Source organism: Heterodontus francisci, chromosome X (genome assembly GCF_036365525.1).
Source record: "Heterodontus francisci isolate sHetFra1 chromosome X, sHetFra1.hap1, whole genome shotgun sequence".
In the NCBI taxonomy this organism is placed as follows: Eukaryota; Metazoa; Chordata; class Chondrichthyes; order Heterodontiformes; family Heterodontidae; genus Heterodontus; species Heterodontus francisci.
This window is the reverse complement of record NC_090421.1, coordinates 4,917,168-5,027,063: the sequence shown is the minus strand read 5'-3', so window position 1 is coordinate 5,027,063 and position 109,896 is coordinate 4,917,168. Positions and strand designations below refer to the sequence as shown.

At 41.3% G+C, this 109,896-nt stretch overlaps 1 protein-coding gene across 6 annotated transcripts; it reads right to left on the bottom strand.

The window, feature by feature from the left end:
• Positions 1-4,832: 4,832 nt before the first annotated feature.
• On the bottom strand, positions 4,833-100,342 carry spats2 (spermatogenesis associated serine rich 2). Of its 6 annotated transcripts, none has more exons than XM_068024482.1 (14): positions 99,917-100,115; positions 99,204-99,401; positions 93,229-93,366; positions 58,499-58,578; positions 55,229-55,337; positions 53,015-53,064; positions 46,616-46,880; positions 44,676-44,885; positions 38,916-39,051; positions 20,863-20,921; positions 16,819-16,928; positions 11,711-11,813; positions 8,674-8,888; positions 4,833-7,563 (listed from the first exon to the last, which is right to left on the bottom strand). In XM_068024482.1, exons 4-14 carry the CDS (start codon positions 58,535-58,537, stop codon positions 7,267-7,269), a joined length of 1,593 nt encoding a protein of 530 aa, XP_067880583.1. In that variant the 5' UTR covers positions 58,538-58,578; positions 93,229-93,366; positions 99,204-99,401; positions 99,917-100,115; the 3' UTR covers positions 4,833-7,266. The 6 variants fall into 6 exon arrangements, with proteins under 6 accessions (XP_067880583.1, XP_067880582.1, XP_067880581.1 ...); XM_068024481.1 differs by lacking the exon at positions 93,229-93,366 and adding an exon at positions 67,870-67,956; XM_068024480.1 differs by lacking the exons at positions 93,229-93,366; positions 99,917-100,115 and adding an exon at positions 100,283-100,342.
• Positions 100,343-109,896: the final 9,554 nt, after the last annotated feature.

Genomic DNA, 109,896 nt, shown 5'->3' with positions numbered 1-109,896 from the left:
CTGCCAAAGATCATTTGAGGAATAGATGTTCGGTATTTTAATGTGGTGGAGAATCCTTTTTAAGAAGTTGTCTAATGTGCCATAAAAGTTAATGAAAGTCTACGCTTTTGTGCATTAAACAGTTTAATTTGCACCACAGATACAGCCGCCATACAGCAAAGCACACACTGGGGAATATATCAACCACAATGCATCCCCCAAGCAGTTGACCTGCTCTTGATCTGTTCCATTTTAACTTGGTCCTATGAAACCCACGTGATTTTACCTTGACGAGTGGCAATGGGATCCCATTGACCGAGGAGCCGTCCATGAATTTCTTCAAATCCTGATGCAGGAACTCAAAGACCAGATACAGTTTACTCTCCGTGTGAATGACATCAAGTAACCTGAAGGAGGGGTGGGGAAGGGGAAAAGAGGAATACTAGTAATCCAGCCATGGGTTCCAATGTAATTCCCAACTCTCTTCTCCAGAAAGACCTTAGTTTCACCCACTGTATGGTCACAAAGTACAGAGACTTGCAGGAACCACAACAGATTAAATCATTTGGCAAATCTCATGGTTTATTTTAGTTTTGCAAACAGCAAAATGTAAAATTGGTCAGGTGATTTTTTTTGTTTATTTATGTTCCTGTGTAGAGCCTTGGAATATTTTATTGTTAAAAAGTGCTATAAAATGCAAGCTGTTGTTGTAATGACACTCTTATGTAATTCCAGAGGAGACATTCAACTACATCCTTTATAGATCAGTCTCTTGTCACGCTCCCCTAGCCCAGGCCAGGCTGATGAGATTAAAGGCTTCTCAGTTAGGTGTAAAAGGTCCTTTATGAAATCTGTTCCATTGCACACTGGTGAGAGCTCCAACCGTGGCCAAAGTGCGAGAACAGAGCAGGTCCAGATTTATACTTGCTTTGCTGAACACCTCGCTCCAGTCCACAAACATGACCTGGAGCTTCCAGTCGCTTGTCATCTGAATTCTCTGTCCTTGGCCCCCTACACTGTTTTAATGAAGCTGAACTGAAACTCGAGGAACAGCCCCTCGTCTTTCAATTAAACATTTTACAACCTTCGAGACTCACGGAGTTCAACAATTTCAGATCATAACCACTGCTCCAATTTTCTAGTGATGTTTCAGCGGTTATCGTTCACACCTCCTCTAGACCATCTTTTGTTTCCTTACTTGTTCTAATACTGCCCACTTTTGCCTTCCCCATCATCCCTTTTGTCATTTAATCTCCCCTGCCTTCGACCCTATCACAGGTCTTCCCTTTTGTTCTTTCCGCCCCTCCCCGCCTCTGTACTTGCTTAAAACCTGTTACTTCTCTAACCTTTCCCAATTCTGACGATCGGTCATTGACCTGAGACGTGAACTCGGTTTCTCTTTCCACAGATGCTGTCAGACCTGCTGAGTACTTCATTCGCCCCATCACAAAAACAGGAAGTTACAATTTTATAGACCTGCATTTGCTACCTGGTGCACAAACTGCAGTCTATGTGGAAAAGTTTTTTTTTAAATTTACTCACTTGTTTCCCCACAATAATTAACCACTAGTCACCTGTGAACTCTCCTGAGCTGGGAGGAAACAGTGCACCTGCCAATAAACTTCTAACAGCAGCTTTACAAAAGTAATCCTACCATGGCAGCTGGGGAATATAAATTTGATTCCTTCCTTTTCCTTTTTGGCCTCCTTGTCTCGAGAGACAATGGGTAAGTGCCTGGAGGTGGTCAGTAGTTTGTGGAGCAGCGCCTGGAGTGGCTATAAAGGCCAATTCTAGAGTGACAGACTCTTCCACAGGCGCTGCAGGTAAAGTTGTTGTCGGGGCTGTTAGAAACTTGGCTTTTTCTTTACACTACTGTCTCCTTTCCTGCCAACTGCTGAGTCTCTTCGACTCGCCTCTCTTTATAGCTGTTTGCCAGCTCTGGCGATCGCTGGCAATTGGCTCCCACGACTTGTGGCATTGTCGCAGGACTTCATGTCACTTTTGCAAATGTCTTTAAAGCAGAGACGTGGACGGCCGGTGGGTCTGATACCAGTGACAAGCTTGCTGTACAATACATCCTTGGGGATCCTGCTATCTTCCATGCGGCTCACATAGCCAAGCCATCTCAAGCGCCGCTGACTCAGTAGGGTGTACATGCTGGGGATGTTGGCCGCCTTGAGGACTTCTGCGTTGGAGATACGGTCCTGCCACCTGATGCCAAGGATTCTCCAGAGACAGCGAAAATGGAATGTGTTGAGACATCACTCTTGGCTGACGTTTGTTGTCCAGGCCTCGCTGCCGTAGAGCAAGGTATTGAGGACACGTGCTTGAAACACTCGGACTTTTGTGTTCTGTGTCAGTGCGCCATTTTCCCACACCCTCTTGGCCTGTCTGGACATAGGAGCAGACACCTTTCTCATGCACTTGTTGATTTCTGCATCGATAGGTTGCTGGTGATAGTTGAGCCTCGGTAGGTGAACTCTCGAACCAATTCCAGAGTGTCGTCGCCGATATTGATGGATGGAGCATTTCTGACGTCCTGTCCCATGATACTTTTCTTGAATGACGGTTAGGCCAAATTCGTTGCAGGCAGCCGTAAGCCTGTCGATGAGTCTCTGCAGACACTCTTCCACGTGGGATGTTAATGCAGCATCGTCAGCAAAGAGGAGTTTCCTGATGAAGACTTTCCGTACTTTGGTCTTCGCTCTTAGACGGGCAAGGTTGAACAACCTGCCATCTGATTTTGTGTGGAGGAAAACTCCTTCTTCTGAAGACTTAAACATGTGAGAGAGCAGCAGTGAGAAGATCCCAAACAGTGTAGGTGCAAGAACACAGCCTTGTTTCACACCACTCAGGATAGGAAAGGGGTCTGATGAGGCACCGCTATGCTGAATTGTGCCTTTCATATTGTCATGCAACGAGGTGATGATACGTAGTAGCTTTGGTGGACATCCGATCTTTGCTAGTAGTCTGACAAGACCACGTCTGCTGACTAGGTCACAGGTTTTGGTGAGATCTATGAAGGCAACGTAGAGGGGCATCCATTGTTCGTGGCCTTTCTTCTGTAGCTGGCGAAGGGAGAACTGCATGTCAATTGTGGATCTCTGCTCGAAAGCCACAGTGTCTCAGGGTAAACATGCTCAGCCAGCTTCTGGAGTCTGTTTAAAATGACTCGAGCGAAGGTTTTCCCCACTGTGCTGAGCAGAGATTCCACAGTAGTTGTTGCAGGCACCGCAGTCACCCTTGTTCTTATAGAGGGTGATGTGTATGTCCTGTGGTACTAATCCCTCATCCCAGCACAGGCAAAGCAGTTCATGGAGTGCTGAGAGTATAGCAGGCTTGGCACACTTGATTATTTCAGGGGTAATGTTGTCCTTTCCAGCGGCTTTTCTGCTGGCTAGAGAATCAATGGCGTTACTGAGCTCCGATTTTGTTGGCTGTTCGTCCAGCTCATCCATGACTGGTAGAGACTGGGCTGCATTGAGGGCAGTGTCAGTGACAACATTTTCCCTGGAGTACAGTTCTAGGTAGTGCTCCACCCAGCAGTCCATTTGCTTGCTTTGGTCAGTGATTTGATTAACTCAAATATAAAACTAGGATCTGTAATGGTGACTGTGAAACTACTGCTTTATTGTAAAAACCCATCTGGTTCACTAATGTCCTTTAGGGAAGGAAATCTGCTGTCCTTACCCAGTCTAGCCTATTTGTGTCTCCAGCCCCACAGCAATGTGGTTGACTCTTGGCTGCCCTCTAGCATAGCCTAGCAAGCCACTGTTGTATTCAAGGCATGGCTCATCTTCTCAGTGACACCCATGTCCCCTGCATAATAAGTCTTAAACAGTGTGCTCTCTCCAAGGTGATGATACTGTTCACTCATTCTAACAACAAAGTCATAATGATTCCAGTCACAATCAATCAGTTTAGTATTCATGTCTGGACTGTGCATTTAGATTATTTCTTTAAAAATGATTTGATAAATGAATTTTGTTCTCTGACTCGTATACCTTTCTATTCAATCTTTCAAGAAACATATACCCATGTTCTCCTGTGATTGGAGATGTTTTAGGTGAATTCTGCCCTCTTTATTGGTTCTCACCAACGTGTGCACATTTTAATATGCAGATAATCCATTACTACTGTCTTGGTGACATTCAGTATCAGTCAAATTCTAGAATGTAAAGCAGCTGCCTTTTCATGATTCCACATCCTAACTATTGCAAAGAAAACAGGAGTAAAAATGATCTCCTCTGCACTCTGCCCAAGGCCTTGGTACCACACTTTAGGAAGGATGTCAAGAATTGGACACAATACTCCAGCTGAGGCTTAACCAGTGATTTATAAAGATTTAGCATAACTTCCTTGTTTTTGTACTCTTCACCTCTATTTATAAATAAAGGATCACCTTTTAAAAACAACACAGCTTTATTAACTTGTCTGTCACTTCCAAAGATTTGTATTTGTGAATGCCCAGGTCCCTCTGTTTCTGCACCCTTTAAAATGGTACCATTTAGTTTATATTACTGCTCCTCATTCTTCCTCCCACAATGCATCACTTCACACTTCATTAAATTTCGTCTGCCCATTTCACCCAGAGAACTTACTAAAATAGGCTTTCATCACTTCGATTTGATAACAGGACGGTGAAGTCAATATCAAGGCTTAACATTTTGTAAATGTACTTAACCTACTTTTTTGCAATTCCACACTGCAATGGATGATCTTAAGTAAGAGAACTGTCATTATATCCATGGAAAAGATTCTCCATAAGGATCATATATGGTATTGCTTAATTTTTTTTCCCAGACTAGATATAACTTAAAAAGGGGAAAAAAGGCACAGCTGTACAATGAGGATTAGTTTCGAATACTGCTTCTTTATTCATCAACTAAATTTTAAATACATGACATATGTCAGGAAGAGACTTGCATTAAGAGGGAGCAGCAATTCCACTGCTTGAGATGCAGCCATAATGTACCAACATACCATAGATTGGAGGATTTAGAGTCAGTCATGTAAATAATCAATTATATTGAAAAATGGATTACCCACTGCATGGTAGCCTAGCTCTCAATTATTGGTCTGGTCCTAGGCAGCCAGCATTTCACTGCTGAACTACCAGAAATATGCTCAGTGAATCTGTGACATGATCCCTTGTTTCAACATCAAATGTGTAGGGGTTAATCATAACCCTTAATATAACTACTTCAGACTTCAAATAGACTTCCACCTAGTGCACTGAAATAAACACAGTTGTAACTTTCAAAAGAAATAAATTGATAGGATTCTTGATTCCGTACAGAATAAAAGGGATATGGGCTTGACACTAAAGCCCAAGAGGGGTGAAATGACATCAGTCCATATATATATGGATTTTGCCTCACTAATGTTTGTAATGATCTGAACACTAGCAAAGCATATAAAACTGGAAGGGGCAGAGTTAAACAGCATTTGATACAAATGAATGTTTTAAAACTTGGACTCATTTGTTTTTCCTGTCAGTATTCAGAAGTCAGTATTACTAACCTGAGGGAACAAAATCACACTTCTGACTCAATTTTGGAAGATACTGCATTTTAACAGGTGTTTTGTTTTAAAATACGCTAGTTGTTCTCGGTGCTTCACTTCTCATTCTCAATTACAGAATCATCACAACAAGCATACAATGGGATAAAAGCAAAATACTGCGGATGCTGGAAATCTGAAACAAAAACAAGAAATGCTGGATTCACTCAGCAGGTCTGGCAGCATCTGTGGAAAGAGAAGCAGAGTTAACGTTTCGGGTCAGTGACCCTTCTTCGGAAGCATACAATGGGCATGGTTCTAATCATTCGCTACTAAAATGCAGCTATCAAAGCAAATCAAGCTAGGAACTTTGTTACTTCACCTATTTATTCTATCTACAAAAGAAAAAAATTGGGACCAAGACTTAAAGAAAAATGTTTTTAACAGCAACAAATCTACAGGTCAAAGTTGAGCAGTGCACCAAAATCTCCTGTAGATATTTTCCATTTGATGCTTTTATTAGTTTACTGCTGCCAATACTGTTTGGAATCTATACTCCTGTTTATATGGTCACTTGTGGTTCGATTCCCCTCAGATCTGGAACACATCAGATCAAGGGTACACTCACATTTGCAGATTACTTTCTAAAGGGTGCTTCATAGGCATTTAGTGGCATTATACTACTTCCCTGCCACCTTGAGATATGCAGCCTATGCAGAAGGGTATTCAGGATCACTTAAGACACACAGCACTGAAAGCAGATTCACTCTTTTCAGAGCTAAGTGAATTTCTATTCTGGGACAAATATAGACACAACTATGGGAGTAATAGAACAGCAGCCAGTACAAGTTAATTCAGCAGCACAGAAACCACTTAAACTTTGCATCAGTTCTTCTGCATTCAGACTACAAGGTTTATCAGTACAAAGTGGTGTCAGCTTCCCACTGACACCAAATTTGCAGGATGTAAATTTGAAATCATAGCCAGAACTGACTTCGAAAGGAAGCAGAGACAAACTCCTCCAGTGAGTCTTGCTCTGCTTCATATCAGCTAGGCCCTGGCTCTGAATTCAGACTATTAAATGCAGTGTAAAAGGAAATCACTTTGCACCTATGCTATAATCATTTTGTGAATGCAGCTGGACATGAATAGGAAGTGATGCTGAAGTTCTGGCATCCTGTTAGCATTTTGTCTCAGGCACATAAAATACATGTTTCAGGCAGTTCACTACTAAAAGTAGTTCCATCCAAATACATAACCATTATCAGAAAGAGAACAAAAGAAAGCAAATCACATTTGTGCCCTGTTACAAGTAAACGGTGATTTCTAGTACAACGATGGCAGCAAAGTTTGAAGGTCTTTGGTCCTTTGTTGAGTTTTATTTGTAAGTGCGGTCTGGGATAGATAAGTGGTTGTGACGAACACTAGAAGTACAAGGCACTTTCATTCCTAAGTTTGAGATGCATAGTGATCTTTTGGGGAAAAGATGACATTAGTGTACAAAGTAAAGATAACTAATTTAACCATGACAAACCAGGCAACCATGTTTAAATTACATGTCTAAGGTACAGCTAAGTGCTGCTCCCTCTTCCAGAAGAGATTAACAACATACAGACACTATCAATTCAAAAACTTGTGAACATATGGAAAAGTTGATCTGGAAAGGAGGAAAAGAAAAAGATTGCAAGACAAATCAATGGTGGCACAGACAAGGTGAATGTAAACCCATTTTGTATTTTATCATATCTAGCTGGGATGCTGGTTATGTTGCTGGATGACAAACCTTCAGCAGTTCACAGGGGTTTCATTTCCATTTGACCTTGGCCTACGTTGAGGAAGGGCATTGGCAGGAACAGGAGGTAAGGACGATTGCCTGGGGACAGAAGATGCAGCTGCAGAATGCATTTGGCTCTTATCAGTGGTGAAACCACGGGGTGCAGGTTGTGGGTTGTATCGCGTGTCGGAGTAATTCTTGGGTCCATTTCGGTACCGATTCCTATCATCGTTTCTTCCAAAGTGGCTTGGGCCATTTATCCTATTCTCTCGAGGTCGGTAGCCTGGTCTCCTATTTCCATGGGGCACCTTTTTAAGGGCAGAACACAATTAATACATTCACTTTATATTGTTTTTCCTTCATGACATTTCCCAGTGCAGCTTTTTTTGCTTCTACAGTCAGATTCAATTCAGCTCATATTTCCCCACAGATGTTAACAATGCCAGTTAATGTATGGCGAAGCAAGAAATTTACTTCTGGTCAGTGATTTGTATCCATGGGCATGCCAATAATCCCCTCTACACTGAGCAGGGTGGGGGTGGGTAGTGCCTGTTGCCGTCATAGGCAGCAGCTATTTGTCCAATATAGCTACACTGATTATTATCCCAGCTGGCTATTGCGCTCATTGTACTTGCACAAACCTGCTGTGAAAACAAAGGTTGAACAAATTCTGAGCTGGCGTTTTGTACATCTCCAAATTTTAAACAAAATCTTTTTCTTGTTATTGCTGAGTTTCTCCATTTTAGTACAGATAAACCCCTACTGAACAATAATGATGGAAACATGACTGGAAAAAGCACCATACATTTTTGCAAGGTAGACCAAAAAATTTACAAAGTTGACTGACATCTTGTATGAACAACTATACATTATGCTCCAACATGCAAAGAAAAACTGTTGAAACTGCAGAAGGATGGGTCAGGGCTACGTAAAGTTTTAGTCTACTCAGGATGTATTTTTTTTTTAAACTGCAATATTCACAGGTAAAGCATTTTAACTTTTTTCAAAAAGCAGTTCACATTTGTAACTGTTCAACATCTCTTTTCCTAATATTTATGTTTTTAAAAAGGCCTCCCTCCACTATCATGCATCCTACTAAGACTAACATATCTTCCTTGGCCCCTCTAAATCCACCACTTGGAAACCCATAAGCGTGGTCTATATTGACTCCACCTTTGGGAAGCAGTTTACTTCTGCTTGATGTCTCCCGAGACAACTTGAAATGGGGAACTCACCTAATCGAGACCTGATAACTTCACGCCAATGTTCTAGCACTTTTCATACACAACATGCAGTTCTGAGTGAGCTTTATTCATAGTAATGTACTAATCAAAACAAGAATAGAATTACTGGGATTACAAAAACTATTTTCTCTGGTGGGGGAAAGGATGTAGAAAGAGAACATTAGCAGTTCATACCAGTCGATTTGATGGGAAAGTTCGGTTTGCAGAGTTAGCTGCAGCAGTGGAAGCATCTCCAGAAGACGGATTCTTCTTCACTGACTTAGTAAGGCTGGGGTCTAAAGCACAGTCGGGAGTAGAGGGTGCTGAAACATCACTCCGACTTGTCACAGATATAGATGACACAGAGCTACACCTTGATCTGGCAGAGTAATTGTTCTTGGGATGAGACACTGTATAAAACAGAAAAAACATAAGACAAAGCAAAAGCAGGATTTCTGTTACTTTAGATTTGTGTTTAGAGGGCTGCAGTACTACTGGTGCATCTAAACAAATCAGATGTGTAACACTGATAATTCTTCCCTCCTCCTCCAGGTAAAATGTGGCAGAGGTAAAGGAAATTATTCAGAATGCCAGACAGGCAAGCAACATTATATGCTAAGAGGGCCCAATTTGAAAAGTTTAGTGTAAGAAAATGGAACATTACCAGGTCAGTGAGGAATACTTAATTGTCAATCGTCAGTGGTCATGCTGACATCAGTGTTTGTTGAGTTGTGGACACGTTATCAATTGCTGACATTAAAACGAAAAGCATGGAATTGAGATTTTTGCCTGGCCAGCCCTTCAGGTCACCTTAGAACGTACTGCAAGTATCCTCAGGTGATTCTCGGCTGGTTTGTGATCAGGCAGGTAAAAAAGAACTTGTGCTTATCATAGTCCCAGGATGTCCCAAAGCACTTGGCATCCAACTGATTGCTGTGAAGTGCAGTTTTTGTAATCTAGACAGCTGTTTCATGTACAGCACGAGATTAATGACCAGTTAATCTGTTTTTGTTGGTGTTTGAGGTAGGAACATTGGCCAAGACACCAGGAGAACTCCCTACTCTTCAAATAGGATCTTTTACATTCACCTGAGCAGGCAGACGGAGCTTAGGTGTAACATCAGATCACACTGTTGGTCGCTTCCAACAATGCAACATGCTTCTGGTAATGCACTGATGCATCAGCCTAGATTATGGGCTTAAGTCCCAAACTGAAAACAAATGGACAACCTTCCGGCTTTAGGGCCAAGAGAGCTACTGCTGAACTAGAATGAAACTCAAATTATCTCAGTAGGCATCTTAAAATTTGTGGCATGCTTAAGGAAACAATAATGGAACCAATTTGCTTGGAACTCTGTCTTGTGTTTGATCTGGTTTCTCAAGACTGTAGTACTTCAAGCTGTTATACAATGGCTGTTTTGTACTGGGTCAGATTTGCAGTGTAGCAATCTCTGTCTCCATACTGACCCGACCCCTTGGACCAAATTTCATTGGGAGCAGATGTATAAGACTTCTTACAGTGAAAGTACTGATAATAGAAGATATATTGAAGTCAGTGTGAGTAAGATTGTCCTTTATTTTTTGCAGCACATTGTTAGCTGACTTAATTGACTCAACACAACACAGTAAATAAACTTGGAACAAATCTGGAATTGATAGCTAGTCTCAGTAATGCTGCCATGAAACTATCGATTGTCGTAAAAAAAAAAACCCCATCTAGTTCACTAATGTCCTTTCGGGAAGGAAATTTGCTGTCCTTACCTGATCTGGCCTACATGTGACTCCATACACACAGTAACGTGGCTGACTCTTAATTGAAATGGACTAGCAAGCCACTCAGTTGTTCAAGGGCAATTAGGGATAGACAACAAATGCTGGCCTTGCCAGTGATGCCCACATCCCATGAAAGAATAAAAAAAAACCTAGTCATGGGAAAGTCTTCTTGCAGTGTTATAAAATGCAATTAAGGGACTCTTCTTTTCTGAACAAAATGTTAGCACTAAGTTACTGAAGTAACAATTAAATATGCTGCACCTGTCAGCATTTGATGGGTTCTGTCCACTCGTCAGTGTTTGTGGACAAAAATCAGTGCAGGATTTAAGCTTCCTGCTCTTCTCGTTTGCTCCTGAAGTTGCTCCAGAATGTTGCGCAAGTCTTTTCTGCGCACGCGCGGAATTTATGCGCCGCTGTGCGATCAATGGCTTACTATGCTGGCTCGCGATGAAATTGCACTCAGTGACATGTAATTGCTTCAAACTTTTGGGAGGAGATCTACTGCAGAGATTGTTCATGTAAATTGTACTAGACAGAGTATGTGATGTAAAAGACTGAATGTAGAATTAGGGGGCAAGAGGAGTAAGAATGCCCAGGGTCACGGGGAACAGTGCCAGGAACCACCGATACACATCAGGCGTTGCCATTCTGAGGCTGCAGGAAATAAAACATACACCTTCAGTGCTTGCCTCCCTCTTCAGAAACGTCAAAATCCGACTGCAAACAATGTACTTTTGTCTCCTTCAGCTTTTCCCTGCAATCGGACTGAGAACTATATTGGATCCATCTGCAGGTTATGACAAGCTCATGTCCACTGCATTCCCAGTGTGACTACTTAGCAGATCTTGAAAGTTATAGGTTGCTACGCATGTTAAAATATTGCATAGACACACACAATTAAAATGGTACCTTGGATTATATTGCATTAGCAATTAACATTGGATTTGGCAGGTGGCAGCACTGAGCAGCAAATCTGTGCAGATAATTAATCTGCAGCATGCCACTGGAAAGCATGAAGACTGACAGCCAGCAAAAGAAACTCTGGCATACAAAATTATCTCCAGCACAGCAAGCGCAACACAAATCTAGCTGAAACATTAATTTACAGTATGACTTAAGTATTGACTTTTCACAAAACTCAGCAGCAGACACTTCCCATTGACTAAATGCAGTCAGTCTCCTTCAGATCCAACAATTACAAAGTTCTTTAGCGTTTTACACTGAAAACACTGGGAGCATAACGACACATATTCATCTTCCCCGAGTGAAAATAGTTGGCTTACACCCGCGCTCCCGCTCTGAAGCCACAGAAATCAGATGCATGCAACTGATCCTGATTACATATTCTAGTGGCTGCAGCACAAACTACTTGAATTAGAAATGCTCAGTGCCCCACCTGCAAGGCCAACTTAAAAGTCAAACTTTTCTACTAGATGTTACATGACCAAGCCTCAGCTTACCTTGTCCAAAGGCTTGGATACTCGCTTTGAGTTCTTCCACATCACAGGTGAACTGTGCACATCGCCCCAGGTCTTCATCATATTTTCGTTCACTAACAAAGTGCTAAAATACATTTAAAAGAATAACTCTAGCAGATGAAGTCCAGGTATATGGTAGATTAGCTTTTTAAAATTATACAATAATCATGATTCCTAGTTGTGCAACTAGCACTTTGGATTATTAGACTGCTGTACAATTCTTGACAATTATTAAAATGGAACCACTACTGTCATGTATCTATTAAATACACTTGGGAACATTTTGTAAATGTAAATCTAAAAACAATTTATACACAGTGTATTAATTCCCAGCAATTGTTTAATTAAGTGAACTCGTGTTTATATCATATACACATTGTCACCTGTGTAATGGCCCTGAAATAATGCCATGGAATAATAGCACACAAATTCTTAATGCATTCACCGAAAACTACATTTTTTGCTATTTTAGCAGCTGCAATCTGTTTTAAATAAATGGGTTAATATGGAGTATCACAAAGCATAACTTCAAGGCCAACGTATTGCAGACGTTTAAGGTACTAAAATGAGACTCAATGGGGGACTGAAAATCTCACATTTCTGCACAACTCCAATCAAACTGTGCAGTGTTTAAATGAATATACCAGCAATATCCCCTTGACCTTACTCCACAAACTGCATAATGCTCTCTTCCAAAAATGAAATAAAAACACAACGTTATGCAGTGGAAAATCGTCTATCCTGGATAATGAGCACAAAATGGAAGCACAATATTTCCTATCATCTGATCAGAAAAAGATCAGGAACTAAAAAAAAACACACACACACACATCCCTTCAGGAGCTCCTCTTTTTCTCCTGTAAAGATTTTGAGAGAAATTAATTTGGGTAGTCTCGGCCTCATTCCTCAATGGTATGTCTCCACAGCAAAGAGCATGACAAAATTATCAGTCTCATTCATTGACCATAAAAATGGTCCACTTGACAACAGGAGATACTGCACTGCTATAAATAGTCGATTGGGATTGAGGGAGATTGTTGAAGCAGAGGAGATAGATCTTTCCATAAATCTTACTTGTGCGACACCTTAAATGGAGTGCCTGATTTAGGAAAAAGTGGAAAATATTCAATTCCCCAGCACTGATACCCTGCACCATGTTACTGGATTAGTAATCCAAAGGCCCGGACTATTGATCCAGAGACATGAATTCAAATCCCACCATGGCAACTGGGAAACTTAAGTTCAGTTAATTAAATAAATCTGAAATACAAAGCTAGTCTCAAGAATGGCGACCATGTAACTACCAGATTGTCATTAAAAAAATCTGGCTCATTAATGTCCTTTAGGATAGGAAATCTGCCAGCCACACCTAGTCTGGCCTATACAAGGTGTTTGAAAAAAATCCTTGTGAAATTTTAAATTTTAATAACTTTGGATGTGGATGATAGAAGCAAACAGTAAATGGCATATGAAAACAATTCAAAGTACTTTAATGTTAATTTTTAAAAAAATCTCAGATGCTGAAACTGATTGAAAATGATGATAGTGGAAGTAAAAGTGTGTTTATGGCCAGCAGAACTGAAGTCTATAACATGGAGGAGGAGGCTCCATGAACATCTCCATCCTCAATGATGGAACAGCCCAGCACGTCAGAGCAAAAGACAAAACTGAAACATTTGCAACCATCTTCAGCCAAAAGTGCCAAGTGGGATGATCCATCTCGGCCTCCTCCTGAGGTCCCCAGCATCACAGATGCCAGTCTTCAGCCAATTCAACTCACTCCATGTGGCATCAGGAAATGGCTGAAAACACTGGATGCAGCAAAGGCTATGGGCCCAGACAACATTCTGGCTGTAGTGCTGAAGGTTTGTGCTCCAGAACTAGCTGAGCCCATCACCAAGCTGTTCCAGTACAGTGACAACACTGGCACCTGACAAAAGTAGAAAATTGCCCAGATATATCCTATCCACAAAAAGCAGAACAAATCCAATCCAGCCAATTATCACCCCATCAGCCTACTCTCAATTATCATTAGTGATAGAAGGGGTGACAGTGCTATCAAGCAGCACTTATTCACCAACATCTTGCTCACCGATGCTCAGTTTGGGTTCACTAGGACCACTTGGCTCCAGACAAAAGAGCTGAATTCCAGAAGTGAGGTGAGTAACTGCCCTTAACATCAAGGCAGCATTTGACCAAGTGTGGCATTAAGGAGCCCTAGAAAAATTGAAACAAAGGGGGAAAACTCCCCACTGGTTGGAGTCATACCCAGCACAAAAGATGATGGTTTTGGTTGTTGGAGGCCAATCCTCTCAGACCGAAGACATCGCTGCATCAATGACCTTCCCTCCATCAGAAGGTCAGAAGTGGGGATGTCTGCCATTGACTGCACAATGTTTAGCACCATTCGCAACTCCTTGGATAATGAAACAGTCTATGCCCACATGCAGCAAGAGCTGGACAATATACAAACTTGGGCTGATAAGTGGCAAGTCACATTGGCGCCATGCAGGTGCCAGGCAATGACCATCTCCAACGAGGGTTTAATCATCTCCCCTTGAAATTCAATGGCATTATCGTTGAATTCCCACTATTAACATCCTGGGAACCACCACTGACCAGAAGCTTAACTGGACCAGCCATATAAATACCGTGGCTACAAGAGCAGATCAGAGGCTGGGTATTCTGCGGCAAGTAACTCACCTGCTGACTCATCCAAAGCCTGTCCACCATCTATGAGGCACAAATCAAGAGTGTGATGGAATGCTCTCCACTTGCCTGGATGGGTGCAACACCACTCAAGAAGCTCGACACTATCCAGGACAAAACAAACCCACTTGATCAGCACCCTATCCTCCACCTTAAACATTTACTCCTTCCATCACTGGCACTTCGTGGCTACAGTGTGCAGCATATTCAAGATGCACTGCAGCAACTCACGAAAGTTTCTTTGACAGTACCTCCCAAACCTGCAACCTCTACCTAGTAGGAAAGGGCAGCAGACGCATGGGATCACCACCACCTGCAAGTCACACACCATCCTTCATCGTCACTGGGTCAAAATCCTGGAACTCCCTCTCTAACAGCACTGTGGGAGTATCTTCATCATATGGTCGGCAGCAGTTCAAAACGACAGCTCACCTTCTCAAGGACAATTATGGATGGACAGTAAATGTTGGCCTTGCCTGTGATGCCCTCATCCCGTGAATGAAATTTAAAAAAAAAAGCTCAATTTATCAGTCAAGAATTACAGTTATAATATAGCTGTGTATTGATATGAAATTAATTTCAAGAACTTGCATTTATATAGTGCCTTACCATCTCTTTCACAGCACCCCAAAGCGCTTTGCAAATAATGAATTATTTTGAAGTGCAATTATTGTTGCCACGTAGACAAATGCAGCAGCTTTTTTGCGCAGAGCAATGTCTTGCAAACAGTAATGAAATAAATGAGTAGTTAAACTGTTCTTGATGGTCTTGGTTGAGGAAGAAATGTTCGCCAAAACACTTGCTACTCTTCCAAAAAAAAAATGCCAAAAGGATCTTTTAACATTCATGTGAACAGGCAAATGGAATGATACCACCTCAGACAGTACTGCACTGAAACATCCGTCTAGATTACATGCTCAAGTGACAGAATGGGGCTGGAACCCATAACCTTCGCTTGGAGTGCTACCACTGAAGCAAGGTGACATTATACAGATAGAAATACATGGCAGGGACATTTCAAAAATTCAGATCAGTCTTGAAATACTAAGAAAATACAATTTTGGACAAATAATTGCATGCTTTCTAAAGACCTTTGCATGATAATGGCTGTCCAATTGTCCTCATTTAATGGAAGAAATGCAATTATCCAGAAACCCTACCATAGAGCACAAACCAAAAAAAAAAATCAACTAAACCAACATCAAGTGTATCGCCTACATTTGGATCAATTTTCAACTTTCCAGCAGTTCATTAAGAATAAGCCACTACCTGTTGCTTGATAGAATATTAAGCAAATAGGGTTTAAGAACAACATCTAAAGATTGTTGCACCAACATGCTGCAGTATGAAGCGATAGGATAGGGATTTACATTTGCAATTCCTCACACGGGGAACTATTCACCAAGGAAGAAATGTGTTTTTGCATTCAATAAAATATAATGGTGAAATTGCCTCAGGGAACTCTTGTACTTTCCAGTGGCTGACGTAGAATAGTATTTGACAGTGTGTATGCATGCTCAACTAAGGAATGCTGCAACAAAAACAAGAAATGCTGGAATCACTCAGCAGGTCTGGCAGCATCTGTGGAAAGAGAAGCAGAGTTAACATTTCGGGTCAGCGACCCTTCTTCGGTCGCTGACCCGAAACGTTAACTCTGCTTCTCTTTCCACAGATGCTGCCAGACCTGCTGAGTGATTCCAGCATTTCTTGTTTTTGTTTCAGATTTCCAGCATCCGCAGTATTTTGCTTTTAAGGAATGCTGCATGCTGATGGAACACTGGAAGGTGGAACAAAAAAGGTATGAAGTTCAAAAGAACAGAAAGGAAATCCAGTAAATAATTAGCATTACAAAACCAAAAGCCCAGGTTCATTTCTATACCAGGGTGGAACTGGTTGAAGTTACTTTTTAATTTACATGGAAGAGGGATGAATGAGTCATCAGAACTTAAATTGACCTCCAACTCCTAATGAAAGCTTAAATAGTTTTATTGTAGAGGTTGTAGAAAGCAAATGCTTTATTGTAGAAAGCAAATGCACAGCTCAGGAATAGAATGCAAAGGAGGCATGTACAAATGGCACTGTGGATTATCGGTTTTATTCAGCACAAACGTTCTTCAACAGATTGTTACGGAGTAAAAAAAAATGTTGAAGATGGCTTACTGCAAAATATTCACCAAGTTACTTGCATTACTGTAGCTGATAAAAACTCAATTAAACCATAGTAAAGTACTTCTTTTTCCCTAGTTAGGTGAAGTTCAGATGTTGAAAAGATTAACATGGATATACTTTATATCGTATCTAAAAGAGGCCAACTTTTAGGATTGCAAACCAAGTTGTAATTGTTACATATTTTAACGATATTTCAACTTCAACTATTTTACCTTAATATCTGCTCTGAGCTCCACTAGCTGTTCTTCAGACATGCGGACTGCATTGTCCGTCATTCTCTTCAACGCTTCAGCTCTCTTTTGGCGACTGTCCAGGATTTCCACTGAAAACCGTGGGGAAGCAACAGGACATTATTCAGTAGGGCCTTACATTTATGTACAGTCAACTTTGAAAACACCTATTCCACACAATTCAGATTCAAACTAGAATTCCAATATGACATGTCATATCTGTTCACTCGCATTAAGTAAATAATTTAACAAAACAGGTCATAAGTCAACTGTACAATATACTTTTAAATAACTGAAGTGAACCTTTTGTAAAAAAAAAGTGTTTCTTAATATGGCTAAGCACATATATCAGCCTCAAAAACCAGCTGTCAATCCACTGTTTAATATGCATTCAATTGAATTCTTCACAGGTATCCATTAAAATGAGGCTTCAAGAGAAAAAAATCCTACTGGAGACCTACCTCCTAGTAGATGGTTCAATGGCTGATGCTAGAGAGGTGGTTATTCACTACCTGACCTATTGGTCAGAGGAAAACCAAAGGCAATTTATTTTCTATCAATAAAACACAGATTACAGCAACATGCTTCACTGCCCATTAATAAGGCATCACAGGCTGCTCTGGGTATGATAGCAGCAGACTGGAAGTTACATTAAATAAACCCAGCTGGTTGCTGTAGATAGAAATGTATTTATCAATTACAAAGTTGCAGGTGGAAGTCTTTTTGGGGTGGGGGGGGGGGAAATCCATACTAGCCCTTCACTGAAACAAATAATTGTAATAAAAACAAAATACTGTGGATGCTGGAAATTTGAAATAAAAACAAGAAGTGCTGGAAATACTCAGCAGGTCTGGCAGCATCTGTGGAGAGAGAAGCAGAGTTAACGTTTCAGGTCAGTGACCCTTCTTTAGAACAAATAATTGTACTTCAATTGAAAGTTTTTTCCTTTAATATAAATTCTACATCTACCATTTCATTTAATAGAATTGTTTATAATAATGAAATAAATTCATTTCAAGAGCAAGACAATGTTGTTTTTCCACTTTAGAGGCAAAGCATGATTAGTGCCCCTTTTTCTTTCAACATTTCTGCTGATTTAAAATAAATTTGTGGAATTGAGGATCTTACACAGCTTTTTTTTAAAAAACACTATTTATGAACATGATATCCAGAACTCACCACGCGAGACTGATTAGAAGAACGAGGCTGCATGTACAAGGATCAGGCAAAAATTGCCAAAACCCAGAGTGAATCAAGCTTCAGGAAGGCAGCTAACCTAAGCTTATGCTCATGAGGGGAAAATATTTATCATAGACCATGGGGAGGTTTATAGGGAACTTTAGTTATATTTTACTGAATTGTTTAAATCTTTACTTTATGATGTTATTTTTAGCTGATTGCTCAAAAACCTTGGAAAAAATTTGAGGGGCTCAAATATCCAATTGTTTAGATGGCACCAATCATACAGTTAACTTCACAGATAGTGGTATTTCAGCCAACAACAACTTTTTGCTTCATAGATGTGCAAAAACCAATGCATACCAGACACAAAGCTTTTAATTATTTAGACTGTTTCTTTAAAAAGTCAGTGCTAGGGGCACAAAACTTACCCAAGCTATTTGGATATACATTTAATGCAACTAATACAACATGCTTGTACTTTCAAAGTGGTTTAACAACTTACCACATAAATCCAAAGGGAGTGATTCAGAAAACTTTACATTGAAGATGGACATATTTTAATTTGGCATTAAAATATCAACTCATGGCATAAACACATTTTTAAATCATCTATAAATGCAGAGCAGTACTCATGTTACCCTCCATTACGCAGCCAGCCTAGTATATAATCTCAAAGGGTCAGCATTCTACCCATCAGTGGGTTTCAAATTCCAGTTGGAGAGATTTGCACAAACAGCAAAGTTCTGCTATGAATTTAAAAATAATTTAAAGCTTCTCTGGAAGCATAATTTAAGCCTTCTTCAGAAACTTAAATAATTTACCTATAAACGAATTTAGTAGTTTCATCTAGATGCACGATGTTTTCCCTGAGTGAAGTGCACTATCTGGTGGCCTAGCCAAGATCCCAGAGTATCATTAAGGGGAATTAAATTCAAATCACTGGAGAGACTGGGATTCAATCTGGTAGGGGGATTCGTTAGTCTTCCACTAAACTTCAAAACAGTAAACATGCATCTAATTTTTGAAGTTCTAAATTGGTTAGGATCTGCAACCCGTTGAAAATATTGTTCAGTTATTAATAAAAACTGGAAAAAGTAGTCAACCTTAAACCCAAGTACAATGCGTCACCCAGACTCACTGGGCATATGCCTCAGGAAAGTGGTTTGGATCCACTTGAAAAGGTGACCACTTCATGCAGGTGTCTCATAGGAATAGGAGTAGCCATTTAACCCCTCGACTGTTCTGCCATCCAATGAGACCATGGCTGATTTGTGGCCTAACTCCATAAACCCATCTTTGTCCCTTTTCCCTGAATACCTTTGGTTAACAAAAATTTATCAATCTTGGATCTGAAATTAACAATTGACGCAGCATCAATTGTTATTTGCGGAACAGAGTTCCAAACTTGTACTACCCTTTGGGCTGGATTTTGTTCCCAGCCCGAAGTCGGGTTCTGTGGCGGGGCGGGTGCTGAAAATCGGAGCAGCAGCGGTCGCCACGGAACCAGATGCCGGGATTGTTGGGCCCAATCTTCCTGGTGGTGGGGAAGCTCGGTGGCGGCCCCTCCATTGCTCTGTGATGGGACCTGATTTAGCATATTTAAATAACATATTTGCATGAATTAAAATATGTGATCTTACCTTCATTTCCCGATCCTCAGCATGACAAGCGGTACTCACACCTTCACTTTCCCATCCAGGGAAAGCTGGCGCTACCGAGGTGGGGAAGGAGTGAACTCTGCAGTCTGCTGGGTAGGGGAGGGTGAGGCGGGGGGTGAACTCGGCGTTACAATGCACTGTTTGCAGGGCTGGCAGCCTTATAAAAAATGGTGCCGGCACCTGCTCCTTCAACAGGTGACGCTGTGAACGGCGTCGCCGAGGCCACCCCACCACATGATTTTGAGGGGGGGGTGGGGGGGGGGAGAAGGGGGCGAAGAAAGAGATGCTGGGTGGCTGCTGTGAATATGTAAAATGGCTGCCTGCTGCATAATCGCGCCGGCACAGGTCCCGTGGGGTAGGGCTGCCATGATCTGCGCCCGCCACCAGACTACAAAATCCAGCCCTTTGTATGTAGAAGTGTTTCCTAATTTCACTCCTGAAAGGTCTGGCTCTAATTTTTAGACTCTGTCCCCCAGTCCTTCACGCACCAACGAGCAGAAATAGTTTCTATCTACTGTATCTATTCCCTTTAATGTCTTGAAAACTCAGATGAAATCACTCCTTAACCTTCAAAATTCCAAGGAATATGACCCTAGTATGTGCAATCTCTCCTTTTAATTTAACCCTTGGAGTCCAAGTATCATGTTAGTAAATCTACACTGTGCTCCCTACGGTGTGGTGCCCAGAACTGCTCACAGTGCTCCAGGTATGGTCTAACCAGGGTTTTGTGTAGCTGAAGTATTCTAGTCCTCGAGATATAAAGGCCACCATTCCATTAGTCTTTTTGATTATTTTCTGTATCTGTTCATGACAATGATTTATGTACCTGGACCGCCAAGTCTCTTTGGACCTCCACGGTTTCTAGCTTTTTACCATTTTAAGTCTCCTGTTCTATCCTTTTTAACTCCAAAGTGGATGACCTTACATTGAAATCCATTTGTCACAGTTCTGCCCATCCACTTCAATATCTCTCTTTAATTTTACACTTCCATCTACACTGTTTACAATGCCACCTATCTTTGCGTCATTGGCAAATTTGGAAATATGGCTTTCTATCCCATCATTTGTTATTACATTAAAGACTTGAGTTTAATAGACCAGAAACATACCTGAGCACTCCACAAACTGCCACCGCAATAACTCCTACAACAGGATATTATAAGTTGCAAAACAGTCAGACACTTACATGCTGCTGCTTTGACTTTATCCATTTCTCCCAACAGTGCCACCTCTCTGTCCATAAAACTGCAATGAAAGCAAGAAAAGTTTATTTGTGGATTTCCACAATTAGAAATGTGATGCCCCACTGGGATATAATGCCTAACCGCAACTGGTTTAAATCATATTTTAACCCCTTTCTGAAAATTAGAAAAGGACTGTGATCAGATTTTTAGAAAGTAACCTTTTAGGAATGTTATAAAGGATTGGGATTTGTGATATCAATCAAGTTAATAAGTGTCTTGTTCCTTTTTCTGTTGCAATATACCTAAATTATATATTTTTTTCAAAATGCTTAAGGGAGTTGCAGCATGTAATCAGTTATGAAAAAGTTGCTTTTTAAAAGAAGCTCTGACATTGTTGTGTGAAACAAAATGGAATTTTCATCCATGTAGCTCCAGACATTGAAATTAGCAGTTTTCAGATAGGAATTAATCTTTTGAATAATCACACAAAATGGAGAGTGTGATTTCGAAAAAAAATGTGAAAGACCTGGGATGTTGCATAGCAACATTATTTTTTCAAAAACTTGAAGTCATTTAATTAGATTTTCTACCTCGATCAATACGATTCGATCAAGTAAAAGACAACTGGTACTGACCTGATAATTAGTCAAGAAAATGCAAGATTTTTAAAACATTAAAAATTGTTTTAGCAACAGTAAAGCCCATAGAAGCTAAAATTCTTGTATGGATTGTTAACTGCTTAAAGTTGCATGTTCTTCATAAAATTCAGGGCAGGATTTTCCTCCCAACACCCGTAGGTTTAGTGGTGATCACGGGGTGGGCAGGGATCAGTTATGCCAGATCCCTGACCATTTTAATATGCAAGAGTGGTTTTGCAATGCCATTTATTCCAGATGCCCCCATGCAAATATTGGTGACCATAATCTAATGAGCCAGTAACAAATGTAAAATGTAATTTGGAACAACTAAACAGATGTGAAATCGTATTTAACCAATCCACATTACCAACAGTTGTGTTCCCGAGCTGTAGAACAAAAGTAGAATGCAAACCATTAATGGATAATATTGTGATTGTGCCAATAACCCAATTCTCTTATTTTACTCAAAAAGGTTATAATATTTCAAGTGGGAGTAGTATTCCCATTCAGAATATGGATGAACTGAACAGACTAGAGCTTTTTATTCCCTTTCACGTGCAACCTGATCCCACTCGTCGGGCAACTAAAGTTAAGTGCAGTGATAAATGTCTTACATCCAGCATTGTGATCATCACTGAACTTGACTCAGCTAAGTGAAGGGGGAAACCTGCATGATGAGGGAATTAATTCTTCATTTCAAACAAAACAATCAAACATGGTTACAATCTTAAAAAGCAAATGACATTCATACACTTTAAAATTTTCTACTGTGTTTTAGATTACCTGAACCTTACTCTCCAATTAATACACTCAAATGTCAATTATTCTCTATACAATATATTCTGGTCACAGACCTCCCCCTCAATCAGCTGACAGACCTTGCTATCACAGGCACCTTCAACACTTTTCCTGTAAAATCTTGCTTGCTGAGCATGGTGCGAAATACTTTCAAAACCTCAGACCAATGATAAAATGCAGTACAGCATAACTGGAATCCAAATGAAGAACCTAATTACAATATCAATTATCTGGTGTACTACAAAACATCCATCAGGAAGTGATTTCAAGACTTAATGAAATCCTGTGTTTCAAAATGATATCTGAACGTGATTACAGCAATTTAGTACTCATTAGTAAGGACAGTCAATAGTCTGGTACTTATTTTAAAAAAAGGAATAGCTTTCAGTAACATGATAGATATACAGTTGCTTGCATCACAGTGGCTCAACCACAGTGGCACTACACAGGAGCAAAAAACACCAAAACAATTCTACAGCACCTGAGATTTACAAGTTGCACTGATCAACAGACAAAAATGCATCACAATTCATGACACACAATTTTTAAGAATACAAACATTTGAACTATTTCTTTACACAGGGAAATTAAATAAGTGTTTAAAAAATCTGTATCACACCACCACTGAAATATTAGAGTGCCATAAGTAGAACTACAGGAATCACTTTTAAAAAAAATCACAAACCCTTTTCTTTAAAAAAAGAAGTGACTTTTGTAAGCATCAAATTAGTGTTGGGAAGAGAACCCAATGTCAACATCAAACATATCCAGGCCAGGTGCATCACTGTTACATGCAGAGTGAAGTTCCCTCATCGCTGCTCCAACAATGTGTCTCAACCCCAATCTCAGGAGAGCATCCCCCACTGTGCTATCCTGACATTTTTCCATTTCCCACACCAGCCTGCCTATGGCGCCTCTGACGGAGATCGTCAGTGTCAAATTAAGGACAGTTTTGTGCTGTGGGCCCATGTCCACAAGGAACTGCGTTGATTACCTGAATTCATTTAATATATGGCTAAAAAGATTTTCCCCTCAATCATGCTATACCTGTACCAGCTCCTAGTTGAGAAGCAGGATTCACCATAAGTTCTGGGCTTTGCCAATGCCACTTAAATTTAGCTTTGCCATTGAGGGGAGAGGAGCAGACAAGAGACCAAAACCACGATTAAACTGGGAATAATTTTTGTTCTGGGGGTGGGGGCAACACTGTCAAGGCAGCATTTATTGCCCATCTGCAAGAGTCAGTCATGCACTGTGGAACCAGAGTCACGTATGGGTGACAGATTCCCTTCCTGTAAGGGCAATGGCAAGCATGTTATTGAATTCAACTCAACAACTGGTGGGATTTGAACGACCAACCTCTAGGTTGCTGGTCAGGTGCCCTAACTGCTCAGCTATTACACCCCCAATCATACACACAACCCATGCTCTACCATTTAATATGCCACGAGAGCCACACAAATAATTTTCAGTCCATAGATTAAGCAGTGTTTTGCGAGGATAAGGTCCCCTGATATGAAAAGAGCTTGTACAAATATATTTATTTGTCAACTGACCCAAAAGATATAAAGTGCTATGTGATCATTCCTGAAAACCTTTCATGCCTGTCATTTTTTCAAGAACAAGCTTCCATTAGACAGCAATTTTCAGATTCTTATTCTGCTTCATGTCAACAGTGACAAAATCTGTCAAAGGTGGTGAAAAACACATTGTTGATATCAAATGTAAAACCAGCTTGTGGTAAAAGTTAACTGACAACAGTTTTTTGTTCAACATTTTACGAGAGCAGAACAGACTCACTACCACAATGCTCCATTCATCTACCAGTGCAGTCAGTGTCCATTACGTATATGCTAAATAGCTGTAATCTCATCCACATGGGAAAATAAAATCTGGTGAAGTTTGAATACTATCACAAAGAATAATCTGGCATTAGCATTCCGGGATGCTCAAAATCATAGCAACGTAATACTAACTAAGTATTAGTTCACGTGCTTTGAGTGAAGAAAAGAGGGGCTACAAAGGTTAGAATTTTAAGATGGCACTCAGGTATAGTAAACATCTGCAACGAGTGCTTTTGTGGGACTCTTTCTTTCTCTGAAAATACAAAGCATTGAATAAACATTTCTGGCACGTGAAAGGATAGGCATTCTCAATCTGGAGACAAGCCCTAAAAAAACATTACAAAAGATGCCATGGAAATAGAATGCAGTTTGGTTAACAGAACACATTTCAGATTGCTGCTCTTCTCCCCAGTGACATTAATGGGCTAATTATCAAATAGTTCATCAGAATTTTTGTTTTAAATTACTGTATATCTGAACATTCTCTTTGTCTCTTTGGCCTCCTTGTCTCGAGAGACAATGGGTAAGCGCCTGGAGGTGGTCAGTGGTTTGTGGAGCAGCGCCTGGAGTAGCTATAAAGGCTAATTCCAGAGTGACAGACTCTTCCACAGGTGCTGCAGAAAAAATTGGTTGTCGGGGCTGTTACACAGTTGGTTCTCTCCTTGCACTTCTGTCTTTTTTCCTGCCAACTGCTAAGTCTCTTCAACTCGCCACACTTTAGCCCCGCCTTTATGGCTGCCCGCCAGCTCTGGCGATCGCTGGCAACTGACTCCCACGACTTGTGATCAATGTCACAGGACTTCATGTCGAGTTTGCAGACGTCTTCAAAGCGGAGACATGGACGGCCGGTGGGTTTGATACCAGTGGCGGGCTCGCTGTACAATGTGTCTTTGGGGATCCTGCCATCTTCCATGCGGCTCACATGGCCAAGCCATCTCAAGCGCCGCTGACTCAGTAGTGTGTATAAGCTGGGGATGTTGGCCGCCTCGAAGACTACTGTGTTGGTGATGCAGTCCTGCCACCTGATGCCAAGGATTCTCCAGAGACAGCGAAGATGGAATGAATTGAGACGTCGCTCTTGGCTGACATACGTTGTCCAGGCCTTGCTGCCATAGAGCAAGGTACTGAGGACACAGGCTTGATACACTCGGACTTTTGTGTTCCGTGTCAGTGCGCCATTTTCCCACACTCTCTTGGCCAGTCTGGACATAGCAGTGGAAGTCTTTCCCATGCGCTTGTTGATTTCTGCATTGAGAGAGAGGTTACTGGTGATAGTTGAGCCTAGGTAGGTGAACTCTTGAACCACTTCCAGAACGTGGTCGCCGATATTGATGGATGGAGCATTTCTGACGTCCTGTCCCATGATGTTCGTTTTCTTGAGGCTGATGGTTAGGCCAAATTCGTTGCAGGCAGCTGCAAACCTGTCGATGAGTCTCTGCAGATGCTCTTCAGTGTGAGATGTTAATGCAGCGTCAGCAAAGAGGAGTTCCCTGATGAGGACTTTCCGTACTTTGGTCTTCGCTCTTAGACGGGCAAGGTTGAACAACCTGCCCCCTGATCTTGTGTGGAGGAAAATTCCTTCTTCTGAAGACTTGAACGCATGTGAGAGCAGCAGGGAGAAGAAAATCCCAAATAGTGTGGGTGCGAGAACACAGCCCTGTTTCATGCCACTCAGGATCGGAAAGGGGTCTAATGAGGTGCCGCTATGCTGAATTGTGCCTTTCATATTGTCATGGAATGAGGTGATGATACTTAGTAGCTTTGGTGGACATCCGATCTTTTCTAGTAGTCTGAAGAGACCACGTCTGCTGATGAGGTCAAAGGCTTTGGTGAGATCAATGAAAGCAATGTAGAGGGGCATCTGTTGTTCGCGGAATTTCTCCTGTACCTGACGAAGGGAGAACTGCATGTCAATGGTCGATCTCTCTGCACGAAAGCCACACTGTGCCTCAGGGTAGACGCGCTCGGCCAGCTTCTGGAGCCTGTTTAAAGCGACTCGAACAAAGACTTTCCCCACTATGCTGAGCAGGGAGATTCCACGGTAGTTGTTGCAGTCACCGCGGTCACCTTTGTTCTTATAGAGGGTGATGATATTGGCATCGCGCATGTCCTGAGGTACTGCTCCCTCGTCCCAGCACAGGCAAAGCAGTTCATGGAGTGCTGAGAGTATAGCAGGCTTGGCACTCTTGATTATTTCAGGGGTAATGCTGTCCTTCCCAGGGGCTTTTCCGCTGGCTAGAGAATCAATAGCATCACGGAGTTCCGATTTTGTTGGCTGTTCGTCCAGCTCATCCATGACTGGCAGAGACTGGGCTGCATTGAGGGCAGTATCAGTGACAACATTTTCCCTGGAGTACAGTTCTAGGTAGTGCTCCACCCAGCAGTCCATTTGCTTGCTTTGGTCAGTGATTTGATTAACTCAAATATAAAACTAGGATCTGTAATGGTGACTGTGAAACTACTGCTTTATTGTAAAAACCCATCTGGTTCACTAATGTCCTTTAGGGAAGGAAATCTGCTGTCCTTACCCAGTCTAGCCTATTTGTGTCTCCAGCCCCACAGCAATGTGGTTGACTCTTGGCTGCCCTCTAGCATAGCCTAGCAAGCCACTGTTGTATTCAACAGGTGTCCTGCAATACATACAAAAAAAAATTCATTTCATGTTCCCGTTGGTTGACTGTTTCCATGCTTGCTCAGTTGGTTTATCTTTCTGGCTGCCCATTTCTTTTTCCCTCTCTGTGTACTTCTATCTAGTGACTCTTTGGGCTCAAGGTGGCCTCAGGATGATATGCCTCGGGATAGACGTTCATAATTCTCTGTGGTGGACCTGGCAATCTGATAGCTGATGGATGTGGTGACGATTAAGCGGGCTGCTTTGTTCTGGATGGTGTCGAGCTTCCTGAGTGTTGTTGGAGCTGCACTTATCCAGGCAAGTGGAGAGTATTCCATCACACTCCTGACTTGTGCCTTGTAGATGGTGGACAGGCTTTGGGGAGTCAGGAGGTGGGCTACTCGCCACAGAATTCCAGCCTCTGACCTGCTTTTGTAGCCACAGTGTTTGTGTGGCTACTCCAGTTCAGTTTCTGGTAAATAGTGACTCCCAGGATGTTGATAGTGGGGGATTCAGTGACGGCAATGCCATTGAATGTCATGGGGAGATGGTTAGATTCTCTCTTGTTGGAGATGGTCATTGCCTGGCACTTGTGTGGCGAGAATGTTACTTACCACTTATCAGCCTAAGCCTGAATGTTGTCCAGGCCTTGCTGCAGATGGACACAGACTGCTTCAGTATCTGAGGAGTTGCGAATGGTGAACATTGTGCAATCATGAGCGAACATCCCCACTTCTGACCATATGATGGAGGGAAGGTCATTGATGAAGCAGCTAAAGATGGTCGGGCCTAGGACACTTAACTTTCTCCTTTCTCTCTCTCTTTTGTACATCTTGCTCTCTCTGTATGCCTCCGACACATGTTGCTTCACTGATTTGCTCAATCGGTATCTTTTACCTATTTTTAATTTCAGCCAATATGTTCTGGGTTGCAGATGGGTATGGAGGGGTCATCTAGCAGCTACTGTAATATACAGTGGTGCTCAAGAAACTTCGAACTGGGTGGGAACAGGAGGAGAAAATAATGGGCTAGGGTCTGGTGCTGAGAAGTGAGAATATGCGAGATTGAACACTATGTATATACCTATAATAACTTTTTAAAATTATAAACAGAATGCATGATATCTATCAGATGTATCCTAATTTATGTTATGGTGTGCTTTGCATTTTAGTTATAATTATTATTTCACTGACTCTCTACTTGTTGTAAAATGTCACAGTTCACACAAGAACTGAATCCCTTGGTCAAGAGATCTACTGGAGATCTGTGGAGCCATAAAGTTTAAAGACCTTCTTATTTTGCATTCCTCCAAACAACTCTCACCTGCTCCTCTCACTGATCATAGAAAAGTGTGTTGAAGAACAAAATATCCTCCCCAAAAAGGCTGTATTTTTGTCAATTTTCATTTTTCTTTGGGTATGTACACGTACACACACCCCTCCAGCAGCTTTCAATTAAATGTTTTAATGCTAAGAGTTCCTCAAATTTTGGAAGTGTAAACTTTTCTGTAATTGCGATATACCAGTATGCTGGAACAGGACATAAAGAGAAACACCCAAATACGCCCATGCATACTCACTTCCGATGAACTATGGGCCTAATAACAGTTAGCAAACCTTCACACAAATCACACTGGTATTTTAATTGACAAGTTGTCAAAAATGCAATGTCTGATCTACCGTTAAATGTACAACAGCCACAAAATCTATGTAATTTTCTGAATATAAATAAAAGGGGTAAAATGACCCCTACACAGCAGGTATACAACTGGTGCAAATCAATAGAAAACAGAAACTAGAACATAATCAAATTAGATGGCACATTATCAGTTTCAGTGTCTAAACTTGGATCAAAATGATACTGCGACCCAGAGAACTGAAGGTCATATCTGACTAACCAAGTTACAGCTGTGCCCAAATTTCCACCCCTTTGGTGTTGTCTTTATCTCAGTCCAGCTTTCAAAAGGTAGCGGTTTAATCTTTGAAATAATTAAATGTAATGTACACCATTAATGGACCTTCTTACATTAAACTTTACTCTCCAGTTACAGCACAACTTCTGACTGCTATCCAGCTGGAAGTGCATGGGGTAAAGGGCAGTTTCTGGCTCAGTTGCGGTGTCCCTCATTGGTTGAGGAGCTACAATTAACACTTAGGCCCACATAAAAAGAGTGACTACTTGCAGCACATGAACCATGCCTCAAAACAAAACTTGTAAAGACAACAGAATTCATTTTTAAAATATATGACCAGATGGTGGCCTCGTGCACTGTTAACCACCTCACTCCACAGAGGTATCTGGGCACACAGGATAGAAAAGGCAGCAATTAATTACACAACGCAGATCTGCAATAGAAGAGTTTTTTTTTAAATCAGAAATTTAACAAAAAATTAGGAATGGAGATCAAACCCCTTAAATCATTTGTTATTAAGACCACTTCCTCTCATACCCTGCAACCTACTGATGTGCAATTTCCTGTATTTAAAAAGACTGTCCCATGAGGGTGCAATCCACTGGTAATTGACAGCTTACTGCATGGCTCTCATCATGGTGAGTATACCTTATGGATCACAGAGATCCATTATAAAGGTTACAGCCCAATTAAAGAGGAAAGGTGACAAAACAGCAAAAATGAGAAAACATCCATCACCTGAATGCTAGTATTAAGCGATTAAAATCACACCCTTTGATGAAATAAAAACAAGGAATGCTGGAACCACTCAGCAGGTCTGGCAGCATCTGTGAAAAGAGAAGCAGAGTTAACGTTCCGGGTCAGTGACCCTTCTTCGGAACCCTTTGATGAGTTGGCTGGTTTAGTCATTTTTCCTACGTCATTTTTCCTACATAATGCTATTTGCTACTTAACCAAGTTATTGTATGTGTAAAGAGGAAGGTTTTTAAAACACCAAAACAATTTTTGTTCTTGGTGTTACAGTTCTTCAGTTAGGTGGATAAAAATATTGATCAATAATACTGAAGTTTTGACAGAACTCCAGCAAACGTTCGGTTTTGTGTTCCAGATTTTGATGGATGATTTTATTTACATTCCTTGCCTCATTTGTTATTAATTAACAGTTGAAGATACTGCAGTACAGTGGATTACAGGGAGTGATTTAAAGGTTGTAATCTAATCATAAAAACCTATTTAAGGTGTTTGAGACATCATTCAAGGAGATTGACAGATATCATGCAGTCGATCACAGGGAAACTGCATGTTCAGTAAGTATGATCAAAAGATGAGTAAGGCAGTAAGATCATGCATTTCATAAGAGAATAAAAGGAAATTACACCAATTCTAAAAAAATGCTGTTAGGAAATGAAGAGCTTAGTGTGCACTTACATGGGAAAGTGAAACCATCAAACTATTACATTTACAACTAGTTTATTTAACCTGTTAAAATACAAGGGCTCAGCCAACTAATTATTTTGGTAATTGAACATTTGAAAAAAAAAATCAAATCTCAGAAAAAAAAAAGTTTGGATTTAATACTTTGCATAGGAATGTATTACTATCATGAGACTATGGTGGGTAATAAGGAAATGGTAGACTTCTTAAATGAATACTTTACATCTGTTGTCACAGTAGAAGAGGATGACAAAATACCAACAGTACAAGGGAACCTAAAAATAAGTCAAGGAGAGGAATTTAATGGATGTAATACAAGTTAAAAGATGGGAATGGAGAAAAGTCTTCACTGGAATTGTGAAGGGTAGACTAATCTAGTTTTATTTTTTGAGACAGACAGTCACTAACGTGGTGAATAGAGGCGGGTCAATGGATGTTGCCCATGTGGACTCCCAGAAGATATTTGATAACGTTGTGCACAAATTTTATTTACAAAGATGAGCGCGCATGGAATTGGAGAGAACTTTGCGACACAGGGTTGGTAATTTGTTGGGAGGTATGAGGCAGCATGAAAAATGGATAAAAGCAATGTACTGATTGGACAAATGTGACAGGTGGTATTCCCCGAAGATCCGTATTGGGGCCTTAGAGTTTCACCATATACATCAATGACTTGGATGGCTGTAGGAATTGAGGACTGCATGTCCAAATTTGCAGATGACACCAAGTTAGGAAGCATAGCAAGTGTGTAGGTGGGAGCAGGAGGTTACAAAGGAATATACAGATTAAATGAATAGGCAAAATTGTGACAGATGGAGTTTAAAGTGGGAACGTGAGAGGTTTGAATCCAAGAAAGACAAATTAGAATATCTTATGAAAAGAGACTGGGAACTGTGGAGGAGCAAAGGGATGAGTGTACTGGTACTAGTACACAGGTATAAAATGTAATCAAAAGGTTAATCTTAATGGGACTGGAATGCAAAGGGAAGGAAATTATACTTCAGTTACACAGAGCCATGGCCAGACCCCATCTGGAGTACTACATTCAGTTTTGGACACTCAATCTCAAGCACATATTGGCCTTGAGGGAGTACAGCGCAGACTCACAGAATGATACAGGAGCTCAAAACGAGTTAAATTAGGTCAGGTTGCATAAACTTGGGTGCTTGATTATTGTAAAACACAACTGGTTCACCAATGTACTTTAGCAAAGGAAATCTGCCCATCCTTACCCAGTCTGCCCTATATGTGACTCCAACTGCACACCAATGTGATCGACTCTTAATTGGCCTCCGAAGGGGAGGCGGTGGTGCAGTAGTATTGTCACTGGACTAGTAACCCAGAGACCCAGGGTATTTCTCGAGGGACAGTGGTTCGAGTCCCACCACAGCAGAAGGTGGAATTTGAATTATCATCTAATGATGGCTATGATTGTCGATTGTTGTAAAAACCCATCTGGTTCACTAATGTCCTTTAGGGAAGGAAATCTGTTGTCCTTACCTGGTCTGGCCTACATGTGACTCCAGACCCACAGCAATGTGGTTGACTGTTAAATACCTTCTGAAATGGCCCAGCAAGGCACTCAGTTGTATCTAACCGCTATGAAGTCAATAAAACAGAATGAAACCGGGCGGACCACCTGGCATCGACCGAGGCACCAACAACCGCAAACCCAGCCGTGTCGACCCTGCAAAATCCTCCTTACTAACATCTGGGTGCTTGTGCCAAAATTGGGAGAGCTGTCCCACAGATTAGTCAAGCAACAGCCTGACATAGTCATACTCATAAAATCATACCTTACAGACAATGTCCCAGACACTGCCATCACCATCCCCGGGTATGTCCTGTCCCACCGACAGGACAGACCCAGCAGAGGTGGCGGCACAGTGGTATACAGTTGGGAGGGAGTTGCCCTGGGAGTCCTCAACATTGACTCTGGACCCCATGAAATCTCATGGCGTCAGGTCAAGCATGGGCAAGGTAACCTCCTGCTGATTACCACCTACCGCCCTCCCTCATCTGATGAATCAGTACTCCTCCATGTTGATCGCCACTTGGAGGAAGCACTGAGGGTGGCAATGGCACAGAATGTACTCTGGGTGGGGGACTTCAATGTCCATCACCAAGAGTGGCTCGGTAGCACCACTACTGACCGAGCTGGCTGAGTCCCAGAGGACATATCTGCTAGACTGGGTATGCAGCAGGTAGTGAGGGAACCACCAAGAGGGAAAAACATACTTGACCTCATCCTCACCAATCTGCCTGCCGCAGATGCATCTGTCCATGACAGTATTGGTAGCAGTGACCACCGCACAGTCCTAGGAGACAAAGCCCCGCCTTCACATTGAGGACACCCTCCATCGTGTTGTGTGGCACTACCACTGTGCTAAATGGGATAGATTTCAAACAGATCTAGCAATGCAAAACTGGGCATCCATGAGGCGCTGTGGGCCATCAGCAGCAGCAGAATTGTACCCAACCACAATCTGTAACATCATGGCCCAGCATATCCCCCACTCTACCATTACCATCAAGCCGGGGGACCAATCCTGGTTCAATGAAGAGTGCAGGAGGGCATAACAGGAGCAGCACCAGACATACCTCAAAATGAGGTATCAACCTGGTGAAGTTACAACCCAGGACTACTTGCGTGCCAAACTGCGTAAGCAGCATGCGATAGACAGAGCTAAGCGATCCCATAACCAACGGATCAGATCTAAGCTTCGCAGTCCTGCCACATCCAGCCGTGAATGGTGGTGGACAATTAAACAACTAACTGGAGGAGGTGGCTCCACAATTATTCCTATCCTCAATGATGGGGGAGCCCAGCACATCAGTGTGAAAGATAAGGCTGAAGCATTTGCAACAATCTTCAGCCAGAAGTGCCGAGTTGATGATCCATCTCAGCCCCCTCCTGAAGTCCCCAGCATTACAGATGCCAGATTTCAGCCACTCTGATATCAAGAAACGACTGAAGGCACTGGATACTGCAAAGGCTATGGGCCCTGACAATATTCCGGCAATAGTACCTGTGCTCCAGAACTTGCCACGCCCCTAGCCAAGCTGTTCCAATACAGCTACAACACTAGCATCTGCCCGGCAATGTGGAAAATTGCCCAGGTATGCCCATACACAAAAAGCAGTACAAGTCCAACCCAGCCAATTACTGCCCCATCAGTCTACTCTCAATCATCAGTAAAGTGATGGAAGGGGTCATCGACAGTGCCATCAAGCGGCACTTGCTTAGCAATCACCTGCTCAGTGACACTCAGTTTGGGTTCCGCCAGGGCCACTCAGCGCCTGACTTCATTACAGCCTTGTTTCAAACATGGACAAAAGAGCTAAACTCCAGAGGCAAGGTGAGCGTAGCTGCCCTTGACATCAAGGCAGCATTTGACCGAGTATGGCATCAAGGAGCCCGAGCAAAACTGAAGTCAACAGGAATCGGGGGAAAACTCTCCGCTGGTTGGAGTCATACCTAGCACAAAGGAAGATGGCTGTGGTGGTTGGAGAACAATCATCTGAGCTCCAGGACATCACTGCAGGAGTTCCTCAGGGTAGTGACCTAGGCCCAACCATCTTCAGCTGCTTCATCAATGACCTTCCTTCAATCATATAGGTCAGAAGTGGGGATGTTCGCTGATGATTGCACAATGTTCAGCACCATTCGCAACTCCTCAGATACTGAAGCAGTCAGTGTAGAAATGCAGCAAGACCTGGACAATATCCAGGCTTGGGATGCTAAGTGGCAAGTAACATTCGTGCCACACGAGTGCCAGGCAATGACCATCTCCAACAAGAGGGAATCTAACCATCTCCTCTTGACATGCAATGGCATTACCATCGCTGAATCCCCCACTATCAACATCCCAGAGTTACCATTGACCAGAAACTGAACTGGAGTAGCCATATAAATACTGCGGCTACAAGAGCAGGTCAGAGGCTAGGAATCCTGTGGCGAGTAACTCACCTCCTGACTCCCCAAAGCCTGTCCACCATCTACAAGGCACAAGTTAGGAGCGTGATGGAATACTCTCCACTTGCCTGGATGAGTGCAGCTCCAACAACACTCAAGAAGCTCAACACCATCCAGGACAAAGCAGCCCACTTGATTGGCACCCCATCCACAAACATTCACTCCCTCCACCACCGACGCACAGTGGCAGCAGTGTGTACCATCTACAAGATGCACTGCAGCAATGCACCAAGGCTCCTTCAACAGCACCTTCCAAACCTGTGAGCTCTGCCAGCTAGGAGGACAAGGGCAGCAAATGCATGGGAACACCACCACCTGCAAGCTCCCCTCCAAGTCACACACCATCCTGACTTGGAACTATAATCGCCATTCCTTCACTGTCACTGGGTCAAAATCCTGGAACTCCCTTCCTAACAGCACTGTGGGTGCCCCTACCTCACGGACTGTAGCGGTTCAAGTAGGCAGCTCACCACCACCTTCTCAAGGGCAATTAGGGATGGGCAATAAGTGCTGGCTTAGCCAGTGACGCCCACATCCCATGAATGAATTAAAAAAAAAAGTGGACGAACAAGCTATTCAGTTGTATCAATATGCTATCTGTGGTTCAAGAAAATCCACAACCTTCTCAGCAACCAGGGATGGGCAATAAAGGCCGGCCTTGCCAGCAACGCCCACATCCTGAGAATGAATAAATAAACTAATGTTCTTTAATTCCAATTACCTTCCCTCCTCTCCTGAAGCTAATGATGGTTGTGTATTATAAAATTGAGTGTAAGGATACAGAACTGCAAAATAATCTTCATATAACATTTTCTCTCCTTTTTAAAATTCTTATCCAGTTTCAAAATGACCATTGCGTGTTTCTTTACTCCTTCATCAAAAGGAAGCACGAGACAGCTATATCTTTCCAGATGTGGGGCGGCGCAGTGGTTAGCACTGCAGCCTCACAGCTCCAGTGACCCGGGTTCAGTTCTGGGTACTGCCTGTGTGGAGTTTGCAAGTTCTCCGTGACCGCTTGGGTTTTCGCCAGGTGCTCCGGTTTCCTCCCACCGCCAAAGACCTGCAGGTTGATAGGTAAATTGGCCATTGTAAATTGTCCCTAGTGTAGGTCGATGGTAGGGAATATGGGATTAATGTAGGATTAGTATAAATGGGTGGTTGATGGTCAGCACAGACTCGGTGGGCCAAAGGGCCTGTTTCAGTGCTGTATCTCTCTATAAGCACATCTGGAAAGGGGTGTGATTAACTTAGTTAAATCACTTACTTGATCAAACCAACCACTATGGTACTAAGCCAACAAGGAACCCAATATCAAAACAAACTGGTGGTTTTGAAATTAGTGCATTATTTAGTTACTTGTCCCTATTATATAAGCATTCTATCCAATGGCACCTTGACATTTACCCTTTATGTCTGCAAATAGTCTTAGTCTCTATTCACAAGTCATTCCTCCATTTTAATTTCTCTACGCACTTCCCATAAAAAAATTCTGATAAGTTATTGTTTTGAAGGAAATTATTCTGTGCAATAGAAACCAATAGAAATCTTTTCTAAAGTAATGGAAACATTTCAAGGCGTGTCTTTTGTTCTTAGGTTCGTCCCCCTGGTTTCCCCAGACTTGGCACCTCCTGCAACAAACAAGGTGGATGATCTGCTTTCAGACTTCCATCTATGTTGTTCTAAAGTCTGTGGCTACTGGGAATGGAACAGCCAGGTTACAATCCCACCCCCACCCTTGAGCGAACCCAACCTGAATCCCAATGCTTTGCAAAAATGCATGAAGCTGCTCTAATCCATTGCACTGTGAATTTTAACCAAGAAAAATTTGAATCACAAAATGCTAGGTAGAATTTCCAGTATGGCCCTGCCTTTCCAATTCGATTTAAGTTTTGTTTTCATGTAAATCACATGACATTTGAGGAATGAACTGCCTAAGCCCTGTTGCTTAGCAATAACTAGGAGCAAATAGCCACAAATGACACGTATCTTCAAGAGTAATACAACAGAGCAAATGAACCCAAGTGGAGGGAGGAGTTACAATGACCTTTAAGTTGTGGAAGAATGTTCCAAGTATGACAGATACAATGTCTCTGGCACATTAAGATTTCACAAAAATGAAGACTTCAACCTTTGTGGAGATTTAATGATTGAATTTTGCATTTTGATTTTATCAATTACAATACTGTGAAACACAATTATTGCTGCTCTTTGTCCTAGAAATATAATCACGCACTATTGCGAAAAGTATGCTACTATTTGCTCTGTGGATCTATAACAACGTCACCGTAGCTCTCAAAGGTCAAAAAGCTGTGCAGCGACTCGAAACCTGCGGAGTAATCCAGCAGAATGCTAATACAGAGATAACCCCTTGTTCAGTGACTATTGCAACATTTGAGAATAAAATCCATTTAGCAAAAGTTGCTTCAAATGATCATAAATATAATTATTTATGTTGTGCAAAATACAATTTGTGGTTCACAGCAAGCGTTGTTCCAAAAATCGCGTCTTCTTTTGCTAGATTTCAAATTCAACCAACAACAAATCACCACAAATACAATTGATTGTCATGGTCACTCATGTTTTTTCCATGAATGTTGCATTATATCAAGTACTTTCCTAATTTCCACAAAAGGACAGTTAGAGGGCAATACTTCACCTCTAGGCTACACAGGGTTTTTCTGTATGATGCACTCAAGTTACCAGACTGCAACTAACAATCTCATTAGGTCCTAAATGACAATCAAATTCACTGCATTCTATTTTACTGGTAACAGTTAATTTTCTTATTTATGCATCATAAAACTTAAAAACTAGTGTAGAGGTTTCAATGACTTAAGTTAGGTGAAAGAGCAAAAAACGATTGCTTGGACCAGCGGCTAACCGCCCCCGCCCATGTATATAGACTGTACTAATTTGTTTTAACATGGTACTTATTTACTAAATTTTATAATCAAGTATTTCCTATGGCCCAGGTAGACCTTAGGTACAGCTTCCAATGAGTTTTATAAGACTTTCAACCTTGTGTCTTATGGGGCTCCCATGATGAAATTGGAAGATCCGGGATGTAAAAGGCCAAATCTTCGGTTTTACCTACTATATGTAATCCAGGTCTAAGATCTGTGTTAGTTTAGATGGGAAACTCACCTGAATCTAGCACAGTCGAAAGAAACGCAATGCAAGGTTGCCCACTATTATTCGTCCTATTTGGTGTCATGTAGTGGATTGTGTTGTAAAGGGATCGCCTCGGAGTGTCTGTTCCAAACACTTCTAAAGCATTGCTACGTTCTTTTTCACAGACGATATCATGTTGCTGGCAGATTCACCTGGAGATCTAGTGATTGCTTCTCACCATCGTGAACCATAGTCCAGGCAGTGGGACGTGGCGGCGGGTGTTACCTAGAGTCTTATGGTCTTGTACGGCTCAAGAGAGTCTCAAAAGACACTGAGAAATACAAGAAAATAACGACCCAGGGACATTTCTACACAAATATTTGAACAGCCACTATAATTTCAAAGTGATGGAAGCACATCAAAAGTTCAAAATATTATTGGAAGGGAGATCAGTGGCACAATTCCACAGAATGCATGGATGTGGGCTCTCCCTTGCAATTCTCCAAATGACAAGCTCCTAATTGCAGCAGCATTATTGAGGTCAAGTGAACCAAATCGGTGGCAAGTTCAAAGTTGGACTGGTAGATTCCTGTGAACAGGTCACCTTCCCACCTGACTGGTGCAAAATGAAGTGCATAAGGACACAAGACAAGAGAAAATAACTCGTGGGGAATGGTGAGGGTCAGGGGAGAGACACCCATTCCTCAGGGATAGTGAATTCTGAAAGTTTAGGTTATGAAGTAGAATTAAAGAATTGTACAAGATCACAGGTATTAGTAGTTTATAGAAAGTAGTTTCTGGAAGTGTTCCACAAGAGAATCATATACTGACAGATTTGGACTTAATTGCACTTAATTGAAATTAGTTTACACTTATTACAAAAGATCTTGTATTTGTTATGGGTGCAGTCAGGCAGCAGGATATGACTAAAGACACACAGTAAGGATGTAAGGGCTTGGTGACAAAATCAAGTTCCCTATACATTCATACTGCCTAGAAATATAACAATTACATAGTGATTGCGCTTTCCTTAAATAGACAGATACTGCTCAACAGTGACTTATCTTGCCTCAGCCACCTCATTATCTTGGAGCGACCTAAATGTGAATATAGTTTCCAAATACTTCTATGGAATAACTGACGTATCCAAAATTGATATCAGTGGGTCCTTGATGCAAAGCAGATCCAAAATGATGAAATCTTCTACTGAGCTGATTTAAAAAAAAAACTAGGTATCATCAGCAAGGTATAATTGATATGCAAGTAATAATTCACAGTAAGGACAATTCAGCAATCCCAGCCAAATAACAGTTGGGAACATGGAGGCCAAATCATGTCCCAACAGAACAATAAGCCTCACCAACTGCTGTGAAGTGCACTCATGCGTCTCTCAAACATGTTCCTGATGGAGAGTACTCCCCTCCCCCCCACTAAACATTCTACACTTATTAAATGAGCATGCAGCTAGAATTTAGCTGAGAACGTGTTCAATATATAACAGGTTACTAACAGATGAATGCAAACACAGATCCAAATCTTTCCCAATCATGTCAACAGTAGAATGGGACATCTTAAAAAGGAGTTCAGTATTTAAGGGGGATTATTATCCATCACTTTATCTTCCGCTCAAATTTGTGTTGTGATATTCTTTTCCTTCTTTCACCAATTTACTATGTTGCAGCCCAGCAATTGATTGTGAAATTTGTCATTTATTTTCAGTGAATGACCTACCAGTTCTGTAGTTCAGCAAATGCCACCTTCATCTTCTTAATAGAAATGTCCATTTCCTCTTTAATAACTGCCCGGTACCTGGCTAGGGCCACAGTACATCGCTGCAAGTCTTTTGCTGACTTCTCTATATTAGCACCTAGGGAAAAAAAGTGAAAAAGTGAATCGTCAGTCAATACAGATATAAATTGGGGGTGGGGGTGAAATTTGACCTAAACAATGCCACCAACACAGTTAAAATGGTTTGGAACTTTTGTGCGATTATGCTGCAAGAACAAGTGCCAGGATGTGGGGGGGGGAAAAAAAAGCCTTCCAATGACTAAGGTCTGATCATCACATGATCAAACTACACCCATCACCTTCAGATCGCTCGAGAGAAGGCTCTTCATAATGCTCTCCAATATACCACACTGTCGTTACAACATTAATAGAGGACTTTACAGCCAGCTTTTTGCACCGATCCCAAAGATATTACTGCAAAGAAAAGAGAAAAAAGAAAAAAGCTTGCATTTATCCAGCACCTTTCACTTCAGGACATCCCAACTGCTTTATTGCCAATAAAAGTACTTTTGAAGTGTAATCACTGTTGTAATGTAGGCAGCACGGCAGCCAATACACGCACAGCAAACTTCCACAAACAGGATTGAGACAATGACCAAATGATCTGTTTTAGTGATGTTGGTTAAGCGATAAATATTGGTCAAAACTTCGAATAATGCATTGGGATCTTTTACGTCCAACTGAGGGGAGGTAGGGGCCTTAATTTGTCTCATCCAAAAGACAACTTCTCCAACAGTGCACTACCACCTCAGTTCTGCACTAAGGGGATTTAACTGCGTTTGCTTAACACTTACTGCTGGCAGAGACACAGGATGCCATTTTTTAATTGATCAGACTGCCTGTACAGGTCAGTGATACATTCTTTATTGTTAGCTTGTATGAGGAAGTTATAATAGGCAGAAACAAAGTCCCAAATTGTGACCAAAAAACAATGACACATATGCAGTTGACTCGATTTTGGCGCCAGGGAAGCTATCCTTCAGGCTATATTGTAGAATCATAATATAAAGCAGCTTTACAATATAAATAGGTCATAGATTCTCTGGGGCCATAAGGTGCGATATTACACTGATCATTAGATAAATTTAATTGTGTATTAGCTAGCAGAACAGGGTGTAGATGGAAACAACAAAGATGTCTAAAGTTTAATCCCAGTGTCCAATGGGAGCAAAACCTTGGAGAAATTGTACTGGGGGAAGGGAGCAGGGGAAGGAGAAGTCAGGTCAGTCAGGGCAATGCAGAGTTGACGAAGCCAAATGAAATTTCCAACAATCCTGGTTCAGCAAGGATCGATTCTGTAGCTGAACTTTTGCAAATATGAGATGTGTAGGGGATGATGTTGTTTGGCTCCACATGCAAAAGCGGCAGCGTATAAAGCTTCACTTCAGACATTCGTTGCGGACTTTTTGGTTTTATACACCAGACTGGAATGCAGTCACAGCACCTTGGGCTCCTGAAAAACTCTGTCATAATCAGTTGTAGTCATGTACAGAACAGACAACATGGCCACATTTCTTCAACTCAGTAGAGAGTAGACTCTGGTGCGGCATAAGCCACCCCCATCAAATCCACTGGTCCATGTGACATTGCATTGCATTGAATCCAACAGTAAGAGATAGGTTTCTCAGCAAGTGCTATAGCATTCCACCAGCAGATAAATATAGAATTTGTAGAATACTGAAGGTCTGTAAAACATTGGTGTTTAAATATTAACACCATATATTGTTATTCTTCAGCTATTTGCTGAAGAATTAATTAGTGCATTGATCAAACATACAGATGTATGCTACCTGAGGCTTGTCAGCAGTTTACTGCGCGAGATTATGAATACAGACAAAGAGCAAAAGATATCCACTTTAGTTCTTACACAAATCTATCGGTGTACATCTGATTGCACAGGAACACCAGGATCTAGACACAAGAACAAGACTTGATAAATGGATCTTTCCACTCTGTTTGCAAAGAATTATTGTACCTCCTAGTTAATATTTTATGAACAAGCTATGTGTGTCCAAAGAAAACATTAAAATTAAAAGTGGAGTGGTTTTTTAATAAATTCATCAATAAAATGTTTAGTTACAAAAATCATTGGGTGGCTTAGCCCTAATTTACTTTGAGACTGCAGTTGGATTACATAGAAGACAGCAAATCAGCCATGTTACTGAATGGATGCAATAAAGCAGTCCTCAAGCCATTATACAAATGCACAATGAAGTGCAGTATTCTCATTTTGTTATATTTATTCTTGATGCTGCAACCTAGCAGCAGGGTAGGATGGACCAAACTTTTTTTGGCTGCGGTTAACGTAGTTTACTCCTGTTAATAAAATAATTTCCCCCCGCCACCACCGCCCCACAAAAAATGTGAACTATCCAGTAAGCAATTTTAACCAAACACCATAGGAAGGTTTTTATTTGCACATATTCAATTAGAATGAAGGCAAGTAGACTGATATGACATCTTCATTTGTGCCAGTGCCAGTGCCACTTTACCTTGTATAGGAACACAACCTTTGTTGTGGCTCTGGCAGGGGACACTATGACTGCTATCAATTCTCCTGTTCACTTCCCTTGTGGAGATGAACATTTTATCATTATGAATTCCTTTTCTAGTGCTCAACTCAGAAAACATGTCTCTTATGCCAATCAAGTAAGATGGAGATTCAAACTTGATGACTTTATGGGTTGGACTGTGATACACAGGGACAGATAAGCACAAACAGCAAGAGCAAAGTTTTAGTGGTATGTGACTGGCCTTTGAACCCAAAGATGATGCTGCACTTTGAATCATTCCAATACAAATAGTTAAGTAGAAGAGTGTTTTTTTTTGTACCTCTTACACTAGCCTGTACAGTTCTCTATGGCAAACATAACTCTGCAGTTAGGCTATGATGAAAGCCCTCAGGTATATTTGAGCATATGACCGGAATGGGCACCAACACAGGATTTTTTTTTGCAGTATGTTACTAAAGTCATAGCCTCATGTAACAAGATTGAGATATCCCTAGTTGAATAATTTTAGCTGGTAGCTTACTGGTCCAGTGATTTTAAATAACAAGCCCTGCAATTTCACACCCTACAAAACCTGTACAGCATGCACAGTTCCTCAGAGTTAGGAACACTACACAATGTCAAGCAAATATCAGTTTCAGATGGGATCTTTAGCCAGTATTTAAAGGAAACTGAACGCAAAACAGACCTGGATACTGATTCTGCCCGAGGTGAAGAAAACCCGATATAGATATTTACAGCAAAATCATTTTCTCGGACATAGAACAGATGAAATTAAAACCTGTAAACTCACTTCTGGCAGCATTTTCGCAATTATCTTAAATAATTACATAACAAGTCTCTTTTGAGAGATGGTAAATCTTTCAATTTTTCAAAGCACAATTTCTTTGTAAATTGGGGGCTTGTAAAGTGCACGATATCCAAATACACCTGGGTACCATTGTAAATCAGTCTTGTCAACATAGGAGAGCTTGGTTACTAATCCCATTTATTGTCAGACACTGGAAAGAGTCTGAGGCTGGAAGGCAGTTTATATTTCTTGAGTAATTATAGTGATTAATGTTCATACATTTTGACTGCAACTGGTCATATGCATGTCAGCAAGACACTTGATCTCAGCACAGATTTTTAATCCCTTGGTTAATCCATTTATTGCATATTTCAGGCAAGATTTTCACAAGATAATGTCACAGCTGAAGCTACCAAAGATACGAAACATTTAACTTTATCCACATTGTCTCTCAAAAGGTGGCTGTTGGGCACTTAACACACAGCTTGAAAGTTAGCATAGAGCACAACTCTCAGCACATTAACTTTACATAAATTACATTCTCATTTGTAGATTCCCAATCAGCTATTTGTGCTTCTGGCCTCTTGATTAAATACCAACCTCTCTTGACAATATGTAACCAAATTCAATCCAATGTGCAGAGGCCTGGAGGTGTATCTGAAATTCAACAGATATACAAACTAAACAATGAATACTTAACTAAGCAGTTAAGTGGGTCAGCATGTATGCTTGTGATGTGCATATCCTGGGTAACTTTACACACCAATTGAATAGAAGAGAGCCCAATCAAACCACAGGATGGCCAGAAGGGTTTTCCCAAGAGAGACTGTGCATGGATAGTATCTGGAAAAAGAATCCTAAAAGAAAGGGGTTTGGACTGTCTCAAACCAGCTTATAGCGTACCTGGGTTCATAGCACAAAATAATCCACAAATTGAAATTCTCAAAAGGTCACTATAAGGACAGCGGACAAAGGAAAGCTCATACTGGTGCTGGGATTAATGCACCTTCTTATATCAGAAAGGGGGTGCTTTAATCTGTAGCTGAGTTATACTAAACCTTAGCTGGAAATGCTTGATGCCAATAGCATGGCAAAACAGGAATGTTCCATTCTCCAGCATTGGCAGCCCTCATCCTGATACCCACAAAAGAATTTATAAAGTAGTTATATAAGAAATAGAAATGGAGCACAAAGTGGCAATACATTCTTGTGGAATACCGTTCTGCCTGTGATTAATTGCATAACGTATTTCAATCTGCAGCTATGTCATTGCAGGGAGTTGCAAATAACTGTACAAAGCAGAAGCCAGGAATTCGCTCATAGGTTAGAAGGGTTAAGAACAAATTTAGAGGGAGTGTCACGCGAGGGTACTCTTGCGTATCTCATGGTTAAAAGGATACACTGCCAGAGCACGCATGTCACAAACACAACAGGTGCTGCTGTTGCACCTTAAGATTCTGTACAAATGCAACACAGAATATTAGATGTGAAGCTTTGCATAGCAATACAGTTATATGTGGAATTCTATCCAAGACAGTGTTATTACTTGGAACACTGCAATTTGCATGCAGATGGTTAAGTACAGTTAGCCATTACTTGGGAAATTTCCCAACTGGTCAGCATCATAGTACATCTCCAAGTCTTTATGTGCCTGGCAAAACTAGGTCACTTTCATATGACAAGTTACAGTTTCCCAGGTACTCAGTTATACCACCTAACATTGAGAAAAATATGGACTAGGAGTGAGGAGCCAGGAAATTATACTTTAAAGCTGGAGAGGGTGCTGATAAGATTTATCTGCTGCAAGGTTTTACCCATCAGGAAAGGATGAAGAGAGAAGGCTGAGGGGTGACTTAAAAGTGGTCTTTAAAATTATGAAAAGTTTTGATAGAGTGGACATAGACAGACTGTTTCTACTTGTGGGTAAGAGCAAAACTAGAGGCCATCAATTATAGGATAGTCACCAAGAAATCCAATAGGGAATTCAGAAGATACTTCTTTATCCAGAGAGTGGTGAAAATGTGGAACTCGCGACCACAGGGACCAGTTGAGACAAATAGTACAGATGCATTTAAGGGGAAGTTAGTAAGCACAGAGAAGGGAATAGAGGGTTATTATAGCATTAGATGAGGAAGGACGGGAGGAGGCTCGAATGGAGCATAAACGCCGGCATGGACTGTATGGGCTGAATGTGCAGTATATTATGTAATTCTATGTAAACATCCTCCCTACTCAATAGTGTTGCATCATTTTCCTCATGCAAGAGTTAATGTAAGTAATATCACACTGAACTGGACCATGGATATAATTAAAATACATTTTTTCCAAATTGGTCCATATGGTTGAACATGGATAAATTGAAGTATGTTAAATCATGCAAAACTCCTTGTAAATACCCCTTACCTATTTTTTTATTCTTAGATGAAACCAATGCACCACCATCTGGTATTACTAGTGAAAGGGAGACAGAGGATTGTGATCCTGAAGTAGCTTGCAACCTGGACTTAGTTGTATTCCTTTGTTGATGTGTTCTAGTAGAATGGGAACTATGGAAATGATGACTAGGTTGGAATTTTGACTCTGCTTTACACTTTTCATCTTCTAATACAGATTCTGAAAAATATTGGTTGAGGGCAGTGTCAGAATGAATGTTGTAAGTAAAAAAAAACACTACATTTTCCCATGTCAAGTAGTTTCAGGATAACATGAGGTTAAAATTTTCAGTATCTTCTCAACATTTCATTACAGGCATAAAAGTCATAGAAAACTCACAAAACGGAAGATGTTATGATCTCAGCTACAGGTTACAGCAAACACTAGGACTTTTTAAAAAATAAACTAGCCTCAAAGATTCACATGACAATTACAGTTTAATCTTTTTTGTAGCTAAAATGGAGTTCAGCCCAAAGGACCTGATCAAAATAATTCAATCTGTACAATAGTGGTTCACTAATAAGTGGCATTTGATTTTTAAAAAGAGAAAACACTGATGTGGGCAATAATCTAATGTTCAAGCAGACAGCATATTCAGAAATCTCGCATCTATACATTAGCAAAAATATTTAGCCTGTAATATACAATATATTCCAACAAATTGGATAATAGATGCCTGGCAGTGAGTTACATAGTAATAATTCAATCAAGGGGCTATGAAAAAAAAAGTAAAATTCAGGTAGTTATAAATGTTGGCAGGACCTCAAGACTGAATTCATGTGTTAAATTCGCTGCCAGCATTAGCTACTTTTATATTGCATGTGTATAAAGAGAGTTTAAAAATAAATGTCCGTTTTTAATTTATATACTATTCTGTGGTGAGAATATTAAGTGCTTTAAGGTAGCTTAACATTCATATAAAATTGATAGAGGACTTGAAGATCAATGACATCACAAAGCCAGTACTAGAATTTTAAGTTTTGTTTTGGCAGCAGATCATCAGGAAATAAGCTACGCAGCACACATTAAATGTCAAGACGGAGATGAAATTCGCAAGTTACTTTGCAGTTCCATGATAGAATTTGTCATTTCCTGAATTCTCCACTACATTAGCTTTCCAACAATCAAACCCAACTGTTACTATACATATAAAACACTGGAAAGCAGCTATTAATTGTGATGTTCGGTGGTGGGGTCATGGTCCAGAGGGAGGTAGGAAGAAGTGTCCGTGAGTTGGCGTTGAGCTTCTGCAAGGTAGAGGTCGGTACGCCATACGACAACAGCACCACCCTTGTCTGCAGGTTTGATGACCATGTCGGAGTTAGACCTGAGAGAACGGAGTGCCTCAAGTTCAGAGGGGGACAGGTTAGAGTGAGTGAGGGGGGCAGAGAAATTGAGACGACCAATGTCTCGCCGACAGTTTTCAATGAAGAGATCAAGAGCAGGTAAGAGGCCAGGGGGAGGGGTCCAGTTAGAGGGAGAATGCTGGAGGCGGGTGAATGGGTCTGCTGGTCGTGGGGAGGACTCCTGGTCAAAGAAGTGAGCCCGGAATGCTGCCAGACCTGCTGAGTGGTTCCAGCATTTCTTGTTTTTATTTCAGATTTCCAGCATCCGCAGTATTTTGCTTTTATATTAATTGTGATGGTCAGGTGGCTGGAGTACTGAAGGCAGAGTGTGTTATCATTAACAAGTTTCAGTGTCATATGTAGTTCTCATAACATGGAACACACACACTTTCTAATTTGGCTTGGCTTGAATTACAGACAAGAGCCATCCCATTTCCAAACACAAATACAGATTTTTACAATTATTTAGGAGAGAATGTGTATATGATAAAACAAAGAAAATGAGTTTTCAAAGGGTTAAATGTAATTTTTTTAAAAATCAGAGCTAAATTTAGATACACTGACCAATTATACCGTCAATTTCGGGAGTCATTGATTCAGAATCCTCCAGCTCTTGGGCATCCACAGAAAGGGTATCCAGCTGTTCGCTGAGAGAATCCACTGACTCATCATCATTTACAGATCCATTGATGTGATAACCATTTACTTCATCCTTCTCTGAAGAAGCTCCAGACAGTTCACCATCATTGGCTGCACTTTTGCTAGGCGGCAGTTGTCCTGGCTCTGCTTCGACTTGTGGCTTTGGTTTAACCTTCTTCTTCTTTTTGTTCTAGGTGTTGTTAAACATATAGATGCTTAAAAATGCTTGCTTTAAATGACTTAAAATTAAGATTTTTATTTTCTTCCAAAGTCACCATGACCTGTGGCAAGCAGGTGACCCCCAGCTTTCATGAAAGCTTCTTTTGCAACACATCTTAAGATTTTTTTTTCTCTATCTTGCATTCAGCACCATTATCAAGTGTTTTTTGGTTGTATAGGGGTCAGATGCAAGACAAGATCTCCTTACACAGACCTCACACCCACACACATCTCAATAAACAGTCTTGCAAAATTTCACCTCGACTGCAACATTTCCATTATATACATCATCATTCCATACAGTTGTCAAATAACTGTCCATTTTGGAGCAGGATTGTGCAGAAGTCATCTGTGGGGTGTTAACAGACTTTTCTGCAGAACATAAACCTTTACAGAAGATCTAAACACTTCAACCAGATTCATTCAGGTGAAAAAAAAACCTTTGTCGCTGTTGGATATGAAACCAAGCTTCAAGGGTGAAAGGTCTTTAACTCTAATAACATTAAAGGCTCTAAACCAGTACTGGGATTTAATACTGAATAAAGCACAAATATTCACATCTTGCTCAGCAGTTAATGCAGCAGCAAGCTCTGTGATTTAGATCTGCAGCAGCTAAAGGCCAGATTCTACTAAAAATGTAATTTCCCCACAATGTGCAAAGCAACTGAAAGCCGTATGGGTATGGAATTTTCAGCAACTGCCTATTGGCGCGAATTAAGTTTCAAATCAGCAGCATATTGTTGTGCGATCATGCATTGGTGGGACGTGGGTTTCTATCAGCAGTTCCTCATGTAACAAACATTCAATTCCAACTGGGAGAGATACATCAGGTCAGTATGACCATGGAGTGCCATGCAGAAGCTGGCTACAGAAGTTTTGGAGCATGTGGCTTGCCTGTCCATTCATGTGCAAAAGTTTACCAGAAAATGGGAGAAGAACAAAGGCAAGTAAAAGTTATTCTGAACAGCAACAGGGGGACTTAGGGCACGAATGAGCATGAACTTAAAGATAAAATGCAAGCCCTTAAGGGCGGGGTAGGGGATGGTGGGGAGGTGGCGGTGGTGGGTGAAGCAAAGTGCTGTGATGGATTAGCACACTGCCCTTTCACATTTAAGGCCTGGACTTGAATCTAGTCCATAAAGATGAAATAAGTCTTCGCTCTAGCTAGCTGGAAGGTCCTATATAAACAAATAAACCTGGATAGTCTCAACCCAGTACCAAGTTTTCTCATGTCAAGCACAAAGCATACCTACAAACTAAACCAAGAATTTTTTTTTTTTAATGGGTTAGCGAGTGTAGGAAAATAGATGAGTGGCTGGTAAATGAAATTCACATATACTTCAATTTGGACATACTGATCAGATGGTGTACTGTAACTTGGGTAATATTTGTATATATTGAACAGAGAATGCTTTAGAAATACATGTGTAAAATCTTTGCAAGTGTAAATGCATCACTTGTCACTTAAACTCTTTCTATAGCAGACTGGTGATCAACCAGACACTGCCCATTAATGGAATGGAAAGGAAATTCCTGACATTCTCAACAATTAAAGGGTTCAAATCAGTTGTTCTCCAGGTCACATTCTGCAGCATTAGCAGCACTTTTTAAATTTGTTGCAAGGCCAGCATTTATTGCCCATCCCCAATTGCTCTCGAATAGGCAGTAGTGAGCTGCCTTCTTGAACCGTTGCAGTCTGTGCGGTGAAGATGCACCCACAGTGCTGTTAGGGAAGGGTTCCAGGATTTAGACTCCGAGACAGAGACACTGAAGGAATGGCAGGTGATATATTTCCAAGTTAGGAGAATGCGTGACTTATAGGGGAACGTTGCGCTGGCAATGGAGGAGTGAACGTTTAAGGTGGTGGATGGGGTGCCGATCAAGTGGGCTTCTTTGCCGTTGATGGTGTCGAGATTCTTGAGTGTTATTGGAGCTGGACTTATCTAGGCAAATGGAAAGAATTTGATCACACTCCCGACTCATGCCTTGTAGATGGTGGACAGGCTTTGGGGCGTCAGGAGGAGAGTTACCCGCTGCAGAATTCCCAGCCTCTGACCTGATCTTGTAGCCACAGTATTTATATGGCTGGACCAGTTAAGCTTCCAGTCAGTGGCGACTCCCATGATGTTGATGGGGGGGTGGAAGTCGAGGGTGGTAATGCCACCGAATGTCAAAAGGGAGATGGTTAGACTCTCTTGCTGGAGATGGTCATCGCCTGGCACTTAGGTGGTAAATAACATTTGCACCACACATCAGCCCAAGCCTGAATGTTGTCCAGACCTTGCTGCATGCAGGTGCAGACTACTTCTTATCTGAGGAATTGGGAAGGGTACTGTGAACACTGTGCAATCAGCGAATATCCTCACTTCCGACATTATGATGGAGGGAAGGTCACTGGTGAAGCAGCTGAAGATGGTTGGACCTAGGATACTGCCCTGAAGAGTTCCTGCAACAATGACTTGGGATTGGCATCCAACAACCACAAATATCGTCCTTTGTGCTAGGTAGGACACCAGCCAACCGAGAGTTTTCTCCCGATTCCCATTAACTTCAATTTTGCTAGGGCTCCTTGATGCCACACTCAAATGCTGCCTTGATGTCAAGGGCAGTCACTCTCACCTCACTTCTAGAATTCAGTCCTTTGATCCAATTTTGGACCAAGGCTGTAATGAGGTCTGGAGCCGACACAAACTGAGCATCAGTAAGCAGATAATTGGTAAGTGCCGCTCAATAGCACTGTCAACGACACCCGCCATCACTTTGCTGATGATTGAGTGTAGGCTGATGGGACAGTAATTGGCTGGATTGGATTTGTCCTGCTTTTTTGTGGACAGGACATACTTGGGCAATTCTCCAATTTTTTGGGTCTACCCTGATGTTGCAGCTGTACTGGAAGAGTTTGGCAAGAGGTGTAGCTATTTCTGGAGCACAAATCTTCAGCACTACAGCCAGGTTGTCGTCAGGGCCCATAGCCTTTGCTATATTCAGTGCCTTCAGGCATTTCTTGATAACACATGGAGTGAATCGAATTGGCTGAAGACTGAAATCCGTGTTGCTGAGGGTCTCGTGAGGAGGCAGAAATGGATCATCCACTCAGTACTTCTGGCTGAAGATGGTTACAAATGTTTCAGCCTTGTCTTTTGCATTCGCATGCTGGGCTCAGCCATCATTGAAATGGGATGTGGAAGGACTTTCTTAGCTTTGATCTGATGCGTTGGTCGTGGGATAGCTTTGCTCTGTCTGTATCATGTGGCTTCCACTGTTTAGCATGCATGTAGTCCGGTGTTACAGCTTCACCAGGTTGGCACCTCATTGTTAGGTATGCCTGGTGCTGCTCCTGACATGCTCTCCTCCACTCCTCATTGAACCAGGGTTGACCCCTGGCTTGACTGCAATGGTAAGAGTGAGGGATATGCCAGAGCATGAGGTTACAGATTGTGGTCGAATGCAATTCTGCTGCTGATGGCCCACAGCGCCTCATGGATGCCCAGTTTTCAGTTGCTAAATCTGAACTGAATCTACACATTTAGCACGGTGGTAGTACCACAACACCATGGAGGATGTCCTCATTGTGAAGATGGAACTTTGTTTCTGTGCAGTCCGGTGCAGTGGTCACTCCTACCAATATGGCCTTCACTCCTGATGTGGGTGGCATAACTGGACCACACAACCCCCTTAGAAGGGTGATACAACTTAACACAATGAAAGTTAAAAGCTTTTTTCCCCCCACTAATAGATAAAAAGGTCCTTGTAAACATTTTACTCTATGCACTATTTGGTTGCTTTAACCACTGCTTACAAATTTTCTAATTAGGAAGCCTAAGGTTGGAAATTGGTTGGGAGGTAGGAGACAGTGGGTGGGGATAAATCTAAATCAGGGGACACAATCACTTGACCAACGCAAGCAAATGGACCGCTGGGTTGAGCACTACCTAGAACTGTACTCCAGGGAGAATGTTGTCACTGAGACCGCCCTCAATGCAGCCCAGCCTCTGCCAGTCATGGATGAGCTGGATGTACAGCCAACAAAATCAGAGCTCAGTGATGCCACTGATTCTCTAGCCAGCGGAAAAGCCCCTGGGAAGGACGGCATTACCCCTGAAACAAGCAAGAGTGCTAAGCCCGCTATACGCTCAGCACTCTACGAACTGCTTTGCCTGTGCTGCGACGAGGGAGCAGTACCACAGGACATGCGCGATGCCAATATCATCACCCTCTATAAAAACAAAGGTGACCGCGGTGACTGCAATAACTACCGTGGAATCTCCCTGCTCAGCATAGTGGGGAAAGTCTTTGCTCGAGTCGCTTTAAACAGGCTCCAGAAGCTGGCCGAGTGTGTCTACCCTGAGGCACAGTGCGGCTTTCGAGCAGAGAGATCGACCATTGACATGCTGTTCTCCCTTCGTCAGATACAGGAGAAATGCTGCGAACAACAGATGCCCCTCTGCATTGCTTTCATTGATCTCACCAAAGCCTTTGACCTCGTCAGCAGACGTGGTCTCTTCAGACGACTAGAAAAGATCGGATGTCCACCAAAGCTACTAAGTATCATCACCTCATTCCATGACAATATGAAAGGCACAATTCAGCATAGCAGCGCCTCATCAGACCCCTTTCCTATCCTGAGTGGCGTGAAACAGGGCTGTGTTCTCGCACCCACACTGTTTGGGATTTTCTTCTCCCTGCTGCTCTCACATGCGTTCAAGTCTTCAGAAGAAGGAATTTTCCTCCACACAAGATCAGGTGGCAGGTTGTTCAACCTTGCCCGTCTAAGAGCGAAGACCAAAGTACGGAAAGTCCTCATCAGGGAACTCCTCTTTGCTGACAATGCTGCATTACATCTCACACTGAGAAGTGTCTGCAGAGTCTCATCGACAGGTTTGCGGCTGCCTGCAACGTATTTGGCCTAACCATCAGCCTCAAGAAAACAAACATCATGGGACAGGACGTCAGAAATGCTCCATCCATCAATATCGGCGACCGTGCTCTGGAAGTGGTTCAAGAGTTCACCTACCTAGGCTCAACTATCACCAGTAACCTGTCTCTCGATGCAGAAATCAACAAGCGCATGGGAAAGGTTTCCACTGCTATGTCCAGACTGGCCAAGAGTGTGGGAAAATGGCGCACTGACACGGAACACAAAAGTCCGAGTGTATCAAGCCTGTGTCCTCAGTACCTTGCTCTATGGCAGCAAGGCCTGGACAACGTATGTCAGCCAAGAGCGACGTCTCAATTCATTCCATCTTCGCTGCCTCCGGAGAATCCTTGGCATCAGGTGGCAGGACCGTATCTCCAACACAGAAGTCCTCGAGGCGGCCAACATCCCCAGCTTATACACACTACTGAGTCAGTGGCGCTTGAGATGGCTTGGCCATGTGAGCCGCATGGAAGATGGCAGGATCCCCAAAGACACATTGTAAAGCGAGCTCGCCACTGGTATCAGACCCACCGGCCGTCCATGTCTCCGCTTTAAAGACGTCTGCAAACGCGACATGAAGTCCTGTGACATTGATCACAAGTCGTGGGAGTCAGTTGCCAGCAATCGTCAGAGCTGGCGGACAGCTATAAACGCGGGGCTGAAGAGGGGCGAGTCGAAGAGACCTAGCAGTTGGCAGGAAAAAAAGACAGAAGTGCAAGGGGAGAGCCAACTGTGTAACAGCCCCGACAACCAATTTTTTCTGCAGCACCTGTGGAAGAGTCTGACACTCTTGTATTGGCCTTTATAGCCACTCCAGGCACTGCTCCACAAACCACCTCCAGGTGCTTACCCATTGTCTCCCGAGACAAGGAGGCCAAAGAAGAAGAAAACAAAGAAGAACCACTGCTTACAAATTTTCTAATTAGGTAGCCTAAGGTTGGAAATTGGTTGGGAGGTAGGAGACAGTGGGTGGGCATAAATGGAATGCATTCTGGTATTTTGTGACAAGCAGGTTGAGGTGCAAAGCAGCCACTCAGTTGTCAAGGGCAATTAGGGACGGGCAACAAGTGCTGGCCTTGCCAGCAACGCCTGCATCCCATGAAAGAATAAAAATAGTCATGATCTAATTGAATGGCAGAACAGGCTTCAGGGGGTGAATGGCCTCCTCCTGTTCCTATGTCCCTTACCTTCTTTTTTCCTGTTACACTCCATTCCTTCAGTACTTCTGTGGCATAACCTTCATTAAATTAAAAAAAAAATCAGTGATGGAGAAAGATTGCTAGAATTATTCAAAAAGCAGATAAAATGTCCGAGATAGACACACAGATTTGCAAAATGTCACTAAAACAAACCTAATTTGCAAACATTTTGCATCAGCGGGAAATGTGTTTCAGTTGATGTCATTCTGCCACAACACAAATTCATACCATCATACTTTGATGTGTTTTGCGTCAGATAACCATTGGGCATTTGGCATTGTGTAAACATGTAAAATTTGGTAAAAATCCAAAAAGGAATTTTAAAGTTGAGTTGACAATCCACTTTTGACAGATGGCAGACATTTGTAAGGACAGACAGTTGCAGGAACATATGGAGGATTTACATTCTTCACAAGCAAGCATTTGTACAAAATATTTAAGTCACACAATGCATTTTTTTAAAATATCTAATTAAAACATTATACACACATAGAGCATCAGAAATATAGTGATGCTTCTTTTTCTTCAAAGGTGAAATGCTATGCTTTTTCCCATTCAAGTAGATAAATCCATAATTAAAATCACTAATTTGCTGGAAAAACAAAGCTTATATTATTCTTTAAGTAAGGTTGGGGAACGGAAGATGAAGTGAGTTCGACACTGGCCTTTCACTTTGGGTACCTGGATTCAACTGATGGGATGAATGTCTCCTCCGTCTGTTGGCTACAAGGGTCCTATCTGTGTTTGAGCAATCTTCATCCAATTTCTAGTGGGCATGGACCTATAGCACAAAACTAACTATTTTGGCACTACTTGACAATGGCATTCCGATTGGGCGAAAGAAAATGTGTAGGAAATGGAAATAATGCCACAACAGTTTACAAGGCTGAAAAAAAAGATACTGTAACTGGATAATAGGAAAGAAAGCCATTGTCTAAAAGACCTTATTGATACAATATTTAGAACACAGAGCACCTTTAATTAGTTATTACCGCTTAGGATAAAAAGGTAATGCAGTTTAAGATGGCAAAGCTTCTGAAGAGCCAGGCAGTCAGTGTGGGCCTCTACTGTCTTCTTTAGTCTGGGAAAGATTAGTTTCTAGGAACAGTGTCTGGATTTCAGTTTGAAAATATAGCTATGATCCATATTCAATATTTTGATCTCTCTTCTTGGGTCTTTCTCAAACCTTAGGCAAGGTTTTTTTTTAAATTGGCTGGAGGAGAGAAAAGAAAGCAAAGCATAGAGAAATTCCTCTTCCCAAATCAGTCTGAGAGCCCACCAAGAAATATTCTGGTGGGTGGAAACCTGAAATAGAACAGTAAATGGGAGTTAATCCTTACTGTAAAGATAAGTAGAGAGAGTTGGTTGAACTCTTGGAATGACTAATACTCCAGTGAAACATTGAACCCAATACCAACTTCGAAAACCCAATGGAGGACTTTAGTTTTTAATATAACGAACATGAACATGGAAATGTTAGTGCCTGATTACAAGGTAGGGTCGAGCAGGTACACAGCTATATTCAGCAGAGGCCTGGAATTGTCTACTGACGAAGAACACACCTATCAAGTATCCTTCAGGTTGGGTGTAATCAAAAGTTTAAGAACAGAATGCTATGGGACAAAGTCCACGTTAGTTTTACATATGCCCCGTAGGAAAGATATAGCTAAAAGGATGACTATTAAAAATGCAACTGGTGCTGTGTTGACCAGGCTTGTGTCTTTATTTGTTTGAACCATGGCTTTGTTCTTAGTTCAGAGTGTTATTTTCTCGTATGAGAAAACAAAACAAAATTATAAAACAAAGCACTAAAAGCACTCCAGCAACTGAAACTTGTGATGCAGTCAAAGGAATTGCTTTATGAGGTACATTTTGTGCATTGCACAAATATCAAAGTCATACCAAGTGTACAGCTAAGAAATAACTGCTAACTGTAGCATCATCTGTCCAGACTTAATGAAACACTGCAAATGTGTTCCTTATAGAATAGGGCGAACCATAACACTCGTAATTTGAACTTGTATTGTTGGCTTTACACACCTTGGGTCTATATGCTCTTGATCTCTGTACCCTTAATTTCAATGGGCATTATTTGAAAATTGTGGCTGCACATGTTTGGAAGCAAGTTGGATTTCGCTGTATAGGGTCTCAAATAAGAAAAACCCAACGAAACGAAGGGGAAAAAAAAAACAGAAATCTTACCTTCCATAAAAGCTTGTACAGCTTTGTCGACACAGTTGTCATAATGTTGTAACACCAGAATTATCTCATTATTACTCCTGTTAGGAACTATTGCACGGACAGCAGTAATCTGAGAAAAAAGTACTATTATTACAGGTAATATCAAAAAATGATCTAAAACGCGATTATAGATTGCATGATACAAACGTAAGAACATAAGGAATAGGAGCAGGAGGCGGCCATTCGGCTCCTCAAGTATGCCCCGCCATTCAATAAGATCATGGCTGATCTGCCCCAGACCTCAACTCCTCTTTCGTGCCAGTTCCTCATAGCCCTCAACTCCCTGATATTTCAAAAATATATCTACTTCCTCTTTAAATACTTCCAGTGACCTAGCCTCCACAACTCTCTGGGGTAGAAAATTCCAGACATTCACTACCATCTGAGAGAAGAAATTCCTTTGCATCTCAGTTTTAAATGAGCGTCGCCTTATTCTGTAACCATATCCCTAGTTCGAGATTCGACATGTGTCGGGTTTGGATCAGGTCGGGTTGCACTTCCGGGTCCAGCATTCGGGCTCGGGTCGGACAAGCTCTATCACAGGTAAGTGGCTCCACTGTTAATTTAATTTTTGGACGAGAAAGGTGGTTTTGTTAGAGTTACTTTTCTAAAATGAATGCTCTGTAGTCGTTCGGTAACATCCATGATCCTTGCACCAGGGAGGCAACATACCATCCTGGATTCACATCTGTGACCACAGCAACACCAGTCTGTTCCCCTAACTATAAAATTCCTGACCACTATTGCTCTGTCTTTTCTCCTCCCTTCCTGCACAGCTGAGCCACCCATGATGCTCTGGTCATGACTCTTGCTGTACTCTCCAGAAGAACCCTCTGTCCCATTGATACTCAGAATTCAGTACTGGTTAGAAAGCAGGATACCCTCTGGGGAGTTCACCAACTGCCTTGTCCTTCTTGTCTGTCCGGCAGCCACCCAGTCCCCCTCTGCCTGCGCTCTCAAGCTGTGGGGTGACCACTTCCTAAAACGTGCTATCCACATATCTCTCATCCTCGCGAATACACCTCAGTGAAACCAGCGAGTTCCAAGATGCGCATTCGAGTTTTTGCATTTGGTGGCACTTTCCACACGTGGTTGTCCAGGACATGGGTAGGGTCTTGGAGTCCCCACTTGGCACAGGATGTACATTCAACGGGTGTGAGCAGCCCTGCCATGCCTCAAATTATTTATTTACTGCACTAAAATTGGAAACCAGCTCCTTCCACTGCACCGAAGAACCAAATGCTGGAGGATTAAAAAAAAAGTAGGGGGAAAAAAGGAGCACCTCCTCCCCCCTTCACTGAACTGCCCATTCTCCAAACTCGTATCTCCTCACTCTGCTTGCAATCTGCAGGCCGTTTGCAGGCTGCATCCAGACCTCTGTATTTATACTTTTTGAAGTTGAAACTGCAGCAACCAGATTGGACTGGTTAGCTACTTAACTAATCAGCTACTCTGCAGTACAGCTGGTTAATCCTTGCCTTAAATCCTAGTTAAATGCTAACTGTCGACCAGATTTTTAGAAAGATATTAACCCTTAAACTCCCCACTCACCAAACTCATCGCCACACTCTGCACGTCATTGTCAACAATAAATTATTGAAATCATCAATCCAGCTTGGTATATGTAGTGTTCATCATGCCCCTTTGTGAAAGATAGCCTCTTTGGTACTCTTTGCCATGTATACATAGAGTGTGTACGTGTCTGTGTGTGTATGCTTTTTAACAGTTTTATCAACTTGACCCGCCACTTCCAAAGATTTATGTAGGTGAAACCTGGGGGTCCCTGTCCAAGACTCCGTTTAAAATTTGACTATTTAGTTTATATCGCCTCTCCTCATTCGCTTCCTTCCAAAAAGGATGAATATATTTTAATTAATTTTGAGAATGATGAGAAAATGGTACCAATTTCCTAATGTCTGCACTAAGGAGGCATTAAAGCGGGCAGCAAGTCACCTTTTATTTCCATTCAAAATAACTAAGTTTTTTTTATTAGAAGGAAGATCGGCTTCTAAATCCATGAGAGATATTTCAGGTGAGGGTTTCACCAACAGTATCCACTTTTAAAAGTAAAACAAAGGGTTACAACAGATTATTTCTTTTTTTCTTTTATTACTTATTTCAGTCCATTTAATATATGTTTTTTCTCCACCTGATGAATGCTGATGACATTGCTGAGGAAAAAGAACTGGAAGAATTAATGAGCGTAATGATGTGAGGAAGCAGAATCGATGTCAGTCGCTAAATAAAGACTCAAGAAAAGACATGGTTGAGAAAAAGTCACTTCTTCAGGAGTTTCAGCCTCAAAGCAGAAATGATTACCATAATAATAAGTATACCTTTACACTAGAAAGCACTTTGGGATATCCTGGGGATGTGATAGAGCATTACATAATCTCTTTCATTTCCTAAACCTTGAATGCCAGCTTAAGTATTCATTACAGCAATTAAAAGGTAATTTGAACCATTTTTCTTTTGCACGTTTAAAAGAAAATGTGACAGGGCATTATGCAACTCCTATTCTAGGATTAAGTAGATGAAGTTAGACAAAGAACTTGATGCTAGTGCATCAGGTTGTATTGCTAGATTTGCAGATAGCAAGATTCCACAAAACCTACTTCCATTCATTTCCACCCGATGTACAAACACTACCATCTTTGGGGAAAAAAGAACAAGCATACATCCGCATTAGCTTTCTTGCGATAGCCAGGTGCAAACTACTATAGAACTTTTGAAATAAGTATTGCATTCAACCACCACATAACTGACATTTCTTTCAGTGTAACATTGGTTCATCTCAATTGTTTGAGCCACACATATGACAGTGGACTGGCTGGATTCAGGTTCATATCCTTAGCTGGCAAGTTGAAAGCAACAAGCATTCACCATGAAAGGGACTCCAGACTACTGCATCTTCCAAAAATATTGCATAAATTTATAACAAAAGAAATCCAGTGCAATGTATAAAAGAAAGCTACAAAGGTTTAAAATTTAGCTATGATAGCATAGAACCGTTGAATTGCTTTCAATGAAAAAGGTCAGGAAATCGATTTACAATGATGAGCAGATTTACTAATCATCGTCCAATTAAAAAAATCTAATTTCATCAACTGCCGTTTCCACGACAACGTAATAGGAATGGGAATTCTAAAATTACTCAACAAAAGAGCACAATTTTCTTGCCAGTGACTTGTTCACTAAATATGGTAAGCTCAATATCCAAAATATTGCTACCTTTTCCTTTATGTTGTCATTGGATCCTCCCTGGGCCATCACTGCTTTGGATCGAGTGTCAAACACGACTCCAGTGGGATCTGTTCAGCAAAGATTTACAGAATTATAATTTTCTACTATCTATTTCCTATCTGCTCTCACTGGAATTCTAACACTTCAACAGACAGACATCGTATAAACAGTGAGAGGCGCTGCTACAATCAATCAGTAAACCACATTTTAATTGACTATTCTGGATTAAATCAAGTTATAATAATTCTCTTTCAGATCAAACTTTAAGATGCTGTAAAGGGACTTTTTTTCATGTGACATAGATGATTCTTCATCTTTAAAATCTCCTTGCTAAGAGCACTTCAACTGCCCCAAGAAAGTTATTACCTGAACTATGGAAAGCTTCCTGGAAGCAAAAGGAGGATTTTGAAGCATGCTCCTCCACTTTATAAATGATCCCAATGCAATGAGAACTCCATCATCTGTGAAGTATTGGAGCAAGTTTGCCAACATCAGGGGAGCAACTGAATCAACTACTGAGCTTGGCAAAAGGAGGAAGTTTCTTTTTGTGCCCTTGTTTAACCCTCATGAACTCGTGTGAAGGCCTTCCTTTACTGGGCAGATCACTGTTTACACTATTGCTTATATTAACAGTCATGCCTGGGATAGCTTTCAGGTATTGCTGGTACTCCTCAAAAGCTTTGACATCTACTCAAGCTGTCTTGTACATACATTATCCCCCATAAAAATATTCTGCAAGTTATTCCCAGTTGTGACTGAAGTTCCACTAAAGTGGAGAATGCAGCCCATCACAATGAATTCCCAATAAGAGCTCCTTTCTTGTTTGACTCACAGGCAAGTTTTACTGTAAACTTTAGATTAGACAAAAAAAAAGGTCACATTTCAGCCAACAGAATATTGAAAACAGTCTCTTACAACCTTGTAACTTCCAAGAAACAAGTTGCCATATTGAAAAATTTTCTATTTCATTGATTAAAAACATAGCATTCTGATCACAAGACTCGAGTTTTTGATTAGTACTGTTTCAGCTTTGCAGATGAGCCAACAGACAAGCGCCTCTCGTAGAACAAACATTATAACATGCATATCTTAATGTAAAATCTAAAATGTACAGCTTTAAGTTTGAATGGAACATATTGTAGAGTAGTCCTCAGTATAGTGAGGAAACACACTGGCCCTTAAAGAACAAGGTCTTGATCCTTGAATGTAATAATCCTGTAGTCTGTACTAGAGAATGAAGTTACAGCACAGGCATTGGATAAGTACATAGAAAAGTTACTTTGCAGTGATTCGGAGTTCAGAGTACGCCAATTAATGTGAACATTTTGCTAAAGAATTTTTTTTTTTTTAAACGTGACTAAGCATTAAGCAGAATCATGGGATAGTCGGGTGTATAGTAGTTTAGCTTGGAGCTGCCAATGTATTTTTCTCTGTGCAGTTATCTCCCTCTTTTAGGAATTTGTATACCAGAGAGGGCTTCGCTGAGGGGAAGTGAACTGTATAGTGTGGCACCTGGCTAATGATAGTATGATATACATGATCGGTATTTTATACCAAATTCTTAAAAACAAACTGCTGTAGACGAGGAGGGGAAGGGAGGAGTGAGTGGTCTGAGTTCCAGGAACCTCCCCCTGCTCGGAAACTACCTCTGCCACAGCTGAATGGAATTCTGTTTGAGGCAAGTATTCCATTGTTCTTTCCCCGCAGAGTACAGTTGTTTCTATCCATAAAGGATTACTCCAGCGGTGAAAAAAAAGAGGAATCCCGCCATCACGGTAGGTTTCGCTTTAGATGCAATTGTGCAGCATCATAGGGTTCAGCTTCTTGGATGCAGCTTCAGCAACATAGGAGTTGGTGGAAGCTCCATATTATGTCCACTTTCCTGCATCACATTTTGGCTCTTGCTTGGGTGGATATGTTCACAACAAAATGGTTCTAAAGTTTATGAAGTGTCATGCAGGCCCCCACCTGCCAAGAATGAGGCACATTAATTTCACCACATGGACATTAAATTTCAAATTATTGCTGGGAAGAGGAGAAGGCCTATTACAAGGGCTGCCAGACTGGCTGGAAAGACATTTTTGCATTATTAACAGACAGCACTTGAAAGGACAAAAGGGCTATTCCCTGCTCCAATTTAACCCACAATGAACCTTTGATCACCAGGTATTGGAAACATTCCAAGATCTGCTGGGACAAGACAATCCACAAGGGCCAGAACTGATTAGGTGAGCTGGTCACATGACTAACTGGCTGTTGCAGGTATTTTTTGGAAATTGCCAGAGAATTTGAACTCAGAAGGCAGTTTTGCTCCTGGAAGAACATAGCTCTCTCCTGTCTGCTCCCATCTCTTTCTCACCAGCTTCGGAATCCAGTAAAGACATGTGAACCCCAAGAGAGAAAAGTCTCCTAGTGAACAAGGTTCAAGAGGAATACTGGGCCCCAACAAGAAGCAAGAATTAGCGACAAGCAAAGACTCTACAGTGAACTCGAGGAACCGTAACAACTCTTCAGATATTGCCTCAAATCTTTCCACATATGTTTTTCTCTTCTACTCTTTTTTGTCCCTATCTGCATGCGTGTATCACGTATGCATGCTAGCGTGGGCGTGTCGTGTATCCGTAGGCGTTAACCGAATTAGAGCTTAAGTTTAATAAATTTCACTTTATTTCTTTAAACCTAAGAAAGCCTGTTTGTGCTCGTTTCTTTATCTTATAATTGGAAAGTAGGGAACAAGGGTTCACCAAGGGAGAGTTCAAAACACTGTGTTTAAAAAAATAAAACGCTGCTCCAGTAAGACCAGGTGACGGCTGAGAGGGACCCCTAGACACCTTTCTCACCTGGTCGTAACAAAAGTCACATATGAATATAAATCTGAACCATTAAATAAAAGGCAGCTGGGCTATGCAAGACACCTCAACAATATGTGAAGAAGTTGGCGAGGGCGTGCTTTATGTATTTAGTAGCTCCATAAATATACAGCATGTACCAAATCAGTGGCCCATGTAATCCAGATATTCAGAACCAAGAAAAATGAAGACATAAATCATGCAGTCACAGACCAATAATGCAGAAAATATTCAACTACGTTTTACAAGATGCTATTAACTTTCATCTGAAGTGCAATGTAGCCCGAAGTATGGGCTCAGAAACAAGCCATATTTCATACACCTATTGAAATAATGAGAATGTAACAAGTTAAGAGACAGAGCATTTTCAGTGGACACATACATTTGGATTTTCAGAAAAAGAACTAAACTTTTGCATTGATCTTAAGTATAAACGTACATTGCATGAATAACAGAATAGCTGTATTGAAAACTAGGCTTTAGCAATGGTAAAGAGTTGAGGGACAGAAAAAAACCTGCTCATCTTTAAGAGTATTGGATGCAGAAATGTATGAAATTTTTCCTGAAAATCCAAGTGCACTGTACCCAAAAGAAATACCTTATCTCTTCATTTGCTCTTACCATGTAATGTGTCAGACAACTAGTATAAGTAAGAGCAACATCACTGAAAAGGATCCACAATAAAATGGCCAATATCAAATGTAATTCAATGCAGAAGCAAAAATCTAATGTATACTGCTAAAGGTATATGCTTGGTGAGTTGGTGCTACTTTGAGTGGACTGGCAAATTTGGGATTGGGTGAAGAAAGTGCTAAATATGGAAAAGCAAAGAGGTTTGGTTATGATCATTCATTCACTGAAAGCATCCAGAGAATGCGAGGCCATTCAAGAGTAAATGTGTTCTGGATGCACCTCAAAGACATTTTGATTGCAAAATGAAACAGGTTATTTTAACTTTGTATAACTCATTGGGACAGCTACAGTTGAAAGTGTGTACAACTTTTCTATCTTCAAGTGTAATTGCTTTGATCAGGGAGGTTGGGGGACTGAGGGGTGGTGGTGGAGGAGGGGGGAGGGCACATTTTCCAGAAAATAGAGTTCAGGACTTCGAACCCCAAGTTATGAAGATTTGTTACTAGAATTGGGAATTGCACATGTTGAAAAAAAAAAGAGGGGGAGCAACAGTGAGTGAAGAAATTTCTCCTCATCTCAATCCTGAACAGCCTACCCCCTATTCTGAGACTATGACCCCATGCTCTAGGTTCCCCAGTCAGGGGAAACATTTTCTCAGCATTTACCCTGTCAAGCCCCTCAAGAATTTTATATGTTTCAGTTAGAGTCATCAATATCTGAAATACGCTGTGATTAAAATTAATGCTATATTGACTAATTCCTTTAAAAAGGTGCTGGACAAATATTTAATTATAAATTAGAATGAACAGCACTGGGTTATGTACAAATACAGAAATATATAACATCTAAACTACATGAAATACTATAGCATAATTTTTTAAATTAGGATCAGATTCATGTCCTCTACAGAGTATTGTGAATGCAAATGTTCAGGGTTGAATAACATTGGACACATCTGCAAGTTTTTCCACTCTACTTGTCAAATTTCTCCTCGTGAAAGCATTATCTGGCTACTTTGCCTTCTTCAGGAAAATACTTAGGAAGAATTCACCGCTGTGTGCAATATCTACATGGTCCAGTGAAAGAATAACTCTCTCGAAATAACTTCTCATTCCATACTCTATGGCAAAATAATATATTAGGCGCTGTATCCACACTCCTTCGTGCTAGTTAAAATGCTCAATAAAGTTACAGCAGAGCTGCTCTACAGCTAAACAGGGGCAAATCTTGCACCCAATGAAAAACACTCAACTGTCAACTGGAGGTCAAGCAGAAGTTAGAAGATGTGAATGAAAAAAAGCAATGAATTCTGGAAAAGGTAGAAAATTTTGGACAAGACAATCATGCCCATACATCCCACAGAGCAACAACTTTGAAATTGTCATCTTCAAACCCCTCTGGGGCCTTGCTCTATCCTACCGTTGCAAAATCCCCAAACCCCTGCCCCCGCCCTCACTTCAGTACGCACCCTCTGTTTTCCCAGTAGAATGGAAAAATCCCCGGGAACTCGACTGAAATGGTTCCGCGTGCATATATTGTACAAATCCGCTATTCAGATGGGTTAATGATTTTAATTGTTGGAAACGTACCTTTTTTTCTTTCATAGGATGTGGGCATTGCTGACAAGGCAAATTTGTTGCCCTTCCCTAATTGCCCTTGACAATTGAGTGGCTGCTTGGCCATTTCAGTTAAGAATCAACCACATTGCTGTGGGTCTGGAGTCACATGTAAGCCAGACCAGGTAAGGAAGGCAGATTTCCTTCCCTAAAGGACATTAGAGAACCATATTTTTATGACAATTGATGGTAGTTTCATGGCAACATTACTGAGACGAACTTTCAATTTCAATTAATTGAATTTAAATTCCACCAGCTGCCATGGTGGGATTTGAGCCCATGTCCCAGGAGCATTAGCCTGGGTCTCTGGATTACTAGTAGTGACATTACCACTGCGCCACCATTGCCCCTGACCAATCAGGCAATTCACTGAATGAAGTATTAATCCCTGCTGCAGATAAAGACTTACTTAACAAAAAGCATTTTGACCCCCAATCACGTGTACAGAACCACCAGAGTTCCAGGTGTGTAGTAACATGCATCATTGGCACAGAATGCAGAGCACCAGCTTTGTAACAGAGTACAGAGATTCTAAAAACAGGTCTACAGATTCTCTAATTTCTCCAAATTATTGCATTTCTAACAAACAATCACAATGGTCAAACTCGTGAGACATCAATCCTTGATGGAGCCAAAGGCCATTAACATTTATAACACCCAATATTTATACAATAAAAATGCGTTGCATCTTCTATTTAACGAGTGATAAGGAAAGACTGCAGAAACCTGGGCTTTTCAGTCTGGAAGGAGGCATCTGATCTTAGACGTATACAAGATAGTTAAGGGAATAAAAAAGATAAACTTCAAGATAAGGCAACATAGATTCAAACTAGTAAAAAAAAAAATTTAGAACTGATCTCAGGAAATTACTCTTCACACAAAGGGTAATGAATGCATGGAATAGATTTCCAGGAAAAGTAGTCCAGCCAAAAATGCTGGAATGTCTTTTGGGAAAAACTGTGTGTTGAAATGAGGGGGACTTCAGGAACTTTCTGGGTGGATGAACAAAGATGGGTCAAATGGCCTTCTTCATCTGTAACTATCTTGTTGAATGGAGTGATTAGAAGACACTTGCTCTAGAAAAGGAACAGTAGCAGTACTGTACCAAACTGGCACTTCTACATCAGGACAACCACTGCATGACATTGAGTGCAAGTACATGCCAGATCATAAAATGGTACTCCGTTCACCTCGATATACAGAAACAAAAATAATTTTATTCAAGGTATTCAGTTAGCTGTTAAAATGGCTTGAAATTAAAACTCCAAATTTGCAACAGAAACGTAGGAAATTTTCTTACAATTCAATATTTTAGCTATAGATCAAATCTAAATTTCTACCTGTAAATGGTCCGCAGGCCTTTATGGACTTTAAATAGTAGCTAAGGAATAACCATGAATTTCATCAACATATTTTAGTTTTCTATGCGGAAAGTTTATTACAGATTTGTAGCATATTCAACAATTGCCAGAATTGAACACCATCTAGTGACTGCATTTCAAACAACTCATAAGCACCACAGACAAGATGCTAGTACGAATTAGTATCTAGTAAAGAGGCTAGTACCAATGAAACAAAATCACCATTATTTATTCAAACTGAGCAATGTCATGGAGATGAACCATATTTTTCTGGACAGGTCTGAACTACTGCATATTGAGAGTTAACAGAATAGACAGAAAAGGAGCCACTCTCATAATTTATATAAGCTACCCAATCAAATGACACAATGAGGATTACAAATTATTGAACACACAGCCTTCCTCCAAGGTTAGAGGAAAAAAATCTTGTCAGTATAAATATCTTGTGGGAGGGGCATGATGAAAATATCAAAAATAAAAATGGCACTTTTGTTTTCCTACCTAGGTAAAATACAAAAAGGATCAAATCCAAAAGACTCCTTTATTGCCAAAAACTGTGCATTCAAACTTATTATTTCCGAAGAAACAGTTGCCTGCTTTTCTGGTAGCTTTAGAACAAACCATTCTGAACAGCTCTATGAAGTTTTGTACTGTAACCCTGCATTTTGTAAGCGTTTCAGAACAGACTCTGGGTGTATTCCAAATTTCACATTATAGCTCTGCATGTTAGTTCCTGTTTGGCCTGCCTCAAATACTTGTACTTAAGACTTGTCACATTGCCAACAAGGATATTGCATCCCCTTGCGCCGAAGGAAAGGCATTGTATGGGCTCGTCATTCTGGCCACAAATCTTTGGTTATTCACTGCTTTGTGCTTTAGAATCTGGATCTTTCCTTTGAACAAAAATAAACTACAAACACAAGCCCACTAGCAATTGAATTACACGCTACTGTGTGTTTTCCACAACGTCCATGGCTCTGAGAAGGTAAAATGAAATGCTTGTGCAAAAACAAACACAATCTGATCCAAAGATAAAAATCCAAATGGCATCCCCAGACACTATTGCGTAACAAAATAAAACCTCATGAAACATTTGAAGCATTCTTTGCAAGCAGTTTGAACATACAGCTTGGTCCTTCCTAATTTGTGTTACCACTAAAGTTACACTGCAGCTGACCAGGATTACAAATTGCTAGCACGGTCATATGTTTATTCAACATTACTCTCATTCAACTGGTCTTTGCCATGAATACTCTGGCAATGTCAAGAACAGACTGCCCAATACTTTCCCAAGTTATTCCTGCTGTCCACTGTGTGGCTGTAACATATAGGTGAAATCCACTTCAAATGGAAGCCTTAGCTGATGAGGCTATTCCACTAGCCATTGCACCAAGTATTTTCCGAAGTAAATATGATGCACTTTCGAGTTTGTGTCATGAGGATTTCAAAGACTTGCATAACCCATCACTTTAAGACAGGAAGGGAGGGAGAAATGAAAATTGGTGAGGGGAAAGGGAGACCCCATGACCAACCATTCCATTTCAACACACAGTACAGCACTGTGGCATGAAAACTCAATGATCATGGTCTCCCCCTCAAACATAATTGTAAGTTATGATACAAAAGAATGGTATCGCTAAACTTGGTCAAAGAGCATCGCATATTCAGATAAATTATTGATAAATCATAATATCGTGAAATACCAGTCTCTACAAAATTGCTTGTGACGGTTACAAAGAACTGTTCTGGTGCACACTGTCAATAGTCACCTCCCTTCTCAAATACAGCAAACAAAAGTGACCTTTTGACAGAGACCTTTATCCTGTTATCCAAATTCCCCAGCTGGTTAGAGACAAGGCTAAAAATAACACACCCATACGTTAGCAATAGAAGCATCCACCTAGCAACCAGGACAACCAAGGCTCTACCTGTTCTGAGGTGTTGTATAAACATCGCAACAGGAGTAAGCCATTTAACCCCGGAGCCTGTTTCACCATTCAATTAAGATCATGACTGATCTGTACCTCAGCTTACCTAACAAAAATCTAGCATTCTCATTCTTGAAAATGTCAATTGATCCAGCACCCAGTCTTTTGGGGGAGGGAGTTCCACATTTCCACAACCCTTTGTGAAAAAGTGCTTCCTCCTTTCATTCCTAAATGAAGTAGGTGTAATATTAAGATAGTGCCATCTTGTTCTGCATTCTCTCACCAGAGGAATAGTTTCTCTGTATCTAACCTATCAAATCCCCATGGAATAAAAGCCAAGTTTACGCAACCTGTCCTCATAATGTAACCTTATAAACTGCTATATCCTTCTGGTGAATCTGCACTGCACTCCTTCCAAGGCCAATATATTCCTCCTAAGGCGTGGTGCCCAAAACTGAACACAGTATTCCAGATGGGATCTGACCAAGGCTCTATACAACTGAAGCACAACTTCCTCCCTTTTGTATTCCAGCTCCTTTGAAATAAAGGCCAGCATTCCATTCGCCATTTTGATTTTTTTTTTCTGTAAAGTTCCATAAACGCAGTAAACAAAGGGGGGGGGGGGGCGGGAAAAGAGAACTTTTTCAAAAACCCTACAGGATACTGTGATCAAGTATACATGTGTTTCCCTTGCCTTTCTACCAATCGATTAATAAAAGCCTCCAATGTTTTTCCATTGCATAAATATAAAATGGAGACGTCAGTACTGACAAATAGCCCCTTTAATAAGCAGGACTCAGCATTCGACCTAGGGCCAAGTATTCATAAGTTACCAAGTTCTACTCTCCAACACCTTCCTTAATTTACCCACAATTCCATGTAAAAGACACAACTGATCTTTTGTAGCCAAGTAGATCCTAACTAGAATTCTTTAGCATGTCGTGCATAAACAACGCAACCAATTTACCAAACCTTGCCAAATAAATTCTTGAAGAACTTTTGTTGCTCACAGTAATGGGGACCTGCTAAATGTTCTGCATATGTGAACATCAAGTCCTTCTGAAATAAAAACAGAAAAGGTTGTAAATATTCAGCAGGTCTGGCAGCATCTGTAGAGAGAGAAACAGAGTTAACGTTTCAGGTCAATGACAAGTACACACACTTCAGCATGCTGTAAACATCACATTCCATCATTACCGCGAATCAATCTTTAAAAAAAAAAGACAATGTCATGTAAAGCTGGGTGCTTCGGACTTGGAACTGAAACTGGCAAACACTTTACCAAGTTTCCTAACCAACTATTAAACAGAGAGTGACCCAAGCTTCTGTTTACTTGTACTTTGTTGCCTTAGAGGGACACAACTCAGATCCACTGTGTCAGATAATGCATTGTGTAATACATGGCATAAAACTCCTGCCCTTACAAAATAGCATATCAACTGACTCACTGTGACTAATGCCACAGCAGTCTAAGAAACAAAAGCTGTAAGAGCCCATTGAGCCTGCTCCGCCATTCACACTATCCCCATATACCTTGACTCCCTTAAGTGCCCAAAAATCTATCAACCTCTGTCTTGAATGTACTCAATGACTGAGTATCCACAGTCCTGTGTGGTAGAGAATTCCAAAAATTCACAGCCTCCCCAAAAGTGAAGAAATTGCTCATCTCAGTCCGAAATGGCCGATCCTTTATCGTAAGGCCGCGACCCGTGTTCTAGACTCTCGGCCAGAGGAAACAGCCTCTCAGCATCTACCCTATCAAGCCCCTTAAGAATTTTATATGTTTCAATTAGATCACCTCGTATCCTTCTAAACTCCAGGAAATGGAGGTCTAGTCATTGATTCTTGTGGAAATCTGAAAATTAGAAAAATTTTATTCAGGTGTCATGCAGGGCTCCACCTGCCAAGAATGAGACATATTAATTTCGCCACATGAACATTGATTTTAAACTGTTACTGGAGTAAAGAAAGAACTTGCTTTAAAAAAAAAACAACCAGAGCCTTGACTGGAAAGACATTTGCATATTTAGACAGTGCTTAAAAGGGGCAAAAGACCATTCCCTGACACATTCAATCTACAATAGACTTTTGATTACCAGATGTTGAAGGTGAAGGAGCTAGCATTCCAGGTTGACTGCTAAGAGGGCCGAATACACAAATGGATGTGGTCACACCAGCTAGTCACATGACTAACCTGCTGGGCCACCTGAGATTTTCAATTTGAACTTGCCAGAGCTTTGAACTGGCAGAAAGCTCTTTGCTCCTGGACTGAGAACTTCTCTCTCCTGTCGGCTTCCATCTCTTTCTCACCAGCTTTGGAATCCATTGAAGACACATGAACCCCAAGACAGAAAAGTATTCTACAGCAAACAAGCTTTAAGAAGAATACAGGGCCCCAACGAAAAGCAAGATCAACCTACAAAAAGACTCTACAGTGAGCTCGAAGAACCGTAACAACCTCTTCAGATATTACCTCAAACCTTTCCACTTGATTTTTTCTCCTGCTCTTTTCTGTCCCTATCTGCATATGTATATCACGTATGCATGCTAGCGTAGGCGCGTTGTGTATCCGTAGGTATCAACCGAATTAGAGCTTAAGTTTAATAAAATTTCACCTTTCTTCTTTAAACCTAAGAAAGCCTGTTTGTGCTAATTTCTTTGCCTTATAATTGAAAAGCAGTGAATCAAGATTCACCAAGGGGGAGCTCAAAACACAGCGTGTTTAAAATTAAACCTGTTACAGTAAGATCAGGTAACAGCTGAGAGGGACCCCCGAGACACCTTTCTCACCTGGTCATAACAGGAAATTTCAGATACTTGCAACATAACTAACAATATTGATTCTTACCTGATTTCCAAAATATAAATCTTCAGATTTTAATGTGCCTTTTTTAAAATGGGTTTTCACCCACAAACTGGCTGCCTTGTCCAAGACGAATTGATGTGGCACGAACAGCGCTAAGCATTTTAGTCAAAGATTTCCTTTTGCAAGGGATGGGTTAAAAGCAAAACCAAACAAAAAAATTCCCATTAGAGTGAGAGTTTCAACTTTGACAAATTTGGACTTGGATTCAGTCAATATTTCAGAGAACAGCTACTTTCAAATCCCTCATTAGCATGAGGAGATTTTGTTTAAAATGTTTTAAGCAATTAATCCGAAGTGAAATTTTAGTTTTGAATACTCTTCCAACTTTAAAATGTTAACTGGAAAGATTTAATAAGTGTAGAGTTACGTTTCTTTAAGAAATTGAATTTTTATAACTTGAATTTACACCAGAAGTTGAGCCCATAGTCGATAATTCCAGTGCAGTACTGATAGAGGTGCTGTCTTTCCAATGAGATATTAAACCATGACCTTGTCTGCCTGTTTGACTGGACATTAAAAAGATCCCAGGGTTCTATTTGAAGAGGAGAACGGAGTTCACATGCTATTCTGGCCCAATGTAAACAGATTAACAGGCTATTCATTCCACTGCACTTCAAAAAAAGGTAATTCACAGCATGAACTACTTTGACACCGAAGGTGCAACAAACATCTACAAAATGTTCCTATTGCAGCAGTCACGCTGACATTTAAAAACCCCAAGCAGCATCGGTGGCTGCATAGGTGTGATTTTTGTTAAAGAAACATAGAGACTGGCAGCCCTTTGGTATCTTACCCAAATGGTCATTCTTTATGCTTGAACCTCGAGAATAAGACACTTTTGTATGTCAGGAGACATGGAATTATTATGGAGCCCTGTCTAACCTTCGTACTGTTGGAACCAAAACAGGGAGGAGTGCACTGTTTATTCTGGTTCCACTTCTCCACGGGTCACAACATACATTTAAATATTTTCCCACTTACCAATACGGTCAATCATAGATTCTATTTTTATCCCAGAATAAGACACACCAACCTGGTTTCTTTTGAACAAAAATTATCAGTTTATTATAAAAAGTCTTAACCAGTAATGAAGTACAGCATAAGCACAGATTGACGTATTAAGGTTCCCTTGTGTTCGTTCTCTCTCTCTCCACAACACTGGCATCCACCCAGCAATGTGGAAAATTGCCCAGGTCTGTCCTGTACACAAAAAGCAGGACAAATCCAACCCAGCCAATTACTGCCCCATCAGTCTACTCTCGATAATCAGTAAAGTAATGGAAGGTGTCGTCGACAGTGCTATCAAGCGGCACTTGCTCAGCAATAACCTACTCAGTGACACTCAGTTGTGTTCCGCCAGGGCTGCTCATCTCTTGACCTCATTACAGCCTTGGTTCAAAAACATGGACAAAAGAGCTGAACTCCAGGGGAGAGTGACTGCCCGTGACATCAAGGCAGCATTTGACCGAGTATAGCATCAACCAGCCCTAGCAAAACTGGAGTCAATGGGAATCAGCGGAAAACTCTCCGTTGGTTGGAGTCATACCTAGCGCAAAGAAAGATGGTTGTGGTTGTTGGAGGTCAATCATCTGAGCTCCAGGACATGGCTGCAGGAGTTCCTCAGGGTAGTGTCCTAGGCCCAACCATCTTCAGCTGTTTCATCAGAAGGTCAGAAGTGGGTAAGTTTGCTGATGATTGCACAATGTTCAGCACCATTCACGACTCCTCAGATACTGAAGCAGTCTGTGTAGAAATGCAGCAAGACCTGGACAATATCCAGGCTTGGGATGATGAGTGGTAAGTAACATTCGTGCCACACGAGTGGCGGGCAATGACTATCTCCAACAAGAGAGCATCTAACCACCTGCCCTTGACATTCAATGGCATTACGATCGCTGAATCCCCCACGATCAACATCCTGGGGGTTACCATTGACCAGAAACTGAATTGGAGTAACAATTTAAATACCATAACTACAAGAGCAGGTCAGAGGCTAGGAATCCTGTGGCGAGTAACTCACCTCCTGACTCCCCAAAGCTTGTCCACCATCTACAAGGCACAAGTCAGGAGTGCGATGCAATACTCTCCACTTGCCTGGATGGGTGCAGCTCCAACAACACTCAAGTAGCTCGACACCATCCAGGACAAAGCATCCTGCTTGATTGGCACCACATCCACAAACATTCACTCCCTCCACCACTGACGCACAGTGGCAGCAGTGTGCACCATCTACAAGATGCACTGCAGCAACGCACCAAAGCTCCTTAGACAGCACCTTCCAAACCCGTGACCTCTACCACCTAGAACGACAAGGGCAGCAGATGCATGGGAACACCACCTGCAAGTTCCCCTCCAAGTCACACACCATCCTGACTTGGAAATATATCACCGTTTCTTCACTGTCACTGGGTCAAAATCCTGGAACTCCCTTCCTAACAGCACTGTGGGTGTACCTACCCCACATATACTGCAGCGGTCAAGGAGGCAGCTCACCACCACCTTCTCCAGGGCAATTAGGGGTGGGCAAAGCCAGCGATGCCCATGTACCATGAACGAATAAAAAAGTGTCACTAGGGCAAAGGTTCAAATCAATCCTAGACAATAATGTTCTCTCTGTACCAATTCACCTCTACGTCCAGAGTCCAGATCTAGTCTGGACAGAAAAAGGTAAAACATTCTGGAACTCCCTTACTAACAGCACTGTGGGCGTACCTACACTACATGGACTGCAGCTGTTCAAGAAGGTGGCTCACGACCACCTTCTTGAGGGCAAATTCGGGATGGGCAATAAATGCTGGCCTTACTAGAGACGTCCAGATCCCATGAACGAATAAAAGAAAAGGATTAGTTTATGCCTCCATAAGTTCTCACTTCAGTCTTCAAATGCAGTACATCACAGCAGACTGCGTTTTAAGTTTAAAGCATCAATTTAACAATGAACAAGTGAATAATCCAACAGCGTTGCAATAATTGTATATTTAATCAAATGATTTTAAAAAAATAGAGCATTTCTGCTTTCCACCAGGAATTTCAAACTGTCGGGCCAGTTCAAATTGCCACTGGTTGCTCCTCGGCGTAGATTTGTACATCACATTCACTGCATTTCCTTCTCTCCACCATAACCATCACCTCCTCAAATGAACTCTACCAGGTTGGTGAAACATAACTTCTCTATGAAATAAAAGCAAAATGCTGCAGATGCTGGAAATCTGAAATAAAAACAAAAAATGCTGGAAAAGCTCAGCCAGTCAGGCAGCATTTGTGGAAAGAGAAGCAGAGTTAACGTTTCAGGTTAGTGACCTTTCATCAGAATTGTCAAAGGTTAGAAAGATAATAGGTTTTAAGCAAATAAAGTGGGGGTGGGGCAAGAGATAACAAAAGGGAAGGTGTTGACAGGAGAGGGTCACAGAGAATAACCGACAAGGTGGCCATGCAGCAAAGGTAAAGGGTGTGTTAATGGCGTGCTGAAAGACAAAGCATTAGTGTCAGCTGTGGCTCAGTGGGTTGCACTCTTACCTCTGAGTCAGATGGTTGTGGATTCACGTCCCACTCCAGGATTTGAGCAGAAAAATCTAGGCTGATGTTCTCAGAGTAGTACTGAGGGAATGTGGGCAGGCACATGGTAAAAAAGAATAATGAAACAAACTAAAATAAAATAAAAAGAAAAAGAAAAAAATATAGCTAAAAATAAAAAAGGGGGGCCCCCCATCATGCTCTGAAATTATTGAACTCAATCTTTAGTCCGATAGGCTGCAGCTTGCCTAATCGATAAATGAGATGCTATTCCTCGAGCTTGCGTTGATGTTCACTGGAACACTACCCAATGCATCTTCCCCTCCCGTCAACATTCCGAAGGGATTGTTCCCACTGCAACACCCTGGTCCACTCCTCCATTACCCCCAACACCTCGTCCCCTTCCCACGCAATCGTAGGAGGTGTATTACCTGCCCTTTTACCTCCTCTCTCCTCATTATCCAAGGCCTCAGACATTCCTTTCAGGTGAAGCAGCGGTTTACGTGCACTTCTTTCAATTTAGTATACTGTATTCGCTGCTCACAATGCGGTCTCGACATTGGGGAGACCAAACGCAGATTGGGTGACCGCTTTGCGCAACACCTCCACTCAGTCCGAAAGCATGACCCTGAGCTTCCAGTTGCTTGCCATTTCAAAACACACCCCTGCTCTCATGCCCACATCTCTGCCCTGGGCTTGCTGCAGTGTTCCAGTGAACACCAGCGCAAGCTCGAGGAACAGCATCTCATTTACCGATTAGGCACGCTATAGCCTGCCGGACTGAACATTGAGTTCAATAATTTCAGAGCAGGACGGGCCCCCCTTTTTTATTTTTAGTTATAGGTTTTCTTTTTATTTTAGTTTAGTTTGTTTCATCATTTTTTTTTTTAACCATCTGCCTGCCCACTGATTTTTTTCATGTTTGTGCTTTTGGCCAGGGCTGTTCAGTTTTCTGTCAATTAACACCCTCTCTGCACTAATGCTTTGTCTTTCAGCACACCATTAACATACCATTTGCCTTTGCTCCATGACCTCCTGGTCAGTTATTCTGTGACCCTGTCCTATCAACACCTTCCCTTTTGTTATCTTTTACCCCACACCCGCTTTATTTGCTTGAAACCTATTACATTTCTAACCTTTGCTAGTTCTGATGAAAGGTCACTGACCTGAACTGTCAACTCTGCTTCTCTGTCTACAGATGCTGCCTGACCTGCTGAGTATTTCCAGCATTTTTTTGCTCTCTTTATGAAATCCACGCTGGCTACTTCCAATCCTTTTCTCTTCATCTACATATTTTGTAATTTTAATGATTGCAACATTTCCTGTACCACAGGTATTACATTAACTGGTCTGCAATTATCCAGGTTAGCTGTGTCTTCCTTTTGGGCACTGGATATTACACTGGCCAATCTCGATTTCTCTGGCACACACCCTTCTCAATAGAATGCTGAAAAATAATTCCTAGCACCTCCACTCTCTTTCCCCATTTTCCTCAGGGCTCTTAGATGTATTCTGCCATCCACTTTGTCTTCCTAGCTTTTATTTAAATAAATAGATTAACATAAAGGAATAAAGTTTCTAAAACTGTGCAGATGGGTTTTATTTGCTATGTTAGACTAATGGTCATAAAGCTGGACACAGGTATTCCTCAATACATCATAAAAAAAAAGAGCTAAAATTACAAGCATATCTTAGTTTACATATTGGTTTTCCAGAAGTAGAGAATGACGAGGAGGTGGAGGGGAAATCTGGTCGTTAACCTCTGATGCATTGGTAGACATTTATGCACCGCTGGGAGTCCCTGTACTGGGGTTCCAGATACCACTGATCAGGTGCAAGACCTTAAGAGTAGTTGGCCGACTCCTGAAGATGATAACTCAGCAGAGTGGCAGATTAGAGATACGAATCTCCACACTTCAAATCTATTGCATCATCAACTAAAGCTTCAATGCAATAACCCACATTCAGCATTTCTGATTTTTAATAGTATTAATTTAGAAAAAAAGCAGTCTTCAATTTACACTTGGATGAAATATTTCAAGCATGGGAAAGAAAGATATTTCTTGGTGCATTAGTTAAGAAGGGGTGATAAAGAAGGAATTCTCAGAGTCAGACAAAAAGAAAGCAGCTGTGCAGGAACCGCCTTACTAAACTGAAGAGTTTTAATTATTTTATTCAAAATCTGCATGTAACCCTTCTGTAAGGGAGAGGTTTCTCTGTGAGACTAACTTCCGTAAACCCCTTCAAGCCCAAACTGGATGCTCCAGATTACTGAAGGATGTAGTCAGTTATTACTTCAGGTCCCCTGTTGCCTGCTAAAAGCTTTTCAGGTGAGATGGCTCACTTTAATGGAGTGGTTAACTAGGCATTTAAGAAACACACTCTCCCTGATACCATGAAATTAGTTTTAATATTAACAGAAAAATTCAAAAAGGACCCTCCAGAGTGTTGGAGCTGCAAATACATCAATCTCCTCATGGACAACATCACAAGAAATATTTCCTCTATAGAATGTGTAATCTAACTTCCCTGGTCCATAAAACAAAGTCAGTCTCCAGGGCGGCACAGCGGCACAGTGGTTAGCACCGCAGCCTCACAGCTCCAGGGACCCGGGTTCAATTCTGGGTACTGCCTGTGTGGAGTTTGCAAGTTCTCCCTGTGTCTGCGTGGGTTTTCGCCGGGTGCTCCGGTTTCCTCCCACTGCCAAAGACTTGCAGGTGATAGGTAAATTGGCCATTGTGTAGGTAGGTGGTAGGGAATATGGGATTACTGTAGGGTTAGTATAAATGGGTGGTTCTTGGTCGGCACAGACTCGGTGGGCCGAAGGGCCTGTTTCAGTGCTGTATCTCTAAATAAATAAATAAAACATCCATTCTTTCACATCCCTCACTGTTCATTCCTGACTGGACACCTTCCTTGGCATATTTTAATGGTGTCAATGGCCCAGAAACTACATTTTACAAGACATTTACTCTATAGCTGAAGTATTTTACTTTTTAGAAAAATAATTTGAACCTCAAGCTTTTTATAAGACATCAAGAATTTTGGTTCCTTCTCAAGGAGTACAAAAATAAGAGCAGAAAGTCTACTTGGTTCCCTTGCACTGGTCACATATCCTGGAATTATATCTCCAAAGTTATCTCTACAATCAAAAATAATTTAAGCCCTGTAGGAAAAAGGTGTTACCACTACAATCCCATGGTGCAGTAAACTTGCCTGATATCTGAAGATATATAAAGTTAAAGACTATTATTTTGATACTGTCATTGCTGTTGCAATTTTTTTTCAATAAAAGGATTTGTTTAACTTTACGCACAGAAAAATGTACCCACGTGACAAAGCAATGGATCGAGGAAAAGGTTCACAAAGGTCATGGGAAAGAAATCCAAGATGCAGCCAAATTTCAGATAGTATTCAGCTGAAGGACACTGGACATGCACATTTAAAACTAAAAATCTCAACAATTATTTTCTTTGATCAATAGCACTTCTTTCCAGTAAGTTTCTTCCACGCCCACCCCCATCAATAATTATATTTAGTATTAGTTACTTTTTGTTGTGGAGGAAGGGGACTCCAGCCCTGTGGTACAGATACTAGAAAATAATAATTTGCCTGAATTAAATTTGGGTGGTCGCTGAAGTAACTGAAATGCCAGATACATTTAACCCTATACAAAATGACCATTCCTTTCCCCATGCCACCTCCCAGACAAAAAGGCTGGTACAGATCCACAGTCAGGCCTCTGCCACATTAACTATCAAGTGATGTGGAAAAGCTGCAGGCAGCAACTTGCCATTGAATTGTCTTAACTCCTTCCCCACATCAAGAATGCATTTTCCTTTAGTGGAAGCTCCAGCCACTTAAGAAAACCTTGTCCAAAATGAAAATCCAGCTTCTAAAAAGTAAGAGAGGTTTGTATTTTATTTACATTGCTGGTTCTTTTCACTCAGGAAATAATTCTTACTCTCCTGAACTTGGGTGGAATTGGGAAAGCCTTTGTATCGGTCAATTTAGGAGTCTTAAAAAGGTAGAGGTGTTTAAATCATGTGTGGAGGTGATAAAAATAGAATTACAAACTAATTCACAAAACAGCCAAGTTTGCCTTTTGAAGGGAAGCCTAACTTCTGCAAAAATGCAAACATTTTTGCAATTTTTCTCTTCCCTGAATTACACTGTTGTACACAAAGGGTGTCTATTTAGCTGCAGACCAACAATACTTACTCTAAACTACTTTGACTGATGGAAGAATACTTTATCACAGACTGAACAAAAAGTAGTCCAATGCAGGATTCTAAATTAACCTTTGCCCTCTCTCCAAAGACAAGTATACATCTTTTCCAGGCATGTTGCCAGATTTGTAAACAATTTTGCCAGTTGACACATACTAAGATTGTTAAAGTGATGTCGTAGATTAATCTATAGCACAATTGAGTTAATCAAGACCTGACCTCAAAGCCGCTCTTTTCCTCTCTCCCATCAGCATCCATAATGCAGTTTCTAAACTGAAAAGATGGCATGCTTTCTGTGAGTAGGTAATAAAGGTAGGTCTTGTTCACATTGTACAAACTTTTAATTTACAAAAAAAATTCAATGAGACCCAATAGCCCAACCCACAGAACATTTTGAACACTTAAGATAAAAAGATTTAACACTGTAGCATTGCCATGTCCACTTATTCTCATAGGATTCCCAAAACACTTGTATAACTGCAATAATATTTTTTAAATTATAAATGGATTTCCAGGAAGTAACAAAGGATACTTGCGCTAATACACTATTTACAGATTAATCTTGTGCTTAAAGAACACAAGCTAATAGCCAGTCAAATATTGACTAATATTAACTACACTAAAGGGATTAAGATTACAGATGGTTGAAAGCTGCAATAAAGAAATATAATAGCACAGTTAAGTCTATAAATGACATCAAATTAGTCCAAAGATGATTTAAACTACATTCTAAAAAGAGGCAATCTTTAAGAAACATTTCCTGCTCAAGTTAGTGTGGCATTTAGCAGCTTCTGCAGTTTGTTTAACCTTTGACCTTTTTTCGTTCCCTTTAAAGGAAATGCATTCCACGGCTAATTATTTTGGAAACTATGCGCCACGTCTACATTTCCTTCCCTGACCAAGCCATTAATACTTCGGTTAAAACAAAAAACTTAGTTTTTATTCCCAGATAGTATACTTGTTCTTCTTTGCCCCAGCTTACCACAGGTGTCAGTGGCAAAATCTATCTAGATTCAGAGATCAACTACTGTTTCATTCATAGATTTCTCTCCCGTAGTAGACTGCAGATTAGGAATTCTGCTTTTTGGTTTTGCCAATGTCAAACCCCCCAATATATTTAAATTTTCAATCCTAATTGGAACAATCTCAGGCAGCCAATGATGGCTATTCACTACTCCAGGTGATGGACAGATATTGTTGTTGCTAGGCACAATTATTTCACAAATATAAAAATAAAACAATTGTTGTTCCCTTAATTGTTCAGAGATTGCTTTCTTTACCCATTAGCTGCTGTTCAGAATACAGTATTAGCTTTATCGTAATGTTCAAATTTTCAACCATCTGAGCCACTTTGCAAACGTATGTGGAATTATTTAAAACATTTTCTCCTCCATCCAGAGCAACAAGTTATGAAAGTCAAGCTACCACTGTATTTTCTGCAAAGGTGCTCATTTTTATGCTTAAAAGGACGGTGTCTAGAACCAAAGAAGATCAAGTTGAAACCTCCCAAGGTTAAGATGGAAGATCGCTACAGGTGTCAGTCACATAAGCTCGCTTCACAGGGATTAATTTTATAACTGTTATTCTCTTCCTTCTTGGTACTCCCATGCTATGTCTATGTCCCCTGGCAAAAGAGCAAGCAAGTGATCTGCTCCTCAGCTTTCTGTTCTTAACTGGTATAAAAGGAGATGACAGACAGCTATCCAGGAAAACCTCCAGGTGCATCAGTTCCTTCAAGCGAAGGGGGGAAAAATAATTGGGGGTTGGAGATTGGTGGTGGTGGGGGGGGGGGGGGGGGGGAGAAAGGAGAAGGGGGTGAAAAAAAAGAAAACCAACAATCTGAAAGAAAGTGTCCAACTAATCGGAGTGGCAATATTTTTAACCGACATCCAATGCGGTGCCCTTCCCCTTGGGAACAACCCATGGTTCGTCAGTGGCCAAGTCAGTTTCCTTCACTTTAAAATACTGTTATCATTGGCATGAAAACTGCACACCCACCTTTGAGATATTTCCACTAACCCAGCAGAATTAATTGTCAATCAATCTGCATCTCAAGTAATTTAATAATAGTCTGTCAGACATAATGACTACAGTTGGGTTTACTGGCCAGACATCATATAGATTAATAAAGGCAACTTTAAGGGACCAATGAAACCCTAATGGCTGAAGAATCTAAAAAGGTGTCAAGGAGAGTGCAGAATATCAAAACACTGCTGCCCAGCCACCTATTCCCTATAATTTATAAACTTTAGCTCATCCAAAACTCTCCTGCCAGTATCCTTTCCCACACTAAGTCCTACTCACACATTACCAGTGTCCTCTCTAATCGACACTGGCTCCCAACCCATGCAAAGCCTCCAATTTAAATTTGTTGCAAACAGTTTGTATCTCTATGCTCCATCTTACAACCATACATTGGTCCAATTATTTTAGTAAACATATATACCCCATGAAATATCAGAACATAAATGCCAACTACAAATGTTAAGTGAATAAGATTTCAACGGTTTGTGCATGTGAAAGTTGGCTAATGTTTAATATTTAATCTAAAAATTTAGCAATATCTTAAGGAATACCCGAAGGCGTCATTCAACTTTCACTTATAACAAAAGTAACCCACTTGCTCCCAAATTTTTATATTAACTTGACGATTTGCTACTACATTGCTCTACAGGATAAAACAAATCAGCAGGATCCTTTGAAAGAGTGCCACGTGTCACAAAACCTGCCAGTTTCCACAAGTTTGGCAAGAATTGGTTTTCACAAAATCTCCTCACCTCTTTATATAAGCTTCCCCCACTTCAGAGTCACTCAGAGGCAACATTTCAATTTTTTAAAAATGCACAAAATTTCTGAACCGAAATGAGACTAAATTCTTAGTCATTCCTCATAGAGCAAGCCAGTCTCTGCTGAATTGCAGACTTATGCCAATAAAACTTGAATCATTCCGAGAGACTTAACACGAATGGGAGATTTTGCTGCACCTCTTCTGAAAACTAACTGCTGGGTTTTAGAGATTTAAAGCATCTTAAAAGCACGTGGTTCAGAAGCAATTTATTCACATTACTTAAAGGCTCAAAAATACATTCACCAATCTTGCTTGAGCTGTTTGCTAGAAAACCCTGCAACAATTCTCTAACGTCCTCCTGTGTCTGGAGTGAAAAGGATCTGCTTTCTCTTCAGCACTTCTCCCAAATAGTATGGTCAAGATCAAAAACTCTATTGGTTAAATATTAAAAAAGTGGTGGCTGGCTGAACCTTTTGACCATATTTGTATAGGACAGTACACAACCCAAAATTAAGAAAAACCTTTAATATTGGTGGAAATGAGTCAGCTCCTTCGCTTGGCTGGGCACTCGAAATTTAAGATCAACATTTCAGTCGGGAACCAATAGTTACTCAAAAAGAAATACGTGGATATGACAGTAATTCCAGACAAATCACACTGAAAGCAACCTGCTGACACCTTTTGTTAGTCATCTCATCTCCAAGCCACGCCATCTCCAGCTGTTCCTTTGTAACCTGTGTTTTGCTGTTTTCACAGTATCTGGAACCTGTTGATCCTTAATTGAGGAAGCCAATTTTAAATTAGAATAATCCTAATCTTTTACCAACATCCTTATTTTATTTTATTTAGAGATACAGCACTGAAATAGGCCCTTCAGCCCACCGAGTCTGTGCCGACCAAGAACCGTGCATTTATACTAACCCTACAGTAATCCCATATTCCCTACCACCTACCTACACTAGGGGCAATTTACAATGGCCAATTTACCCATCAACCTGCAAGTCTTTGGCGGTGGAAGGAATCCGGAGCACCCGGCAAAAACCCACGCGGTCACAGGGAGAACTTGCAAACTCCGCACAGGCAGTACCCAGAATTGAACCCGGGTCCCTGGAGCTGTGAGGCTGCGGTGCTAACCAGCTTCTACCATTTGGACAGCAAGTTGTGCATCAATTAACTAGAGAATAAAAAAGTAAATATACAATTTACATAGGCATCACTCCAAAGAACAGTTTCAACATTTGCTTTGCTAAATTCAGAACTGTCCTGAATACTGCATTGCTAGCTTTATTACCAAATATTAGGCAAGAGAAAAAACTGTAAACTAGAGGAACTCATGTTTTCATTGTTAATACTATGCTTACTTTGAATATGGTGGTCATTTGCTTTGAAGAGTAACCTGCAGAATACAGTAATATAATTTTGTTAAAAAACTGCAGCTAAGATAGCCAAGCACCAGCCTCATCACCAGAGAAGCTTGCCCTGAAAAAATTTCAATTTTGTAGAAATTTATGAAAAATCCAGACAGATTTGTTTTCATGCAGAACTTGTTCTCCAGTGGAGATCAAAAAAACTCTGCAAATGCTGGAAATCAAATAATTTTAAAATGCTAATCTGTTGTGTGTTAGTCAACATCGAGGAAAAAAGGCAGGTTGACCGTTTCAGCAGAACACAGGAAACGTTAAGTTAGCTTTTTCCTTTCAGATGCTGACTGACCTGACCTTTGCATTTCAGTATTTTTCATTTTTATTTTCACTATCAGAGCAGCCTGACCCACCCCTGGAAATGCCCAATGCCCCGCTGACAAGAGGACAGACCTGCATACAAGACATATATACTTCGATTGCCTCCAAAAATGTTCCACTGAATATTCATTAAAGACCTTTCCCAAAACAAAATTAATAAGTTATGGAAGAACTTGTTCCTTATTTGCTTCCCAAATGATGGAACACATACAGCGTATTCACTGTACAAAAAACAAAAGAACATGCATTTTCATGTTGCACCTTCCAGAACTTCAGGAGATCCCAAAGCACTTTAAAGCCAATTAAGTACTTCTGAAGCATAATCACTGTTGTAATGTAGGAAACGCGTAGAAAACGTACAAAATTTGCACTCAGCAAGATTCCACAAATATCAATGAAACATAAATGACCAGATTATTTGTTTTAGTTGTTTGTTGAGGGATAAATGTTGGCCAGGACGCTGGGAGAACTCCCCGGCTCTTCATCAAATAGTGTTATGATCTCTTACAAGCACCTGAAAACGACAGGTGGGGCCTTCGATTTAATGCCTTGTCTGAAAGATGGCGGCAGCACCACCAGTGCAGCATTCCCAGTTTAGATTAGATGCTCAAGTCTCAGGAGTAGGGCTTGAATCTACAATGAGTGTGTTACATATTACAAATATATATTATGCAATTGCTGCATAGTTATGTTTAGCCTGCATATGGATTCAACTTCATGTGTCTCCACGTACAAGAACATTCCTGACCCTGTTCATCAATTTTGAAACAGAATCAGCCCTAATCTCTAAAGAGGAAAAACCACTACAAAGTATTAAAAGAATCAACTTGAGAAGTTAAGAATCTTTACTGTACTCAAATTATTTCGAAAGTGTTTACAAGCAAAATTTAATCCCATTGAAGTTGACTTTGCTACTCATTTACCAAAATCATTCCTGACAAGAGGATTACTGCACAATGAGGAACAGTACTGCGAAGTCTAGAACTATACTACTGTCCAATGACCCCAACTCTTCAGGCCATACTATAATTTATTCAGAGATAGGTTAACGACTACTGCAAAAACATGTACACTGAACATTATCAATACAAACCTTTACCCTGGCCCTGTTGGCATAAGATACCCAAAAAAGGAATTCAATCCCCAATAAGGTGAACTTCCTTTCCACTCCAATATTCTTCTCAACAGTTAAATTGACAGAAATTCTGTATTAAGTATGCCTCTCTCTCCCTACCCCCCTCCACCACCACCAACCCACCACTATGCACCCAGAAATGACAAACCATAATTTTGTGGGGATTACAGCTGCGGTCTGTCATTTCCCTTTTTCAGAGTGAAGTGATATTTTTAAACAGCCACTATTGTACCTCTATGCCATACAAACTGCAGCTACTAGTGTTGAGATGGTTAGGCATGCAAGGTAAATAAGCAAGTACAACATTTTCCTGCATATTCCCTACAATTCTTCATGGTTTCCTGTACCCCAATTTTGGGTTGAAATATTCTGATTTTGTTTCCAAACTTGTATCGAGGTCTCTCTCAAATGCACACACAAAAACAATTTTTAATCTATAAGAAAAGTCTGACCGGGATCTTGGAACAAGCATATGTTTTTATTAAGGAGTTTGGCAGAACCATAGCTGTGTGAACTTTGTGGAGACTCCTTCACTCAGATAAATTCAGATATCCACATCTAATACAAGGTGTACAGCTTGCATACTTGGGTCATTGCAAAACACACCAGAATATCAGAGTCTCCATTTTCAAGGTTTTTTTTGTTGAGGCATTTGATTATTCTGAATTTGTAGCTCCAAAAGCCCCTTCACTGCGCAACTTAAAAGGACCAACATTTACATAGCTCCTTTCACGACCTCAGCATGTACCAAAGCACTCTTCTCTTGACCCTTGGTAAATTGAAAAATGATCACAAGGCACATTTTTTGAGATGAAACGTTGTAAATGGAATACCATGGAAAGCTCCAAATGTTAATGGAGTCAGATTTATACAAAACATCTATGTGGCCTCTGGAACAACAATTGAACAGTAGATGTTCAAGTTTCAAAAATATTTTCCTGTTTGAAAAGGTTAAGCAACTTTTCGAAGGAATCAAGCCCAGCTTCACACCTCGGTAAACAATGGCACTCCTAACTTGCAGCAGTTGTATTCAGTCCCTGCGACTTTCCAAAATTTCCACTAGACTATTTTAACACACGGCGACGATTCAAAATTGAAAGCTGTTTGAAGCTTTTCATGGAGAGCTGTAATGTTGAGCATGATGATTTTACAGTTTTATACCATGTGTATTTGCTCTGAAAAGAGCAGTTGCTTTTCTTGAAAAAAAAAGTTCTTAGAAGAACTGGCAGGCCTTGACGTTTCGAGCAGTGTATTCTGCAGAAATAACTGAACGGCAGAAACAGTGGGTTTATATGTGGTGGAGAATGGGAACGTGGGTGCGATCTTACTGTTAATAGTTCATTACATGTTCTTGTTGCTTTTGGCCAGCTAACTGTGTTCCGTGATTGGTCGGTACATGCTGTTCTTGCTGATTAGTCAGCTATTGTATCTCGTGGTAAGTCGAGACATAATATTGTCCTTGTCGGGGTATGTCGGCTGCAGAGCAGGTGGTGATGTGTTTCCCGAGTAGGGGTAGCCAGATATCACTGATGGGCAGGCCACTGTCTTGGGAGACAGTGTGGTGTTGATAGATCTCCATAACCTCCCTGATGCATCTCGTATGCCAGTGTGTAATAGATGAGATGAGGTTGCAATTGGACCATTCGATGCAGTGGTTATTGAGTTGAGCATGCTTGACGATGGCTATCTTGCTCCATTCACTGTGACACCCACCCACAAAGACAAGAAACCATCGCACAACAAACCAGGAATTTACAGCATACCATGTGACTGTGGACTCGTCTACATCGGAGAAAAAAGCTGCAGCCTACACACTAGACTCAAGGAACACCAAGCCTGCTTCAAACAGAGAATGGTATGGATGTGACTCTTGTAGGACAAAATATGAGCAGCAGGATTGGATGCGTGGTAACTGCTGTTCCACTGTAATGCCAAAATATATCAACTCCTATTTTTATGGAGTTAAAATGAAATGACAGTCGTATTTAATTACACAGCCACAAAAAACTATTTATAGGAACTAAAAATAAGCATTGAACAATGAAATGGGCTACCTCCCAAATTTAGTTGAACCCTGATGGATAATTTAAAAGTTTCCAAGCAGAAAGACTTTCTGGACACTAGCACCATGAACAAGTGGCATCACCTGTATTATCAAACCACAAGTCTTTTTAAGACAAACGTTTAGTCTCGAGTTAGGTAATTTGGGTCTCGGATGTGGTGTGATCTCTAGTATAAATTCCAGCTATATCAACACATTTAGGAGTAATAAAATCTGGGTTAGAGTTATGTGTGGCTAAGTAGTATTCCGAACAGGAAGCATTTGCTATCTTTCAACACCCCAGAATGAGAATGGCAATTTCCATGCCTTGGAGCTATTGCAGGTCTGCAAACACAAAGTTAACATTTACAGTCCAAATGCTTGAAAGCAACAAAATCAAATAGTCACCTTGATGTGACAGAGGGTGAAATTGCAGTAACAAACCCACTGTCTGCTGATACAGGTGCTCAAGAACTATACATCTGAGAAACAATACACTGGGGAGGAGAGATAGAACTTTCAATCTGAAGTACTTCTCCAGAAAAATCAGAGAAAAACAATTTGCTAATATTTACCATTTTGCTACAGAAAAAGGTTCAGACCAGGGGAATGATCACATCAAACCTCCTTGTCAGGAAAGTCCCATTTAGATACTTTATCTGGTGAGCTCGCTTACAGTCAATTGTCACCAACCTTGGCAAGGAGACAAATCTTGGGCTTTTCTAAACTTTTTTACGTGAGTACCAGAATGACACAGGATAAATGCTGATCCTCGTTAAATTCAATGATAGCCAGCTGGAGTTGGACCCTCTAGATTACAATCCTATTTGGTCTTTTCCAGCAGAGCACAAACAGCAGGCTATTTAAACCACTAAAAATATGACAATAGTCTTCTCTTTGGATGTCGCCAGGAGATAAATAAAAGGCCAAGGGGAATATTCAAGAATGAAAGCACCTTCCTCAAATCCCTACAAATTGTAAATTCCCCAATTTTTTTTGTGACAATTTCTCCCTTTTCCTCAAGAGACAGATTTAAAAAAAAAACAAGGTCTGATTTCACAGGCACCAGCAGCCCTCTGGTACCTTGTCCAATTGCCACTGATGTATGAGCCAAGACAGGGAACATCAGCTGCTATTCCACCTTACATTTACAGGTTGCTGTCAGACTTGAGATGAACCAGTCACACAGAAGATCAGAGTTGTTATATAAAAACCACACAGCAGCCATTGTTGAAATACACAGGTTAATTTGCAGCAACAAGTGGCCAGATTAATTACAGTGAGCAATAGGAATCAGCACACAGTTCCACTCATCACTTGAAACAGCTCACGCCACTTCCCAAAAATTCCATAAATGGGCAGTGAAATAACACAAGGACCGCAAAACACTAAGTAGACCATTCAAATGCTTAGAGTATGAGAACACACTTTGAAAAGAAAGCCCATCTTCAGGCAAGTAAAAGAACAAAAAATCCATCTCATTTAAAATTGCTTCCTTTAGACAACTTTAATCCAATCTAATTGGCCACACAGCGCAGTGGCTAGCACCACAGCCTCACAGCTCCAGGGACCTGGGTTCAGTTCTGGGTACTGCCTGTGCAGAGTTTGGAAGTTCTCCCTGTGACCGCGTGGGTTTTCTCCGTGTGCTTCCGGTTTCCTCCCACAGCCAAAGACTTGCAGGTTGATAGGTAAATTGGCCATTATAAATTGCCCCTAGTAGGTAGGTGGTAGGGGAATTAAGGGAAGGTGGGAATGTGAGAGGGTAATGGGATTAATGTAGGATTAGTATAAATGGGTGGTTGATGGTCGGCACAGACTCGGTGGGCCGAAGGGCCTGTTTCATTGCTGTATCTCTAGAAAAAAAAAAATATGCTAGAGATCACCACCTATTTTGGACCATTTGTTGTACCTGTGCATCATACATGAGAGGCTGCCATTTCAGTCACTTGCCCGTTTCCATGCCACAATCACGCCACAAAATATTTGGGAGGAATTTGACCAGAAGTAGTAAGTAAGATCATCCCAAAACTCCGAAGCTCGCTTAAATCAACTACAATTTTTTCCTCTGCATGGTTCAACCATTATTCCACTTCCATTCCAGCCACCCTGGAAACTACCCAATAAACCAACTGCCTCTAGCAGCATAATCAGTAAAACCACCATTATTTCACACATTGAGACCTTTACCAGACATCCATAGTTTCTATTTCTGAACAGCTTTCATGATAGATTGCAAACCATAAACATGTGCTTGCGAAAAACAAGCTGCATAGGATACTCGACCTGCTAACAGTTTTTGTTTTTAAATCACTCGTGGGATGCGAGCGTTACTGGCTATGCCAGCATTTATTGCCCATCCCTAATTGCCCTGGAGGTGGTGGTGAGCCGCCTTCTTAAACCGATGCAGTCCACGTGGTGTTGGTACACCCACAGTGCTGTTAGGGAGGGAGTTCCAGGATTTTGACCCAATGACAGTGAAGGAGTGACGATATAGATCCAAGTCAGGATGGTGTGTGACTTGGGAAAGCAGCTTGCAGGTGGCGGTGTTCTCATGCATCTGCTTGTCCTTCTAGGTGGCAAAGGTTGTGGGTCTGGAAGGTGCTGTCGAAGGAGCCATAGAGAATGCTGCAGTGCATCTTGTAGATGGTACACTGTGCGCCAGTGGTGGAGGGAGTGAATGTTGAAGGTGGCGAATGGGATGCCAATCAAGCAGGCTGCTTTGTCCTGGATGGTGTCGAGCTTTTTGAGTGTTGTTGGAGCCGCATTCATCCAGGCAAGTGGAGAGTATTCCATCACACTCCCGACTTGTGCCTTGTAGATGATGGACAGGCTTTGGGGAGTCAGGAGATGAGTTACGCACCGCAGGATTCCTAGCCTCTGACCTGCTCTTGTAGCCACAGTATTTATATGGCTACTCCAGTTCAGTTTCTGGTCAATGGCAACCTCCAGGATGTTGAAGGTAGGGGATTCAGTGATGGTAATGTCATTGAATATCATGGGGAGATGGTTAGATTCTCTCTTGTTGGAGATGGTCATTGCCTGGCACTTGTGTGGCGTGCATGTTACTTGCCACTTATCAGCCCAAGCCTGAAAGTTGTCCAAGGCTTGCTGCATGGAAAAATATGGGCAAAAATAGCAAATCTGAATTCTATCAAAACAAAAAAAGCAGCTTTAAAAAAAAATCAAAATTGAATTAAACTGACAATTTCTGCTTTTAATTTCAACACAATGTGTCGCAGATGGTTTTCCAAAAGCGACAAGGATGTAATAAAGTGAAAACTAAAATGCCAGATCATTCAAAACCTTCACTTTCATGACTACTCAAAATGTCTGTAATTTAGCCAAGCCTCAAATAAGTTTCTTCAGCACATTTGGTAAAATGTTGTTTAATTAAAAAAAGATACAATATAGTAGCACACATATGGCAATTCAGCTGCTGTCACGGCCTCCCAGTATACAGCCCGTTACAGTGCCTACAGTGACCGAGGGCTTGGGCCGGGAGGAGGATCTCCTCGTCGGTCTGCTCCTGGGCCTGGCCAAGGTGGCAATTCACAGGTCCAGGTTGCGGGCCGTCGGGGGGTCCGTCCTCCCCGATTGCCTGCCCCTCTGCCGCGGTTACGTTCGCGCCCGGGTGTCCCTGGAAAAGGAGCATGCGGTGTCCGCCGGTACGCTTGAGGCCTTCCGCGACCGGTGGGCACCGCAGGGACTGGAGTGCATTGTCGACGCCGAGAATGGCATTTTAATTTGAGTTTTTTGTTTATTTATCTGGTTTTAATAAAGTTATTTTAAAAATATAAGTATGTATATAAAGGGGGCCTGAGGAATAAAGGCCCCCTCGACATATAAAAAAATATATAATGAGGGCCTGAGGAATAAAGGCCCCCTCGACATATAAAAAAATATATAAAAGGGGCCTGGGGTATAAAGGTCACCTTAAAAAAAAACGTGGTTAGATACAGAAAAAAAAAACGGGGGGTTAGATACAGAGTAAAGCTCCCTCTACACTAAAAAAAAAAGAAAAAAAAAAGTGACCGACCCTAGAAGCATATACTTCATGGAAACGTTAGTCTGCAACAAGGAGGCAATCTCCCACATCTAGCACAATTCAAACTGGACTGGACTATTGAAGTGGAAAATTACTTTCCTCAGTTTTCAATGGGGGAAAAAAAAAATACATTCTAGCACTAGACTCCATAATAATCATTTTGTTGTCAAACTACTCTATATGCTGAATATTTATAAACCCCAATCATTATCTACCCTACAATAAAAAGTCTTGTATTTATATAGCGCCTCATGCAACCCAAGATGTCCCAAAGCGCTTTACAACCAATGATGTACTGTGCATGTCCAGAAACGCTGTAATGGGAGTTTGCAAGTTCTCCCTGTGACCGCGTGGGTTTTCTCCGGGTGCTCAGATTTCCTCCCACAGCCAAAGACCTGCAGGTGATAGGTAAATTGGCCATTGTAAATTGCCCCTAGTGTAGGTAGGTGGTAGGGAATATGGGATTACTGTAGGGTTAGTATAAATGTGTGGTTCTTGGTCGGCACAGACTCGGTGGGCCGAAGGGCCTGTTTCAGTGCTGTATCTCTAAATAAAAAAATTTTAAAAATTAAAAAATTTGCGCAAATCAAGGTCCCACAAACAGCAGTGAGATAATGACCAGATAATCTGCTTTAGTGATGTTGGTTAAGGGATAAATATCCCCCAGAACACTAGGGTCAACTCCTCTGCTCTTCAAAAAAGTGCCATAGGATCTTTTATATTCACCCGAGAGGGTAGACAGGGCCTCAGTTTAATGTCACCCAAGAGATGGCACCTCTGATTCGTGCAGCACTTCCTCAGTACTGCACTAAAATGTCAGCCTAGATTACTTGCTCAAGTCTTTCGAGTGGGACTTGAACACACAACCTTCTGGCTCAGAGGTGTACCACCACTGAGCCAAGAGAGACACCTGAAAGCTTTATTTAGCAACTTTTAATTCTCTGTCAACACTATTCTTGATCTATTCGGAAATGCAGTAGGGCTCATTTGCCTGACATTTGTTTGTCTTTCTCTTCCTGTGGGACGGAAACCCAAAAGGTGCATTGAGAAAAAGAGAGGGGATTGTGTTCAATGAGGAGGATGCAATGATTCTCTCAGCTGAAGGTCGTGGGGATCCTGTTTCGGCAGCCTTCATTATATCAAAGTGTGAAGTGTAGAGCAATTACATCTGGAAGACATCACTGCACTTACATTCTTTCAAAATTAGCAAATTCAAAATTATGCAGTTTCAAAGAATTTACAAATCCAACATAGATAGGAAGGGTAAGCACCATGCTAATAATATCTTCCAGGGACTTTGATCACAAATACTTTGCATTTCAAGTACAGGAAACAATGCGGTGGTTTTGTAACTTCTAATTAGCAAGTGATCAGACAAAAAATATCAACGGGGTGGAGGAAGCTGATGTACAGTCTCATCTTGAAAAATGAAACTGTACTTAGCAAACTTTACAAACAAATTGCAACTTTAGTTATTTGAAAATAAGATAAACATATACAAGATAAACATTCAGAGCAACTAATGAACAATGTCAGCATTCATTGGATTAATACTATCCAATAAGATTGCAGTCATGCATTTTCTGTTTTAATCATGCTCACTTTACTTTTTTGTTCAATTTAATTTTTTTTAAACAAATGCACACAGAAGGCAGAAAAACTTTTCCAACATTCACCAGTCAGTCATGCATTGTTCTGTGTCTGCAGTAATACCACAACAATGCATGGAAGAAGTGTTTTGAATGACACAGCTGTAATGCATTGTGGGACTATTAGCAAGTCTGTCAAATAATTTATCTATCTTGCAGTAACAGGCTTAAATGTGGGATTTAAATGCTACCAAAACTTGCATCAGATTCAGCAAGGGGATGGATTTGGAGGCAGAGTTTTTGATGGTAGCTGAATGGCACGGCTTCAGTCTTACAGATAGTACATTGGAGGGCTTTCTAGCTCATATACAACACAATATCATACAGAACAGTGGTGCCGAGTTGAACGTGGTATAAGTGTAGAGCCGGGTATCAACATACATATGCAAGGTGATTCCCACACCTACAAAATGATGTTACTGAAGAATAGAGGTAGACTTAGGGCACACATCAACTAAGACAAGTAGGGGCAATTTTCTGGGATTTTCTACTGGTGCATCCCTTTCAAAATCCTAAAATATACAAAGCATAAATATAATACAAACTCTCATGAAATAACCCAGATTTGTTTAAAAACACTATCTTCCTTTACTTCCAATAGCTATAATCAGTAACATTAACTACCAAGTACAAGAACTTAAAATGTGCCTGTAAGCAAAATGCACCATTAGGCAAACAGCAGTACAGCTTCCAGCTTGGGGGCACGGGGAAAGCACAGCAAGACAGTAACTCCATTGGCAGACATACCTGAATGCTTCCAAAACAAAATACATTGAACATGAAAGCCAATGGCTCAAGCAACATTATATTTGGAATCATAACTGCTGTAACCCCACAAAACAAACATGCTGGATGAAAAAATCTCCTAAAATGTTTGTGGGATGTCTGGAACTTCTCCTGGCTTGTAAAAAGTGAAGATGCCATGCATGAAGTACAAAGCATAAATAACTTGCATACAAAACTACTTTTTTTAAAATTCCTTTCCCATCTTCTCTGAAAGTGTTAACTTGTTGGTGGGACGTTTCCTGTTTCTACAGGTGCTCGTCATCTGTACTTATTTCACCCAAGTAGTGAGTGTGAGCTTAAATATCATGAGTGCCAGTGGTTATTTTATCATAGGGATATCACAGGAGCCTGATCCTGTCCTCACTGAACATCCACACGCACTTGCCAGCAGCAGCTGCTGGATTGCAATCAGGAGCAGGAACTCCAGATAATTTTTCTCCTCCATGAAGAGGTGAAGACAATTGTGGCATCTCAACTGAGATCAGCTAACTCAGAACAGACTGGGGATTAAGTTGGGACCTTCTGGTCGGTCTGTGTTTGTGCTAAACTGGGCAATGTTCTTAACAATAAGCTAACAGCAATTGCTGGATTTGATATCGCAAATGCAGCAAACTGAGGAAGTGAACATGGTGCTATTGCCAAAGTTCCTGCGCTATCCTGTCTGCTTGAAACTTTCACTGGCACTACTGCCAAATGCCTGCAAAAAAAAAAACACCTTTCCCCTTTCCCTGGGGCAAAAGGTAGAAAATACTTGCTTTGTCCAGTAAAAGCAAACGCTACCCGTCCCATATGCAATTTGCATGACACCAGATATAGAGAATCAGAAAACAATTTTCCCTGTTCCTCCACAACTAAGAGGAGATTTACTCTAAAGCTCAAGAAGGTTCTTTGTAGTGCTTTCTTACATCAGGCTGCCAGGATGAATCAAATGTGTTACTGGGACAGGTTAGCAGAATTCAGTATTGCTCACTAATATTTTGTCAAGGACCAAATCTCAGCTAAAGACCCCTCTCAGGAAACTTGTACTAGGCAATGATGGGATGTGGGTCTGTGCTTCCTCATACAGGCAGCACCTGATTTCAAACACATTACGGTTAGCATTTGTCAAATAAATGCCAGGCAATTTTCCATAGAAACAAGAAAAAGCCACTGACGTTATTGTTTCAATGGCACTTTCACTTGCTCCATAAATACTACAAGACCCAATTGCTACATTCAAGCTTTTTAAACACCGCTTCTGTTCTAATGGTTGTACCAGACTACCCATGAGTGAGTCATGTCCCGAATACAGTAGCGTGTGTATTAGGTTGCTTAGCCCAGGACAATTATTCTATTTAGCAGTAATACTCTGCACTGAATTCACATAGTATTCTCACATCTTTTCCAATCTAAAAGCCAGAAAATACTGAATACTAGATCTTTTTAGTGCAAATTAAACAACTGAACCTATACTTAATTTACAGGAACATACGTCGGTCTATTGTACAGTTCTGTAATAAACATATACAGGATCCAGAAACAATCTACGAGGGGTTACCTTCATCAACATTGATTTTTAACTGAAGAAGGCAGCAACACCTTTTTGTTCTGTGACGTCTCCGTTCCTGGGAGTGTATGCAACACAGGTTGTTATAGAGCACTTCTTACCCGTATGGCCAGAATATGGTCAACTGAACTGTGGAGACAAGTTTGTTTTAGGGCTATGTCCTTTGATGGAGACCATCAATTGTGAAAGAAACTATACGATACATTCTCAAAATATTGAAATTTAGTATTACGAATAAATCCTAATGAAAAGTAAAGTAAACACCCACAGCCTGGAACCCATTACTTGGTTACTTTCAGCCATATGGCCCAATCATTGTTAACATGGAAATACATTTACATCAGACATTACTCATCAACAAAACTCCTATAAGCAACTCCTGATTCGACTTTGAATGTCAGGGATCAACTGACAAAGTAACATATCTTTAACATAATCGCAACACAGCTCTAGTTACTTACATTTAACATATTTTAAGAACCTATTTCACAACAAAGGGAAATGTCTCCCCTTTGAAGTGCAAACCACCCAGAATTTACCATTTAACCTTATTTAATCCATGTTTAAACATAACTGGTTTTCCTCACATTACAAGTGACCACACTTCAAAAGTACCTACATGGTTGTAAGGCGCCTTGGAACATCCCAAGGGTATTTGACAATTTGGGACACCTCCACATCCTTTAAAGGATTCACTTACCTTCTCTGCTGAGAACCGGAGATAGGACAGCATTGTATCCGATCTCCATCAATATCCCACAGCCAGGGAGACCTTGAACACACGACTTCAGACCCAGAAGCAAGTTTTATGCGACCATGGATGAAGGAGAGGTAGGTTTGCAAGTGCTCCCAGACTACAGAGTACTATTGCTAAATTGCTATGTGTTACCTACAGCATAGATTTTACCTGTACTGACAGAGTGACTTTTTTTTTTGCCAAATTTTGGATTATTACTTCACATACACAGATTTATAGTTTAGGAGGGAAACATTTGGAAGCTGAAAAACTTATCCTAAATGGAGGTGTTATAACTGGTAGGTCATGGTGAAGCTCATTGCAACAGCTGCAATATCTTTAGCTACCTGAATATGCGACTGGAAGAATACCCCTAATGGAACCTGAACAGTTTTAGCACAATGGCAGCACTCTTGCCCGATTTAGAAAGTTATAGCTGCAAATCCAACTCCAGAGACTGGAGAACATAATCTAGGCTGACACTTCAGTGCAGCAAAAGAGGCCATTCAACCCATATCTATGCCAGCTCTTTGATAAATCTATTCAATTAGTCCCACTCCCCTGCTCTTTCCCCACAGCCCTGCAAATTTCTCCTTTTCAAGAATATATTCAATTCCCTTTTGAAAAACTATTGAATCTGCTTCCACCAACTCTTCTGGCAGTACATTCCAGATCATCATAACTTGCTGCGTCAAAAAAAAAGTCTAATTTCCCTTGCAGGAATTCTTCCAGAAGCTCAATGAACAGAGCCAAGAATATCTTGAGCGGCTGGTTCACATTTTATACAAGCAGCTCTTATTTTTGTAGAGCAAAATTCTACTAATAGGCAAGTAAAATTCAGTACCTTAAAAATGAAGTTGATTAATGAGTTACTAAGTCACCAACTGATCTATTAACTGCCTTCTGAAATCAACCCAAGTACACAGATTAGCTGATTTTGAGTAGACTGTTGGCAAGATTTCTAAATTTGAACGGTTCAGGGTCTGTTTTGCGGCCACAACCAACAAAATGCACTTAATAAATCGTGAGACCCGCAGAGTTAATTGAAAAGCAGTAGTAGCCATTTTCTGCAAACAAACTTCCCAAAAGATTTTACTGCACAATACTTGAAAGTTGACAGGTACTTTTAAAACACCACAGGACCTAATTTCTATTACCGTCAGGATCTAGAATTTTCAAATCAACTTGCTCGGTTTCAACTGCGTCTATCTTTTGGAGGGTCATTAGAACAGAGCAATTGTTAGAACTTTCATCAGGTTTTCCCATAACTAGCATAGGCAGCAATTCTAATTTATAAATTATGTTAAGTACCAAGTAAAACAGGGTTGGTAACCACAATAAATCACCATATGTTTTACAGTCTTCAAACTTATTGTTTAAAGATAGAAGGCAAGATTTTTCCTGACCGCAAAAATAAGTATACAGCAGAGATTCAAGAGCTTAAAAAGATGTTTACAAAGTGTACAGTTCCAGAAACACTTGAAACGTGTACAATTTACTCCTTGGAAAAGCACCAAACTACTTTTTTTTTAAATTTGTTTTTAAGATATCTATAAACTGTATTATACAAGAAAACTGCTATTCTAACAATCTGCAGAACTTTACAAATGGAATCACTAGACTAATTTTTAATCATGTTTGTTCGGTGGATAAATCAATTAGATACAGATAAGCTGTGATTTTTAATTGCAGAATACTTGCCATACAAATATCAAGTTAACAAAAGCCAGGGGTACACAAATTTTGGTGAGGTTAACTCAGCTGGAACAGAAAGTATGACTGTCCATCTGCTGTTAATAAATATTCTGCAAGTTCCTTAAACACAATACCCAGTTCAATGCTGAGTGATGTTACAAGAGATCTGCAATTAATAATTATTCTATTAGTATACTAAAAATATTTGGAGAATCCGTCACACTTTGAAATGTCAAAAGTAGAACTAACCTTGAATTCTTTGCGCATTCAAAAACCTCAAAGCAAAGTGCACCATGAACTCAGGAGATAACTGACAGGAAACACAATGTAACTAAATACAAGGGTTTATTTCTAGAGCTGGCTGTTAGTTACATCAATAAATCCCTGTTACGTGAAGGGAGCAAATATATTTACTTGCAGATGAGGAAAACACCATACTCAGTTTCTTAACTTTTTTTTTCTGTAAGCAGTGCCACAGGATATTTTGTCTTCCACTTGGAGTATTCCAATAAACGTCAAAAAAATTCACAAACTGTGTAAACATTTACAGTGTTTGAAATGTCTAACAATGTTTTCTGTCAGTGATCCATGCCTTCCTGAGAAAGTTGAGGCTTAAGTTCATGAGTTTCACTGAGCTATGAGTGAAGAAGCTCAACCAGATACCAAACTAGAATACGCCAGCGTGACATTGCACAAGCAATCTATGCACTGCCATCCACAGAATGCAGCTTAAAGCTGCCTACCTCACATAAAAGACTACCCTTTCAGAAAGCACACCAGGACTTGCCGTTTGTAAGCCCCATCTCCTGTCCAGCAATGAGAAACAAGAGCACTTCAAGCTAGGAAACCATTATTAGAAACGTGAAGATAACTGCAGGTGTTTCTTTTTCATTAAAACATCAAAAGTATGCACATTATCTGCAGTGACTTTCAGGAAACCAATTATATTCAAGAGACTGTTTATGCAATTAGAGCATGTTGCACAGATGTATTTACTTACCTGTCATACATGAGACTTTTACACTAATATTAGAGTTCAGCATCACTGACCACTCCTGCAAGTGGACCACATATTCCTTATGAGCCAGCCAGAGTGTACTTTTACCTCCCCAATAGCTAGATAAATATAGAAAGACCCAGATATCCAACAGAACTCTTGCCTCTCTACTCCAGCTTATTGGAATATATCACGTGTCACCACACAAGCTGACAGTGGAAGACAGAATAATATACACCAAGTGTGGCTCAGGCTATAAACCAATTGTCAAATTTATTTAACACTAAACAGGCAAATGAACGTCAATACAAAGAGTATATTTACAGTAATCAATGACAAATACCATGACAAATATGCCAGACATCTGACACGTTTGTCACACATGCAACCAAAATTGTTAGGAACCAATAAAAACACTTCCTTCACTGGCTCATTTTTCAGTTTTTCCACATCCTTTCAGTAGCAACGTGGACCATTCCCCTTTCATTGCCACAAAGTAACCCCTGATTCTTCATGAGCTACACCATAAGTGATCCATTCACGTTTAAAGCTATAATTTTGTGCCCAAAAGTAATGAAAAAGAAAATGGCAGAGGAAGAAGTGATAGAACAATACAATCGCTTCCCTCCAAAATAGAAATAGAGGGTGGAGGAAAAAAACATATGTAAACAAGACAGCCTTAAACAAAACCTCCAATTTTCTTGGGAACACATATTCCAGACCAGAGTATCATCTGTGCTGGCATGAAGTGCAAAAACCATTGAAGCCACCTGTCATTGTGGTCGTGGCTTATGTAGGCTCCTATCGCAGTGTCAATTCTTTGGATGCCAGTTTTGAAGACTCACTCAAGTATCAGATAACAGGATCTTCAACTTTATCCAGACAAAGTTCCAACTATGTATGAAATAACTGGTAACAATGATACAAGACAGCAACTGCAGCAGCACTTCAATCCAAGTCTCTCTTTACAAGAACTTCTGGGTTCTGTCTCATATGCCCAACTCCCCCCTGCACCAGGAGTAGGAGAAAGCATAACTACATTTTCTGATACCTCAGTCCCTCAACATGATCACAAACATTCCAGCACTTCAGGTCACACACCCACCAATTCATTTTTTTTGTTAAAATTCAAACTCAACAGCTCTCACAGTAATGGGCCTCACTCTGCCCTGAGGGAAAGTTGACACATGCTTGTATGGTGAAGTAGCACACCAGGGTTCTGGGACTCCCGGCAGGAAGGATAGCTTTTTAAAAAAAAACACGTGTGCGCGAGACGATGGGCCCTTCAGTGGCAGCTAAGAGAGCCTCTAGTAGTTTACCAATGATTAACTGACCCTATTACTTCCAGTCAGGTTCCAAGTGATTTTTCTACCTTAAGTTTCAGTAACTTCTTTAATGCCATTTCTCACTGAATAACCACTTCGATGACCTCTGGTTTCAATATCCACCTCCCATGTGAAAAGTGAGGCAAAGAGCTATAGTGTCTCTCCCACTGCTTCACTTAACTCTTAGCAGTCCGACCGCTACATTGACCATTGTCTTATGACTGTGTCGATAGAAAACCTTTCTTTGCTCATTTTGCTTGCTAATTTTCTCTAACTCATTAGCTTTTCTAGTCTCTCTGTAGTTTTCCTACATATGCTTTATATTCGTCCTTTCATTTTTATTACTTTGTTGACACTAAATGATTCTTTTAAAGTTTCAAATTTGATCTTATCTCCCGATTCAGCCATTTAACCCCATCCTTCAGAACACTTTTTCCCCTTTCTGGAACGTACTTGATTTGCACTTTCCATCTTCTGCTTAAATATATTGATCAATGGGTCTACCTGCCATTTTTCCCTTGGGCAAAGGTCCCTTTCTAGTTCATTTTAATTTGCCATCTTCCATTCACCAACCCTTGTCTTGGACTTTAATTTTTCCTTGTCTATTATATTGAACCTAATCATATTGGCTACTGTTTTCCATATCTTTCCCATTCTTTCTCTTTCTTTATCCAGAACAGCTAGTACTTCCTTTCTTTTAGGAATAGGTACCTAGCAAGTGAGAAAACAGTTTTGAACACAGGGCAAAAAAGCCCCTCTCTTCTCACTACAAATATTATTGCAGTCTATTTTTGGATGATTAAAATTCACTATAACTTTGAATGCATGTCTAATTGGCCTACAAATTTCACCCTAAAAATTACTTTCCATTGTTTGTAACGTACTCCCACTTCCACTCCTCTTTCCCTACCAAGCTTATGCAACTGGAAAATCAGTTTGCCAGAATTCACTAATGCTGCTTTGAATGGGGCAAATTCAAAAAGCCCTACTTCTGAAATAATCTAAACTCATTTCTGTTGGAAAGCAGCCCTTTTCATAATACTAAAACCGTGTGACAATAAAGATTGTTTTGAAAAATTGATTTATGACAAAACGATCAGTATTAAGAGGCAAACCTACTGCAGGTTAAAATGTTTGCAGTTTGGGGCATTAAAGCCGCAGAAAAGCAAATTAGTACTCGAGAAATGCAAGTCTTTCATTGATTTTCACTCACCCTTTTGATTTTGCTTTTTAGCCATGTCCGTTTTCTTTTATTTTTTAAAAAAGCAAGTTTTAGGTGTGCAGCCACCGAGTTCGACTAAATAAACAGGAGTTCAGTAATCACCCTCTTTTTCACTTCTCCAAGCAGATGTAGTTTCCGTTAACAGGTCTCTCCCTCTCAGCAGTGTTCCTGGAACTCGTCTTGGAATCACTACAAATCGACAATAATTAATATGATTATTTTGGTCAGTCCACCTCAGGCTGTCAGAAATCTTACAGGATTAGTGATCACTCCCCCGTCTACCGTTTTCTTGCGATGAGACTTCAAAACGTACAAAGGAATCAAACAGACCCAATATCTTTTAAATAAAAATCTGGATAGACGAGTCTAGTTATCGGGGTCGGGGGGGCTTTCTGTCACAAAGCTCTTTCTTTTCATGGGGGCGATTCTGCAAAGGGCCCAGTGATCAGTCTTTTTGTTTCACAATTTCCCCCCCCCAAACAACAAATGAAGCTTCCAGTCAGTCGCCAGGCTTCCCTTCTTCGCCTACTTTATTTTCCAGACTAGAGCGATCCAGTAGTAGTAATAATAATAAATAAAGCCTTTGTCCTCTCTTTCTCAATCCCCTCTCTACTTAATTAAAACAGCCAGGTGGCCAGCCTGATCTCAACAGGACTGGTCTTGCAGCCTGAGAGAAGCAACCCGAGCTTTTCAGGGAAACTCGCCTCGCAATTTCTTTCGCACGTCTTCCCCACCTGGTGACTTTCTAATACTTTGGGCTAAAGAAGCAGTAATAAATAATTATTTTAATTTGGACTATAAAGGGGTAGGAGTGAACCTCCTTCAAAAGAAACGACGGCGTCAACACCAACACTTCTCAGAATGGGACTCGCAACAAAACTCTCAGCAACTCGGCTACGCCGCTCACTCCCAACACGTCACTTCCGGCCGAGGCGACCCGCCGACGGAAAAACCCGAGCGATTCCGAAAGCCGCTCGGCAACTCAGAATGGGCGAGATAAATGAACGCGACTGAAGATGCCGACAAAACAAAGCTTAGTACAACCGAACTTAAGTCGAATGTAACCCAACCTTAAATTACTGCTTGACAAGTTTTCTTTAGTTGGTATTACACCTATAAAACATCAGTGAGTAAAATGGAGAGTCTTCAATATAGCTCCGGAGCAAGTAACTCTTTAGTTGCCCCGGGGATCTGGAAAGTTCCAGAATGTTCAGTTCTATTAATTGTTCTGGAACATTCTGTAGTCAAACTCAGATTAGCTAATGGATCAAATTAACGTTGGGGAGTAAAGTTTTTTTCTTCTTTTGAGGGAAACACTTTTTTAAAAGCATACTTATTAGAAATATACATAGATTATTAAAGATCATTGTTATCCTCAGGTGTTTGCAGCCAACTCTGACGAAGAGCAGCGCCTCCAGCTGTAGTTTGGCACACCCGGGCTACGTTTTCCAAGGTGCCAACCCTGGTATTGGCCACAAATACTCATTATTTTCTCCGGCTATTAAAATGAATGGTTAGAAAATTTCAGAGCGCCCTGAATCGCTCACTTCTGTGCCTGGTTCTTGGCGAGTTTCCTGTCCGGCACCAAGTCTTGGACAATCTACACTCTCTCCCAAGATAAAAAATTTCCCTTCGGCAATGTTGGTACCAAATTCCCGAATATACTATAATAAAAACAGAAAATGCCAGAAATACTCAGCAGGTCAAACAGTATCTGTGGAGAGTGAAACAGAGTTAACGTTTCAGGTCAATGACCTTTCAGCAAAACTGGCAAGGGTTAGAAATTTAATAGGTTTTAAGCACATAAAGCGGGGGTGGGGCAAGAGATAACAAAAGGGAAGGTGTTGATAGGACAGAGGGTCACAAAGAATAACTGAGCAAAAGGTCATGGATCAAAGGCAAAGGGTGTGTTAATGGTGTGCTGAAAGACAAAGCATAAGTGCAGAGAGGGTGTTAATGGACAGAAAACTGAACAACCCTTGCCCAAAGCGCAAACATGGGGGAAAAAAGTGGGCAGGCACATGGTAAAAAAAAATGAATGATGAAACAAACTAAGATAAAAAGAAAAAAGAACTACAAATAAAAAGAGGGGCCCATCATGCTCTGAAATTATTAAACTCAATGTTCAGTCCGGCAGGCTGTAACGTGCCTAATCAGTAAATAAGATGCTGTTCCTCGAGCTTGCGTTGATGTTCACTGGAACACGGCAGCAAGCCCAGGACAGATATGTGGGCGTGAGAGCAGGGGGTTGTGTTGAAATGGCAAGGAACCGGAAGTTCGGGGTCACGCTTTCGGACTGAGCAGAGGTGTTCTGCAAAGCAGTCACCCAATCTGCGTTTGGTCTCCCCAAGGTACAGCAGATCACATTGTGAGCAGCAAATACAGTATATTAAATTGAAAGAAGTACAAGTAAATCGCTGCTTTACCTGAAAGGAGTGTTTGGGGCCTCGAATAGTGAGGAGAGAGGAGATAAAAGGGCAGGTATTACACCTCCTGCGATTGCATGGGAAGGCGCCATGGGAAGGGTACGAGGTGTTGGGGGTAATGGAGGAGTGGACCAGGGTGTCGCAGAGGGAATGCTCCCTTCGGAATGGTGACAGGGGAGGGGAGGGAAAGATGCATTTGGTAGTGGCATCACGCTGGACGTGGCAGAAATGGTGAAGGATGATCCTTTAGATGTGGAGGCTGGTGGGTGGAAAGTGAGGACAAGGGAATTCTGTTGCGATTCCGGAGGGAGGGGAAGGGGTGAGGGTAGAGGTGCGGGAAATGGGCCGGACATGGTTGAGTGTTCGGTCAGCCGCAGTTGGGGGGGGAGGGAGTCCTTGGTTGAAGAAAAAGGAAGACATTTCAGAAGCGCTGTCACGAAAGGTTGCATCATCAGAGCAGATGCATCGGAGATGGGGAAACTGGGAGAATGGAATGGAGTCCCTACAGGAGGCAGGGTGTGAAGAAGTGTAGTCGAGGTAGCTGTGGGAGTCAGTGGGCTTATAATGAATATCAGTAGACAGCCTATCCCCAGAGATGGAGACAGAGAAGTCGAGGAAGGGCAGGGAAGTGTCGGAGATGGACTATGCAAAGGTGAGAGAAGGGTGGAAATTGGAAGCAAAGTTGATGAAGTTTTCCAGTTCGGGCGGGAGCAGGAAATGGCACTGATACAGTCATCAATGCACCGGAAAAAGAGTTGGGGGAGGGGCCTGAGTAGGATTGGAACAAGGGGCGGCACAGTGGTTAGCACCGCAGCCTCACAGCTCCAGCAACCCGGGTTCAATTCTGGGTACTGCCTGTGTGGAGTTTGCAAGTTCTCCCTGTGACCACGTGGGTTTTTGCCGGGTGCTCCGGTTTCCTCCCACATCCAAAGACTTGCAGGTTGATAGGTAAATTGGCCATTATAAATTGCCCCTAGTGTAGGTAGGTGGTAGGGAATATGGGATTACTGTCAGGTTAGTATAAATGGGTGGTTGTTGGTCAGCACAGACTCGGTGGGCTGAAGGGCCTGTTTCAGTGCTGTATCTCTAAAAGTAAAAAATAAATCAATAAGGAATGTTCGACATATCCTACAAAAAGACAGGTATAACTAGGACCCATGCGGGTACCCATAGCAACCCCTTTTACTTGAAGGAAGTGAGTGGAGTTGAAGGAGGTTGTTCAATGTGAGAACAAGTTCAGCCAGGCAGAGGAGGGTGGTGGTGGATGGGGACTGGTTGGGCCTCTGTTCAAGGAAGAAGCGGAGAGCCCTCAAACCATCCTGAGATTGGATTTCCATAGTGAAGAGGAGGCGGTTGGGGCCAGGAAACTGGAAATTGTCAAAATGACGTAGGGCGTCAAAAGAGTCATGGATGTAGGTGGGAAAAGACTGGGCTGGAGAGAAAAGATAGAGTCAAGATAGGACGAAATAAGTTCAGTGGGGCAGGAACAGGCTGAGACAATGGGTCTGCCAGGACAGTCCTGTTTGTGGATTTTAGGAAGGAGGTAGAAGCGGGCTGTCCGGGGTTGCAAGGCTATGAGATTGGAAGCTGTAGAGGGAAGATCTCCACAGGAGATGTGGTCAGTGACAGTCCTGTGGACAGTAGCTTGATGTTTGGTGGTGGTGTCATGGTCCAGGGGCAGGTAGGAAGAAGTGTCTGAGAGTTGGCACTGAGCCTCTGCAAGGTAGAGGTCGGTACGCCAGACAGCAACAGCACCACCCTTGTCTGCAGGTTTTATGACAATGTCGGGGTTAGACCTGAGCAAACGGAATGCAGCAAGTTCAGAGGGAGAAAGGTTAGAGTGAGTGAGGGGGGCAGAGAAATTGAGACAGCCGATGTCTCGTCAACAGTTTTCAATGAAAAGATCAAGGGCAGAGAAATTGAGATGGCCCCTCACTCACTCAACACTCTAACCGCCACAGGGTTCCCTTTGTCCTCACTTTCCACCCCACCAGCCTCCACATCCAAAGGATCATCCTCTGCTATTTCCGCCACGTCCAGCGTGATGCCACTACCAAACACATCTTCCCCTCCCCTACCCTGTCAGCATTCCGAAGGGATAGTTCCCTCCGTGACACCCTGGTCCACTCCTCCATTACCCCCAACACCTCGTCCCCTTCCCACGGCACCTTCCCATGCAGTCGCAGTAGGTGTAATACCTGCCCTTTTACCTCCTCTCTCCTCACTATCCAAGGCCCCAAACACTCCTTTCAGGTGAAGCAGCAATTTATCTGTACTTCTTTCAATTTAATATACTGTATTCGCTGCTCACAATGTGGTCTGCTCTACTTTGGGGAGACCGCTTTGCAGAACACCTCTGCTCAGTCCGAAAGCATGACCCCGAGCTTCCAGTTTCTTGCCATTTCAACACTCCCCCCTGCTCTCATCTCTGTCCTGGCTTGCTGCAGTGTTCTAGTGAACGTCAATACAAGCTTGAGGAACAGCATCTCATTTACTGATTAGGCAAGCTACAGCCTGCCAGACTGAACATTGAGTTCAATAGTTTCAGAGCATGACGGGCCCCCCTTTTTATTTGTAGTTCTTTTTTCTTTTTCTTTTATTTTAGTTTGTTTCATCATTTTTTTTTTACCATGTTCCTGCTCACTTTTTTTTTCATGTTTGCGCTTTGGGCCAGGGCTGTTCAGTTTTCTGTCCATTAACACCCTCTCTGCACTAATGCTTTTTCTTCCAGCACACCATTAACACACCCTTTGCCTTTGCTCCATGACCTTCTTTTCAGTTATTCTCTGTGACCCTCTGTTCTATCAACACCTTCCCTTTTGTTATCTCTTGCCCCCACCCCCCCCCAACCCCGCCTTATGTGCTTAAAACATTTCTAACCTTTGCCAGTTCTAATGAAAGGTCACTGACCTGAAATGTTAACTCTGCTTCTCTCTCCACAGATGCTGCCAGACCTGCTGAGTATTTCCAGCACTTTCTGTTTTTATTTCACATTTCCAGCATCTGCAGTATTTTGCTTTTATTTTACTAACCCTGCGTTATTCTTTGTGACCTTTAACATGGTTGACATAACCAGTACAGTTGTAGCCAGAAAATCTCCTGTAATGGCTTCTTTTCCAACCCTTGCAGCGCTACCTCTGGAATTCCCCAAGAATCTATCCTTGGTCCCCTCCTATTTCTCATCTACATACTGCCCCTTGGTGATCACCAAACAAATGTCAGCTTCCGTACATGCGCTGATGACAGTCAGCTCGACCTTACCACCACCATCTCACTGTTTGTCTGACATCTAGTCCTGGATGAACCAAAATTTCCTGCAGTTAAATATTAGGAAGACTGAAGTCATTGTCTTTTGCAACCCCCCCCCCCCCCCCACCGCCCCCTGCCCCCCACCCCCCACCCATCTCTGTTCCTTCGTCATCAAATCCATCCATCTCCCTGCCCACTGGGAGACTGAACCGGACTGTGCACAACCTCAGCATCTTATTTAACCCTGAGCTGAGCTTCCAACGCAATATCCTCTCCTTCACCAAGACTACCTACTTCTACCTCTGTAATATTGCCTATCGCTGCCCCTGCCTAAGTCCACCTGCTGCTGAAACCCTCAGCTATGCTTTTGTTACCTACAAAGGGGAAGGAAGTTATGCTTTAGTTGTACAGAGTCTCTAAATGCATCAGTTCTGTACACCACCTCAGGGAGGATACATTGGCCTTAGAAGAGGTGCAGCACAGATTCACCAGAATGATTTTTGTTCTGTAAGGGTGTCGAGGGATATTGATCAAAGGCAGGTACGTGAGGTTGAGGTACAGATCAGGCACAATCTAATTGAATGACCTACTCCTGTTCCTATGTTCTTAAACTCGATCATTCCAATGCTTTCCTGGCCGAGCTCCCATCTTCCACACTCCATAAACTTGAGCTCATCCAAAACTCTGTTGCCTGTATCCTAACTCACACCAAGTCCTTTTCACATCTGTGCCCACTGACTTATATTGGCACTTGGTCCAGCAGCACCATGAGTTTAAAATTCTCAGCCTTGTGTTCAAATCCCTCCACAGCATCACCTTTCCCTATCTCTGTAACTCTCTGAGAACTTTGTGTCCTTCCAACTTTGGCCTCTCGTGCATCTATCACTTGACCTCACCATTGAAAGCTGTCCCTTCAGCCATTTAGGCCCCAAGCTCCGGAATTCCCTCCCTACACCTCTCTATGTTTCTTCCTTTGAGACACCCCTTAAAACCCACCTCTACCCAAGCTTTTAGTCACCTGTCTTAAAATCTCCTTCTTTGGCTTGGTGTCAATTTTTGTTTGATTACACTCTTGTTAAGTGCCTTGGAATGTTCTACATTGAAGGTGCTATATAAATGCAATTTGTTGTACTGTGAATGCATTCATTGGAGATTGTCATGTTTCCAAAGAAGTAAGAAGGAAAATAACGGGAATTTGAAAAACACTCCTGACAAATTTGTAACTGACAAAAAACTTTAAATGGCATAATTTCACAACTTGCCAAAATACTTTTTTTAAAAAGAAGGACTGACCAAAAGGGAACTATTTGTCCCAACAATGTTGACCTCCTTGAAATTTTAACTCTACCTACCTGCCTGCTTTCAACAGAAATGCATCATAGAAATTACAATGCAGCAGGAGGTTTTCGGTCCATTATACATGTGTTGGTGCTGGATCTTCATTTGGAGCTCTCTATTCAAATCCTATTTCCCTTGTCCTTTCTCTATAATCTTCATATATTCTTCCTCTTCAAATACTTATCCAATTCCCTCTTAAAATTATGATCTAGTCTGTGCCTTAGTAGCCACTTGTGGTAAAGCATTTTATGTTCCAGAAGGTCTGTGTGGAAAAAGATTCTAATTTTTTTCCTTTGTTCTAGTGATAATTCTGAGACTATACCCCATTGTTACTGATTCACCAACCAGTGGAAACAATCATTATCCTCTCCAAAGCGTTTCATAATTTTGAATACCTATTAGATCTCCCTTAATCTTTTCTGTTCCAGTGCAAAAAGCCCTTATGTTATATACCTTGCTTCATAACTAAAACTTTCCTTTCTGATATTCTAGTGAATCATCTCTGCACCTTTTCCATAGCTTTAATATCCTTCCTATTAAAACTATATGCTGTGAAATAAATGCAGAACTTCAACTCTGACCTGATCAATGTCTCCTACACACTCAACATAAAACACTCTTATACACTACAACACTCATACATAAAACCCAGATTCCCAGTTTCCCTTTTTATAGCCTTTTCTACCTGTACACCTATCTTCAGTGATCTCTGTATCCGCATCCCTAGATCTCATTGTTCCTCTGCTCCGTAAAGACTCTTATCATATAGGATATATTTTCTTTCACTGTTCATTTCCCCAGAATGTACTATTTCACACTTCTCTACATTGATCTCCATCTGTCACATATTTGCACGTGCTGTTAACCTGTCTAGTCCTCCTGCATCTTTCTGTTTACCATGTCCCCTAACATCATCAGCAAACTTCCATATTCTTCCTCGGGTGTCGATGTCCGAATCATGTATATAAATAAAAACAAAAGAGATCCCATCACACATGCCTGGAACATTCCATTACTTACATCTACCAACCCAAAAAACACTTTTTAACCCCTATTCTCTGCTTTCTTGCCCCAAGCCATCCTATCATTGTTGCTACATCCCTTTTAATACCAGGTGCCTCAATCTTTTAACAAGTCTCTTATTTAGCAACTGACCAAAAACCTTCTGAAAATCCAAATATACAACATCCACTACATTCCCATTATCTTTGGTTTCCTCAAAAAATGTAGTGAAATTAGTCAGGCCTGACCTCCCCTTTAGAAATCCATGATGACTGGCCCTTTCTAAGTGTTCAACATAGAACATAAGAACATAAGAAATAGGAGCAGGAGTAGGCCATTCGGCCCCTCAAGCCTGCCCCACCATTCAATAAGATCATGGCTGATCTGCCCCAGTCCTCAACTCCTCTTTCTTGCCAGCTCCTCATAGCCCTCAACTCCCCAATATTTCAATAATCTATCTACCTCCTCTTTAAATACTTTCAGTGATCTAACCTCCATAACTCTCTAGGGTAGACAATTCCAGACATTCACTACCCTCTGAGAGAAGAAATTCCTTTGCATCTCAGTTTTAAATGAGTGTCCCCTTATTCTGTAACTACGTCCCCTAGTTTGAGATTCCCCCAGTAGTGGAAACATCTTTTCAACATCTACCCTGTCAAGCCCCCTCAGAATCTTGTACGTTTCAATAAGATCACCCCTCATTCTTCTAAACTCTAATGAATAAAGGCCTAACCTGTTTAGCTGTTCTTGATAAGTCAACCCCTTCATCCCAGGAATCAGCCTAGTGAATCTCTTTTGAACTGCCTCCAAAGCCAGTATATCCTTTCTTAAATATGGGGACCAAAACTGTACACAGTACTCCAGGTGCGGCCTCACCAACACCCTGTACAGTTGTAACAAGGCTTCCCTATTTTTAAACTCCAACCCCCTAGCAATTAAAGCCAAAATCCCATTTGCCTTCTTAATTATTTGCTGCACCTGCATGCTAACTTTTTTGTGTTTCATGCACAAGAACACCCAGATCCCTCTGTGCTCCACTTTTTTGAAGTCTCTCTCCATTTAAATAATAGTCTGCCTTTTGATTCTTTCTACCAAAGTGCATGAGCTCACACTTTCCTACATTAAACTCCATCTGCCAAATTTTTGCCCACTCACTCAACCTATCTATATCCTCTTGCAGATTCCTTATGTCTTCATCACAACATGTCCTCCCACCTATTTTTGTATTGTCAGCAAATTTAGATATATTATACTCTGCTCCCTCCTCCAAGTCATTAATATAGACAGTATATCAGTAATTCAGTAATTCAGCATCAGTATTCACCAAAGAGAAGGACTTGGTGGATGATGAGCCTAGGGAAGGGAGTGCAGATAGTCTCAGTCATCTCATTGTCAAAAAGGAGGAGGTGTTGGGTCTCTTGCAAAGCATTAAGGTAGATAACTCCCCAGGGCCTGATGGGATCTACCCCAGAATACTGAGGGAGGCAAGGGAAGAAATTGCTGGGGCCTTGACAGAAATCTTTGCATCCTCATTGGCTACAGGTGAGGTCCCAGAGGACTGGAGAATAGCCAATGTTGTGCCTTTGTTTAAGAAGGGTGGCAAGGATAATCCAGGAAATTATAGGCCGGTGAGCCTTACGTCAGTGGTAGGGAAACTATTAGAGAGGATTATTCGGGACAGGATTTACTCCCATTTGGAAACAGAACGAACTTATTAGCGAGAGACAGCATGGTTTTGTGAAGGGGAGGTCGTGCCTTACTAATTTGATTGAGTTTTTTGAGGAAGTGACGAAGATGATTGATGAGGGAAGGGCGGTGGATGTTGTCTATATGGACTTTAGTAAAGCCTTTGACAAGGTCCCGCATGGCAGACTGGGACAAAAGATGAAGTCACACGGGATCAGTGGTGAGCTGGCAAGATGGATACAGAACTGGCTCGGTCAGAGAAGACAGAGGGTATCAGTGGATGGGTGATTTTCTGAATGGAGGGATGTGACTAGTGGTGTTCCGCAGCGATCAGTGCTGGGACCTTTGCTGTTTGTAGTATATATAAATGATTTGGAGGAAAATGTAGCTGGTCTGATTAGGAAGTTTGCGGACGACACAAAGGTTGATGGAGTTGCGGATAATGATGAGGATTGTCAGAGGATACAGCAGGATATAGATCGGTTGGAGAAATGGCAGATGGAGTTTAATCCGGACAAATATGAGGTAATGCATTTTGGAAGGTCTAATGTAGGTGGGAAGTATACAGTAAATGGCAGAACCCTTAGGAGTATTGACAGGCAGAGAGATCTGGGCGTACAGGTCCACAGGTCACTGAAAGTGGCAATGCAGGTGGATAAGGTAGTCAAGAAGGCATACGGCATGCTTGCCTTCATCGGTCGGGGCATAGAGTATAAAAATTGGCAAGTCATGTTGCAGCTGTACAGAACCTTAGTTAGGCCACACTTAGAATATTGCGTGCAATTCTGGTCGCCACACTATCAGAAGGACGTGGAGGCTTTGGAGAGGGTACAGAGGAGGTTTACCAGGATGTTGCCTGGTCTGGAGGGCATTAGCTATGAGGAGAAGTTGGAAAAACTCGGATTGTTTTCACTGGAACGACGGAGGTGGAGGGGTGACATGATAGAGGTTTACAAAGCTATGAGAGGCATGGACAGAGTGGA

Excerpts from the sequence above, each read along its gene's own strand:
- spats2 (XM_068024476.1), bottom strand. The coding sequence starts at position 95,963 with ATGGTGCACTTTGCTTTGAGGTTTTTGAATGCGCAAAGAATTCAAG. Across the intron at positions 53,065-55,228 it reads TGTACAAGCTTTTATGGAAG|GTTATGCCACAGAAGTACTG; the intron begins GTAAGATTTCTG and ends AATTTAATGAAG. Across the intron at positions 7,564-8,673 it reads CTTTCCCATCAAATCGACTG|GTGCCCCATGGAAATAGGAG; the intron begins GTATGAACTGCT and ends GCCCTTAAAAAG.